At 36.9% G+C, this 110,180-nt stretch overlaps 1 protein-coding gene and 1 non-coding gene across 4 annotated transcripts; one reads left to right on the forward strand and one right to left on the reverse strand.

The window, feature by feature from the left end:
• Positions 1-1,920: 1,920 nt before the first annotated feature.
• On the reverse strand, positions 1,921-69,818 carry IFIH1 (interferon induced with helicase C domain 1). Of its 3 annotated transcripts, XM_056110267.1 has the most exons (16): positions 69,022-69,818; positions 59,452-59,620; positions 53,523-53,645; positions 40,323-40,427; positions 34,940-35,160; positions 26,078-26,288; positions 24,729-24,946; positions 23,281-23,397; positions 19,852-19,975; positions 17,194-17,466; positions 16,598-16,857; positions 10,044-10,193; positions 7,603-7,764; positions 3,504-3,694; positions 2,910-3,003; positions 1,921-2,537 (listed from the first exon to the last, which is right to left on the reverse strand). In XM_056110267.1, exons 1-16 carry the CDS (start codon positions 69,466-69,468, stop codon positions 2,358-2,360), a joined length of 3,045 nt encoding a protein of 1,014 aa, XP_055966242.1. In that variant the 5' UTR covers positions 69,469-69,818; the 3' UTR covers positions 1,921-2,357. The 3 variants fall into 3 exon arrangements, with proteins under 3 accessions (XP_055966242.1, XP_055966243.1, XP_055966244.1); XM_056110268.1 differs by lacking the exon at positions 53,523-53,645; XM_056110269.1 differs by lacking the exon at positions 1,921-2,537 and having other exon boundaries at positions 3,504-3,578.
• LOC130019863 (small nucleolar RNA U3) lies at positions 5,571-5,784 on the forward strand. Its single transcript, XR_008791921.1, has one exon. It is a non-coding gene; the product is annotated as a small nucleolar RNA U3 (small nucleolar RNA).
• Positions 69,819-110,180: the final 40,362 nt, after the last annotated feature.

The following is a 110,180-nucleotide window of genomic DNA, read 5'->3' on the forward strand; positions in this document are numbered from 1 at the left end:
TTGTCCATTTTTGTTGCCACAAGGCTTTCAATCAAGATATTTACTGTAAATTATTATATTTTGTAAATTTATGTATATTATGTAAATAATATATATTATTATATAATTTACATAAACTGTAAATTATTATATTTTGATTTTACATGATCTGAAATGGTCTCAGACTTTGGTAAAACAGCAACAGCCACAAAACTTTTATTTCTTATCCCAAAGGTTTGTACAGGTGGCTTAGAAATGATTGATGTTCTCGAACACCCTGGCACTTTCAGATCTCTGGAACCTGCCTTTAGTTACTTGACTATAGCCAGTTTACCAATTCTGAGGCCTGTATAGTGTCCCCACTAGGCAGGAACTACCTTTGTTTACACCTCCAGATTTTGAGTTTTTATGTACTAACATAGGTTGAGTATAAGCCATTTGAAACATACATCTAATTTTTTTAAGTAGAAACAACACATTTGTTTTGTTTTGGGGCCACACCTGGAAATGCTCAGGGAAAAGTTCTGGTTCTCCACTTAGAAATTGGAGGTCAGAAGGTCAATCGGGCTGTGTCTGGTGGTGGTCAGGGGATTATATGTAATGTTGGACATTGAACTTGGGTCTGCCACATACAAGGCAAGTGCCCTGACTGCTGTACTACCTCTCCAGCTCCTAAAATATTTATGTACTGAAAAATGTATTCACTGGGAAAACATCAATGAAAAACAAAACAGAGATTTGTTGACACCTCAAAAATAGTGTATATACATTGCAGAAGTACATTTAGAAATTTAATATAAAGAGTTTCTTGCATGGTATCCAAAATGTTGTGTAGAAGATAACAGTATATTAAAAAAAGAAGATAACAGTATATTAAATGGAGTGAGCTAGGGTTTTGAAAAGCATCTTAAGAAAAGGACAATCTTTCTTTGCTCTCTTGCATTCCCAAGAACTCTGATTGGTTAATATTCATTTTTACTTAGGTCTTCTCAAGAAAACACTCAATGCTCCTGCTAGATCTAATTGATTTAACTTATCAAAACCACAGAAGAAATTTCTTTCCACTCTTTCCAATGTTTTGTTTCTCTTAAGTTCAGTAGGGAACTGCTTCCGTGGAGCAGTCATCCGTGAGACTGGACAAGATAGGGTTGAGAAGGTCAACTGGGCTGTATCTCAATCATGCCACTTTTCCATGCCCCAAAAGGCTGCTGTTATAATAGGAGAATTATCTCTATTGATGGGTCATGAACATCTCCAGATGATTTAAGCTAGCTCAGAAACACTGGAAATGTCACAGGAAGGTTACTCTTCTGCCTGGGGCTAGGCAACAGAGATTTTCGTTGTTCTCTAATAACATACAGCACCTGGGCCCTCTAAACCCTATGTGAACCCTGAAATCTCCACCAAAACAGATAAACTTACAGGTGTTAATATTAGTTTGGATCAAGACACTGTTGCTGCAAGTATCTTGAGGTAGTATTATTTTCTATAAAAGGAGGCTCTCATCTCTGCCTTCCTATGTAAATTCCCTGAAAAATCCCCTCACCTTGGGTGTAGGCAAGATCCATGAATAATATTGGCACAGTAACTCCTGTGATTATATTTAAAACAAGAAAGAGATTTTTTTTTTTTTTTTGCGGAATTGAAGATGCACACAGCTGTGCTATGAAAGAGCCTGCAAGTTCGTTTATAGCATATGTTAAGGGCAACCCTAAAAGCTAGCTTAATCCTCAGTGGACAGCCAGCAAAAAAAACAAAAATCTTTTTCATACAGCTGCAGGGAAACAAATTCTGCCAACAACCTGGAAAAGTTTAAAAGTGATCCCTTCCCCGGTGCATTCAGATTAGAACATCATTTGGCTAATACCTTTATTTTAATCCTCTAAAACCCTTAGTAGACGATTCTGCTCCAGAATCCATGCAAGAAATAGTGGGTGCTATTTTAAAAAAAAAGTTTGTGATCATTTGTTAAATAGCAACAAAAAACTAATAAAAACAAAAGCAGGTACATAATACTATAACCATTTAATGTAGTAAGAGGCTCATTCAGAAAGATGAACGGACTTGCATTATTGTGAAATGAATGATAATACTGAGATTAGAATCTGGGATTCTTTTGTATACTCAACTTTTTTTCTCCATTACTTCTGAAGCATTATGATGCTCCACTCTACTGAATATTATTGGTAGACTTTTCACTCTTTCCCACTAACAAGCTGGGTATCAAAAAGATAACATATTGTCTTCCTCAACACAGTTCAAGGGAGAATTGCAATACTTTTATTAACTCTGACATAAATTCTGTAGTATGAGAATATTAATCAAAATCATGAAAAATGCTAAATTTCTGATGTTTTAAGAGAGATTTGATTTAAATGTCAATCCTCATCACTAATTGAACAATATTCTGAATAGTCGAGATCAGGAAATCGGATATGTAATTCTACCCATTTTTTGTATTGTTTCTTTGATAAATCATGTTTGAAAAATACTACAAAATTCCTTATCTTGAGACAAGGCAAATCTAAGCCTTTGTGCACCATCATCGTTCCCCAAGCCTAGAAAACAAAAGAAGGACAAAAAATAAAGTTAATTTAAAAGTCAATTTAAAAGTAATTTAAAACTTAAAGTTTTGGGGGCTAGAGCAATAACACAGTGGGTAGGGTGTTTGCCTTGCATGCAGTCAACCCGGGTTCGATTCCCAGCATCCCATATGGTCCCCTGAGCACTGCCAGGGGTAATTCCTGAGTGTAGAGCCAGGAGTAACCCCTGTGCATTGCCAGGTGTGACCCAAAAAGCAATAAATAAATAAATAAATAAATAAATAAAACTTAAAGTTTATTTGAAAGTTACACATTACTATTTGATAAAATTTTTCTTTTCCCCCTTCCCCCCCTTCCCCACAAAGCACTCTCACACAATTTACTCACTTGGCCACACTGTTTGCAAATAATCTCGCCATTTGTTTGATAGTCAGCAAACTTTTCTTTTAGTGCTTTGTTTTCTATGACAGTGTAGAGGTTCCTAAAATTATCAGAGTAAGAATCATCCTTGAGAGTTCATAACAGACCATGATACATTTGCAGCATGAATATTCTTCTGAACAGGAGTTATCCTATATCCCATTCTTTCTCTTCTTCTCACTCCTCTCAGTTACCAGGCAGTGTTGTGCTTCCTCTCTAAAACACATCTCCCAAAGGATATGTTGCACTTTGGGACCTGTTCCCAGTCTGCTGATTACTTTAATTAGGCTTAAATTGTTCAAAAGACTGAAAACAAATATGAGCACATACTAACTTTTGTGCCTTAAATGAAAATGATTTGGGGTCTTATATGTGTCTCCCCATCCCCCCCACTTGAAGTATATCTAAGAATTTGATATGTGAACGGAATATAATTTGGGGACTTAAGAAGAAAAATTTCTGAAAAATAATGCATCTTAATTTTACTGTTTTGGAAGGACCTTTATAACACACTGCTTCACTCTTTAAAAGCTACTTAAAATTGAGTTTTCCTAGACTTACTTGAATTCTTGTGTCATATTGACATGGTGCATCTTCTCAATTACATGGATAGCATCCCCAGAGCAGGCAAGCACACTGCAGTTTTTGCAGAGAAATTTTATTAATGATGGGTTACCCTTATATTGTTTTGAAATATTTTTTCTGATTTTCATTTTCTTCTCCATTATACTCTGCATCTGTAACTCCAAAATCTGCACAGAGAAAAGATTGTTGATTTTTCCCTACTCACTTCAGGGATGAAATAAATCTCTTGGAATTCAGAAAGACTAGCTATGAAAATATGTATTTGGCCTACCTCTAGAAATAACAATAAGACAACAGTCCTTAAATAATCGAATATGTTATCTTGTATAGTAATGGAAATGTGGCCTGTACAGGTATTTAACAAAGAGCCCATTCAAGTTTATAAAAGTTCTATTTTGAGAAAGTTCTTGTTGATTTTCAACAAAATATCTCCTTCTTGGGGCTAAAGCAATATTATAATTGATGGGACATTTGCTTTTCACATGGGTTACTCAGGTTCTTCCCTCAGCACTCAGTCTGGCTCCCTGAGCAGCATCAGGAATGATCCCCGAGAGTACATCCAGGAGTAAGCCCTGAGTACTTCTGGGTATGTCCCCCAGCCCCAAAACAAACAAAACAAAATCTCCTAAACTCCTCCCCATTTATTTAAATTCTGACTCAAAAACAAGTCTCACCTTTCTTCTACATGAACTCTCTTTAAAAGAACTGAACCATTATTACATCAATCATAGAGGTCTGACATTTATAATAAGTGCTTAGCTTCTTTAATTTTTCTTCATAAGTTATAATTTACTGACCCTTCACTATTTTAGTTCATTTTTCCCTTTACATATTTGTGGCAGAAACCACTAACTTTTTACCCAGTTTAAAGTTCTACCAGGAAAAGAATTACAATTTTATTTTGGGTGGAAATATACTAGGTAAATAAGTACATGTGTAGACCAGGGACCAATAAAATGTAAAAAGTGTTCAGTGGAATTTCAGAAAATTTTCTTAAATATCATATATATGTCATAAGTAAGCAAATAGAGTGAAATATCTATCTACTTATATCTAACTCTTACTTTTTCTTCCTCTCTTTTTCTTAGAATGAGCACGTGAATTTTTGAGAAGTATGAAACGAGATAGAAATGGCTGGTGCTCACACCTATACAATATGTCAGCAAGGGACATTCTTAAGTTATTCATCTTCCAGCTGAACCTGTCAGGGCTGGAGAGATAGTACAGCAAGGAGGTATCTTGCCTTGCACCTAACTAGCCTAAATTTGATCCCCAGCACTCCATATGATCCCCCAAGACCTGACAAGAGTGATCCCTGAACACAGAGTCAAGAGTACTAAGCACTACTGAGTGTGGCCAATAAAACACCAAATTTAACAAATTTATATTAAATTGTGGAAAAGACCTTTGATTTCCTTAAAATCTAGGGATTATGTTTTTCAATCACTGCCAATAAATGAAATTGATAGGCCCTACTTCTTAACTCTCTCATCAGTTTTAAGCCTTGACTATATGATGTCATATTTAACACAGAAAAACAATGAACTTTGTAAATAAGCTTGTGGGTGACACAACAGTTTGGTAAGACAAATATAAAGATTAATTTCTTGTGTAAATTATAACAATATAATATTCTATTAATTAAAAACTTAATTAGGTTGTTCGTATAAGATAATTATGGTTCAGTTAGCTGATTAATAGATGATTTGGCATAGAATCATAAACAAGTGGGCAATTAAGAAATATCTGAGTGTGAAGAAAAAAATTGAAAAAAAATCAAGCTAGTAAACGGAAATGTAAGCAGGATATCACAAACTAAAATAATAGTTCTGAAACAGTAAGAGTTATACAAATACTAGAAGTATAAAAAGCAATAAATTAATACAATCATAAAAATACATTGAAAACACGGCCATAATCAGTCTAAGGTACAAGTACAATGTAATAATTTAGGAAAAACTTGTTGGGTTAAAGCCAGGGAAAATATTTATGATCTTTAACGTCTCACTAGAGATTGGATTTTATTTAGGAAGTTTTATTTAGAAGACTATACTTCCAAGAATCATTTATATAGTTTATTACTAAAGCGATTTCTCTGATTGTGTAGAGCACCCAAAACTACGAGGAGAACCAGAGCATCCTCTTTTTCACAGGAAGCCAGTTCTAGGTGTTGCTTTTGCAAATGTCTTTTACCATGAACAATCATTCTTCTTTTTCCCTAAGAAGAGGGGGAGGGAGAGGATACAGACTGAGTGGCTCCGATCATTATTTAAAAAAAATAAATAAATAAAAGATTTTAGTTATCTCTAATTTCTGTATCTGACATGGAAACTATACCACTCTTAGGGTCACTCTCACCATTTTTAGTGCTGTCTGAACATTGTGCTATGAAAGGATACTCAGACAAAAGAGAGGAGTGTCATGAGCCAATAATAATGTTGACTGAGAGGTTTGAGCAGTATAGTGTTGGCATGTGACCAACATTATTACCACCCTGGCTTTGTGTTTGTCAACATGGAGCAGTTTTAGGAAAGCGTTTTTTTTTTTTTTATCCAAAGGAGACCTTAAAACATAGTCCACTATTGGAACCTCCAACCCTCACCCCTCTGTCCCTACCTGAAAAAGACTGCCTTGTTCAAAGGATTACCTAAGAAAATTTGACTTAAAAACTTAAGGATTATCCTAGAGTTTACCCAAAACAACTAATTTTGAAATGATTCTTTGAAAAGGTTCACTTGAATTATTCATTTAGGATATCAAATGTAAGACAATTTTCCGGTGTCATTGTTTTACCATAAATATTTGGTTTGACACTAGAAAATGTCTGGTTTGTCAAATTTAAAGGGGTTTTAAAATATAATTTTGTATAGAAACCTGGCCAGGAAACCTTGGAGTTGGTTACAGCAATGCACACCAACTTGAAAGCATCCCTTTCGTGAAACTCTATTTAGGGTAGAGCCAATTCCAATGTTAAGAAACTAACATTCACACCCATATGCAAGGGTGTGAATTTTATTCTAAATGGATTGTTTGCTATTATAGTAGTTACAGTCTTTAATTCAGTGGTATGGGGGATTTCCTGAAATATTGCAGAATATACACTCTTCACTGTATTGCTCTCACAACTAAAATGACTAAACTCAGATGCAGCTAGCTGGCATAATATGTATTTTCTTATTTTTCAGATTCACTTTTCTTGTCACTTCCTCAACCATCCAACTTAAAGTACTAATTTAGTGACTTGCTTCTTATTGCCCACTTTGAATTCACCAGTACTTATGACTATATGAGTCTATTTCTATATATTTTGTCCTCCTCAAATTTTACTATGTACATATCAAAATATAAGCCTCATGCAACAGCTTTCCTAAAACTATTATCTCTAGGCCTCTTTGTGTTGTCTGCCACCATGTTCTGTTTCTAGAACTTACCTGACATACAGTAAGCAGATTGTGTTTCATAATTATTTCTAGTATTTAAAAATATATTCATAGAAATGTAATAATACAAAGAGTTTGGATGAAATTAAGATCACCAGGTTGTGTTGAGTGGGTGAGTTGCACTAGGATTTCTGAGGTAGGGAAGGCTTAAACATGTATTATTAAAGTTTGTGATTTGTTCACAACATCCTAAAGAAGAGAGAGAGCAAAAGGGAATGCCCTGCCACAGAGGCGGGGCAAGGTGGGAGGGAATTGGTTGGAGGTGGGGAGGGATACTGGGATTATTGGTGATGGAGAATGGGCACTGGTGGAGGGATGGGATGGATCATTGTATAACTGAAATCCAAGCACGAAAGTTTGTAAGTCTACAACTGTACCTCATGGTGTTTCACTAATAAAAATTAAATTAAAAAAATAATAAAGTTTGTGGTTTGTTCCACTGGAATGGCTGATAATTTCTGCCACCGTGGACTTGGTTCTTCATATGTGAGTCTTTTCAAAGCACAGCTCATCAAACTGGAACTTGTAATTCAGCACAATTTCTGTCTGGATACTAAGCCACAAAGATATCAGTGACAACCACATACATCCATTTAAATGTGAAAACTAACATTAGAGAAGACCAAAAATAATACCTTACGAGTATACTCCTCTGGTTTCATATTTTGAACACGATCCATGGCTTTATACATCATTTGCTCTCGGAAGTTATTAACTGTCTCACGTTCAACAACTCCTGACCCACTCGGGGCAACCAGTACGTAGGTGCTCTCATCAGCTCTGGCTCTACCACGGGCCTGAGAAATAAAGTAATCAAGTCAATGAAGACCTGTGTCCATGTTGTGAATGTAGCCATAGGGAATTTGCTGCCCAGTGTCCCATCCATTCAGGGAACTTGCTATTCTCAGTAAAGTTTGATCACTCAATCTTTCATAGGTTGACTATTTGAAATTCAAATTTCACTTTAATGCAGAAACAATGTTCTAGAATGATGACAGTTAGTTTTCAAAGATCCCAATGTTAATCACCATCCTGCATTTTTGTCCCTAAACCTGCTCACTCATGGGCTTGAGGAGCCTTGGAGTCATCACAGTAACTTATACTGGAGAGTCCCACTGTCTGCTTGGAAGGAAGGATGAATGGGGAGAAAGGGAATCTGACCTTCAAACCAGGGCTGAGGAAGAGTACTTGTCTTGAACAGTATATTTTGAATTTTGAGTCTATTTTCTTGAGAAAATAAGTTCAACATAGTATTTCTGTAGTTCTTTTCATAAAAGTGATAAAAGGTAAAGGTAAAGGCCCTCCCGTTGATCGTCGATTTGCTCGAGCGGCCCAGTAACGTCTCCATTGGAGACTTTGTTGTTACTGTGTTTGGCATATCAAATACTCTTGGTAGCTTGCCGGGCTCTCCAAGAGGGGCGGAGGAATCGAACTCGGGTCGGCCATGTTGGCCGCTTATAAGGCGAACGCCCTACCGCTGTGCTATCGCTACAGCTAATTGGGCACATTGTGACTAACATAAAATTTTATGGCTTAATCCAGGAATCTACCAATTATATTATGTTTTTCAAGAAAATATATTCTAATAAACAAATTAACTTCTAAAAAACAACTTACTTCTGAATTTGGTGACAGTCTGGTTAAAGTATTCCTTGGTTTATCTGACATTGAGGAACACTATTTAAGTATTTTAAAAAACACTTTTGAATGGGTGTTTGATCATTCTGTGATTGTAACCCAAACATGAAAGCTTGCAACTATCTCACGGTGATTCAATAAAATTAAAAACAAACAAACAAGCAACAATAACAAAAAACACCTTTGGGACTGGAGATATAATACAGTGAGAAAGATGCTTGCCTTGTACATAGTCCAGCTGTGTTCAATCCCTGGCACCCCATATAGTCCCCTGAGACCTGCCAGGAGGAAACTCTGAGCACAGAGCCTGGAGTAAGCTCTGAGCACCACTGGGTATGGCCACACATCAAATCAAAGACACTTTTTAGTCAATTCTATAAAAAGTGTATTATCTAATAATCAATATACAAAATCTCTGAACATAGCATGAGGAAAAAGTGAAGTTAAATGAAATATGATATAGCACTATTTTTCTTTTTTGGGAAGGAGGGTCGGTCACACCTGGTGATGCACAGGGGTTACTCCTGGCTTTGCACTCAGGAATTACTCCTGGCAGTGCTCAGGGGACCATATGGGATGCTGGGAATCAAATCTGGGTCGTTCGCATGCAAAGCAAATGCTCTACCTGCTGTGTTATTGCTCTAGCCCTGTGCTCTATTTTTCTCTTCTTGCACTTATCAGTCTCTCTCCACCCCTAAAATTACATTATAGAAAATATGGGGGGGGGAATAGAAAACTTTACATTGTATGGGAGAAACTGCAGGGTTCCCTGAAGTTTGGGTAAATTATTTTTCAGACAACATCAAACACTGTGCTCCAACTGGTCCAGTTAGAGCTTACAGAAATACCAGAAGATCTTTTGACATTTATACGATGGGGTCAAAGTGGTGTTTCTTCAAGTATCAGTAGACAGCAAAGCAACAAAAGTTGTTTAAAATTACAAAAGGACACGAGAGAGATAGTACAGGGGTTTAGGATTTATTATTTATTTAGCACTTTATTTAGCATGTGGTAGATCCTGGTTTGATCTCTGGCATATCAGATACGGTGGTGGATCCCTGGTCCCCAAAGCACCACTAGAAATGATGCCTAAGTAAAAGTTCCAAAAGTTTGAACCACTATACATGGTTCAAAAACCAAAACCAAAACCAAAGAACAATAACAACATAGCCATTTAGTGATAAATTTAGTGATTATAATTAGTATTTCTTCAAGATGGCTCTTTTACTTGGAAAGCATATTTTTAAAACTAAAGGGATATTTTTGATATTTTGTTAACAAGAAATAATTAGCTTAAGGCACAAAGTCAGGAGTATTCCCTTTCCAGCATTGCCAAGTGAAGCCCAAATAAATGAACAAACAAAAAAAAGAGAAAAAAGGAAAACAACTTTTTCAGATTCCAAGAAAAAAATAAAATACTAAAAGAATCTGAGTGTACCTGCACCATGGCTATTTCATTAGTGACGAGACCATACCGGATAACAATATTGCATTCTTTGATATCCAGACCTTCTTCTGCCACTGTGGTAGCGATAAGCAGATTTATTTTTCCTGTGCGGAATTTACTAATGACATCTCTTTGTTCATTCTGTAGAAACATTTTAATAAATTAAATTTTGTGATGCTAAACACATTAAAATCTTCTAATTAGGAGAAGAAATAATAAATTGCAAATGGTCAGTGTAAATCAAAGGATTAGCTCATACATGGATTTGCTGCCATCTGTTTTTGGCAATGAACAAAGACATTATGGTGAGACAACATTTGATTTCCAATCTGGGATTACCACACAATAACAAAAATATTTCTAGCCTTCAGTCTGGAGGTGGGAAGACCATCACTTATGCCAAGAAAATTAATTGATGGATGACTTGGGAGGAAGAAAAGAGGATATGATTTTGGTTCAAAGAGGATTAGGTAATAAAAAACTAAAATAGACTTTATTTTTTTCACTGCATTAACGGCTGAATTTTTAATATTCAGAGAATAAGATGCAATGACATTTTTAAAGATTACTGAATTTTGTTACAGAAAAATAAACACTATGTAATGTATTTAGTTATTTTAAGTGAAATTCAAGGAAGAACTATGGAATATTCCTGAAAGGATATGTGAAATAGTCAAACAATTTGTTTGCCTCCAGAAAAGGGAAATAGAATTCTGAAATTCTAGAGGATGACAGTATGTTTTATACTAATTTTGAAAGTTTTTAATATATAAACATATTTTTACATTTATAAATTTAAACTTATATAGATATATATGTTTATATATGATCAATTATATGTATTATATAAACATATGATCAGTTATATATATTATATGCAAACAAAAATATGTTTACATATGTATATAATCAGTTAAAAGTGATGATATTACAAAAAGGAAATAATAAGTTCTTAAAAAGAATAATTAAATCGCTATATTTACATGAAACAGAAAGACTTTTGAAAGCTTACTTAAGTAAAGAAATTACCATATAATATGCACTCTGATCCTTGCACCAGAAAAATGGGTAAGTACAGGCCTAGACCATGAAGTGAGGTTTCCTTTTCCTAATGCCACTCTCATCAAAGCTGTTGGTTCAATGACCTTGTGGTGCATCTTCACACTATCTCTCCCCCCACAAAATACAAAAATAAGCATGTCAGACTGATAGTGTGCTTTATCTCCTTCCTTTCTTCTCAGAGGTAGAATGTGCTCTATATAACTCCTATCCTAGGGAGAATCCCACTTCAGTCCCTCCTTCAGTGCTCACTGATATTTTCTATCTCTTCATTTACATCCACAGATTAAAAGCATACATTCCCTTGATTTTAACAGAAGGTGCTGGTGCCTTGTTTCAGAAGAATAGCTTTAATAATGAAAATTCCAGAGTTTCAGATACCCGAATCAAAGCAAGTAAATGCCTCTTTCCATATTTTTACTAAGTCCTCCTCAGTTTACAAGGTAAGCCTGTAGTAAGGGTTATGTTCTGTATTTTGTCATGCAATCTTCAAGGTTTAAATTAAGGAGCAAAGAGTAATTTGGAAACATATATTCTATCTGTCTTTCAACTTGCATCTTTCTACTGAGGTAAAATAAAGCATTATATCAATAAATTTTATAATGAAAACTTTCAAAAGGATCAAAATGACAGAATATATTTTTTCTAAGGATTAACTCAGAGGCTGTGAGGCAGAACCTCAGTTTTGCATAGGGGCTTCCAGAAAAATAGAACAAACAGAAACATGTCAAGGAAACTGGTTATTACAAAAAAGAAATCAAGTTCCCACAACAAGGTAACCAGTGTATTCTCAATCACTACAGACAGGGATTTAATAGACACATACAAGGTTCTTCATTCTCCCAAAGCTGAATATACATCCTTGTGTACAACAAACATCCATGATAGAGTACATACCACAACACAAATGTCAACTCATGAAGATCAATATCATATGAAATATTTTTCAGATCATAATGCTACAAGGGTAAAAATTAACCTTTAAAAGAAAGCTGTGAAATGTACAAACTTGTAGACACTAAATAACATGCTATTGAAGACTACTGGGTGAATAAGGAAATTTAAAAAAAAAAAAAAGAATTCCAGGCCACAAATGAAAATGAAGCTCTGAAGCTGTGAATTGCTGAACGTATGGAACACAGCAAAAGCAGTATTGAGGGAAGGTCATAACAGTTCTGAACTACATCAGAAACAATAAAAACTCAAATAAATGCTGACATCATGATAAACAAAAAAAGTAATAATTTAAATCTGAAACTAATTGAAAAGGTAAAGAATATTAAAAACCAGAATGGAAAGAAACAGATATTTAAAAGATAATAGGGAAGATTAGTGAAACCAAAGTTGGTTTCTCTGAATAATAAATTAGATTTTCAAGCAGCTAGTTAAAAAAAGTCTTAATAAACATAATAATTAAAAGAGAGAAATTGTGACTGGAACCATGGAAATACAAAGGATTGAATCATAAAAAAACTATTATAAACAACTTAATGCCAGTATATTGGATAACTTAGAAGAAATTTACAATCTTCCACTTGAAAAAAATGAATTAGAAGGAAAAAGAAAAGTAAAACAGTCAAGGACAAGCAAGGAAATGAAATACTAATCAACAATAAATCCCAGGTCCAGATAGTTTTAATTTCCTTCTTCCAAACCTTAAAAGATGACCTATTACTTATCCTTCTGAATTTCTTCTAGAAAAATTTTAAGAAATAGAGGTTCTTCTTATCACCAGAGTTTCTACCACCATTATTCTGACACCCAAAGCAGAAAGATACATCACACACACAAAATATAATTGCAGACCAATAAAGCTGATAAACATATAGTGATCAGGAGTGATCACTAAGCACAGAGCCTGGCGCAACCTCTGAGCATCTCCAGGTGTGGTCTAGCACCCCCCCCCCAACACACACATACACACACACGCTACCACCAATAAAATTCAGCAACACGGTAAAAAAAATAATGCATTTTGACAAAATAGAATTATTCCAGAGATATAAGGATGAATCAATACATACAAATCAATTAATGTGGTATATATCACCTCAACAAAAGGTAGGACATAAATCATATGATCATATAAATATTGTAGAGAAAGCTTTTGAAAGTATTCAGCATCTATTTATGGTAAGGGTTGGAGGTAAAAATAAAATAATTTTAATGACTTTCTTCAAGGAAATACAACAAACATTGCTAACATTTATATAGAATCACAAAACTCCTCAAATAGTGAAAATCATGCTAGGGAAAAAGTATATAGGATACACTGTGTTCCCTAACACTAAATCATATAATAAAGCTATAATTATCAAAACAATGTGGTATTATAGTAAAAAGAGACTCTTGGGTAAAAGAACTAGAGTTGGGAACCCAGAAATAAATACTCAGATTTATAGGCAGTGAATTTATGACAAAACATACATAAGCATAAGATGTATAAAGCCTCTTTCATAAGTGGTGCTGGGAAAACTGGTTAGCAATATGCAAATGAATATTGCAGACATACATATATATGTATATATATGAATAGACAAATTACCCCAAGATAGTGACTTCTTCAATATCTTAAAATATTCTGCACTGCAAAAGAAACTCACTAAAACAAAAATTCTTCTCACTGAATGAGAGAAAAATTTTACACATCACACCTTTCAATGGGCAGCATCCAAAATATGAAAATCACTCACAAAACTCAACAACAAAATAAACCCATTAACATATGGGTGAATTTATGAGCAAACACTTTTCAAAAAACGGAAATATGGCCAACAGGCTCATGAAAAAAATATGTCATTATTACTTATCATCAGGGAAATGGAATTCAAAGCAACAATGATATATTATCTCATGCCAATGAAAATGGCCAATATCAGAAAGGCTAGAAATAAGTGTTGCTAGGAATATGAAAGAGAATAAAACCATAATTCACTGTTCTTGATAATATAAATCTATTCATCCTCCATGGAGAAGAGAATAGAGATTTACCAAAAACATAAAGACATAGCTACCATACAATCCATAAACTGCACTCTTAGATATCTAACAAAAGAACACAATTTGATAATTGGTATGCACAGCTATGTTAATTGTGTAACTAAAAATAGCAAGACTGAAAACTCAAGCGTCCAATGACAGATAATTAGATAAAGCTGTGATAAAAATACAAAATAAAATATTACTTATGTGTAAGAACAAAGTCTTGCTTTTGGTACATGTATGGAACTGAAAGATGCCATGCTAAGTGAAATGTCTGATGAATGTTTTGGATGATTTCAGTCATAAGTCTTATACAGAGAAACAAAACAAGAAAATACACAATGTTCAACCTCCAAAGCTTTAGCGGCTGCCAAAGTTATTTGGCCTACTGCTCTTTTTTTCCGAGAAAATAATCAGTCAATGTCCTCTTGGAAATCTATATTTTTAAGCCAACAAAGAGAAAGTTCCTCAAATTGTACCAAAGCCCACTGCTACCCTCTTTTCACTGCCACCTCTTTCTTTCCAACCCCACTCCAAGAAGTGATATGGCCCATTTTAGAAAACAGTGTCTTAGCTTCTGATGACATGACTGAGGATACAGAAGGATGAGGGTAGACGGAGGGGTCAAAGAGACAGTGGTAGAGGGATATTGACACTTTAGTAGTAGGTGTGAATCAGTTGCGTATTACCTCAAAATTTACCTGAAATAAAAACATTTATAGCTCTCTGTACAAATGTCATCTTAATAAACAAATAATTATTATTCATAGAGATCATATTAAGTACTGTAATGAAATATATCAAACACTTTTTTCTAGCAAATGCTAACACACATTTAATTTTTTCCATTGGCCTGAAAATTTGGTTTTACAAAGTGTAGTTCAGTTTCACTAAACTGCCCTTTGTAAAACAAAGTTAAGAATCCATACAATTACAGAGAAGCACTTTTTTTTAGGTTATCACCATTTGACCTATGGTTTTAATGTCTAAAATGCATTTTGTTTCTTTCCCAAATGTGTTTCCAATATGCATGAAATAAGTGAATGAAAATAAAATAAAAATGAAACCCAAATGAACTTTAAAAAAAAGAAAAATCTGTCTCAAATTTCTATCAATTTAGATCACCTTTATTATTCCAAGTTCAATGACAGATTTCATCCTACTCAAACCTTTTACATAGTTCTACTAATGATATGAAAAGTTTTGTAAGGATGAGATTTCTACTCAATATTACAACCTAACAGTCTTTCCATTTTGTTAATAAGTTTAAATGACCATCACTTTTGCAAAGGAATCTCAAATTTGGCAGTTCGTGTATGTGGGGGAAAATGACTGCTATGGCAATGCTTAATTTATCAGATAAAAAGATTTGGTTAAGCAATACCACTCCTGGGAATATATCCCAGAGAGGCAAAAATGTATAGTCGAAGTGACATCTGCACTTGTTTGTTCATTGCAGCACTCTTTACAATAGCCAGAAACTGGAAGAAACCTGAGTGCCCAAGAACAGATGACTGGTTAAAGAAACTTTGGTACATCTACACAATGGAGTACTATGTAGCTCTTAGAAAAGATGAAGTCATGAAATTTACATACAAGTGGTACAATATGGAAAGTATCATGCTAAGCGAAATGAGTCAGAAAGAGAGGGATAGACATAGAAAGATTGCATTCATCTGGGGGATATAAAGTAACAAAGTAAGAGATTAATACCCAAGAATAGCTGAGATCAGCACCAGGAGGATTACTCCATAACTTAGAGGCCAGCCGGGTATCCTAGAGGAAAGGGCAGTTCAGATAGAGAAGGGAGCACCAAATAAAGGATGTTTGGAGGATCCTCCCAGGAGGGGAGATGCATGTCGAAAGTAGACTATGGACTGAACATGTTTGCCACTCAATGCCTCTTTTGCAGACCACAACACCCAAAAGGAGAGAGAGAACACAGGGAATTGCCCTGCCACAGAGACAGGGGGGATGGGGGGATGGGGGTGGGAGGGATATTATCCATGGTGGTGGAAAATGGGCACTGGTGGAGGGATGGGTATCTGATCATTGTATAATTGAAACCAAAGCACAAAAAATTGTAAATCTACAACTTTAAAAAAAAAATAAAATACAATAAAGGGAAAAAAAAAGATTTGGTTAATACTAAAGTTGTACTTTTTTTACCTCTGAAACAAAAATGAGCGTTTCATTTTGTAAAGCTACCTGTGGGCGATATGAGAGAATATAAGAGCATAAGAAATCCATGGCCCGAAAAAGCACAGATTCAGGCATTTGCCTTGCATACAGCTGTGGCTGCAACAATGGTTGATATCCTGGCACAGCTTATGGTACCCCGAGCACCACCTGGTGTGACCGCTGAGCACAAAGCCAGGAGTAGCTCCTGAGCACTGCTGGGTGTATATCTTCACACACACAACACACACATAACACACACACACACAATAACAACACACACACAATAGCACACAAATAAATGAAGTCCCAAAGAATGTTTATACCTGTGTCATAGGTTTGAATTCACTGGTGTGCCCAGCTCCAATCAAATGGTGGGCTTTGACTCCCACTTCTGAAAATTTCTTGTTTTCAGTAATCCACTGAGACAGTGCATATGCACTTTGTCGTGTTTTTGTAAAAATTATACCTCGTGCTGGTTCTTCAGATTTTGTAAACTGTTCCATTATAGTGCTTCTTAATTTGGTCAGCTTTTCATTTTCATGATCTGGATTTTCAGCCAGTTTTTTCAACATACTCTGGTTTTCTTTAAGAGATAATTGGGTTAAATTAGTAAGTAATCCATATAATTATAGTGTAAGATTTTATGCAATGAGATTATGATGGTCTCAACTATATCTTGTGCTATAACATTTGATGCAATTACTTTGAAAAATGAAAAAAATAGAAAGATACAGGTAAGCAAAGATTGACTGTGATTATGTAACAGTAAAAACAGTCAAATCAATTAGAAATAACTCCTATTGAGTTGGATTTCTTCTCTCAAAATGATATTTTATGAGAGTCTTTTGGAGCACTCTTGAGAGCAGATTCAGGTTAGTTATTACATGGGACCATTAATAAACATCATATGTATTCTTACCAAAAAATAAATTCATGAGAAATACATCTGCCTCACTCAGTATCAAAGGTTTCTTTTGATCATCCTCATTTCCATCACCAACACTGTCACTATCACTATTATCACAATTATCTTCTTGAACTGCATACTTCTTTCTTTTCTCATCATTATAGAAAATTTCAAGGTGATTATATGCATCAATCATTCGGATCGTGTCATTGATTTGAAGGGCCTCATTGTACTTTCTCAAATGTTCTGCACAAACACGGTCTTTGCGATTTCCTTCCTTTGAAGCTACAAAAAATATAAGACAAATCTTTAGCCGACCACATAATGGAAATTAACAAAGCAAGTGGAGGGTAGTGGACAAGGAATGAACAAGAAGAGTTCTATGAATGGTGGTGAAAGGTATTGACACTTTGGTGGTAGATGTGGTATAGTAACAATGTGTCCTTAAAATACAAAAGGGTTTACAGTCTTGTAAATGTGTGTGTGTGTGCATGTGTGTGTGTGTGTATTAACCAAAATGAGGAACAAGATTTAAGGTGCTCGCCTTATTTGAGGCTGACCCCAGTTTGATTTCCATGATTGCATATGATCCCCTGAGTACCACCAGAAGTAAGTCTTGATTACTGCTGGTAATCCCAAAAAGATTAAAAACGTTTAGGGTACTGATTCTAGAAAGAGCACACCTTGCTGGTTTTTTTTTTTAAGGGTAAAGGTTGGGGAGGTGGTGAGTCACACACAGAGGAGCTCAGGACTACTTCTGGATCTATGCTTAGTGGTTACTTCTGGCAATGGTGGGTACTGAACCCTGGATGGTTACATGCAAGGCAAGTGCCTTAATCCTTATATTATATCTCTGGCCCTTGTTTTTTTTTTAAAACAGGCAAAGCTCAAGTCATGCCATGGGCTTCAAAAAGGGAAAGCTTTTCCAGCTCCTAGATTTTCTGCTTATGTTCTTGCATTAAGTACACACGAATTGTTTTATGATAATGATGATGAATGACATGAAAAGCACATTAGAGGATCAGAGAGATAGCACATCAGATAGGGAGCTTGTTTTGCACATGATCTATCTGAATTGAATCCCTGGCATCGCATATAGACTGCTGAGTACACCGGAAGTGGTCTCTGAGCACTGCCGGATGTGGCCCCAAAAGAGGAGGGGAGGGAAGTGAAAGGTAGGGTAGAGGGGAGGATCTGGGGAAGGATAGGGCAGGAGAGGTGAGGAAAGGCTAGAAGAGAAAAGAGAGGAGATGAGAAGAGAATAGAAAATAGATTGAAGAGGAGAGGATAGAAGAGAAGAGGAGAGGAGGGGAGAGAAAAGGAGAGGAGGGGAGAGGAAAGGAGAGGAGGGGAGAGGAAAGGAGAGGAGGAGAGGGAAGGGAGGGGAGGAAAAGAGAAAAAAGAAGAGGGAAAACAGAAAAGAGAGGAGAGGAGAGAAGAGAAAATAGATGAGAGGAGAAGAGAAAAGAGAGATAAGAGGACAGGAAAAAAGAGAGGACAGGAGAAGAGAGGAGAGGAGAGGAGAGGAGAGGAGAGGAGAGGAGAGGAGAGGAGAGGAGAGGAGAGGAGAGGAGAGGAGAGGAGAGGAGAGGAGAGGAGAGGAGATAGCACAGTGATGGACTGCTGTCTTCTTCCTTAGATAAGGAATTAGTACTTGCATATCTTTGTCATGCTTAGAAATAAACATTGTGTTTGATACTATATTTACTTTCAGTTTTTTAGAAAATTAGTCATATAGTCATCAGAAATTATGGCACAGATACCACTCCTTGGCATCTATCTTCAAAACACAAAATCATTAATTCATATATATATATGAACATAGGTGTATATATAATATATATAGGGTGTTTGCCTTGCACACAGCCAATATGGCCGACCCGAGTTCGATTCCTCCACCCCTCTCGAAGAGCCCGGCAAGCTACCGAGAGGATCTCGCCCGCACGGCAGAGCCTGGCAAGCTCCCCATGATGGATTCGATATGCCAAACACAGTAACAACAAAGTCTCCAATGGAGACGTTACTGGGCCCGCTCGAGCAAATCGATGAACAACGGGAGGACCGTGAATTCATACATATGAACATAGGTGTATATATATATTCATTGTTCATTGCCATAATGAGCATAATAGCCAAAATATGGAAACAATCTAAATGCCCAACTTCGAATGAATAAATCAAAAAGTTGTGGTATATATATATATGTGTGTATATATATATGTATATATATGTATATATATATATATTTACAATGGGATACTATGCAGCACCAAGAAAAACCAAAATCATGCAATTTGCAACAACATAGATGGAACTAGAAGATATCACACTGAATGAAGTCAGTGAGAAAGAAAGGGATAGTTATAGAATGATCTCTCTCATATGTGGAACTTAGAGGTACATAACAATGAGCCAAAGGTAGCACAACAGGAAAACTGATGAACTCAAGCAAAGCTGGTGAGTGAGCATTGAGAAGAAGGGGTGGAAGGGTCTTTCGAGGAGGGATGTGGGTATACTTGTGATGGATTTGGTGTTGGAAGTATGTGCATTAGAAACCATCATTAACATTATTGTAAAGCACAGAAACTCAATTAATAAAAATAAACATTTTCTTACAAAATAAAATTATGGCATCAATATGAACAAACCATTAGGTCAAATCCAAATTACCTTTTTTTTCCATTTTAATGGCCCATTGTTCATAAGGTTGAGTTCCAAAATCATGCATTGGACTCATTTGGCAAAAACTCTGAATTCTTGTCATTATTTCTAAAACTTTGTCTTTAAATGGATCCTAAAAATAAATTGTATACACTTACTCTTATATTATTGTATTAATAAAGAAAGAGCAATATATTATAAAATGATTTATTAATGTGCTATAATATATTATTTATAATCTTAGTATAACCATGGTAGCAAAGTAATCTTTGGCCACACCTTTCCATATTTCCATTTTTTATTTACTTTTCTTTCCACCTTTAAGCTGCACCCACCTCAATACCATTCACTATTTCATTTCCAATTGAAATGTTTGATAGAGGCAAAGGAGATAGCTCAAACAGCTAAAATTAATATATTGTGTGTTTGAAGGCCCAGTGTTCAATCTCCAGCACTGCATAGTCCAAAAGTATTGTGAGTGACTCCTGAGAACCAAGCTGGGAGTAGCCTCTACACACCACCAGTTGTTGTCAAAATGTTTCCCAAAATAAATATTTAAAGCTATAAAAATCAATAAATATCAATTAAAAACATTAATAGAAATTGTATAGGTATGTATATACACAAGCCTTGTACTTTAAATTCACTCTTGCAAATAAGATTCACCTTCTTGCAAATCAGATTCGCCCCTTTGCAAATCATGTTCACTTAAGAGAATGACAGAGTAAAATAACACAATAATGTCATTTTTTGTAATTATACTTATAATTACTTATGAGGTCAGGTGATTCACACTGATTTGATATGCAAAATATTTTTGTGGGGAAATAGGATCTGCAAAGAGGTGAATTTATTTGAAAAAGGCAAATCTAATTTGCAAATGGTGGTTCTGATTTGCAAAAGGGTGAATTTGGTGAATTTTGCCAAAGTGCAAAATCAATGTGTGTGTGTGTGTTTGTGCAATAATATAATTTTAAAAACATATAATTTAAAAAATATAATTATATAATTATAATAATATAATATAATTTTAAAAACATGCCTCTTTGAAGAACTGCCTTCAGGCAGGGATACTTCCAGATCTTGTGCCAGGCTGAGTCATCTGGGGCACCCTGGAGGGGGCAGGTGAGCCCAGCACCTGGCAGCCAAAAACCTCCACACTCCACAATAACCACCATGCTCACAGACTCCACTGCTTGGGACGAGCCCCATTCAGAAATTGATCTGTTGAAACACTCAGTATGTGGGATTTTGTACCTGAAATCTCCAGGCTCCAATGGAATCGGGGATGGCCTACCTCCCACCATCTCCCTGTTCTTCCGGAAGCCTCAGCAGTCATGCCCATAAACTGTCTCAGATTCTAAATAAGCTCGTTAACCACTTACGATCCAGAGACTCATAAACAAATCTTGAAAAAGATCAACACATTGCAGAGGTGCTTCCAGATCCAGTACCAGGATCTGTTGTCTAGGGCACCCAAAGTTATGGGCCAGTTAAAATTTTAACTTCATCTGTATCACCCTATTCAAAAATTTTGAATTCCTGGCATGTGGCATCGCAAGCTCTAAACTACTGATAAACTAGGAGTAGAACACCACATCGGATGGGATGTAAAGTAGAAGGGAACCAATCTCGGTTAAGAAAATATAGAAGGCTTAACCTGTAACAACATTATCTTCTATAATGGCTTAATGGCTCCTTGGTGAGATACAACAATATTCACACACTTTCTTTTAAGGAAATATTTTTGATCATTTTAGTTAATTATTTGGGCTGGAGTGATAGCACCGCGGGTAGGGCGTTCGCCTTACAAGCGGCCAACATGGCCGACCCGAGTTCGATTCCTCCGCCCCTCTCGGAGAGCCCGGCAAGCTACCGAGAGTATTCAATATGCCAGACACAGTAACAACAAAGTCTCCAATGGAGACATTACTGGGCCCGCTTGAGCAAATCGACGATCAACGGGAGGGCCTTTACCTTTACCTTTACCTTAGTTAATTATTTATAACAAGCAATATAAAAGAAATTTTTCAGGGACCGCTATTGGGGCAGGCTTGAAGTGTGATGGGAAATTTGGAAATAATGGTAGTGGGAAGGTGCAATGGTGGTGGGATTAGTGTTGCAATATTGAGTGTAATAAATTATCATGAACAGCAACAACAAAAAGAAGTGACTTTAATATTATTTCTACCAAAATAAAAAGCCAAGAGGTAGAATTATCAAAAGAGTCAGAGTCAGATATGTGGCTCAAAGGTAGAGTTACTACACAGGTAAGAACCTGGTTCAAGTATCAAGCTAATTAATAACATAAAATGAAAAATGAAAAATTCTAAAATAAAAGTACCTGAAAACATTTCAGGTTATTTTTAGTAACTACGGGTTGCAGAATAAAATTTAAAATTATTGAGTAAAACTGCATTAAAGAAGAGTGAAAGAAACAAATGTCACTTAAATTTGCTAACTCAGGTGAAAGGGACAGTACTCTTTTCTTAAGATTGAAAAAAATTTTATTGACTATGGAGGTGGGTCACTAATACTTTTTTAATGCTTATTGCATTTCAAATACAGCATTCTCTATTATGCATGTTTCATAACATTTAATAATAAGGTCCTTATGAGGTATGCATAAACGATTTTACATATCATCTACACATAGTTTAAACTTGTGTTGCCTGTCTTTCCTTTCTTTCGCTCTTTCTTTCTCTTTCTCTCTCTCTCCCTCCCTCCCTTCCTTCCTTCCTTCCTTCTTTCTTTCTTTCTTTCTTTCTTTCTTTCTTTCTTTCTTTCTTTCTTTCTCTCTTTCCTTCTTTTTCTGGGCCACAAACAGCTTTGTTCAGGACTGACTCCTATCTCTGAGTTCAGAAACCACTTCAGGTAGGGCTTGGGCGAGCATCTGCTGTTGGGATTGAACATAAGTCAGGTGAGTGCTAGGCCTTATCCTCTTTACTCTCTCTCAACTCAGGTTTCTTTCAGTAAGAGAAATGATTCATTGCAAAAGCAACACTAAAGTGAAAATTCCATTTCTTTACAAAGCTAGTGTTTTCCTAAGAAAAGTAAAATGAAGATGAGGTAGGATTTCCACTATCACTGCCAATTAAAATTTGGTAGCAACAAAATGGCTATGTGGAATGTCAAAAAACCATACTGGAATTCACTCTGACAATGAAAAAACTGATAAAACAAAACTAATGAAAATTGTATACTTTATCTGACATCTCTTTTCTCCTCACCCTTCATGGCTAATATGCAACTGACCAATTGCTAGCTACTCAAGACAAATTAAAAAATTAAATAATGATAGAAGGTATGGAAAATAATGCTATAATTTCTTTCCTAAAATTTTAAAATATTATTCAAGTCATTGAATCATTGTGAAATCATTTTTTCTCTCAAATGAATGTGTTATTACTAATAGAATATTAAATTTTTAGCACATACTTCTCTGGTGTCATCTGTGATTACAACTTTTTTGCATGGTTCCTTTATTTGGTCTCTGAGCTGATCAAGATTTATTTTCACAGTTTTAATGGTAGATGCATCAAGATTGGCACATATCTATAAAAGAGATTTTTTTAATTATTCAAGTAGTAAAATTTCTCTTGCAATTGATTCAATATACAATTTTTTATGTATTAAACGGTATTCCTTGTTAAATATAACATTTAAGCACTGCTTTACTATGGATCTGGTTAAACTATAACATTTATCCTGATGTAGTAAACAGAAGTTTTGAAGTTAAGTTAATAAATAATTATTAAAAGAAGGCATATTTACTTTAATTCTTTAAATTCCACTTTTCAATAGGAAAATCTATCATGAAAAGAATAGAGTAATTAAGAGAACTGAACAAAACACGGAACACCCGATGCCCGTGTCCTTTATTCTAGAATGCAGTCGGGCCTTAGTCTTAATAATAGCATATCTGGGAACAAATAATGGTAAGTCTGTCAACTCTACACGATTTTTACTGAATTAAGCTAGAGCATAGAATTTTTTTATTTTGTGTCACACCTGGCGATGAATAGGGGTTACTCCTGGCTTGTGCACTCAGGAATTACTCCTGGTGGTGCTAAGGGGACCATATGGGATGCTGGGAATCAAACCCAGGTCGGCCGGGTGCAAGCAAATGCCCTACCCCCTGTGCTATTACTCCACCCCCTAGAATATAGAATTTTAAATACAAATGTAATTGCTTGGTGTCTACATACATTTTTGATTACTCAGAATTCACTAAAAACAATTTCAATAGAATGACATTTTATGGTCCATTTGGGGCACAAGTACTTTTCATAATTTTGAGTCAGTGTGAAAATTAGAAACATTTAAACCATTTTCGAGATCAAATCATTATTTAATAATAGGAGTACATTATTATAGGAAGGCATTTTATTTGTCAGGCCTTTTCTTAATTATATCATTTTATCAAATTTTGTGATACTGATCTGTATGATCAATATGTTTTCTATTTTATTAATATTTAGTTCCCTCTCAGAGAGCCAGGCAAGCTACCAAAAGTATCCCGCCCACATGGCAGAGCCTGGCAAGCTCCCTGTGGAGTATTCAATATGCCAAAAATAGTAACAAGTCGCACAATGGAGACGTTACTGGTGCCCTCTTGAGCAAATAGATGAACAACAGGAGGATAGTGCTGCAGTGTGACAGTGCTCTCAATATTTATTAAAGAGTATTACTATTTTGTAGAAGATGCAATCCATTGACTATAGAAACTAGAGTTTCACCTAAGATGATCATGTAATATCGTTCATGCACTCCATGACAGTTGGATTTCACCTTTATAAAAAGACCAAGAAATACTGGAATTTACTTTAGCTTTGGAGTTTTCTAACTGCTGTTTTTGTAGTTTACACATGAAGTTAAAGACTTACTTTTAAAATGTGTTCTTCAGCTTTGGCTTGCTTTGTGGCTCCTCCAACACCAGGGGAAGCTGTAAGACCCACTATTTGAGGCAGGGGAGTTACTGGTTTGTTTTCTTTCTTGGCTTTATTGTTTTTTAATTTCTGCACTAAATAACGTCTCATGATGTTATTATAGACAGCTTCTTTCTTTGTGTGATGGCATTCATCAATGATTATGAGGGAAAAGTCTTAAAAGAAAATGTAATTGGTTCATTTATTAGTGTAACCAAATGGTGCAACCAGCAAGAAGAGAACAAAAAGTACTTTTCCTGTAGTATTGCTCGACCATAGTATCTTTTCTTGGGCAGAATACTAACACAGCCTTCTTTCTTGCTTTTTCCCCCTTCTCATTATTCTGTGGTGCTGGGAATCAAATCTGAGTCATGTATACAAAGTCTGCACTTTATGACTGAGCCACATCTCTGACTTCATCATATACAAGAGGGAAATATAACCATACTAGTCACCTCACATGCAGAAATTCATCTACATTAATGATTCCACTCTCCCTGTTAGATATGATCTCTGTCTAATAAATAAATTGTGGAAGTTCATAAAGCTAAAAAGTTAGAATGAAATTAAAATTAATACTCAAAAATTCTCAGGATTATACACTGGTTATTTAATTTCAATTGGTAAATTTTATTTTAATTACTTCAGATGAGTAATGTACTACTTAGAGAAATAATTTGTCTTATTTTAATGCTGCATTTATTATTATCTATATATTTAAAAAATCTGTATTCAGTGGTTCAGTGCAAAGGCCTGAGTGACGCTGGGGCCCAAAGAGTCCAAAGACCACTAGGGCCACCCTGGCAGTGCCAAGAAGGTCATATGATACTGAGGATCAAATCCATGCCAGGCATGTAACTACTAAACTATCTCTCAAGCACTGAGAGGATTGTTTGTATGGAAAAGCAGTCATGCAGTGCTTAGTATAGAACTGGACCAGGTGCATGCAAAGCATTTGCTCAAATCATTGAGCTATTTTTCTGGCCCAAATATTATATTTTGTCCTCTTTCTATGGAAAATTTATTAGTATATAAAGAGAACTTTTCAATACCTAGAAATAAATAAATTCAAAGTTCAGTAAGTGTCACACTTAACTAACTCATGTAGAATAAAATGATCCTTTTAAAAGATCAAATTGTTTTCTCAAGAAAGTAGAAGGGTTTTAATGAAAGCTTGAGCAATTGAAGAAAATCTAAGTAAAACCTGAACTTTTTAAACTCAACACTGAAGAAATGATTTAACCAGGATCACCTTACTGTCACAGATATCACTATGAATCGTTTCCAAAATAAACAGTTCAACAAACCTGATAACTGAACACCAGCATCTTCTCCTTTTTCTGCATTTAAAATGGAGTTCTCAAGAATCTGAGCTGTGCTGATAATTATATCACTCGATTTGACAACGGTAGGAAATGATATTTTCAACTGAGTATCACCACTTAATCTCTCAATAGCATAAAACCTCTTCAAAAATGGGCTGAACTCTTTGCGGAAGAGCTGTTCCACTAAAGGTACCTTTAAAGTTACAATGATTAAAAGTAGAAAAAAAATGGTTAAAGCAAAAGGAATAAGACTAAAACCCTACTAAATTTCAGGCATTCACAGAAGTGCTTACATTACCAATTAGTGACATAAGAACCTATCAATCATACTTAGTAATATCAACAGGTCCCTATTAAATACCCACTGTGTTGAAATTGCATATGGAATGAAAATATGTTTAAGATATGGTTGACAATTTTGAGCAACTCATTCTAGATGAGCACATAAATCAAGACTAAACCAAATCAAACCAATGATTGCAACCAAAGGTGGTAATTCTCCCATAGAAAAGCATACAAAGTTGAGGCCAGAGTGATAGTACTGTGGGTAGGGTGCTTACTTTGCACCAGGCCATGGCACCATATGATCTCCTGAGAGTTCATGGCACTCCATATGGTCCCCTGAGCCTTTCCAAAATGATCTCTGAGTGCACATCCAGGTGAGGCCCTGAGGACCAAAAGGTGTAGCCCAAACGAAAACTCAAAGCAAAAAGATACTACATACAAAGTGCCAGCAAAGAAAAAGAAGCAACAATTACACAAAAGAAAGGCTTATAAGGAATTGGAATTTTTTCAAGCCAGGGATTAGTGAAGACAGTAATTAAAACTCAAGTTGCATAAGAAAAACTTTTGAAATTTGTAAAGCAGGGTCTGGATGTAAAAGACTGTGTATGCCAACTAGAGTAATTTTTATTGAATAGAAAAGTTTACAGAATCTACTAAATTTTGTGGCAGAGTTAAACTATTTCTATACTTTGGAATCACTTGTAATCACTTGTCCTCCCATTGTTCATCAATTTGCTCGACAGGGTGCCAGTAATGTCTCCATTTGTCCCTGTTGCTTGCTAGTGTAGCCCAATGGCATATGCTCACTCCAGGAACTCGAAGAGCATCAAACCGTTCATTCAGGGTCTTAATGAAGAAGTCCAAACATCTTGTAGGTGGGCGACCAGGTGTTCTTTTGATGTCCCGTGGAATCCAGTCCCAGTCGGTAATAGTTCAAGTCCAGTGGTCATCTCCAAATCGCATTACATGTCCGGCCCATCTGATTTTCGGCACCTTGGCAAACAAGGCAGCGTCCATGATCTTCAATCTTTGACAGAAGTCAGAAATCTGGATTCCTTCTCTCAATTGAGTAAAGCGTGATAGTCCAAACACAGCTCTTTCAATTCCTTTTTGGGTGACCCTAATAGCATTCTCATCCTGTTTTCTTAGTGTCCAGGTCTCTAAGGCATATGTTAGTGCAGGAAGAATGGTGGAGTTGAAAAGATGTCCCCAGAGCTGGAGATTCTTCATCCTCTAACAACTTCTTTGATGCTCTTGAAGGCATTCCATGCTGCTCTCTTCCTCCTGCACAGCTCAGGTGTCAGGTCATTTATCATGTTGAGTCCTCGACCGAGGTACACATAACTGCTACACTGAGAGATGTTTGTTCCATTGAGAGCAAATGGAACATCAGGGACTAGTCTGTTTCTCATGAACATCGTCTTGGTGAGATTCAGATGCAGACCAACCTTTCCACAGTCATGGTCGAAGTCGGTCAGCATTCATGCAGCTTGGCTGATGTTTGGTATTGTTAGAATGGTGTAGTCAGCAAAGCAGAGGTGGTATAGTTGCCAACCGTCTATCTTCACTCCCATTTCTTCCTATTCCAGTCATTGCATGATGTTCCCGAGGGTGGCACTGAAGAATTTCGATGAAATGGTATCACCCTGCCTCACCCCACTCTTCACGCTGATGATCACTTCCTTGTAGAATGGTGAGATACTGGTGATGAATGTGTAATACAGCTCGCAGGGGATTCTGATGTACTGTGAGTTTGAACTCCCGGTTTGGCTAGGGCTTCCTTGACCGCTTCAGTCTCAACAGAATCAAAGGCCTTCTTTAAATCAATAAATGTTAGATAGAGCGCATCTTGAGCTCTCATGAAACCTCAATGAGCTCAGTCACTGTGTGAATATGGTCAATCATACTAAATCCTTTTAGAATCCGGCTTGCTCACATGGTTGTCCTTCATCTAGTGTTCTGCCTATTCTATTCAGGATGACTCGAGTGAACAACTTGTAAACGATGGACAACAGGCATATCAGGCAATAGCTGCCTATGTCGTGGATGTCTCCCCTTTTGTACAACAGAATGGTTCTGCTGGTTTTCCATTGGAACGGAACCTTGCATTCAGACAGGTAGCATGTGAAGAGCCGAACCAGTGTATTGACGAGAACTGGTTGCAGATTCTTCAGTGTTAGGATCTGACCTTTTCTGGACCAGGTGCTGCACGCTTCTTTACCGACGAAATGGTGTGTCGGATTTTGGAAGGGAGAATGTTGGGAACTGCATATCCATCCTGCGGAATTTGGCACGTGGGCAGGAAGATGTGGCTATGAAAAAGATCCAAGTAGATGTCATGGATAATCTTCTTCATTGCCCTTCTGGAAGATGTGATAGATCCATCAGGACATTGTAGGGCAGTCATCTTGGTTTTATAGTTGGGCACTGCAAATACTTTTCCCAGTTTCTACCGCATCAGCCAACACTGCTTCTCTTCTCTCTTTTAGGTCTTCCTTTATTGCTTCTCTGCACAGCTTTGCAAGCACGGATGTTACCTTGTGATTGCCTGAGGCTTTTGCCAAACCCTGTTGACAAATGAGCTCGAGAGTTTCCGAAGACAGGTGTTTGTTTGTGGCTTTCTCACTCTCGGCATTCCTCATGCAGTCATGGAGATGCTGAACCAGTTGATCATATTCCTTGTCGATGTTCTCAATGACAGCATCTTCCCACCTTGCCACAATAGTGCTAAAGAGCTCCCAGTTGGTGGTCTTTCTGGGAGTTCGTTTATTAAACTTTTCAGCCCTTCTTTCCTCCCCGCTCTGTGAAGTAGAATTTTGCATGAATGAGACGGTGGTCTGATCCTGTTTGGAATTTTGGGACAACAGTGACATCGGTCAGGCAAAACCATCAATTGAATATGATGTGGTCAATTTCATTGTGGAACTGTCCACCAGGAGACTCCCATGTCCAATGTTTAGGTTCGGCCTTCTGGAACTGTGAATTACTATGAATGCTCTTGGTTGACATGATGAACTCAGTCTCTCACCCTGTTTGTTCCATTGTAGGCCATGGGTCCCGATGTGGAGTTCTTCATCATAGCTGGATGTTGGTGCATAGACAACAAAGATAAAAACTGCCGGCAGTGAGCCACATCTATTCAAGAGTAATCATCTGATCCAGGTTGTTAGGCATTCGAATTAATCAATGCTTATGGCCAAGTTTTTGTTAACAAGAGTACTGACACCACTGATGCCTCTATTGTCACATGTTCCAAGGAACAGTTCTTCTCCAGTGTCGAAAATGGCATGTTGTGATGAATGCCTTCTCGTTTCAGTCAGACCAATGATGCTGTACTTGATCTTCTGTGCTTGTATCATCAGGTCCTCCATGGATGCTTCCGATGCCAGGGTATGTGCATTGAAAGTGCAGATAGTTATTTTAGTCCTTCATTTTGGCAGCCTAGTTCTGCCCTGTGATTTTATCAGCATCTCCTAGCTTGTTCTTCTTAACGCTGCCGTATGTGGAATCACACCAGAACCAATATGTCCAAGGGATTTAAGGGAGCAAAGAATCAAAAGTAAGGAGGTAAGAGTTGTCCAGGAGGGACTTGAGGTGAAGGAAAGAAATATATGCTAGACTTGCTTAGATGGCTGAGCAGGTAAAAGGACTTTCTGTGACGATGCATTTTATTTAGTAGAAAAAATGTTTATTTAGGCATTGCTTTGTATGACTGTTTAGCGGTGTAAAAAAAAGTCTTCCAAGATTTACTGTGAAAGGGAGAAGGATAATAGGGGAACCCATGAATTCTAAGGAAACAGTGTGAATTTAAAATCAATCACCAAGTGTCAGAGATAGTAAAGGAGATAAGGCACTTGCCTTGCATGCAGCTACCCAGGTTCAAAGCCTGCCATCACAAATGTTCCCCAGGATACCACCAGGAGTGATCGTAGAGCGCAGAACAAGGAGTAAGCCCTGGGCACTGCCAGGCATGGCCCAACTCCCCCTACTTCCCTGAAAAATAAAATCAATGACCAGAGCCCTGGACCTGGCTGATCATTTATAAATATCTGTGTTGCAAACAGGAGGCCAAGATCAGCCTGCCACCGACATGCAAATGAGTTTCTGGACAGCTCTGCTATCTGGGACCCAAGAACTACAACTTAATGTGTTCATAGCCAGGAGAGTGGGAACATGGCAATCAAAGATGTATGAGCTGAGCACTGAAGCCAAAAGTGTCAATTCTCCTACCACACCCCACACGAGCACTATGATCAGAATACTCACGGTGACAGCTGAATTCAATCCTGGGTAACATTGCAACTGTCTTTGAGCCCTGCAGCCAGATGTGCAACTAAGTTAAGTACCCAACCAAATGTGTAAAAATTGCATCTAAGTGTTTGTGTGTATGATCTATTGTCATTACAATAAAGGGAAAGGGAATAAAAATCAGTAACAATTTGTTGGTTTTAGGGTCACACCAAGTGTAATCAGGGTATACTCCTCACTCTGCACTCAGGAATCACTCCTGGAAGTGCCATATGTGGTGACAGGAATTTAAAATAGGTTTGGCTGCAGGTAAAGCAAGTGTGTTAACTCCTGTGCTATTTCTCTGGCCCCAAAATCCATTTTTGTAAGTGAAGAACTGTGTCAAGAAAGGAGTAAGAAAATGTTAATAGCAGTTCAATTTGTTTTTTCAAAATGAAGTGTATAATCTACCTTCCACAAAAATCACTTGAGAAATTTAAGAAAAAAAATTTCTATATCCACCGTAGAACTAATGAATGCAGGCTTTCCTTTCTCTGGGAGAGTCTTAAAACCTGCAGTTTTATAAAGTTTTTCACGTGACATTCTTTAAAATGTGAGACTAACAGCACTTTTCTCTCTTCCACTTATACATGATAGAGGAGATGTTATGAGAAGACAGAAAAAGATTTGAGAAAGAGAACATAAAGTGGGTTAGAAAACACAATATGAGGAAATCCCACTACTTCCTTATTGTGTGATCTTGACAAGTTACTTAATCATATCTGTCATCAAGATTTCTACATCAATAAAATAAAAAATACTCTTAACCTCTGATAGAATTGTGAAAATTCAATGATACAAAAGTTTACTTATTGGTAGTATTCAGAAAATGTCAACTATCCTTTTATTCTAACATGAGTGTAGTGTAAAGTAAAGAACAGTGGACTTAAAAGGGAAAAGAGTTCAAATTACAGCTTTGCTGTTTATTAGCTGGATGGCCATTGTCAGACTAAGACTCAGAGTCTCAATTTTCTAATGGATAAAATAGGGACAATTATGGCTAACTCAAATTATTAGCATTAATGATACAATGTACAGCACAGATGAAAATACAATATTAATTAATTTCTTATGAAGACACTACTCTGAATTCCTGGAGGTAGATTCCTTGAAGGCAAGATCTGTCTTTAATTTGTCTTTAAAAACCCTCAGGCTGCTGAATGGTTTACAATGCCTTGGAGTTACATGATAATCTGAGGTTCTTCCCATAAAGGGTAAGTCAACATCTTCCAAAGCAATAACATCTTCTGGTCAATTGCAGAATGAAAACAAGTTGCTGCTGGAAGTAGCAGGTGTTGTAAATCCTGATACTCACTCTGGGTGGCATTAACTTCCTACGGAAGGACATAGAGAAAGCCAGATGCAAGGCTGACATGGCTAATTGAGAGGTGTGTGGTCCTTCTGGAGCCTTTTCCTGAGATGTGACAGAGCGCCTGCCAAGACTAATCAAACCCAACTGCTACCCACTTCTGCTTAATCAGATGCTATAGTATAGCATCTGAAGAAACCTGGGATTTATCTCTTGTGATGTTGAAGCCCGAGATAGGAAACAGAAAGTCTGGGAACACAGGTGGTGTTTTCGTATTTCCCTACATTTGAAGGCTATAACTTCAAAAAAGATGGAGGAAGGGAGAGAAAAGTAAATGGTGTTAGGGAACAGAATTTCTTTTCTCTGGATCCAGGGTTTTCTGGACCTGGCTCTTGGGTCAATACGGAATGCAGATTATGTGGACTATGTAGTTAAGAAATGACTTACAAAAGAGTTAAAAACTGAATTACTGTAAATTCAAAGAAATGAGATAATAAAATAAATGTTTATGATTGAGATTAAAGATGTAATAGAGGGATTTCTAATAGTTTTTAGGGAAAAATAAGGAAACATCAGGAATTTTAAATGTCTACAATGAAGTTATTATTTATCATTGATGAGGATAACTTAAGAGCTAAACATAGCTAATAAATGTGGTTTCAGAAGACTCATAGAGATTCAATGTGATGAAAGACTTGTGGAAATAGCAGTTGAGAGAAAAAGAGCTATTATATTTTACTTTTGTTTGTTTATTTGTTTGAGTTTTTGTTGTTGTTTCGGAACCACACTGGACTTTGCTCAGGGCTATTTGTGGTTCTGCAATTAATGATCAATCCTTGTTGTTCTCAGGGGAACTTACAAAACCCAGGTCAGCTGCATGCAAGGCAAGTGCCTTACCCATTGTACTATCTCTCCAGCCTCAGCCATTACAATTGAAAAGACATTAGGCATTTATAAACACATGAGATCATAAGAATCAATTAACAATAATAAGTACTTTAATTTAGGCTCAAAAGTTAATGACACAAAAACATTTGAAATCAGAGGACTCTGGTTTAATTGCTTTTCAAAATAAAAGAAACTACAGCTCCAGATGTGTCTGTGGGTGCCAGAATTGGTGACAAAGGCAAATCCTGTCATAGGTTAATGTCATTCTCATCTTTCCTACACTCTTAACTACTAAGACCATCTCTTTAGCATATTTTATTCAGCGATGGACACTGAGTTTGAAAGGATTTTACTTAAATGTCTGTAAACTTTGAATAATCAGGATACTGAAAAATCTGGAAACCGTGCTATATAAGCAAGAGTAGAAAGGAACTGGGGATATTTATGACATAATAAATGAAAACAAAACACAAGGTTACTTATACTACCTTAACTATGTGAAAGGCAAAAGAATGGAGACAGTAAACTAGGAAAGAATAAGCCTTTTGTAGGGTAGATGATTGTAGGCAGAGTTTGAGGAAGTGACAGAATATTCAAAAGGTATGCTCAAGTGGTTGCCAATCTAGTTAACTTCGTCCTTCTCTCTGGACCCAGCACTTAAGACCTTATTCCAAGTTAAGAAATTTTATTTTATTAGTTATGAGGATGAGGAGAAGGGAACAGGATAATTAATATTTATTAAATCATTCTACATCTTAAACTTCAGAGAATCTGAATAAGCTAGTGCTACTTCATTCATTTTATTTTTTGAAACTAAATAAATTACTGGTGGGTAGAAATAACTTTAAAGCCCAGATTTCTTCAAATGATAATATACTCAATAAAGGAATTATTTGAAGAGCTATAGGCAGAAATGCTAATGTTTTACCATTACTGCTTATAGATAAAAACCTTTTTCTAATAATGAGCACTTGAAGTATACGGTGGGCTGGAGAGATAGCACAGCGGGTAGGGCGCTTGCCTTGCATGCAGCCGACCCAGCCCAACCCCGGTTCGATTCCTCCACCCCTATCAGAGAGCCCGGCAAGCTACGGAGAGCTTGGTAAGCTAACTGTATCATATTTGATATGCCAAAAATAGTAACAAGTTTCACAATGAAGATGTTACTGGTGCCCGCTGGAGCAACTCAATGAACAATGGGAAGACAGTACTATAGTGCAGAAGTATATAGTTCGTGAATGTATACTTAACTGTTATCCCATTGACAAGTACTAATAAAAAAATTTAAACAGTTACAAGTTAATAAACTCAATTACCTAAATATAGCTCGAATAACAAGACTTCCTTTTGTTTTTGTTTGGGGGTCACACTCACTGATGCTTAGGGCTTAATCCTGCCTCTGTACTCAGGGATTACTGCTTGCAGGTTCAAAGGACCATTTAGGGATTAAACTCGGGAGTGCAAGGCAAACAGTATACTGTCTCTCCAACACCTGTATTATCTCTCCAGTCTCAAGCAATGAGACTTTTATATATACTTATGAAGATGGTTTTGAAATATTCCAAGATATGCATTTTATTAAATATTTTCCATTTGCACTTAATTGTACACACCCATATATAAACATGTCCCTTGAAAAAAATTGTCTATTAAATATAATTTTCTCTCTGACATGACCCAAATTATATTTATTTTGAAGAAGTACTAGTTGCTACCATTAACCAAGGGTCAACAATAAAAGATTTTATTATATCCTAGTGATGTTTCAATTTTTTTATGTTTCCAATACTGATCATTTAAATTAGTACCCATCAACTTTAAATACCTGGGTGGAAAATATGCTCTTTATATATGTTTTGGATTTTAAGTTTGACTTTTGGGTAAAATCCACTTAAAATGTTAATAAATGATACTATATATAACTAGAAAAGCAAATCTTTAAAATAAAATAAATTAGCTTTTTTGACACTACCTCTATACTAAATCTGTGTGATTCAATGTTAACAAATGTCATTATACAAGTGCTTTAATATATAAAAATTAAAATAAATTATATAATTGTGGCATTCAAGTACCTTATTGACAAGGACTATAACTTTTCCAGGTTCAGATGCTCTTTTCTTTCTGTCCAAGTGGTCCTTGGCAATGTAAACTGCTACTCTGGTTTTTCCACTTCCTGTAGGGAGACATATAATAACATTCTTCCCCTCCAAGGCTGGCTGGGCAACTTCCATTTGGTAAGGTCTGAGATGCAATTCTGGATCAGGGGATGCTCTTTTCTCCATATTGTCTTCATCTGAGGGAAATTAAAAGAAAAATCAGGGTATGGGCAAGAAAATAATCAAGACTAGGAAGCCAAAAACTGAACATAGGACTCTTGATTATAACTTTTCACTTCAAAAAAATTAATCAATTTTTAATTTTCTGTTAGGATACAACCAATATATTTTATGAAGGAAGAGACCTGGGAGAAGAAGTGTCTCAGAGGAAGTGAATTAACAGAATGGAACTGGTAGGGGTCCACACAAGTGACTCTTTTTTATGGAATGAGAATGGTGCTGTAACTGCCCTGAATTCTTACTGCATCTAATTTTGCATCTCTATGTTGAGCTTTTAAGTTCAATTGTCTCAACCCATCTGCCTGCAAATCAAGAAGAACTGGAAAAGTAGAATCATTAGTCCTAACTGTTCTGCCCCTCTTTTTTAAAAAAAAATTCCAAGATGGTTTTATGGATGACGCTATGTTCCTAGATTTATAAAAACTTTATCTGACAACCAAATACCAAAAACATACATATATATGATTTTTGCCATTTCAGGCAACCAGATTGAGCAGAGCGATATTTAGGAAGTAGGGAAAAAACTTCTATGTTAGCCTTTAAATGGTAGATTTTCATTAAAAGATAAAAACAACTTTGTCAGTTTAAACTTAATTGTGTCTAATTTTGCCCTTTGGCTTAGAATTCTATTATCACTTTTTTTAAATAACTATCCATCAGTGTATTCATAATTATCTAAAATCAATGCACAATATAATAAAATATTTTAAATAACATTTCTAAATGTAACATATTGATAAAATAAATATTAACAATCATTCATCTTTTGAACATTTGAATAAAGTTATAATATCTTGATTTAAATGTATTCATTTGGAAATGACTATATTTATCAACATTAGTCAAAGCAATAATCTAAAAATTCTTAACTTATCCTGTAGGATGCAGTAAAATAAATATGATACCAATTTAAAAGCCCATCTTATGCTTTACGCAATCACAAGAAAAAAAAAAGGGAAATGACAGTACTTATCAGTATTTCATTACACATGGAGTTAGTGTTCTTTCTCTTATCAATGATTACAACAAAACTGAACTAACATAATCCCATTAACTTCAAAAAAGTTGCTGATGATTCCATTTCAGCAACTGGATGATTCTATTTGACTAGTTTAACTTGTTGTGATAGTACTATCTGAACAGGTAGGAAAATTTACACCAAAAACCACTTAGTAAGAGTCACCTACTAATCTGGCAGGAAATTTGCCTTCTGTGTGGATGAGTAAACACAGATGCAACACATTTAAGTTATCATTTGCTCATCTACTGATTCGTTTATGATTTTCATAAAAAGCTCCTTTGAGAGCACCAACATTTAAGAATATACATTTATAAGTGTTTCTCCCATTATTATTTTGAACTCTATAATAATTTTAATAAATAACCTTCTATTATGTATTTATGAAGATTCAAATTTATTTAAGAATATCACTATTCTCTGATGAGTAACTTTATGGATTATCAAAATCCTAATATTATACCATTATTATGTGCATTTTGTCACCTGAATTTTTCAAAAGAACTAGAATATTTGCAAACAAAGACCTATTTTAAATATTTTAACACCATCATTCTGGAGTTTATTTTTGCTAAATTGCTATTTGATCTAGGAAATTTGCTAAAATATATTAGCACATTCTATTTGCTTAATTTCACGCTAGATACATTTTTTGCATAGATTTAAAAATAACAAAATTCAGCTTCCCATAATGGGGAATATATTTTCCATATAACATAAAATCACGTGAATTTTAAAATAATTACCCTTCTGTTTTTTATGTTTACTACTGCACCATTAGGCAAAAAATATATAAGTACATTTTCCTAAATCTTTTCCCAGGAATTTGAAACTAAGTGAAGTGTATAAAATGTCATTATCATTTATACTTATCAGTCGCTTACTGAACTGATAAATAAGCTAGACTGTTAAAGGACTCTCATGTTCAAATTTTAATTCTAGAAACAAAGTTATGATATTTTACTGCTACTTTACTTGTCATGTGCAGTAAATATTTAGTGAGTGCCTATACACTTCCAAAAATATACCCCCCAACTCTGCCTCATCTTCAAGATTATCAGTCAAGAGCATTATACTGCTGCCAAAAATATCAAGATGGATGAATAGCTCAATAATCTTTTATATTTTTAAGTCAAGCCTAGAAACTTGATGGGTAGCCCCAAGTTTTAAAAAGAAGCATAGAGTGAATATGGGAAAAATTAGAATTGGATTCATTATGAGAATAGCATCCAAAGAAAAAGAGCTGGGTGAGTGCTAAATATTCAGCCTGAGTCTTGCCTTATCACATCCTCTAACACAGGGATGGAAAAAATTTATCCACAAGCAACGACAATTTTCTCTTCTCTGCCACCAGAAGGAGAGAACTGGGTTAGTGTCAATGAGTGATGAGCCAGTTTCCTATATTAAAGAAATGCTTGGAGTTTTGTTTGTTTGTTATTTCTTTTTGGCTCTTTAAAAGGATTATTTAAATGCAAGATTATACAAGCAAGGTTATTTAAATGCAATAATAAAATGGCATTTAAATACACACGGCATTAAATAATGTGTACTCTTGCTCTGTAATAAATACTGATTGTAGACCTTAAAATTATATTACACCATATAAATGGTCAAAAAAAGCCCCCAAAACTAATAGGGCTTAAATAATAACATTCTATTGGAACTACACCATGTGGCAAATTTCATTCTCACATTGATTTTGACAGCTGAGTTATTCTTGGAGAGAAAAGGTCTGTCACTGCATGTGTTCGAAATCGACAAAGTATTCCTTTACCTATACTATGTAACCACGGAAAAATACAACATTCCAGCTGGACAAATATTAATAGGTATTACCTCAAAATAGTAAGGAAACACTTTCTACATATCAGGCCAATGTTCACTGCCAAAAAAATATCGCCACTTTGTTAGACGTAGCATATCTCTCTGATAATGAGAAACAGAAAAACAAAACAAAAAGACCTTTTGTATTATAATTACAATTAAATGTTAAAAGTATCATTACTACTTTCTACTATGGATCAATATTTCCACGAAGGGTCACAGTGCTAAGGTTATTGGTTTTCTCATCCATGATGTTTATGGCATACTATGCATCCTTTGAAGAAAGACAGAAACATTTGGAATAAAATCCCTTTTTATATCAATTCCAAATATTAAAATACAATCTCATATACCATGGCTCTTTTCAGTAATTGAATGTGTAGTTAGCAATTTGCAAATTATCTAAACCTTTCATAATTTATTTCTATTACAGTTTATATTCTGCATTAGTGGCACTGGTTTCTTGTGCACTGACCCATCTAGAACTTGAATGTCTGTCCACTGACTGCTTATCTTCAGGTTGCTTGCTTTGGAAATATCTTTCCTTCTGAAAAGTACATTGTGTTCAGACGTTTTATGTCTTTCATGCAAAATTGAAGAGTGAAAAATCAGCAGTTATATTTGCTAGCATCTCAAAACAGATGAAATGCCCTGCTCATAGAGGAGAGTTGTTAAATATTTATAGATAGATGAACATTGCTGAAAAGCCTTTACTTAGGTAAACAAAAATTAAGGTGTTATCCAGAGTCTGAAGGCAACTCATAAAAACATTAGATATTAACTAAAATATATTGTGTCCTGTGTTCTACCATCAATAGCATTTGATGGAAATATTAGATTTGTCCAATAAGAATAGAAAAAAAACAAATGCATTACATAGAAATTTCACAAATGCTGACTGGGCTGGAGCGATGGCTCAACAAGCTGAGTATATGTTTTACATACAGTGGACCAGGTTCAATCCCCTGCAGCACGTGGTGCCAGCAGCACTTATGTATGTAGTCCACCCACTCCCTTCACCCTCCAGAAATAAAACAAACAAACAAAAACCACTGATAAATTAAACAGAAAATTTGCTTACACTTCCTATTTATGGTTATGATTGACGTTTGGTGAATTGGGTTCCCTCACAACAACTTGTTCTGACGGATTCCAGAATGTTTACAAGAAATGGAAATTTAAATAAAAGTTGTGGTATATTCTAATTTTGAAAGTTTGTAAAGCATCTTTATGTTTTGCCCCCTTCTGCATCTAAACTTCTATTTTTTTCTCACACTGCAGGGAGAGATAGTTCACATTTTAAAGTATATACAGTTATTTCCTAAGGGTGTCTATAAATCAGCCACAGAACAAATGAAGAATCAAATAATTTATTTCTTACTATATCAGTTAGCCCGTGATTATTAGCTAGTCACCACTGCCTGCAATTTTTGTGTGTAATGATTTACTTTAATTTATGAACTATTTTAAATATACAGACATAGATAGAATGGTATGTATAATGGATATCCAAGAACCAATCATTTATTCTGAAAAGATGCTTGCATTTTAGCTCACTAGTAATCATGGAAACATGGAAGGAGAGCAGAAAGAAATCACTTAGAATCGGTCAGAGAGGATGAAAGTTGGGATCTGATAAGAGAAAACACTGCTAAAGTGCAGAATTGGGAAGAGGCACTCTCATTTATTGCTGGAGGTTATATAATCAACATGGAAAGAAATTTTGAAAATATCTAGCAAAGTACTTATTTAGTCATAAAAATATTTTTCAAAATCTACTCCTATGCCAGATATATTTATACAAATTGGAACTCTAACACTATATCTAGTTCCTAGGTTTTCAAGAAGAGGGACTTGTGCTATCTGCAGAATTATACTTATCAATAGTCTTTCCTTTTTACTTAAAATGCATTTTAATTTTTTTAAATGTAGGGCTATGGAATAAATGTAGAAAACTGAATAGAGAATTTAAATGTAGTCAAATTAATTGAAACATCACATAAATAGAATAGAAACATGATTATATGGAATATAACATATGCCAGACCAAAATGATAAGTACTGGATCAAAATTAGAGAGCTTGATTCTAAGACTTTTCTTGTAAGTTGTACTTTTAAAGGAAGTGAGTGGCAAAGTTCCAAAACTACTTCAACTGTAGAAAAGAATTGCTTTAATTGCATAAATACATTAGGGAGGGTATGAACAGCCCCCATGCTTTCCACTATATGGCGTCTTATTTCACACTTTTTAAGGTTTACACAACAGTTAGGCAGTACCTGATTCACTTCCCATGGTGCCTGAATCACTGCCCATGTTGCTGTTATGTCCAAGACTTTCATCTAAGCAGCTGACACTTCCTTCTGCCAAACTTGTGTCTGATTCTGCAAAGGAAAACATTTTTAAATATTTTAAAAATATTTCTGAGAATAAACGTATTTTAACTGCACACCTCTACAGCACACAGTACATACAGTTCAATGCAAGTGGGGAAGGCACACCCAGACAATTATGAATAAAAAGTAAGAGTTTCTGGCGAGCTACACGTAAAACCTCTACTATGGATGAGCAGCTGCTGGGGATTTAATCAACAACATATACCTACTTAAAAGACCATATGCCCAGTATGAAAGTCAGAGCAAATTTTCGATGATCTATGACTTTTATCATCCCTCAACATGCATTTTTGCCACCCCTGCCAGAAGATCTAAGCTTGATGATGTAATCAGTACAAAAAATATTACATAATTAAATGAACTGTAAGAACTTAATAAAGCACATAGATACACTGATTATAAAAAGCTTGCTCATAAAAACTGCAGTTTGAGAACAACTATAACTTTAAAATCTCAAATTAAAATTTGCTCAAATATCATTAAAACCTGGTATTATATTTGTGCCAGAGACCTACGTGAGATAGAAAACACTTTTTTTTTGGTTAAATATTCATCAAAGAGTTATTCATTTAATATGTGTGGCAAGGACATACCCTTCACTTTTCTACTTTCAGTACTGTGTATCAATTCCTCTTGAAACCCATATTTCTTTCAGAGAAAACCTCCCTTGTATTTTTCCCCCTAAGGAATTTTATGCTTTCCATCAATAAGAATCAAGTCATTGCTAAACTTATAAAAATATATGAAAAATGACTTAAAATATCAGAGTTAGAATATAAGATCTTTAGAAATTTGCTCTTAATGTTGCTCTGAGTATAACTTTCTCTAAATTAAAAAATGAGTAAAATATCTCTTACAGAATTTGACGGTCAATAAATAATATTAGGTACAATAACCTTAGCTCTGCAATTTTTTTCTTTTTGGGTCACACCCAGAGATGCACAGGGGTTACTCCTGGCTCTGCACTCAGGAATCACCCCTGGCGGTGCTCAAGGCACCATATGGGATGCTGGGAATTGAACCCAGGTTGGCCGTGTGCAAGGCAAACGCCCTACCCGCTGTGCTATTGCTCCAGCCCCTTAGCTCTGCAATTTAATTGCTGGTGGTTGAAAAAAAAAATAAAAGCAACTTATTAAATTACTAAATAAGAGTTTTCTTGAACAATTCTCTTAAAATTTAAAGCTCTTATACTATTTTTACTTTTAAAATAAATGCTATTTTTGTTTGTTATTTTATGATAAGACTCTCCAAAGTACCAAATAAATCATATTGACATGGGCTTTAGTCATATAAAACAAGTCTAAAGTCATAAATTTAGAAATAGGCATAAAAATGGCTAGGGTTAGACACAGTATTTTCAATAACATCTCTTTGAAAAGAAACAATATAAGCTCCTCACAACTACCATTGTCTTTTTTTATTGAACTAATTAGTTGTTTATATTAAGTACTCTGAGTTACAATTTAAATGTGATTAAAATCATTATTACAAGAAGTATAGTTTTATGAACTTGATAAAGATATGTGGTTTTACAAACACAATCACATTCAAGGTTTTCTATAGTCTCAACAGTCTCTTTATACCCCCTTTTTTTTTGTATTTTCCTCCTGCTCTCCTTTGGCAGTCACTGATTAAATTTTTGTCCCTATGTTTGGCCTTTTCCATTATGTCATACAATAGATTTATGCAAGTTGCACCCATTTTGGCTTAATTCTTTAACTTAGCATTATGCATTTGAGATTCTATATTGTTTTAAATCAGTAATACATTCCTTTTTATTGCCAACTAGTATTCTATTGAGCATTTGAGACATCTACAACAGATCTCTTCCAAAATGGCTGTCTATTTAGCCTGGGAAATATATTGGAATTACAGCCAATGCCAATCAAAATACAAGACATCTTTCCTAAAAGTTAAATGAAAACTGATAAGAAATTTGTAGAAAAATCTCAACGGACATGCATACTGTTTAAGTATATTAGCACAACACAAATATACTAATGTGAAAATACTGTGCTTATCAGTTGTTGTAGATTAGCTCTAAAACTCAGAATTGAGGAATCCCTTATGATCACACAGAAAAACCTGTATATCTCACTGAGAGATTTTAAATATGGCACTTTGCAATTCCCAGAGGTATGGCTTGTTAGAAGCTCAGAGGCGAGTGTGGGATAGAACTGTCAAGGAGAGGAGTGTTTTGGGCAGATGTACTGATGAAAAGAGAATATGATTTGTAAGGAAAAGGCAAGGTGTAAAATGAGATGGGGAAAATGTCATTGCAAGGATAATTCTAAAGCTAGATCTACAGACCAAGACTTTTGAGGCTAGAAAGAAAATTTGAACATGCAATTGTTCTAAATGTGATACTGAGGACTAAAAACAACAATGAAATTAGTGAAAAGTATTAACCCATATTACCTAAAATTTAGTACTGCATCTTTGTTTCCCACAAAGTGTAAAGGCAAATGGAAACTGTATTTTATTTTTCATTTAATTTTTCTAATCACTGTCAGTTGAAGCTAATTGAATTTCTTAGTATACAACCAAAGTTATTTCCCAAGTTTTGTTAACAGACAGAAGATTTGTAAAAGTTATTTAACCCAAAGTATAGCATAATACATGAACGCTAAAGAAGATTGTCATCAAAAATAAGGCGGGATTAATTAAATTCATCATCTTAATGATTTTGATCTAATAAACAAATCTGCAAAGTGTCAGGAATAGACTTAGCTCAGTGCTTACACCGACACAATGTAAATTACTTTTTAAACTCTCAACATGCTAGGTAGTTACCCATTATCACCTCAATTTTATTGGTGAGAAACCAAGGTTCAGAGAGGTTAAATGATTCATCCATATCACACAGCTACAGTGGGGACAGCCAGGAAGTTCCTTTCCTTAAATGCAAGTCTAGTTTTAGAATGCTTTTGACCTGACACCAGATTTGACTAATGATCTGTGCGAAGCTTTGTAAACAAGCAATCTTGTATCTATAGTGTTAAGTGAAATGAAAGTCGGATTATTTTACAGTCTTATAGACTTTTTTATTGCAATGTCTATGCTTCTATCAATCTTGAAACAGAACTTATCTTTCCCAGAAAGAGATTATATTTTGCTGACGTTTATGATTTTGTCAATAAAATTACATTTTTTTCAAATTTAACCACTTATTCTTAAGCTGTTTTCTGCACACAAAATAATATTTCTATCATTGCTGAACAAAATTTGTTGAAATAATTTTGTAAAGATTATTATGAAAATGAAAGACTAGGAACCTATTTCTTTATCATTTAAAAAGGAACATAACTCGCCAGTTTCTCTACATACAAAAATAACTGATTTTTAGGTAGAAAATTCTAATGAATCTGATATATTTTTATTTTATAGAAAAAAGACACATTAAATTAAAATTTTTAATAATAAAGAGAATATATTATGTTCTCCACAGCATTGATAATGTCTTTGCCAGATTTGTTCCCCCGTTATTCACTTTTAAGAAAGCCACACACACCCAAATTTAGAACAAGAAAGTTCTTGTATAATACAAAGAGCAAAAAGACTATATTTTAAGAGTTCCTATGATTAGTTTTATATGATTATCTCATTTCATTCTTTGTAATTCTTATTGTATATCAATCTCCACTCATGTTGTAAAGAACCAAGTCCTGTGTCTAAGATTTTAAAGTATCAAATGGCCAGCTAGCGATGAGGTATTCTCATAAAAAGAATGTGTTCTAGGAAGTCAAGATTTAAACTCAATCACTCCTAACAAGAGCTTTCATGTTTTTAAAAAGTCAATATAGATAGCAGTTTTTTACCTTCCTCCTTATTGTGATGATTCTTTTAAACTCAAAATATGACTCAAAGAAAAACAAAATTAAAATCTTATGAATTTGCTGCTTAAAGGGAATTTGGATACTGGAATGATGCAATAAATTTAGTTGAGTTTTGTATAGGCATAATTTCCTCAAAGGAAAATATCAAAATTAGCTTCAAATGGATTAGAAATGCTGGTAATTTTGAACGGTCAACGGAGTTATTTATATCAAATGCTATTATGATGAAAAAATACATATTTATCTTGTTAAAAGACAGTATTTTCTATGATAATTTTGTAAGTGACAGAAAAAGTAACAATTTTGCTTATATTAATATTGAGGGTATAAGATCACTTCATAAATGAAAGGAAATCACTCTTCATTTTACAATTTCATTTTGAATATTTTACTAATAAAACATAAAGATTAGCTAAAACTAATAAATTTAACGTTCCTTGCAGCTAAAATACTTTAAAATATTTTAAATCTACTTAGAAACCAAAATTACTGAATTAAAAAAAATTAAAGGTAAAAACGTTTTGGTTGAAGGTCTTTTTAAAACTCCATTTCAATGTAAAGTGTGCCCTCTGCTGGAAGATGCTATTATAACTATCAGTCATATAGGTATTGTTCAACCTAAGAGCTGAGCTATTTTAGGTAAGATACAAATTGATTCTTATTTCTATTCTTGCCAGGTAATGTTCCTCCTATTTTCAGCCTAGATGCATTTCTTGCTACACAGAATGTCTCCTCTCTAGCTTCAAGCAGTCAGATATTCTCTGTGCTGGAAAGTAGTCTGCCTTAGAGCAGGAGTAGTCCAAGGGGCCAGAGCCTCTGCTCCATACTGAGAAATTAGGAAACTAAAAGATCCTATTCTCCAGAAAAAAGCTCACAAGATCTTCAAATAATCTAACTGTGCTTGTCACAGTGATTTTATGTTTATGTTACTTCTTGCTTTGTGATGAATTTTAGCTTTACATCTTTAGTATTCTAGTTGCATAATCCCCACAGCCTGGAATGTCAAAGACTTCTAAATATTTCAAACACAAGGGCATGCTCACAAAACTGCAATGGCTTCTTAACTGTGTATACTTTCATGCTATTAATAATATAGAATTTCTTTTCTTTTGAAATAACATTCTTAATCTTTTTGGAAAAGAAATAGATGATTTTTATTTTCAGCTTTATGTATATGGATTTGTGTGTGTGTGCACGCATACACACGCACACACGCTCACATTTTGGTCTGTCAGATTTTGTTCCCTGTGCCAGGGAACATGTGTTCCCGCAGAATGGAGAGAAGCCACCTCCACCCACCTTGCATATTCTCTCCTGGATCCAAGATTCTAGGAAATGAGCTCCCCAAAGAGAACAAAATCTCTCCTAGAGCCACAGGCCCACATGGTTGTTATCCATGGAGAGGCTCTGTTCCTGTTTATAGAATTTTATTGCTGAAATGTTCCAGAAGCAAATTTGATTGTGTATAATAAAGGTGGCTTATATTTTTTAATGCCCTAATTTAGCCTTTGGACTTGGACCTCAGTAAAGAAACACAGTTATTGAATTCACATGTTACTGATAATCAGTGGCAGAGACTGTAAGTCCAAGAGTACAAGCAGCAGTGAGTGACAAATCAGATAACAATATAGAAATAACTCTGTACCATCACAAGGTTTATAGTTACTAAGATAGAAGATGAATTGAAAACTTCTTTGACTGGAAGGTGCCTTTAAGGAAAACCTATATAAGTCCAGTAGATATAAACAACATAAAGAAATTATGCATCAGGAGAGAAACATTTACGATTGTGCTAGTTAATGTTCAACAGTCAACTTTTTGCAGGAAAAAATCCCATAATTTACAAGTATTTTCCAATCTGTATCATATAACATGAAATTTCAGTTAATTTCCATGGCAATTTTAAGCTACGAACGTAAAGTCACTAAGTGAAGTTGGGAAAGATCTGTGTATTTGGCACTTGCATACCAGTATGATCAAGTGCCAGTCCCCCTAATGGATATATTCCTTTAAGTAAGGAATATACAAAACTTATGTGAAATTACAGCTGCATTGTGCTACTATTGCATAAGTGTTTGCAAAATGAATCACAGGCTCCTAAGAGGTTATTTTTGTTTGCTTTTTTTTTTTTTTTTTTTGCATTAGAGGACTTACAAGAATCATAGTTAAAGGGGCCAGAGAGATAATATAGAAGGTAGGGTATTTGCCCTGCACATGGCTGACCCAGACTCAAGCCCCATATTATGCCCTTTAAGTTTGCTAGGAGTAATCCCTGAGGGCAGAGCTAGGAGTAAACCCTGAGTACCTCCAGATGTAACCCCCTCCCCTCAAAAAAAAAACACAAAAAATCATAGATACACATGTAAATGCTCATTGATATTAGACATATATTCCCACCCACCACCACACTTTGTCTATCTGTGCTCCAATATGTCAAATTTTCCTCTACAAGTACTTTAATTTTTGATAATAGTTTTAGACTCACAGCAAAATCAAATGGACAGTTTTGAGATTATCAGTATACCCTTTGCTCCTATCACTACACACATAACCTCTCCCACTACCGACATCCCCCATCCAGAAAACATTTTGAAGTTTCAATATTACACATGCATTTTTGCTCCTATGTTTACAAACCCTGAAATGTTACCTGCCACTTGTGTTTATCACTTTAGCTTAGAACTTTAAAGCCTCAGGAGATATGTTTCATACATGAAATATAGATTTTCCTCTGATAAGTTCCCTCTAAGTTTTCTTTAACAACTCTCCTCTATTCCTCCTTTAATGCATTCAATTCTGTTAAATATTATAGTTTCTTTATAACTTGTTTTCTTGAACTGAACCATAAAAAAGTTATATAACTTGTTTTCCTGAACTGGATCATAAACTTTGGAGGTGAGGATAATATTTTGATGCCTGATTCCTGATCAATTCACTCCTTTCTTCTTAGCACACAAGCTTCTAGTCTTCACTCTCCCCCAAAATAGAAAAAGTGAAATCAAATGATCAAAATAAATTAAAATCAGGGACATGCCAGAGAGATAGTACAGGGCCTGAGTTGCGGTACAGCAGGTAGTGCGGTTGCCTTGCACATGGCTGACCCAGGTTCAATCCCCAGCACTGCATAAAGTTCCAAATACTTCCAGGAATGATCCCTGAGTGCAGAGGCAGGAGTAAACCCTGAATACCACCAGGTGTGGCCCAAAATCAAGAAAAAAAATACCTAGAGACATAGTACAGCTATTAAGGTGCTGGCCTATATGTGGCAGAATATGATTCAATGACCAGAATTGAATATATAACCTCTTGAGTACCTCCAGGAATGACACCTGAGCAGAGTCTGACGGCCCCTGAGCACTGTCGGGTAGGATCCAAAATTCTCCCCCAAAGTTCAATTTCAATTAAAATAATCACTTTTGCTTAAACACTACTAAAAATATTTAGGCTTTTAGCCATACAGGAATTTCATGACAGTATATTCAGTATGTATTACCTACCTGATAGATTCTTTTTTTTTCTATTAATATGTCCTCATTCCTAAGATATAAACATTAGCCTTCCTAGAATGACCGTACAATTATAAATCATATAATTGCTCTAGATAGGTCTGGGCAAGTTTCAAATAAAACACAAGGCTATATTTTCCTTTAATGACACCATTATAAGCATCTCTCTCTTTTTTTCTTGTTCTCTTCCTCTCTTTCAGACTGCCTCAGTAGTATTTCTAGTACTAGGTGCAATAACTAATGCAACTACATTTTTAAGGTATATAAAATTAAAGAAAAGGTATCTAAATTCAAACTCATTCTATGACAAAATGAGTGGCTTGACAAATATTATCTGGCATTGCTGTATCAATTATCTTTCCCATTGAGGTCTTAAATGCTCTATGGAATTTATGTCTAGAGATTCAAAGAAACCTCTAGAGGTTAGTGTGATAGAACATTATTCTGGTCTTTAACTGCAAGGATAAATTTTGTGACTTTTACAGAAATTAGTATAGACCAAATCTAAGATTGGACTTTGGTCTATAAAAAGGCAAAATAAAACAACAACAAAAAAGTGCTATAACAGATTGGACCAGGGAGAAGGAGGCTGTTTTATAAAGGTCAATTTTTAAACCCCTCCTACAGAACATGATCTATGCAAAATATATCCACAATATATTCCAAAGCATAATGTCACCGGATAAACCTAAGGAGTGGAACATATGGGGGAATATGAAAAAGAAGGTATTAAAATCTGAAAACAAGCAGGTTGGTAAGCTCATTAGCTGGGTGGAATTTTAAAATCTTCACGTGAACGAATATATAAATCAAAATATACACATGCACTCATAGTCATGCGCACTGTATGTTCATACATGCATGCCCTTGTACTGTTATAATCTCATCTTCCATATAGGAGCAGTAAAATTTCCTTTTCTTTTTAAATGTAAAAGCGCTCTCTGCTGGTCAATTTCAGGTACTTGCATTTTCTCGTTACAAAACAGAGCTCCAACACAGAATAGTAAGTAAAATGATGATTGTGAGATTTCCCGTGGGATTCTGCATTAAAAAAAGTATTTTAAAAATAAAATAAACAGCATTTAATTTTATTTTCATTTAATAAGTCACTGTCACTGTCACTTTCATCCCGTTGCTCATCGATTTGCTCTAGCGGGTCCAGTAACATTGTGAGACTTGTTGTTACTGTGTTTGGCATATTGAGTATGTCACAGGTAGCTTGCCAGGCTTTGTCGTGCAGGCGAAACACTCTCGGTAGTTTGCTGGGCTAATATATAATTTATTTCTTAATCAATATGACACTTCTACTGACTTGAGATGAAATAGTAGTCACTGTCACTGTCACTGTCCTCCCGTTGTTCATCGATTTGCTCGAGCGGGCCCAGTAACGTCTCCCTTGGAGACTTTGTTGTTACTGTGTTTGGCATATCGAAAATAATTCTACACAATCTGTAGAATTTAAAGTTCAGATAACTTGGCATTTTGTAGAAATTAAAATATTTTAAATAAAGTATAATGAGGACTTTGTGTTCTTCTTATACCTTTTAGGGAAAACTTTATGACACCCAGATATTTCAAAAAGAAAATAACAAGTGTTTCATATTGAGACTGTTTACAGGCAGTTAATGTAATAGTTTTCTACCATCAATGTTTCCATTCATTTATTCATTTGTTTATTTATTGTGTTAGGGCTGTACCAAGACGTTCTCAGCACCATGCATCCACCATTCACCAATTTCATTTTATAAAAAAATATATCTTTAAAATATACCATTTGCCATATATAAACAAAGTAAGTAAGTCAGATCACATAAGTAGAAGGCAGCCAACTGATACCTACATTTTTCACTAATTGGGTTCAGTTCTCTTTAGTTATTATGTTAACTGCAGAACTACCACCAAAAATCAAACTTATTTTGTTTTCTTTTCTATAGTAAATTCAATTGTGTAATGGAATAGCGTAGAAGTCTGTAATAATAGTGACATGTTTTCATTTTATGGACTTAGAATCACACCTTAAATTGGAATAATGGAGACACTATAATATGAATAGGTTTAAGTGCTCTAGCTGTTAACTAGCTATGTCATAATTCCTGAAAGATCATAAATAACATCAACACTGAATCTGCGAAACACAATTACAATTCTAGAAATAATACTTTTTAAAAAGCAACCTTTTTAAAAAAGTTTTTTAAATAGAAGTTCTCTTCATAGATGTGACTGTCACTCTATACACAGCTAGGGAAAATCTTGAGCCAGTGTTGTATAACTATTTGGGGTGAAAATAAAATAGTTTTATCTTCTGACCTTATCAGAAGATAAAATGACTACTGGAATTTAATTTTATTGTACACCTGCTTTATACTGATTAAGTAGTGTCTTAATATATTCACTGGAAATAAAGGATTCTAATTCTAAAAAAGAAAGAAAATATGTAACACCAATAAAGTCCTACCAAGTCTGAGAGCTATTCAAATATCTTTTAGAAATCATTCTTTTAATGTAAAAAAATTTAAAATTAACTTTAAGACTTCAGATTAAAGAATTCTAAAAACTTCTTTGCATTGACGTTTTACAAGCTATTTATACTAGTTTATCATAGTTTGAAGAACAACAAGAAAAAGAACAGACACCACATATTCCATAGTATCTATCAGTAGCAGCGCCTAAGGACTACAAAAAGGGTACTACACTTTGATAAATAAACTACTCTTTATTACTATTCTGGAAAGGTCCAGAATGATTGTCCAAAACTATTCACAAATATATAGATAAAAATTCCAGACATCAAATCCTAGCAGATTAGAAGACTGGTCATGATTGAGGTGGGAGCCTCAAATTATCACACAATTTCCTGTACTCACATGCTTTCAGACTGTAATATATTCTTAACTCTTTATGATTTTCCTCAGCACTGCTTCATGGCACTTGCAATGTAGAGAATGACTAGTGTTTGGCTGATGCCCATTGGCTGAAAGTTCCATGGGAGCAGACACCGTTTTTGTTATGTAGCTGCCCTTTATTTACAGTGAATACACTGAATAGTAGGAGCCAGGCACATGACAAGAGTTTGAGAAACATTTGATAAAGGAAAGAAATTTAAGAAAGGCTGGAATAAGAGAAACCACAATGGGGGGGGGGAACATTCTACAAGGTTGGGGTTTTGTCTCGTGACCCAACTAAAACTTATGATAAACGGTAAGAAAATAGAAGTCTCAAAGTTTTGCTCTTAATTTTGTTCTTTTAGAAACTCAGGCACTTCTATCAACAGACTGCAGCTCATGGGCTACTTTGGGCCAGTAACCTTTGATGGGAAACACTCACGATAAACACATGCATGCCCAGCCTCCATATTATATCCAGTTCTTTCTAGTGTGAATTAAAAACAAAACAAACAAAGAATCAAAACTACCAAATTAAGTAAAACAGAAACAGTAATTCACAGAGATGTCTAGAAGACCACCATGGAAGCCACCTTAATACATTAAAACCTCACAATCAGATAGCATGGTCTAGGATTTCTATGAAATTATTATTTCTGGAAAAAAATAAATCACAGCAACTCAAATGAAACAAACAATCTAGAATTCAGGTAAAACAGCGTTGCTCCTTAAAGTGATCCAGAACCAGCAAGCGCATGTTCAAGTGGGAACATGTGAGAAAAACAAAGTACCAGCCCATCAAAGGCCCTGTAGCATTTTAATAATATCCCTTCCTCCAGGTCCTACAATAGCACTGTGCTCCCGGGAAGAAACAAACTAAGAAATGTAAATATCATAAATCATGATAAATAAAGATAAAGATAAATAATAAGAAGCAATTGTAAAAATGTGTCAATGAGTAATACGAGTAATGAAAAGTCCAAACGAGTAGCTGAATGAGTAACTGGAAAGTCCAAAATTGTCTTTAACTAGAAATCAAAATTTCAAATTCAAATAACAAAATATAATATTGCTTAAATTTGAAAGTATTATCCATTGTTGGGTGGAGCGATAGCACAGCGGTAGGGCCTTTGCCTTTCACATGGCCAACCCGGGCTCGATTCCTCCATCCCTCTAGAAGAGCCCAGCAAGCTACCTAGAGTATCCTGCCCACACGGCAGAGCCTGGCAAGCTCTCTGTGGTGTATTTGATATGCCAAACACAGAAACAAGAAGTCTCACAATGGAGACGTTACTGGTGCCCGCTCGAGCAAATCAACTAACAATGGGAGGACAGTGCTACAGTGCTATTCATTGTCACAGACGAAACTCAGGTGCAAATCTCCTAGCTGTGCAGGACATGTAAACTGATACAATTTCTTGGAGTGACAATAAACAGTATAGATCAAATGTCTTAACATGATAGAAATATTTTTACCTAAAAATTCCCAGAATCTAATATGCTTTTAATAATTACATGGAGACATGATTGCAAAGAGAAATACTTAGGTACTATGCATGTTGCTATGGATTTTACAAATAATGAAATTTCACAAACCTTTGTTATACTCATATATAATGAATTTTTAAAAACTCTAAATTTTATCAGTGAATAAGTTATATAGGAGTAGGATTGTTGCTCATGTGGTAGAGCACATGCTTCACATGGCAGCAGGGATGGGGTGGGGTCCTGTGCTCTCCTCTGCATGGTCATTACAAGTCCCTCCCCATGCAATACCAGACATAGTCCTGGTGACTCTCCAGGACCAGAGCAAGTACTGTGGACCCTGTCCCACCAGCAAACAAAGCAAAGCAAAACAAAATAAAACATATTTTAGAAGAATATATAAGAAACCAGGGAAATGCAACTATACATGAATATCTTTTGTGTGTATGTGTGTCTGTGTGTGTATGTGTGTGTCTGTGTGTCTCTGTGTGCATGTACTGCAAAAGTAATATGGACGAAAGTTCTTTGGTTTCCATGATTTTCAAATTTCCTGTAAGCTAAATAGCATTTTTCTGAGAATCAGTATAAAAATAATAAACTCTGTAGTGCTGTGAGGAGTCAGCTTACAATAATTCACACACTAAAAATAATTTCTGGGAATTGTCTAAGTCAGTTATTAAGTAAACCATTTTATAACATGTTATATAAACAGCCAACAAATTAAATTAAGATAAAGGATACTTAAAATTCATCACTTTCTAATAAGTTTGCTTGATTTTACTATTATTTATAAGGCTACCAATGTCTACTAATTTATATAGTGGAAATGTGATAAAATGATGTACTACTGCTCAGATACTCTCCAATTTTTTGTTTAGTAACTTTATGTGGAAGGCTTGAACTCAGTCTTTGTGGAAATATTTATACCATAAAGATCGGAACAAAATTAAAATCAAAGATTTTTTTCCCATATCCTGAGAGAGTTACCTTTTAAACTTTTAGCAGTACAGAGCAGATTTGAGATTTTTGGTTAAATAATAATAAATAATACTGTGGTCCGTTTGCAAGGAGAGAAGAGTAAGGAAAGAATCTCCTATCATGAAAAAAATTATAGAGGAAATATATTTATTTGGTTTGATCTTTCCAGGTCTGTTTTATAGCTAAAGGTGGTCATGGTGGTATTTATTTCTCTCTCCAATTAGTTAATACACCAAAATCCACATCAACCAGAATTTAGTAACTATTCCACTTGAATTCTACAGATTTGGATTTGGTTTCTATAATCCAATTAACTTCTCTGAGACAATATAATCTATAAAATGGCAATAGCCTCACTATATTTCAAAGGTTTGGATGAATCAAATGAATTAGTACCTGAAACTGTGAAAGATGATTCCAATGACGTATCAGAATCTTTCTCTGGACTTGGCTGAACCATGGTTAAAACAAGTGGTTCTTGAGTTTCAGGACCATTTTCCTGTGATAAATTCTCAGCTTCTGTGAATAAAAGTACAAAATGTAAAACATTGAGATTAAAGAGATAGTTGAGGGATTGTCTTCCACACATTAGACCCCAGATGAATCCCTAGCACCACATATGGCCCCCTGAGTGATGCTAGGAGTGACCCCTGAGGACAAAGTCAGGAGTAACCTTTGAGTATGGACAGGTGTGACTCAAAGCTCTGGCACTGTAGCACTGTCACTGTAGCACTGTCCTCCCATTGTTCACCGATTTGCTCGAGCGGGCCCAGTAACATCTCCATCGTGAGACTTGTTACTGTGCTTGGCATATCGAATACATCACGGGGAGCTTGCCAGGCTTTCCTGTGCAGGCGAGTTACTCTCGGTAGCTTGCCGGGCTCTCCGAGAGGGGCAGAGGAATCGAACCCGGCTTGGACAGGCCGGCAGATTGCAAGGCATATGCCCTACCACTGTGCTATCGCTCCAGCCCAAAGCTCTTGCAATAAATAAATAAATAAATAAAAATTTAAAAAAATTGAAAAATTGAAAAATACACCAATACAAGTTTTTATATGGTATATTATTACTATTATTTTTAATGATGGTGCCACAGGCAGTTGTTCCCAAGGGCTACTCCTTGCCTGGTGCTCAAGAGTCTCTCCTGGCAATGTTGTGGGACCAGGCACAGCTGGGAATTAAAGCTGGAACTCCCACATAAAAAAGCATGCACTCCAGTCCTTTGAGCTATCTTCGCGAATTCAGCATTTTCATTTTCAATGAAACAAAGTATTTTTTGATGGTTAAATTTTATCTTATAAAAAATAAGACATAGAATTATGCTAGTAACACAGAAAATGGAATTATTTCTTATTTGACCATCCTCTTTGGAAAGTAAAGAACTTATTCCATGATATGAAGTTATATTTAAGGTTGAATTAATGAAAATGCAAATTTGATGGTAGTTTTTCTTTAGCTCATGCTCTTGCCATTTTGTTCCCTCATGCATTCTACACAACATGTACATATGCTTTAATGTCAGCCTAAATTCATGTATTTTGAATTTGGGGAGATTTTTTTAAAATTTAATGAAATATTGTATCTTTCTTTTTTCTTTCCCTCTATTTCTCCTTCCAAGATGTGCATACTTTAGAAGCATGTATTGAGTATTTTATTAAGGGCCTCCAACAGTTCTAAAGAAATAAAGTTTCTGCGCATCTGAAGCTACAGTTTGTTGGAGAAGACTGATGTCATCAGAAAAATGTCTTAAAGTATTATTTTGGGTTACTCCATTTGAGGAAATAAGAGGAAAATATACGTAGAAAATTTTCTGAGAAAACCTTTGTGACCATACACTTTGAATTTATTTGATGTTTGCAACTAGATAAATTTTGTTTGGATTTTATAATCAGCTTACATATTTTGTTACTACCATACACGCACTTTAAATGTGTTAAATCATTTGTTCCTCAAAGGGTTCTAGGTAAAAAATATTATCATCCCCATTTCACAGGAAAATAAACTGAGACACAGAAATGACCAGTATCAGGTCAAATTTACACAACCAGTGAAATGAAGGAACCAGGAATCAAAAATCCAGAGCTAGCTAGCACCTGGATTCCTGTATCAGTCATCTCTGAATGGCATGTTAAAATGCCATACATTGAATAACTTTAGCTCCCGAAAATTACTCTCATAGTTTTGGAGATAGGAAGTTAAATATCAATACACTATTATGCTGGTGTCTGGTAAGAGTTCTGTAGTTAGGCCGTAAAAGCCCACTTTTGCTCTGACCTCACATGCTGAAGAAAGAGAAAAACAAGAAGCTCTTCTTGTTTTCAGTTCTCAGAACTGTGGGATTGGTGACAGACTTTCTGATTCTCTTTTTTCCAGCTATCTCTTGAAAAGCCCACTCTCCAAACACAGGCACATTGCGGGGTAGGCCTCAATTTAAGATTTTTGGAAGGTGACCAGAGAGAAAGTACTGCAGTCAGGATGCCTGCCTTGCATGTGGCTGACCCACATTCAATCCCCAGCATCCCCTAAGTAGCACCAGAAATGAACCACGAGTAAGGAGAAGGCCTAGAGCATCAGTGTTTGTGGCTAATGTTTTTTTAAAAAGGCAAAACAAAACAAAAAATTTTGGATGGAGGGCCAGAGGATTATTTCAGGGTTCTTGATGCTTGCCTGGCCTGTGGTCAGCAGATCTCTGGGAACACATATGTTCTCCCAAACACCCGAAGAGTGACCCCTGGGCACAGAGTAAGCCCTGAGCACTGCAACATGCGGTTCCAAGCAGATCTGAATTAAAGAAATAACCTCAAGTAAATTTGTTCTGAGTGCCTATCAGAAAAATTCTGAGATTCATATAAAATACACAACTCAGCAATTAATCTTTAAATTTCTTACTTCTTGACGGACTTTTCTAAGAAAATGAGAAGTAAACCTACTTACTTGGGATGAGTTGGTCAGGAGCAACCTGACAGTAAGTGAGGGGTGAGAGAAACTGAAGACAGCTGAGCCCCTGATAGCAATAAGCATTTTCCCTCACACCCAGGAGAGAAATTCAGAAGCTATCTCCTCTAAGATCTCACACATCTAAACCTACATCCTAGTCAAAACAGGGGAAAGTGCTAATGATGGCAGGACACTACTATTCATGAATTTCTCTCTTCCTCAGCTTTCCTCTCCTCATAAAGTGCTTACTTAGTCTTGACTATCGAGTAAATGTGCATGAACTGGGAGGAATTAGATAAACTAAGTTATTTAGAAACAAACAGGAAGACCAAATCATAAAGAAAATTGTGGCATGTAAAAAAGAAACTAAAGAGGAAGGCATGATAATTCTAGATGACTGTAAATACTAGATTAAATGTATCCAAATGGGGGGGGGGGGGGGGTTGTCCTGGTGCCTGCCCAAGCAGAGCCCTCAGCAACCCCTTGTTTCCACAATCCAAAATCACCACCATACCCCTGACCCGACTCCATTGACTCAGGATGGACCTCAACAAGATATAATCTGCTGAAAATTTGGGATGCGGGTTTTGTGACTGAAATCTCCAGGATTTCTCAGAGTAGGGATGTTCTATCTCCTCCCACCTCCCTGTACTTCCAAATGCCCCAGAAGTCATATCCATACCCCAAAGCTTCCACCCAATTGAAAAGCTACTCCAGCCTTACCATCTCGATAAAAATACCAAATGCCCTGAATGGACACCATGGCCTCTTGGCATCTGTATTATAAAGCATAATGCACAAAAGGAAAAGGAGAGAGAGAGCAAGAAGGAAAGTGCCTCCCATAGAGGGAGACTGGGGAAGGGGGTATGAGGTTGGGGGATGATGGTAGGGCAACAAGGGACATTGGTGATGGGAAATGTGCACTGGTGGAGGGATGGGTGCTGAACCATTGTGTGGGTGAAACCCAATTATATAATAGCTTTGTAATGGTCTATCTCACAAATATCTAATTAAAAAAATTTTTAAAGAAGTAATGTGGAGTTTATACCCAATTCAGTCAGCTTAGTCAATGACTGAATAAATTTCAGTACTCCTACATTAAAAATAAAATGTGTCCTAACACTGGTGTTTCTACATATATTCTATCTGAATAGCTATTCAATAAATTAAAATTTGAAAATAGTATTGTTTCTAACAAGGTATCGTGCACAACATAATTTAGTAATACCTTAGCAAACAAACCCCACAAATGCACACACACACAAACACACATGTTTTGTGTATGTTTGTATTTGTGAGTCTTGCATGTATATATGTCCATGTGGTCAGGGCTTAGTAGTAGAGCACATACATTGCATTCACTGGGATTGATTCCTGACAATAAAATCTCAGAAGAAATATTGCCAGACACGTTGTCTATGTTAGGTACATCTAGAAAATACTTTAGAGCAGATCTTAATTCTAAAAAAGTAAGTCCTGTATAAAATTTCCTAATAGATAACTATAGTTATCTATTAGGAATCTAATTAGATTATTAGAATCTAATTAGATTATTATTATTATTAGATTCCTAATAGATAACCATAGTTATCTATTAGGAATAACCATAGTCTTGAGTATGTAACACTGAGTAACACTGAGCCCCCTCCGGAAAAGAGAAGTAAAATAAAGATGCTTCTGATGGAGAAGGACTTTCTGCAGTTCACTGACCACTGAAAGAGAAGCAGTGGCAGTAGAAGTCTTGGAAACTGCTTCATGGACAATCAGAGAATTATTGCCTGATTTTGGAAAGCTCCTCAGATTCTCTAGAAACATTACTGAAAAAGAAGAGCTGGAAGGCCTCAAAAGTTTTACTCTGTGATTTAAAATATATGATACTGGAGAAGAAAAAAACCTTAAACTTAAATCTTTATACTTCACTTTCCATGTTTCGCTGACATAGAGGTTCATTGACACTATTTTATATTAAAAGTACTTGACTTTATATATATATGTTAATCTACGTGCATGTGTATGTGTGCATTTCAAAACATGGCAATGGGTAATATGAGGTTACTCACGTATCTAGAAAAAAATGCTGTTTAGTAATTTAGTAATTATTTTGTTTTATTTTGCATAACTTGAGGAAACTTTTCATTGTATATTTCATTTCATTCAAAATTCATTAAACAATTTAAAATTAAATGGATTTAAACAATGCCATCATTTACTAAGTACCTTATTCCATTTGATAGTATATGGGAATGTGGATTTGGTTGCATTTCAGTTCAAATACTCAGTATCAGGAGAGATGACTGGTATGTGGTTGGCACTCATTAAATATGAACCGAATGATTAACTCAGTGACTAAAAATATAATTTATTTCAAGCTTATTTCACTTGAGAAAATAATAATTCAGTTAAAGAATTAATTACCAATTAACTTTCGATTTATCTTACTCATGACATTTTTCATAAATAGAAAAATTCTATGCTTAAAATCTCAATTTAGAGCTGCAACATTACAGTTGAGAGAACCATAAATACTTCATCTTTTTTTATTATAACTAAATAGCTTTTATTTTTGTCAGTAGGGATACGTTGAGCTATATTCTGCTGGGTTCAGGGATCACTTCCAGTGATGCTCAGGGAAATTTATGTGGTTTGGGGGCCGGTCACAAACATGGCTAGTGCCTTAACCCCGAACTATCTCTCCAGACTTATAATTGAGAATTTTTTAAAATCCAAAGGAAATTTTATTAAGATACATTGGTATTTACAGACTTTCTATTTATATGTTTAAAAAGTATGTAAATACCCAGAATAATAGAAGGAATGTTTGCAATGACAGCTAAAATACTCTTTTCAATGCATTTTAAGTCTATTCAAAGTTAAAATTATCTTGATGAAAAATTTCAGGCAATCATTATTTCTAAAGCAAAATAGAGTCAGTGGTTCCATTGTTGAGTTTTGTGAACTTCAGTAAGTTAATATTTTACCCAGTAGTTTCTCATTTGTAGAGTGGATATACTAGAGCAGAGTCTCATACTTTTTCCACTCATAAGTATAAGTTATTTTTTTCCAGAGAAATACAACATAGGTGAGCACTGCTAGAAACAATAACTCATTATGCATTTAATTTTGAATTAATTTTTGCTTATTTGCATTCAGAAAACTTTCTATCGCCAAATTTTTTGTGACCTCCACATTCAGTTTTGCAACCTCATATGGGGTCGTGACCTACAGTTTAAGAAACTGAGGTACTATATAATCCCTCAAGCTCCTTCCAGTTTTGAAATGTTGATTGTAAATATCTTAGAGCTTGACATTATGTCAATGGGCTTCCCTAAATTCTCAGTCAACAGTCAAAACTTACATACTCTTCCTTAGTACTAAAAAGTGGAAATACCTGCACTGCTTCCAGATAGATTGGAGCCTGTTAACTCTTCCACCAGTGCTTCATTTCCAGTTCGGTTTAGAATAGTCAGAAAAGGAGAAAACCAGTTTTCTTTCTGCACAATCCTTCTCAGTAGTTCTCTTACACCTGCTTCATTTCCAGCATTTTCTGCAGCATCAACCTGTTTTAAGATAAACATAAAATTAAAGAAAATCAGAGGCTGGAGTGATAGTAGAGTGGGCAAGGCACTTGCCAAATATGTGGTCAACCAAGGTTTGATCCCCAGGATTCCATATGGTCCTCCAGTACTGCCAGAAGTGATCCCTGAGAGCAGAAACAGGAATAAGCCCTGAACACTGATGGGTGTGATGCCAAAATCAAAGAAATAGAGAAAGAGATATGAAGAATAAAAGGGAGGAAGGGAGGGAGGAAGGAACAAAGAAAATAAAACATTTTAAATAAGTTTTTAAAAGGAATGGACCTTTTGGAAAACTGAGCAATCACGCAGTAAATATAAAGTTTTATTTTCAAAATCTAGAGAAAACAGCATTACTTGTAGAATAAATTGCATATTCTGGGATGGGCCACACACCCTTTTAAATATGAACTGTGGGTCTGGGAAGATAAAGGGGCAGAGCAATAAGTCTAATTTCAAATGCCAGGCACTGCAGGATCCCACAAAAATCAAACTATAAGGGTGGCACCACCAAGAACAGCACCACAAGGAGTAAACACCAAACCTGTAAACTGCTATAAGGTAGTATTTATTATTTTTTTAATAATTAAATGAAAAATAATTAAGCACGCACTCTATGTTTAGTTCCTTGAGACATTAGCAAAGCTTGATACTTAGGAAATAAATGTTTTTAACATCGCTATTCTGAACTGGGTAGGACAAGAGGAAGTATCTAGCTATGTTATGTCTTTTTGTCACCAGTATCTTTCTGTATGTCTAAGTCTTGCTGTTTTCTTTTACTGCATGAAAGTAATAAATTTAGCCTATATCATCTAACCTCTCATGCATCCTCATTACCATTATGAGCAATTGACTTTGTGTTTCTACACTTACCCACAAATACTTGTAGTATTTGTTATATTTTTCTTAAATTTGTGCACATTTGGGGATGGATTGATAGCACAATGGGTAAGGTGCTTACCTTACACATTAATGACCTAGGTTTCAATTACATCAACCCTTATAGTCCTGTGAGCACTGCCAGAAATGATTCCTGAATGCAGAGTCAGGTATCTCAGCCCTGAGCATGACTGTGGCCCAAACACACACTCTCTCTCTCTCTCTCTTTCTCTCTCTCATGTGTTAAGTTAGTATTATGAGATAACATCTATTTCTGTATCTTTCTTTTTTGTGTCAGCTTTTTTTTTTTTTTTTTAGTTTTCTGGATCATACCTGGCGATGCTCAGGGGTACTTCTGGTTCTGCGCTCAGGAATTACACCTGGCAGTGCTTGAGAGACTATATAAGATACTGGGGATAAAATACAGATTAGCTATATGCAAGGCAGATGTGCTACCCACTGTACTATACTCCAACCCCAATAATTATTTCTATATCCATTTATTATAATCCATTGTTTTTGCTTAGTTTTATTTTTATGCTAATTCAGCAACTTCTTTAAAATTTGAATCATATATACTATTATTATCAGACTACATCTCCCAAGTTTTAATATGGTGTCAATATCTAATACAAGTCACATTTAGGCCAGAAAGTAATTAGACAGGGCCTAATCAGCTTGTTTTGTCATTGATAAGGAAGCTTTCATCTTCTGCTCCTTAGTCTCTATATAGAGAAAGAGAACTGAAACGAAATTTCAGTGGCTCTCCCTAACCATTAGAATCCTATGGGAAGTTTTAAAAAATACTGAATGGGGGGCCAAAGAGATAGTATAGGGGTTCGGGTATCACTTAAATGATGGATACCCCCTAGTTTATCCTTCGCACTACATATGGTTCCCCAGGCATCTTTAGGAGTAGTTCCTGAGCACACAAATAGAAGTGAGCCCAGGGCACTGCTGGGTAAGGTCCAGATTTTCCGCACCCCATATATATACACAAATATTGATGGGGCCAGAGAGATAACTCCATGGGCAGGATGCCAACTTTACATGCAAGAGGCCCAGCTTTGATCCCCAGCACCACATGGTCCCAAGAATTAGATTTGAGAGCTACGCACAGAGCTCAGACTAGTAGACTGTACTACTCAGTGTGGCCCCTCCAAAACAAAACAAAAAAAAATCCTCATAAAGAAATATTTAATCAGGGACTAAAGAGATAGTACAGTGGGTAAGGAGCTTGCCTTGTGCATGGCTCACTCAGGCTTGATCCTCAGCATGCCATATATTCCTCTGAGCACCACCAGGAATGATGCCTGAGTGCAGAAGCAGGAGCAACTCCTGAGCACTGCGGGGTGTGCCCTCCCACCAATAAAAACATTTAAATAAATACTGGACTCTACCTCCAAGAGGTAAATTGTATTTTTTGAGAAATGTGGAAAAAAGATTAAAACTATTTAATGATTAAAACCATCATAATTAGATAAAAATATTAGCTAAAATATTCAAAAGTTCTTATCAACATTCACTCATCTTCTATGTGCATGATTTGAATTATTTAACTAAATTATATCCCACAAAATTTATGTACTTTCTAGTTATATTATATGTATGACCTTTCAATTAATAAAATTGTATTTTTGTAACAATTACTGCAAATGAGGCTAGTTGTTATACTATTATAGATAATTAGAGAAACATCTATATTTATAAACACTTTTTACTAGCATACACTATTCATGAAGAAGTTTGCAGTGTGGAGTTTTGTTTGTTGGTTTTGTTTTGTTTCTGTTCCTTGGCCACACCCAGCTTGCTCAGGATTTACATCTGAATCTTTACTCAGGAATCACTGCTGCTCAAACTTGGGGAACCACATGTAGTACCTGGAATCGAACACGGGTTGTCCAAGTGCAAGGCAAGCACCTTAACCCACTGTACTATCTCTTCAGCTCCCAACATAGACTTCTTAACCAAAATATATTTTAATTTCATTAGTTTACTATTAATGGTGGTGTCATAAAGGTTCTGCATACAATAACCCTGTAACACTGAAGAAGGTGCCAATATTATCTAATGAAGGATTAGAAATCTAAATTGCACAGAAGTTCATTTTCCTCCTCAAGACTAATAATGCTAGTAAATGGCAGAGGTAGAATTTGATCCAGGCCATTGTTTCCTGGGGCCAGACATTGCCTTTCTGAACTATAATATATCAAAAAATAATACAGTCAATAACTGTCTCCAACTTTGGGTTTCAATTTATGGTAATAAAAGTAGTTTAAATTACTACATAAACATAAAAAACTACCAAAACATTTAGTCTACTTCCCCTATTGCATTTCCTAAGTAAATTCCTACTTATTTGCCTCCTTTTGTCTAGCTTTATTAATCTCCTAATAAAAAAAATCATCTTCTCTGGTATGTGTAGCATTTTTCTTACTACTTGCTAATTTAAGCAATCATTGCTATATGTGTTAAACAACTTTAGTTTCAGCACCTTCTCAAATATTTCAATTTTAGTAACTCCATCATTTGATCATATTTAAATGCATTTTTAAAAAGTAACCAGAAGAAAACTCTCTAAAAACAAAAATTATAGTAATAAGTACTACTAAATATCTAAGCATATAATATTAATTCCCATTTTATCTATAGTCTTAAACTATTAATCAAGTAGATATTTTCTGCAAAACTACATCTGTAAAGCTTGCTTGGTCCTTACTGAGTTCAGATAAAAGGGTTATATTGTATTGTTACCTTCAAATATTATAATTATTTAAATATGAAATCAAATACAATATTGTTTGATTTAAGCAGTTTTACCAAAACACTGATTTTTTTAATAAATTGCACAAATTTGCATGCCAGAAATTACATTCTCTGAAGAAATGACACATTCTTTTTAAAAATGTTAATCTTTCTCCTAAAACTAATAAATATATTATATCCTTATATGAAACTCACTGAAATTTGCAGTAACAAAACACCTGATGAATCCCACTCATGTCCTCCTCCCATGGATGATTTCTGTGAATGTGAAGTGAAATCTACTGTATACAGGGGACAAGTGGGGCTATGTACAAATCAGGAAACAAAAAAAAATGTTAAAAACAAAAATTTTTCTTCTTACTGTTTTGGGGAGTCTAGGATTTGCAAGTGGCACTTAAGAGAACTGATAGGTCAACTTATTTACAAAATACAAAACAAAAGTGAAACTGAAGAATACAGATCAAGTATGATCTGGAATTGTGTGCAAGGGAAACCATCATTAACAGTAACTGTAAATCACGGAATCTCAATTAATTTTTTTAAAAGTTAAAAAAAAACTTAAAAAAGACTACAAGTCAATGTATTCTAAATATTTGGACATAAATTTTCTCTTTCCAGCAGGAATCAGTGAAGAAACCAATGATGTTTTCATTCAGTATTGGCTTGCCAACACAAATGAACAGTTTCCTAATCAATGTTTTCTTCCAGGCTGGAGCAATAATACACCCAGTAGAGTGTGTACCTTGCATGCAGCCAACTAGGGTTCATACTTTTACATCCCCAAAAGATCCTCAGAGCCATGCAAGGAGTGATTCCAGATCCAGGAGTAAGCCCAAAGCCTCACTGGGTTTGGTCACAAAAAATAAAGTCAAAATGCTTTCTTTCCCACATCACAATTTAGCTACTTAAATACAATAGTGATCCTTGACAGCATTAGAGTTAAGCTCTCAGCCTAGTAGTTACCCCATAATCTCAGGAAATAGTTCCAAAATTCCCAGTGTCTGATCAAAACCTGGCAACACTAAATTATGTTTCTTTTCATATGCAACCTTCTGTTAATTATTTATAATTTTCCTCTCAAAATCGGTGTTTGCTTTGCATACGGCCGGCCAGGCAGACCTGCGTTGGATTTTTCTGGTCCTTCTAGGAGAGCCCAGCAAGCTACCGAGAGTATCTTGCCCGCACGGCAAAGCATGGCAAGCTACCCGTGACATATTCAATATGCCAAACACAGTAACTATAAGTCTCACAGTGGAGACGTTACTGGGCCCGCTTGAGCAAATCGATGACCAATGGGAGGAGTAGTGCTACATTATATTTTCAAATTGTATGTAACCAATATTACTGACACTGTAGAATGCAAAACAGAAGACAAGAGGACTATGTACCAGTAAATCAGGAAACAAGTTATGTTGAAAATCAGGATTTTTTTCTTATTGTTTTGGGGATGCTAAAACTATTAAGTGCTATTTAGCAGGGCTGGAGGCCCTGCTGGCCTCTCTGTCACGCAGGCTTGCAGTTCAATGTGAGACTGAGGATATGGTGTTGCTCAGATTCACTGTGGGGATCACCTGGGACACACTGGTAATGTTCAGGGACCTCTGGGGCTGCACCCAATAATGGTCTAGGGAATACGTGGTCTTGGGTATCAAACCAGGGTTGGCAGCATAAGATGTTTGTGCCTCAACCTCTGTACCTCTCCGATCAGAAAAAAACCTTTTACAAAAAGGCTTGCCCCAGTAGGGAAGCTGTGAGGTAGTGGACTCAAACTCCAGACCTTACACATGGCAGATATGTGCAACTCACTGGAGTTATCTTCCCAGTTCAAACAGGAATTTTTTTTTTTTTTAGTTTGAAACCATTGTATTTACATTTTTTTTTTAATTTTTTTACAGTTGTAGATTTACAATTTTTTTTGTGCTTGGGTTTCAATTATACAATGATCAGATACCCATCCCTCCACCAGTGCCCGTTTTTCACCACCATGGATAATATCCCTCCCACCCCCATCCCCCCATCCCCCCCTGCCTCTGTGGCAGGACAATCCCCTGTGTTCTCTCTCTGTGTTTGGGTGTTGCGGTCTGCAAAAGAGGCATTGAGTGGCAAACATCAAACAGGAAATTTTTAAGAAATAGTTCCCTGAAAAAACTTAGTATCCTTGCAAGTCAATATATGCTATCATAATGACAGAATTAATTTTTGTAGTAGTTATTTCTACTAATAATATTCCTATCCATTCTAATCTGCTTATTAAAACAAATGACATAGGGAACCTTGGGAGACTAAAACTTTTGGTACTCAATTCCACATAGGGAGAACTGACCTTACTTTCTAATGACTTTAGCATGTTATTTCTGGCTCTCTTCTATAAATAAAAGTTACAGACTCTCTTCTAGGATTACAAATATTTAAAATTTTGACCTAGATAGGAGAGGATTAGGTGCTTCTCCATAACTGTTCAGTCTGATATTAAGACACAATGGGAATACTTATTGATTACTTGCTGAAGTCATAGTCATCTACGCCAATGATGGTGCCAAGATGTCACTCTACATTCTAAAGTAGAAGTTCCTCAGCACAGAACATGTCCCAGGATGATATGATTACAACTACTTATAAGGTACATCTTATATTTATTGGTGAATCTCCACTTTTTACAATAATACCTCACACACACTAGGCATCTTAAACCGTTTATTAAAAGAATGACCAACATTACAACATAAACATTTTGTTGCAAAGCAAAGGTATAGTATGTATTATTCTCTAATGTTTTCACCAGTGTGGTGTCAGGAACAAAGGTGTCATACTATAAATTTAAACCACAATAAAACTATCAAGTGGTTTATCTGGGTTTTAGACTGTACACAAACCTAAATCTTAAATAATTTGTCAAAATCTCTCATCTACAGCAAACAAGAGCTAGAAGACTGAAATGGGAATCTTAATCTAATGGACCAAGTATAAAATGTCTAACAGAATCCAGAAGAGATTAAAATATTTTTTAAAGCAGAATTTCATCATAAGTGTTTCTCTAAATAGTCATAAAAAAGGAAGTGGAGAGCTTAATGCCATCATCTCTTCATTTCTGATTGCCTAGTAAGTTAGTTCATGCATTATGCATATTAATCTTATTCCAGGATACTTTTTTCAATAAATTTAACTAATCAATCAGTATGTAATTATTAAACATCAAACTTATAGGTGTTCCTAGCCAGCTTCTGGGTACCTAAAGATTCTGAGTATATTCATGAGTAAAGTTAGAATCATGAAATTTAACTCAAACCAAAGTAATATATTATAGAAAGCCAAAAAAAGGTCTCAAATTCAAGTCTTCTTATTTCAAATTCCACTGTCCTTTGCTGTTATAAAATAAATATTAATCCCTCACCCCCATAATAATATATATTCTTCTAAATCAAATTCTTCCCTCCAATAATCTTCTATACCTTATTTTTGAGTCTGATAATACATGCAAAATGATGGTACAAAATTGATTCCAGCATCTAACAAAGGCAAAATTCAACCTTTGAGAATATAGAATACATAGTTTCTCTGTCTTTTGAATCATCCTATCAAGTTCAAATCTGAAGAAGAATTAGGGTTGCTTTGGTCTTACCTGTTATCAGCACATAGTATTCCCTTACTCTATATCTTCTTTATGTCAAATTCCTTGCATCTCATTTTGTTAACTGCCTCCAAGCTTGCCAGAATCAAGAAGTTGGATAAAATCTTGCTGGCGGAAATTCAATCCAGGCAAGACAAAAGTGATGCTGATAGGCAGAAGTATTTAGAGTAAATAAGGAGAAGTGCTGTTTCACTGGCAATCGGGACATTATACCCACCAAACATAAACAGCTTTGTGGTGTTACTGGACTCTGTTGCTTCTGGACTTCCTAACAGCTACTGTGGCTGGAAATGCCATCTTCCAACTCCAGCTGGCTTGAAGGCTGCATACTGTCTTCCAAATTAAGATTCTGCCACAGTGATGTACACATTTGTCATATCCAGCTGGACTACTATAATGCGTTCTAGCTGGTTCTCAATACACAAAACTACATAAACGTTACTGACAACAGTGTAAAGTAATTTAGTTGTTAAAAAGGAAAGCCATTCGTCAAAATGAGATGCATGCCTGGGTCTTTGGACAGGCCGTGTGGTTGCCAAATCTACGAAGAAACATTAAATTTAGTTATCATAAGCTGGATGTGAGACCAATGACCACAACTTTATAATGAGGATGCAAGAAACTAATGACTCAAAAATACTAGGAGAAAGAAAATGGCAAAATTATAGTAGTTGATAAACCTTTTGACTTAAAAGTTATGTGTTTAAATGTGCTTGAAAATAAAACTTTTGACTAACAACACTGAATAAGTGAAATTCAAATGGATGAGTATTTCTGTTTTACAGTATGTCTAACTCATTGAAAAACAATGAAACACTAAATTCAATGAAACACTAAAGACACTACAATAAAGCATAAAATCAACTGTAAAAGTTACCCTGTAAAAAATGCCATCTGGAAATCCACTATTCTTGTATGAGAGAGATAAAACAGGTTAAGATTCTTGCAAACAAACCCCATTCAATTGCCAGACCCGCCAGGAGTCAGCCCTGTTCCAGTCAGGAGAAGCCCTGAACACTAATAGATGTACCCCCATCCCCATTCCATATCCACCTTCTTTCACTTCAATTAGTGATATATTTTCTAATGATTTATCACTTTCTATTTCCAAGAAGTATTATTTATTTTATGAAACTGTTTGTGTCGCTGGAGAGATAGTAGAGGGTTAAGGCTTTTTTCTTCCATGTTGTGGACCCGGGTTTGAATCTTGACACATATTTGATGTCTTGATCACCATCAAGAGAGATCCCTGAGCACAGTCAGGAGTAAGCTCTGACCACCACTGGGTGTGCCCCCTCCCAAACTCTGTGTGTGTATGTGTGTGTGTGTAATCTCTCTGTGTAATTCCTTATTCAGAACAAGAATATAATATGGGCCAAAGAATGTCAAATGTTTTCTCTCAAGTACACGTAATACGTATTTTAGACTTTCTGGGCTACTCACACAGTCTTAGTTCAACTAAACTTGAAACCTAAAGGCTTTTATAATATATAAATGAGTGTACATCTGTGTTCCAAGTAAACTTTATTGAACACTGAAAACTATAGAACCAAAAACTCAAAAACAATCCTTAATTATAGGATCTAAAAAAATAAGAAGCTGATTGGATTTAGTCCAGGAATCGAGGTTTGCTGGTCCTTGGTCTATGGAACTATATTAGATAAGATATAATCTCTTTGCCCCCATCAGAACCTAACTTTCTAGCATTTCACCTGGAGCAGCTCTGGGCAAGTTATTAAACTGGTTTCATCTATAAAAGAGTTAATAACACTAAAAATTGTTATAAATCATTACAAGTATGACATTTTGTAATACACTTTACAGATGATAAATAACTGCACATAATAAGTGCTCAGTAAGCTTCATCTGTTAGTATGCAGTTATTATGATTATCCAGTTAAAGCCTCTTGGGCTTATTTCATACAGAGACCTAGAAAAACCCTCTCTCTCTCTCTCTGGTAAGATTTCAAAGGTATATTTTGAAGGACCCAGATATTCACTTCTCTCTGAAAGAGGGAACCAGATTTCCCAAAGATGTCCAGAAATGTTCAAGAGTGACTCCCAGTTGCAAGAGCTGCCTCAAGGACCAGTTCCAGGTAAACAGACAACGTACCCGATTTCTGTCTTCTGGGGTCAGCAGATCCTCTGCCACACACTCATCCAGGACATCTCTAACCCGAAGCTTCTCCACCAGCGTAGGCTGAAGGAGAGTCAACAGATGGAGGCACTGGTCATGGGCATTCTCCATGGACGGAGAGGGCAAATCTTTGGGGTCCATGTAGCGGGCAGCTAAACTGTTGCCAGTATGCTGAAGAGCCATAACAAATTCCGTGGCCCAGCCTTGGGGCCACCTGCCGTTCTCCAACTTTCTTAGCAGGAGATCCACCGCCTGGTAGTTCCCGAGTTCCCCGGCCTTCTGCCGAATTTGGTCCTTTTCTTCCAAGGACAGAAAGCTCAGGTAGTCCAGCACCGGGTTCACCGTGATGTACATCTTCAACCTGTTCCTGAAGCACGAAATGAGGTAGCAGAAATTCTTGTCTGTGGCACCGTCACTCGACATCCTTGGGGCAAGGAGGAGCTGCTTCCCCAACCCCCCACCGGCTGCTTCTCTAGGCTCGACGGGTGCGCGCGGCTGCTTGCCGCCTGGGCGGGAGCCGCGGGGTCTGCGCTGAATCGACTGCCCACCGCTCACCGGGGGCCCTTAGGACGCTCGGAAGCGAGCTCTGAACGCACCTGGGCTCGTGCAAAGCTGAGCAGGGGGATGGGGTCCTCTGGATCCCGGCCGTGCGCGGGCAGGCCAGGAGCGCTGGAGTCCCCTGCTGAGCGCTCAGCGACTGGAAACCTGGACGCCAAGCGCGGCGCGTTGGAACGGGTGGGAGCTCAGCGTCCACTTTTCCTCCTGGCCACCCTTATAACTTACCAGACTTTGGTTTCCGTTTCGATTCTCCACCCAGAAACTTCCCTCACTCAATCAGCTGAGCGGGGCGTGTTTGTTTGGCGGGGGAAGGTGTCACCCTTAGATGAGTTCCGGGCGGGAAAGTCCACGGATCTGGGACACTGGGAAATCGAAAAGGAAAGGGAATTCTCTCCCCCCCCCCCCCGACCCCCAACCCCCGCCCAAATTAAAAAGCTGCGGCAATACCCCGGGGCCCGATTTTGGCCTTTCCTTGCTGGGTTCTGCCTCGGAAATCAGCCTGTTTTCCACCATTCCTAGAATTGTAATTGCAGATCAACGGACAGCCTGAAAGCCAGTGGCTGGGGACTTTCCCCCTAAAAGTTGAAGAGAAACTGCCCAAACGATGATGAGGATTTACCCCACGGTAGGTAGGTTCTGGACCCTCCAGTTGGTGCCACTGCAGGGAAAAGTGGAGCCATGAAGACAAAAGGGCACTTTGCAAAGATACTCCAGCCCAGAGTCCCAGGAAAAGAGGATCTCTGTTCTCCTCCTGGAATAAACCTACCTTTTTCCTATGCCACAAGACTTGCTATCTCTCTGCAGGTTCTTGAGGTAGGAAAAATTAGAGGTGGTAATGAGGTAACTGTTGACTTAATTAGCACACTCTTCAATAGCCTGAGTGTCAAACATAGAGGATTTAACAACCAACTCAGCTTAGGAGGAAGTCAAGATAAAGAGTTCCTCTTTTTCAGCATGCAAATCTCCCTTATCCTTTAATACACAGCTTTCCTTTAACAAAACCAAAAAAAAATCCCCAAACAACTTATTTTTGTTATAGCTGCCATTCCTTTCTTGGATTCAATACAGCAAGTTTTGGCTGAAGCAGCTAGGAACTTAATTAGCAACTAATGTACCAACTTAGTAGTAAACATCAACATTTGTGTATGTCACAAGGAAAAAAAGACACACACACTGAAAAATGGCAGCTTTGTTTTAGCATAGAGGCCTCATAAACGTGGGTCCTTCAGATTGCTGCTCTCTAAGGCATTCTGTAGCCTTGGAAAAAGGTGGTTGATAACACCTCGATGTTAAGCGAGAATCCTGTTGTCCAGAGTTGTATGGAAGAGGCCACGCACAGCCATCATGATTCTTTAGGGTATAGGAAAAGCAGTCTTTTAGCAAAATTTGAATACATCAAGGAAACTTGAAGTGCTATGGACAGATAACAGACTTATAGTCTTTGTGAGTGCTTACTGGGGCATCCCGTGCCTGGCTGTCCTTGCTGGGGCCCCTTGAAGGGGAGCGGGTTGAGTTTTCCTCCCCACCCCGACCAGGGCTCCGGCAGTCGAAGACCTCCAGAACCAGTCACCACCACGCTGAGACCACTCTCCGCACACATGAAGGTACCGGCAGAGGAACAAGGGCATGCGGGTGCCGGGGCTGAGATCTCCAAGCCTACTTGGATAGGGGCTGAGCATCCTCCACCCAGATCCTCCTAATTCCAGTAGGCGGGGGTCACACCACCAACTGGCCCCCTGGCGCTGTGTAATCCCATCAACAGCCAAGACTCAGAGACTATAAAACCCAGCTCCCAGAATCGGGCCGCGCGACATCTTATTAAAAGGCCCTCCCGTTGATCGTCGATTTGCTCGAGCGGGCCCAGTAACGTCTCCATTGGAGACTTTGTTGTTACTGTGTCTGGCATATCGAATACTCTCGGTAGCTTGCCGGGCTCTCCGAGAGGGGCGGAGGAATCGAACTCGGGTCGGCCATGTTGGCCGCTTGTAAGGCGAACGCCCTACCCGCTGTGCTATCGACATCTTATTATGACATCTTATTATCTCATTCCTACTTTGGACAAACTGGCAGGCTACTGAATGTTACCTGCCCACACGGCAGAGTCTGGCAAACTCCCCATGGCGTACCCAATATGCCAAATACCAGTAACAATGATGGGTCTCATTCTCCTAAAGAGCCTTGAATATAGCACTTTCTTAAAAATCTCAGGGCTAGGATGAAGGAGCCTGCTTGAGGCAATCGACGAATAACAGGATGGTCATGATTCGTGATTCCTGTGACTGTGGGCACGCAAAATAGCCAATTGACCATTGTCATATTTTATATTTTTTATTGTACTTGTGACTAAACCCTTTTTTTCTCCCAAGAAACTGTAGGCCGCTTGAGAAAATGACATATTTACCCAATAAATAGTACATAGCTATATACAAATAGTAGGCCTTTGCTGGCACCTCCTCTGATGGTATTTTCATTTTCCTTGACTCTAGCAGGTGGTCTGATGGCAAACTCAGAGTTGCTGAAGTGAAATGGAGCTTTGGCCATGCAGGAATGTCTATTTTATAAATTCTTTTCTGTATAAAAACATAGTTTATTTTAATTTTGATTGTGGACTTGACCTTGGAGATCAGACCAAGTTAGATATCGTACAAAAGTATTTAAGTATTCATTTTAGTTATTGAGTATATAAAGATTATCTTTTAGGACTCTTATAACAAAGTATCCCTTTTTACCACTTCAGGTACTTACAGTTTTTATTTGATATGCTAAAACAAAAACAAACAAATCAAGAAACATGTTATCAGCCAGTACCTGTTCATCTATCCTTTAGTTCTAAACATTAAGAACCAAGTAAGGATTGCTGATTGAATATGGGAAGATAACATCATATTCTTTACATCATAGAATTACTATCCTGGTGGAAACATGAGAAATAAAAAATTTAAACAGTTGATATTTAAATTATGTAATTTAATCAACCATCTAAAAACAATTACTTACTATTTGACCCATGTTGATATAAATATAGTTATGAAAACTAAATAATCTAGGTTCTATCAAACAGTCCCCTGAGCACTTCCAGGCATGATTCCTGAGCACAGAAACAAGAATGATCCCTAAGCATCTCTACAAAAAAAAAGAACAAAGTTTTTATTTTTTATTGGCAAAGAATGAAAAAACTCTAAAATATATACAATGTGCCAAGTACTATGATATAGATATTAATGCACATTATAATTTCAACTGATTTACTTTACATATAGATGTTCCTTATTACATTTACAGTTACATTACAAAATATCTTTCAACAATGATTAATATTTATTCTCTTCAAAGAGTCAATTTGTTATAAATTGTTGCTGTGAAAATGAAAGGAACAATCTTTTTTCTTTTAACTATGTTTTCCTAGTTAGTCTTTAGTGTCTTAGAGGTTTCCATGAATCAACCTACCCACCCACTGAAGAAGCAGGCAAGATGAGTTGATGAAGGTGGTACGTGTAACAAATGGGGCATAACGTTTTCTCTAACTGCCACCTCTGCTTCTGTATATTGGCTTTGTGTACGATAAAGGTTAAGAATGTAAGAATGTGACCTTGTACCACAAGTTTCGGATATAATTGGGTATATAATGAAAGCTGAATTAAGACTTGGGGATCCACAAGTCGCCTTGGCTCAGGAGTGCTCAGCGCTAAGGTTTAATAAACTCTCCGGTCTATCTCTGTCTTTCTGAGTCTGGAGTGTCTGTGTTCAGCAACAGCCTAACATGAGTGATGAAAACTGATTATGGGTAAGAACATTGTAGAAAGTGCTTATTCAGCACTTGATTAAGGCACCAAATTCATTTAACTTGTCCAGGAAAGAGTTCGAGGATAAGGGGAAAGAAAAGAAAGAACAGGAAAAGGTCTATTAGATAATAGTATACACAAATACTCAGACTGTGTAGTATTGTTTCTAAATAAAACCAACAAATTACTAAAAGTAATAGCACACACTGGAAGAGTCAAAGCGTGCATATGCACCAGAGGAAGTACAATGTTTCTACATACATTCCTAAGTCTTGTAGGTGTAAAAATGGAGAAAGTGCGGCCAGAGAGATCATTCAGAAAATTGTATTGCATGCAGTTTCACTGCAGTACCACTAGGTGGCGCTACAAAGCACCACGGAATGAGGCCCAAACTTCCTGCCCTCAAAAAAAAAAGCATTTTCCTTTTCTAACCACTTGTATGTAAATTTCATGACTTCATCTTTTCTAATAGCTACATAGTACTCCATTGTGTAAATGTACCAAAGTTTCTTTAACCAGTCATCTGTTCTCAGGCACTCAGGTTTTTTCCAGATTCTGGCTATTGTAAAGAGTGCTGCAATGAACAAACAATTGCAGATGTCACTTCGACTATACTCTTTGGCCTCTCTGGGTTAGAAAAGATGAAGTCATGAAATTTACATACAAGTGGTACTACATGGAAAGTATCATGTTAAGTGAAATGAGTCAGAAAGAGCGGGATAGACACAGAAAGATTGTATTCATCTGGGGAACATAAAGCAACAAAATGGGAGACTAGCACCCAGAAGTGGCTGAGATTAGTACCAGGAATTTGGTCCATGACTTGGAGGCCAACCACACCAGCTAGGGGAAAAGGAAGCTCAGATACAGAAGAGAGCACCAAATAAAGGTTGTTGTGAGGATCCTCCCAGGGTGGGAGAAGCAATCTGAAAGTAGACTATAGACCAAACATGATTGCCACTCAATGCCTCTCTTGCAAAACACAGGACCCAAGAGAAGAGAGAGAGAACAAGGGGGAATGCCCTGCCACAGAGGCAGGGTGGGATGAGGAGGGATGGGGGGTGGGAGGGATGCTAGAACCCATGGTGGTGGAGGATGGGCGCTGGTGGAGGGATGGGTACTTGATCATTGTATAACTGAAACCCAAGCACAAAAATTTGTTAGTCTATAACTGTACCTCATGGTGTTTCACTAATAAAAAATTAAATAAAAAGTATTTTCCATACTCTCTCTCTCTCCCCTTTCTCACTCTCTTAAAATTTTTATTTTATTTTATTTTATTTTTTATTTATTTTTTAATGTAGGAGTACTGCTATTTTTTCAGCCACAGATTAGCTGATTGAATTGGGCATGAACTCCACCTTTTTGTTTTCATAATTTTATTTGCTCAAGCGGGCCCAGTAACGTCTCCATTGGAGACTTTGTTGTTACTGTGTCTGGAATATCGAACACTCTCGGTAGCTTGCCAGGCTCTCCGAGAGGGGCGGAGGAATCGAACTCGGGTCGGCCATGTTGGCTGCTTGTAAGGCGAACGCCCTACCACTGTGCTATTATTTATCTATTTATTTATTCTTTTCTTCTTATATCTATCTATTGAATAACTGTGGGAAAATTTACAAAGCTTTCAGGTTTAAGTCTCAGTCATACAATGATCAAACACCTTTCCCTTCACCAGTACTCATTTTTCACCACCAAGAACCCCAATATACCCCCTCCCACCCCTCCCAATGCCTGTGAGGCAGATGATTTCTACTTAACTCTTCTCTATATTGATTACATTCATTATTTCGACAAAAGATGCACCATCATTGTTCAGAATATTCCCCCCCCCTCCAACAATCAGAATTGCTGAAAAGGCATTGTGAAATACTTTGTTTTCTATAGTTGGTTATGAGAATCATGTAATGATTTTATATTTCTGCAAAGAGCCAGATAATTACCAGATTGGTTTCTGTGCATCTGGTGTTATGGCTGTGCTGGAGAGCCACTTGTGCGGGGCAACTCGTGACCTCAGTAGGGCATGAAGGATGAGCTGGTATCGCCCCCCTTCCATGAGACTGCAGTTGCCCCGTCACTGCGGCTCATGCCCGGATTTCCAATAAGCTCTGAGGTGGCATCCACCTTGCTGCTTGGGAGGTAGCGGGGAAAGGCAGAAGGGTGCCGGGCTCTGGACTAAGTCCTTTTGCCTCTGTAGCCATGGCCGTGCCAGAGAACTGCTAGTGGGGGGCAACTCGTGACCTCAGTAGGGCATGAAGGATGAGCTGGTACTGCCCCCCTTCCCATGAGACTGCAGTTGCCCTGTCACCGCTGTCTTGTACCTGGCTTTTCAATAAGCTCTGAGACAGTGGCCACCTTGCTGCTGGTGGGGGGAGGGGGGGGAGGAGGCAGAAGGAAGCAACACCCTTTCCCTCCCTGGGAGACATGGTGCCATAGTTTAATGCATGGTCCGTTCACTTTTCTGCCACAAGCTGCCAGACTCTGGACTAAGTCCTTTTGCCTCTGGAGCCATGGCCGTGCCCGAGAGACACTGGGGGGGGGGGGGAGGGGGGCAACTCGTGACCTTGAAAACTTTTATATTAGAAACTAGATTTATAATATCAGTGGTATTGATCTTTACATTATCAGATGGCTGAGTTTCATGCAGAAAAACATTCCAACACCATACTCTCCACCAATCAGCACTCCTCAAACCCTTGACCATATCCCAGTGGCCCTCCACTTACTATTCCCCATCCCCACTATTGTGTTGTGTTTCCTATTAAAGACCATCCATTTAATGGGGCTGGAGCAATAGTACAGTGGGTAGGGTTTTTGCCTTGCACATGGCTTACCCAGGTTCCACACTCAACATCCCATATAGCTTCTGAGCACTACCAGTAGTAATTCCTGAGTGCAGAGCCAGGAGTAACAGCTGAGCATAGCCAGGATGTCCCAACCCCCATGCCACTCCCCCGCCCAAAATAAAAGACCAGTTCAGAGACAAGGGAAGAAGGAAGGGAAAGGAGGGAGGAAGTAAGGAAGGGAGAAAGGAAAAGAGAAGTTCTTCTGAGTCAGAGAGATGGTCCAGTTCTGTTTGGACCCTGGCATCACCTTTGTCACTACCAGGACTTACTGCTGTGGCCAAAGCCTTAAGTATTCTTGAGTACTCACGGTGTGATGAAATGGAAGCAAGTACATATCTTACAGGTGGAGTATTTGTGATATTTCAGATAAGAGGGAAAGTTTAGTCATATCAATTTCCCAGAATCTAGGTGCCGTTCAGTGGCTAACCATATTTGTTAATTTCCTTAGTGATCATAAAAGTCATAACATAAGTGGTAGATGTAATTTTTACTATGAAAATGTATTATAACTAGTGTATAATGAAGCTGGGAGTCAATCATGGTGAGTCAATCCTTCATCTTGGTTTCACCCAATCTTAGGTTTCAACAAATCTCAGCCCGCACTGTTTGAGGTGTTCAGCATCTGCAGCACATTATATACATTTTAGGCAAAAGCATATTAATCTTCTCAAAATTACATATAACTATGTAAGAGAAATAAGATAAAAAACTGATGAGTTAAAGGACAGGGTAGAATAGTTATTAGTTTTTCTGTAGGAACAAAGATGTTTGTTTAAGGGGATAATAGAATGCTGTAGTCATTAAATTTGCAATGTCTTCACAAAGCAATATTTTAGAGGTGAAAATCTTTCAGATTTGTTTCTCATCTGGGTAAATCTGGATACCATATTTACTATCACTTTTCTCCCATCTGAAGTAAAATAGGAAGAAACCTGTCTTTTAGAACTTTGCCATCATCTTAATAAGACCTCTTTGGAGGAGAGGGACTATTAAGACATAATAACCCAAGCCAAGCTGAATTTTTTTTTTCTTACACATTTTTACATTGAGATTTAGTTTATTATTTTTTTCTTCTTGCTTGAGTAGATTTTATTTATAGTTAAATTTATTTCTAATAGCTTTCATTTTCGTCTTCAAATTTTTTAATTGTACACAATTTTCTGTTTCCGCTCTCCTTTGGCATAAAAATTCTTGCTGATCTATATCTTCCCTTTTTTTTTTTTAATGAATGAGGCTTTTCTTTTACTCCCTCCAGCCATACCCTGCCAAAGAGATAATGTACATCATTTTAAAATCTCACCCTACAGTATCATATCAAATACTCTCGGTAGCTTGCCGGGCTCTCAGAGAGGGGTGGAGGAATCAAACTCGGGTCGGCCATGTTGGCTGCTTGCAAGGCGAAACGCCCTACCCGCTGTGCTATCGCTCCATTCGATAAGCCAAACACAGTAACAACAAAGTCTCCAATGGAGACGCTACTGGGCCCGCTTGAGCAAATCGACGATCAACGGGAGGGCCTTTACTTTTTACCTTTACCTCACCCTACAGTAATTTAGAAGGGAACTAAATATCAGACTCCTGTTTTCCAATGTTGTTCTTGTTGTTTTCTGTTAAGTGGTTAAAAAAAATCTTAGCTGTTATTTATTTATCAAACTTTTACAAATTTAATGACCATACACCGCAGATGTATACTTTTTCCAGAGAAAAATGATGTGTAGCTATTTTAATGAGATGATCCTCTAGAATTGTTTTGTTTTTTCATTTGTTCATTAAATTATATGAAGAAATAGCTGATTCTGTATAAATTGAAGTTAGCTACCCATGACCTAGCAGTGTAGAGCTGTGTTTAAACAGACTCTGAACTCTGGATATTAACGTTTTTAATTGCTGTGTGACTAGAAAAACACCTTAAATTTATCAGTTATGAAATTAGAGTGATAAGTTATTTATGATTTTATAAGGTAAGTGGGAGGATAACCCTTACAATATTTACCTCCATGTTATTCAGGCCATGTTGAAGACAGTTTAAAACTGCCAACATTCTTGCCCTGCCACAGAGGTAGGATGGGGTGGAGGGGATGGAAGGGTGGGAGAGATACTGGGATCATTGGTGGTGGAGAATGGACACTAGTGGAGGGATGGATACTCGATCATTGTATAACTGAAACCCAAAAACAAAAACTTGTAAGTCTACAACTGTACCACATGGTGTTTCACTAATAAAAATTGAAAAAAAACCTGCCAGCATTCTTATATGGATAAATAAATCAGAAATAGCACTGGTTCTCAGAGAATACACCCAATTTATGGAGGGAATAAATTAGTTCTTTATATAAATACTAAATAATAGTCATGTAACTGGGCTGGAACGATAGCACAGTGGGTAGGGCGTTTGCCTTGCATGCAACCAACATGGCCGACCCAAGTTCGATTCCTCCGCCCCTCTCAGAGAGCCCGGCAAGCTACCAAGAGTATATCGCCCTCACGGCAAAGCCTGGCAAGCTACCCGTCACATATTCGATATGCCAAACACAGTAACAACAAAGTCTCACAATGGAGACATTACTGGGTCCATTCAAACAAATCAATGAACAATGGGAGGACAGTGACGGTGACAGTCATGTAACTCAGTTTTTAGTTAACAGAAATAATATTATTCAGCAAAAACAGATGTGTATTTAAAGAATACTGCTATAATTTATATTTCAAAAACATAAGGAGAGGTAGTAGAGAGATAACATAAGGGTTAAGGTGCTAGCATTAAAAAGACCATCCCTGCTTTGTTCTTGAATACTACATATGATTCTCCAAGCATTGCTCAAGTGATTCTGAACACAGACCCAGAATTCAACCCTGAGCACTGACAATTGTGACCCCTCAAAACAACTAAACAAGAACATAAGTTATATGCAAAACAAATACATTTTGCTTATTTATTCATGATACTCTTTTACTTGGAGTAATGATACCCCAATAACATAATTATAAAGTCTTGGTTTCAAGTGTGCATATGTAAAAGCATTTATATATTATCAAACAACTTTGATAAAAATAGGAGTTTGAAGCGCTAGAGCAATAGTACAGCAGGTAGGAAGTTTACCTTGCACAGAATCTACCTGGATTCGATGCCCAGCATCCTATAAGGTCTGTCAAGCACTGCCAGGAATAATTCCTGAGTACAGAGCCAGGAAAAACACCTGTATAGGCAACATATATTGCCAGGTATAGCCCCAAAACAAAACAAAAAGAAGTTTGATATTCATTAAAGGTTTTCCAAAAATCAACTTTCTGAATGCTATAATTTTAGATTACATACTTAAAAGAAAACTATTTCTTTTCACTCATTTTTTTGGTTAAAATTGCATATTTTTTTCAAAGTCTGAGATTTACTGTGCATTTTTTATTTAAAAATAAAAATTTAAGAGAAAACATTCAGCTGGTTAGAGAACATATCTATAAAATATGGCACTGTACTATATCAGAGAAAGATCCTTTAAACACAACTGGAAACCAACTACGTGATTGAAGCAGTGTGACCAAAGCAGACGTAACGTTTGCATGAGCTCGTGCACAGCACAGATGCTGAAGTCCTGCAAATCTCATCAGCTGCACCTAAGGGTCACTTGATCTTCATGGTTTGTGGTCCCTGCTATCTGGATTTTCAGGACTTCATTAATGTTAGGTTGAGGAGAGGTTTTGCTCTTCACAGGAAAAAAGAGAAATTAGTCCTATTTGGTTTTAGGGATGCAGGTTCTTGTTTTTCTTCCCAGAAAAGATTTTCAGAAGACAGTGAAATAGGAGTGTTTTATTAAAGGAGAATGATTCTGAATCAAGACAAATGTGGGAATTTTCAAATGGAGGAGAGAATCCCTAAAGCAAAAATAATCTATGCATCCAATAAGAAAATTTGAGAAAGATCAGGATGGAGTGCCCTAAGTTGCTTGGGGTAATTGACTCATCTTTTGTTTTGTTTTATAAAAGTACTTTTAGAATTTGCTGTACAGTTTCTTAAAGCAAATTTTTTTGTTTTATTTTCTCCATACACAAATATGTGAAGAACATTTGATCACTTGATCACTTGACATCCTGTTACTCATTGATTTGCTCGAGTGGCGGCAGTAACATCTCCATTCATCCCTGTCACGTGCTGAATCCTTTGTGGAATCCGGCTTGCTTGCACGGCTGTCCTTCATCTAATGTTCTGCCAATCCTATTCAGGATGACTTGAGTGAATAGCTTGTAGACCACAGACAATAGGCAGATTGGGCGAGAGTTGCCAATGTCATGGATATCTCCCGTCTTGTACAATAGTATAGTCCTGCTGGTTTTACACTGGGACAGAACCTTGCATTCAGACAGGTAGCGTGTGCAGAGCTGAGCCAGTGTATTGATGAGTACTGATGGCAGGTTCTTCAGGTGTTCAGGTCTGATCTTGTCTGGGCAGTGCAGAGAAGCAATAAAGGAAAACCTCAGAGAGAGAAGAGAAGCAATGCTGACAGATGTGGCAGAAGCCGGGAAAATCATTAGCAACGCCTGCCTGGCATTTGCCAACTACAAGACCAAGATGACTGCCCTCCGACATCCTGATGGATCTATCACATCTTCCAGAAGGGCAATGGAGAAGATTATCCATGACTTCTACTCAAATTTCTTCGATAGTCATGTCCACCTGCCCACATACCAAATTCTGCGGGATGGATATGTCGTTCCCAATGTTCTCCGTTCCAAAATCCAACATGCCATTTGTCGGTAAAGAAGCAAACAGCACCCAGCCCAAAACAACATTTACACATTTTTTTTACAAATGTACATGTATTGAGTGACTGTGTCACAAACTCTCTTCCATGGTCACGGTTCACAGTTCTCCCGTTGTTCATCGATTTGCTCGAGCAGGCCCAGTAACGTCTCCATCATGAGACTTGTTGTTACTGTGTTTGGTTGTTACTGTGAGTACCTCACGGGGAGCTTGCCAGGCTCTGCTGTGCGGGCAAGATACTCTCGGTAGCTCTCGGTACTCTCCGAGAGGGGCGGAGGAATCGAACTCAGGTCGGCCATGTTGGCTGCGTGCAAGGCAAACGCCCTACCACTGTGCTATCGCTCTAGCCGTCCCTGGGGAGCCTGGCGGGCGCCGGCACATCCCGGCGGGGCCGGGTCAGTGGCGGCGGGGGGCTCGTCCCCCCCCCCATGCCTCCACGCGCCCCTTCCCCCCCCACCCCCCCCGCACGCCGGTCTCCCCTGCTGGGACCGCCCCCCGGGCCGCGGTTCCATGCGGAGCCTCGCCTCCGCAGGCGCCTAGCAGCCGACTTAGAACTGGTGCGGACCAGGGGAATCCGACTGTTTAATTAAAACAAAGCATCACGAAGGCCCATGGCGGGTGTTGACGTGATGTGATTTCTGCCCAGTGCTCTGAATGTCAAAGTGAAGAAATTCAATGAAGCACGGGTAAACAGCGGGAGTAACTATGACTCTTCATGGTATTTCATAAAAAATTAAGTATGGATTATTATTATAAAACATTAACAAAAATATATGGGGATAAAGAATCAGACATTCTCATATTCATTTGATTCCCTCTTCTGCTTGTGTTTTTGGTTTCACATTATTGGTGCTGGCCCATACTTTCTGTTTTCTATAATGTAGTTCTTAAGTCCATAGGTGATAAGCAGTGAGAGAAGACTAAGGCTACTGGAGATGGATGGGAGATGGGACAGCCTGGGTCTGTGTGGCTGATGCAAAGCTGACAGGGTATTTCAGAGCTTACTTTTTGTACCACTCATTGAATTACTCACTGAGATTACTGTAAAGTACTGAGGACCTTGTTGCACTCAGCTTTCACACAGCAATAGAACTATGGAACTATTAGAGAAAGGACTTTATCTCTAGCAGAATCTCCATTCTTTCTGTTTTATCAGGGTTTTATTCCTTTGTCTATGAATTTTGTCTTGACCCAGTCTAGCTTTAATCCTGACCTGACCACATGATGTACTTTGTTTAGAATCTTTTCAAAATATTTCTTGGTTTTGAGAATTTTTGTATCTCTATTGATTTTATGGTTTCAGAGGTTTACTAACTACTTCCCTCACCACAAGTAGTCTCTTATACCCATAAGTTGGTATTAGAAGAGATTTACATCACAGAGAGTGACACACATCAAAAAGAACAAGAGCACGAACTGCTGACTAGATGCAGGGAAAAAAGTACTATCCTTCATTGTTGGCAGAAATGCCGACTGGTCCAGCCTTTTTGGAAAACAATATGGACTTTCCTCAAAAAGACAGAAATTGAGCTTCCATATGACTCAGCAATATCATTTCTAGGAATATATCTTTGGGGGCCTAATGGCACACTGCAGAAAGCCATCTACACTTCCATGTTCATTGCAGCACTATTCACAATAACCAGAATCTGGAAACAACCCACGAACAGATGACTGGATAAAGAAACTATGGTACATCTAGATAATGGAATACTACTCAGACACCAGGAAAAATGAAGTCAAGAAATTCATTTATAAATGGATGGACACAGAGTATATCATAAAGTAAGTAATGTAAAAAGTAAGTAAAGACCCTCCCGTTGATCATCGATTTTCTCAAGCGGGTCCAGTAACGTCTCCATTGGAGACTTTGTTGTTACTGTGTCTGGCATATTGAATACTCTCGGTAGCTTGCCAGGCTCTCCGAGAGGGGCGGAGGAATCGAACTCGGGTCGGCCATGTTGGCTGCGTGCAAGGCAGACGTCCTACCCGCTGTGCTATCGCTCCAGCCCGAAGCGAGCGGCCACCGGTCCCCCCCGAACGAGGAGGGGACCGGACCCCGAAGGAGAGCAGGCAAAGGACAGCAACCCTCCGGAGAGGGGAGAGGCCCGTTTCAGCCTTTGCCCACCCTTCTGACCTCGGGGTGATTCTGGACCCCGACCGGACACCCCCCCCACCAAACGAGAGTGAGACTGCCTGACACGCAGCGGGCACAGGGGCCCGCGGGACTGGGGGGGTCCGTTTACATCGGGGCCACGGACGCCGGGCTGGACTCGGGCACCTTAGGCCGGAGGTTGACAGCCACGGCTGGGATACTGCCCCCAGGTGCACGCGAGAGCCAGTGCACAGGGCCCAGGCGGGCAGCTCAAGTGGCGGGAAGTCCTCAAGACAGGCCCCGACCATCCCACACGCACCCGGGGGAACTATGCTCCCGATCCTCACGGCAGAGAGCCACTGAGAGAGAGAGAGTATCATGCTGAATAAAATGAGTCAGAGAAAGAGGGACATAGAATGATTGGACTAATTTGTGGTATATAAAAAAAAACAGTATGAGACTACTACACAAAAAACAATAGAAGCAAAGGCCAGGAGGATTGGTTCATGGTTGGAATTTGCCACAAGTGGTGGTGGAGAGAGGGCAGCTAGGATAGAGAAGAGACGACTCTGACAATGATAGTTGGAAATGGTTTCTCTGAACAAGAACTGAGAGGTCAAAGTAAGCAAAGAGATAAATATAATATTTTAGCACCTGTATTGCAAACCATAATGCCCAAAAGGAAAGGGGAGGGAGAGAGAGAGAGAGAGAGAGAGAGAGAGAGAGAGAGAGAGAGAGAGAGAGAGAGAGAGAAAAGTGCTTTCCAAAGAGCCAGGCTGAGGAGAGGTGGGCAGTAGGGAAACTGGGGACATTAGTGGTGGGAAATGTACACTGGTGAGGGAACAGGTGATAGAACATTTTATGACTGAAATCCAATAATGAACAATTTTGTAATTGTGTATCTCATGGTGATTCGATTAAAGAAACAAATGAGTAAATTAACTAGTACTTATCTCTGTAGCCAAATGTTCATGTTTAATTAATTGTGCATCATCCTGATAATAAGAATAAAAATTATAATGCAAATTAATACAAAAAAGACAGACTTATGAAACAAAAATTGTGCTTATAGGGAGAACACTGACCAGAAGAGAAGAAGTGGTCAAGCACTTTATGACCAGTCTTTCTGCTCTCATCACACAGGAAATGACTGAAGAAAAACTTGACAGATCAGCATTTCCCCCACAACATTTCAAAAGTTCTAAAAGTAGAACAGATGTCCCAAACCACAAGCAGAGTGCATCCTATTGAAAGACATGAAGAAAACGCCTAACAGCTTAAAATTAGAAACTGAGAAAGAAATTTTCAGAAATAAATCTGAATGACACAGAAATGGGGATTCTAGAAATGAATTAAAAATAGATATTATGAACAAAATCAGTGATATACATTAAATATGCATTAAGCTGGAATGAAACAACAATATATAAGATGAATAAACTAAGGGAATTTTTACCAAAAGATAAAAACTATTTAAAAATCCCCAAACAGACCTACTGGATATATGGGGGAAAAAATAAGAACAAACCATAACTAGCTTAATAAAAATATTCATGGAGAACATAACAGATTCAACCTTAAAGATGAATAAACACTGAAGTTTAACAAAATTGTAGAAATGAATCAGATGAAAGAGGTGAGAGAGATGACATTGAGGAAACATGAAAATTCTCTTTAAGACTATCAGGGTCTATTGGAAAAAAACTAACCAAAACCTTAAGGAAAATGGATATACCAAAATGTGAAGACAGAGAAAAGGGAACCAAGTGGTATTTAAATAAATAATAATAACTGAGAACTTCTCAAATCTAATGAAAGAATCAATAAAATTTCCAAAGGAATTTGAAAGATCAGTTTTATAAATTCAGAAAGACACACCAAAACACGTCACTGCTAAATTATTAAAATTTAATGACTAATAATATTAAAGACTGTAAAGGAAAAATTGATTAGGCTATTTTCAGATCTCTCAGTAGACACTTTCTAGGACCAGAGAGGGCACAATGACATATTCACAGTTTTAAAAGATTATAATCTTCCAGTCAAGCACACTCTACCATGTAAAATGTTTCTTTGTCATTCATTCCTTATCCGTTAATTGTTCTTTATTTTCTTATTGTGATAATCAGGATTGCAAACATGACTGACTGTAGTAATTTCATTTTTTTATTTGTGATGCTCGCTGCAGTTTGTACCTCAAGTTGTAGTCCTCACACAGTCCTGATGCAGCTCTGATTTGCTTCCTTTAGTTGTGATAGCGGCAACAACTCACTGGGGGTCGCTGCAGTGCTCACATACATGCTTACCAGAGGCTGCAAACCAATGCGGCTGGAAAACTGCTGGTGGCAGCAGGGAACAGACAGCAGAGCCAGCCTACTCAGTCAAATTGCCAGGATGATATTAAGCAGATGTTTGACATAAGGGATTTGACCTTGTGGCCATATGCTTGCAAAGCAGGGACTCCAAGTTTCTGTGCTATTTCTCCAGCTCAATGATTTTTTACTGATAGGAATCACTTACAAAGCACTTGGGTACTACAGTTCTAGGGAGACTCCCCAAAGCTAGAGGTTGTGGTAACTTCAGAGAGTGGGAGTAATAAGAATGGAAGAGAATGATGTGCGGGGGACGGAGAGAAAATCTGGGAAGGAAAAGCTGAGACTTTGAAAGTGGATCAAAATTTAATATTATTATTGCTTTGTATCAAATGTCAGTATATTTAACACATGGAACCAGAATGCATTTCTTATCTTACTGCCAAACATGCCACATTTTGTATTTTTTTCTGACTTGATTATTTTAATAAAACTCATTTTGGAACTTGGGGAGATAGTGAAATAGGTTGAAACATAGTCTTTTCTTCACAAAAAGGCATCTCCAGGTCTGCGGAGATGGTCAGGGGTTAAGGTGTTTACCTTGCATGTGAATTATCCTGATTTTATTCCTGAGACTATATATGATCCTCTAAGCACCTCCTGGAGTGATCCCTGAGCACAGATCCAGGAGTAACTGAGTACCAGAATCTCACAAAATTTTATGACAAATACCTCTGAGGATCACAATGTGGCAATAAGATCCAGAGTAGGTGGAATGAGTCCAGTTAACATACTACTCAAGATTGCCTAACTGAACACCTCCTTTTGTTCTGATATTTAGCACTAAAACTCAACTGCTGCAACTTACATAAGAAAAAATAAATGCAGAGGGTCCTTTCAAGTATAGCTAACACTGATTAATAAACTTACCTTGAGAAAAGAGAAGCATTGACCACCTTGTGTAGTGAAGCAGATTTGTCAAGGAAAAACTGTTTTTGTACAGTGTGAGAGAGCACAGAGGAAGAATTATGTTCAAAAAATAGTAGGAAAGCAGAAGTTTCTGGAAATTTTCAACCATCCTAGGGACTATGTTAGAATAACTCTGAGGATGGACCATCTCAGGCAGACTTTTAGCTACAAGATTAAAGAATGCATGACTAAGTATGACCCAGCAAGAGGGATTCTTCTCATAAAACAAGAATAGTCAATTTTCCCTTGAGGTTATGTTCTGTTATTTTCCTGGAGGGGTTGTTTTGTCTTATTTTTGTTGTTTTGTTTTGGTTTTTGATAAGAATTAACTGCAAAATAGCTGCATCAGCTGAAAATAACACTTGTTCCTCTAACTTTTTAAAAAACAGTTTGGAGAGGGACTGAGCACAGAGATTCTCCCCTTTGTTCCCCCTTACCAATGAAGAAGAAGAAAAAATGCCCCAAGAGTCCCCAATAAATGTTTTATACATTTTATTGATTGGAAGTGAGCTGAGTCTGCCTCCCTTTGTTACAGTTCAGGTAAATTTGCCACAAGAGTCAATACATCTTATTTTAATAATACATTTGGAAGGTGGTAAAGGAAGATTAGAACTTGTTTTCCAGTTACTTTCTCTACCTAGGTTCACAGGTAGGGAATTACCTTTGTAAAGTATGCCCAATCAGAAGTACTAAAGTAGCTTATTCAATTCCTTGTTGTAGTTGCGAAGAGTTAGGAAGTTGTTTCAAATGTATATTAAATTCACATGAAAAGGTGGACAGCAGGTTTGAGCCGGGGGCGGGGGCCGGCAGGGGCCTCATGGGAAGGGGGGGCGTTCTGGGCCGTCCCTCACGCCCGACCGAGGTCACCAGCTGCCCCCCACAGCGGCTCTCCGGCACGGCCACGGCCCCGGAAGCACAAGGACTTAGCACAGAAAGCCACCCGCTTGAAGCAGAAAAGCAAATGGACTATGTGTTAAACCGCGCCAGCATGCCTGCCCAGAGGGGAAAGGGTGTTGCTCCATTCGCCCTGGCCTCTCTGGAAAGAAAGATGGCGGCCGCACGGGAGCCTTGTGGACAGCAGGTTTGAGCCGGGGGTGGGGGTGGCAGGGACCTCATGGGAAGGGGGTCGTTCTGGGCCGTCCTTCACGCCCGATCGAGGTCACCAGCTGTCCCCCACGAGCGGCTCTCCGGCACGACCACGACTCCAGAGCACAGGAACCAATCTCTTAACTATTTAACTTTTAATAGAAATACTTCCAGGGTTATTAAGTAAAATAGCAGAAATACAAAACCGCACGGCCGCTATTGCAGCCGCGCGACATCATTTTATTCTTAAACCCAGCTGTAGAAAGCAAATCATTTCACAATGCTGTTTCAGCATGTCTGATTGGGGGTGGTCGTAAACTCTAAACAATAATTGTGCATCTTCTATCGAAACAATGTATCTAATCAAAGTAGACAGAATATTAACTAGAACTCATCTGCCTCACTGGAATTGGGAGGGGTGGGAGGTGGGGTTCTATTGGGGTTCACGGTTAAAAATAAGTATTGGTAAAGGGAAATATGTTTGATATTTACATGACTGAGATCTAAACCCGAAAGTTCTGTAACTTTCCCCACAGTGATTCAATAAAGAAATAAATTATTAAAAAAAGATTCACATGAAAAGGTATATAAAATTATCGACTGCATTAGGACATCTATTATTGGAACTTTAGTATCAACTTCAGTTCTACTTATGATTCATTCCACCATCCAGTCAGAGTTGAAAATAGTAACTAGGGCCTCTACTAGGCCAACTTATAGTTCAGTATAATTATTCAGTATCATTATATACAACGCGTGTATATAAAGATGCTGTGACCATTGAATTAACAAATACTAAACCTTTGTTTCTGGGGAAAAATGAAATTAGGTTCTTGGGAACCTCTGATCACACCATTTCTAAAATCAGTAAGTACATAACCTTGTTGTGTGTGCTTTTGTTTATAGACATCTCAGTCATTATGTTGGTTCACTAACATTAAACTCACTATTAAAATAACTAGTAACTGAACTAACTTTATCTAGCAAATATTTTCTTTGTAGGTATACAAAACAATTATAAATTTTGCTTAGAAATATAAGTTATCACTTAAGTACTATGCTCAGGGCCATGTTAAATAGTGAAATAAACAAAGAGCAGAAAAATGAAAGAAAAAATTACCTCATGAACCATGGAAAGGGCAATTGTTTTCAGTGTGAGAATGCAAAAAGAAGGCGGACCATGAACTTATTCAGCCTTTGCTGGGAAAATGTAAAAAAGTCATAAAAATTATTTGCTTCTCTACATGTATCAGCTGATAACCATGAAAGTGAAAATTAAGAATTGTTGGTAGAGAAACATTCAAATAAATGTTGGTGAGCAGTTGAATATTATTTTTGGTCTAACATGGAGAATTGAAAAAATAAAAACTCAGAGGTGCTTTAAGGACACCTGAATCATTTGTTCTAATTGAATTTTACTAAAGTTCTGCTATAAATAAACATGTTTCCAGGACTGCATCACAAAAGATGTATAAACACCATTAACATGTATAGCTCTCAGAGCAGTTACACCCTGACTTCATTTGCTATTTGGAAAAAATGAATCAAAAGTAAAGTGAAATTAAAAGGTGATCAGGAGTCTGGGGGAATAACTCAGTGTTTAAAATGCCTGCCTTTGCGAGCATAAAGTCACAAGTTCAATTCCTGGAGTTCGATCTTGGTCACTCTGCTATTTGAACCTGGACCTCTGCAGTTTATGATTCCTGTGCAGCAGATTTCCAGTGGCACTGCAGTTAGTTGTGTGTTAGCATGACTGAAAGAGAGAACAAAGGTTGAAATAGTATTAGAGTCTATTTATTCTGTGTCATATTTACATACACTCAAGAATAGCAATGTAATAGCATTGTAATAGCATGCTGGACAACTGTCCAGATTTTCCCTACTGTAGGACTGTAGCACTGTAGCACTGTCCTCCCATTGTTCATCTATTTGCTCCAGCAGGCACCAGTAATGTCTCTATTGTGAGAGTTGTTACTGTTTTTTGGCATATTGAATTTGCCACAGGGAGCTTGCCAGGCTTTGCCATGCAGGCAGGATACTCTTAGTAGCTTGCCGGGCTCTCCCCTAGTATAATGTTAGAAAAGTTGGACAAATTCTGGGACCAGAATGACTTATTGTTGTGAATAGACATAAATGTCAATTATAGTGTACTGCTAGAGTTAGAGTGCATGAGTTCAATTAGCAAATAAATGAAAAAAATAACTCATTAGGGCTCAGGACACAACTCAGGAGTATATTGCCTGCCTCTCATGTGTGGGTTCCTAGTTTGATTCCTGACACTGCTTGAGTGATTTTTGGGCCAGAGTAAGTGAGACAATAAATGTTGACAATACCTCAATCAAATGCTAGAATCCCAGAAACGATAATACTGATATCCATAAAGGGAAGGAAGACAGAAGGAGGGGCAGATGATATTCACTAAAACTGCAACTCACAAAGTTATCCTATATTATAGAAATTATTTTTTAATTTTTCTGAGAGAATTATTTTTTCTCTGAATTCTAAATTAGAATGTACATATGTGTTTACATCTGTATTTGTGTTCATGGCACACAACTGTGCAAAGATATCGTGTGCAAATCTAACAGACTTGCCCAACATTTAGTATATTAGATTTCTATAGGTACATGATTTTAGAATTTATTTAATAAAGACAGTTTATTTAATTAATATTTTCTTCCTCAACTGCAATAATAACTTGTAGAGTTAGAGAAAATTATTTCACTCTAGGGATTGGTTCAAATTATTTAATTATTATAAATCATATGTTTAAAAATACTTCAGGGTGAAAATTATTTTAGTAAACAGATCAAACTGAATATAAGAATTGTAAGCGATACCTGATTTTTTCATTCATTCATTCATTCATTCATCATCCTGTTATTCGTCGATTGCCTCGAGCAGGCCCCAGTAACGTCTCTTTCATCCTAGCCCTGAAATTATATTCAAGGCTCTTTAGGAGAATGAGACCCATCATTGTTACTGGTATTTGGCATATTTGGTACGCCACGGGGAGTTTGCCAGACTCTGCACTGTGGGCAGGCTACATTCGATAGCCTGCAAGTTTGTCCAAAGTAGGAATGAGATAATAAGATGTCATAAAAAGATGTCCTGATAAGATGTCGTGGGGCCGCATTTGCGGCTGCGCGGTTCTGGGAGCTGGATTTTATAGTCTCTGAGTCTTGGCCGTTGATGGGATTACATGGCCGAAGCGTTTACTTTGAAAAAATTAGAGTGTTCAAAGCAGGCCCGAGCTGCCTGGATACCGCAGCTAGGAATAATGCAATAGGACCGCGGTTCTATTTTGTTGGTTTTCGGAACTGAGGCCATGATTAAGAGGGATGGACGGGGGCATTCGTATTGCGCCGCTAGAGGTGAAATTCTTGGACCGGCGCAAGATGGACCAGAGCGAAAGCATTTGCCAAGAATGTTTTCATTAATCAAGAACGAAAGTTGGAGGTTCGAAGACAATCAGATTTTTTCATATGTTTCACAAATATTTAGTTCTTCAGGAAAGGACTGTTTATGGGTATATAAATGTGCTCTGTATTAATCTGGAATTAAGAAAAATGTTTACAATTAATATTCTAGAGCACCATCATAACCAGAATAATCTGAGTTTCCTCACAAAGTATATTCTGAAAGCTGAGTCAAGTTCTCAGGTCAGAACAAGTACTGCTTGTGATTCATTATGTTCCCTGGAACTTCAGTGACAATGTCTCCTCTGGAGCCCAGAGCCATAAAGTGACACAGGTAATTCCTAGGCATTCAGCTGATTTCTCAGCATTCTCAGAAAGGAAGAGGCGGGAAGGCTTCCCTTGCTCCCCTTGCCTCTGAGTCATTACAGAGGGCAGGCAGATGATGTTGCCTATGCTGCCACCTTGTGGGACTATAACTACCTGTTCCTAATTGCAATAGCACTGGTTTTGCTGATACGGAGGGATGAATTATAACCATGCACAATTAAAGATTTTGACAGGTAACTGAAGAGGGAAGGGGTATTAATTTTCCAATAGGAACATAAAATCACTGCCATAGTTTAGTACAAATTTAGAATAAATATTTTATGAAGATAGAAAACAGTGCCAGAGGAATAATTGAGTTTCTAGTAGAGAATTTTGCAAGTGAGCAACAGATATTATAGAAGCTGAACTATATCGCACAATTTTACTCACCAGGTGCAGTTGGATTATCAATTTATAAGTATTTATTGTGAAGTTTCTTCAGAATTTAGCATAGACAACAATGATTAGAACCAACTAACCATTTTTAGGATGCAGATTTTATTATTATTGGTTCAGTATAGTGAAGGTGGCAGGTAACAAGATGATTACAGCTGGAAATAAAAGACAGTTTTCAAAAGGTAGGAGTGGGGAGACTTGTGGCATGTGACATAATACAAGCGGGTAACACCAAAATGCCAAAAGTCAAAAGCACCAAAACATCAGAAGCCAGAAGAAGCTAAGGCAACACATCACGAGAACATTTAACTGTGATTTTCATAGAAAAAGCAGGATGTAGCAACGGAAACTGAATTAGAACAGGTCATTTAAACAACTTCAGTGTGGTCTGAGGCATAAAGGTCATCCCTAGCTTCCAGATACCTGTGCAGATATCTGCATATTCTGTATATTCTGTACATTAGAACATTACCAGAACATTAGAATAGAATATAGTCTCCTAGAGTAAGAATGGTGGTTCAAAGTCAGGGTCCAGAATTGGTTACACTGCTAAACAATGGCGGTAAACTCACTAGGGAGTCATCTGTTATTTGCCAAATTAGGTGTTTCTGGAATGGACAGTCTCTCCCTAGGCAAGGTTGCAGATAATAGAGCATTAAGAATACAAAAATGCCAGATCTATAGAACTGAGCTTGGGGATGAAGGAATGTCAAGGGTGGAATGGGAAGGGACCTTTGGACTTTGGCGATGAAATCAGATACTATGATTGTAGGTGTGGTGTTAAAATACTATAGGCATGAAACTTTATAATTAGTGGACTTTATAATTAGTGGCATTCTTGATCATGCTATCCCAATAATAATGGAGAGGAAAAGAACTTATCTTTTAAAAAATACAGAAGAATGTGGGTAGTACAGGGGTTAAAGCACGTGGTTGGCATGCTTCTGACACCAGTTCAATCCAACACATGGTGCCCTAAGCAGTCAGGAGTCACTTCTGGGCACAGAGACATGACACCCCTCATCATCCTTAGGTGTTATGCCATCCCCCCATTTAAACAAATATGAATGCAGTGGTCTAGAGAAGCCCCCACTAAAGACTTGGCAAGTGAAGACTCTCTAGTTAAGATAATCACTAATCAATTGTGCCCAAGAGGCTTTATTGGCTGTACAATTGCTCCATTCTGCCCCACAGCTTCTAGAACAGGCCTGAGCACTCCCATTCTATTAATGTTGCCCAGCAAAACTTATACTTTGTGCCTTTGACACTCAAATTCCTAGAATTGGCCACACTACTGCCTTCCCAGTATACACTAAAATTATTTTGTGTACATTTTTATTATCATTACATGATTGGTGTAGAGCATTTTATAGTTGATACAGATTACTATTTATGTAAGAGCAGTGATGGCAGGTCTCTGTTCTTCCATGGTTTCCAAGTTCTTCAATATTTTTTTTCCTTTTGGGTCACACCCGGTGATGCAAGGGGTTTCTCCTGGCTCATGCATTCATGAATTACTCCAGGTGGTGCTTGGGGGACTATATGGGATGCTGGGAATCAAACCCGCGTTGGCTGCATGCAAGGCAAAAGCCCTACCTGCTGTGCTATTGCTCTAGTCCCCAGTTCTTCAATATTTTTAAGAGTGAAAATATTGAGTAATGAAAATGCTCAATTTCAGAGACTTTAAAAACTAAGATAGAAGAATTTATTGGAAAGAAAATAGAATAAAAAGAAACTTCCCAACAGGGAGGAAACTTTGTGTAGGGCTAAGTATGGCTTGTTTTGTGGGGTTTTTATAAGAAAACTGGTCTTTGTGTTACTTATCAAAGTGTGAGAAGATTCCCAATTGTTTCCCAACATGTCTTGTTAATTCTGTTCCCATTTGTGTTGTTAAGATACAATTAACATGCTGTATGTTTTTAGGGTATTTTACGTTATTTATTATACCATTTCCCTGGGTATTGTCCATTATATTTTAGTCTTCAATGAGCCCAATAGCTATAGCAGAATTTATGGTCTTGAGGAAATGTAAAATGCCCAGAGCTGGAGCAATATTAGAGGGTGAGATGCTTGCCTTGTATGTGGCCTACCCAGGTTCCATTTCTGGCATACCATATGGTATCTTGAGCCCACCAAGAGTCATCCCTGAGTGAGAACCCCGAATAATTCCTGAGTACTGCTGCTGTGGCCCCCAAACAAAAATAATTTAAAAAATGGAAGTGTAAACTATCTAGTCTCAGAGAGTCCAGAAATTTACAGTGTTGTCTAAAATGTAGACTTAAGTCAGCTGAAGTTGAGCCGCAATCAACTGTGGGAAAGAAGGAACTTAAGTCTTCCTCTTGCACTATTTAGTATTTCTTATCCTTTTTTATGTGACTGGCTTAGGATATTTTATGTATAATTTACCACTTTCCCAGAATTAACAAGTCTGTAGAAAGCAGAACTTTTCCTCCTGACACCGTCCAGGAAGATCTCTTTTTGGTGTCCTCTGCTGTCAGACCAGTGTACTCTCTTTCAATAAACTTTCATTTGCCTAGTTCCTCTTGTTTCAGGGAAATTCTTTTACCACCCTACAGTTTAAACCCATCGAGGTCTGGATTTAAACACCTCCTTTTAACTCTTCAATAAGATCAGAAAATAAAGCTTAATACAACAATAAATATGATCTCTTGAAATAATGTGTTGAGTAAGTAAATCAGTAGGGTTGAAGCTAGGTGGGGAGAACAAAACCAATATTAAACAACGACAAATGTTCTTGCCCAAAGCCTAAAAATAAGAAAAGCTAATCCTCAGTTTACCCTTCCTCTAAAATACCCAAACTTTGTTTAATCTATATATAGCACAGCGGGTAGGGCGTTAGCCTTGCACGCAGCCAACATGACCGACCCGAGTTCGATTCCTCCGCCCCTCTCGGAGAGCCCGGCAAGCTACCGCGAGTATCTCGCCCGCACGGCAGAGCCTGGCAAGCCACCCGTGATGTATTCGATATGCCAAACACAGTAACAACAAAGTCTCTAATGGAGACATTACCGGGCCCGCTCGAGCAAATCGATAAACAACGGGAGGGCCTTTATAATGTGTCCCAGGGGCCCAGTCCACTAGGGGATTGTATTGTTTATTCTGACTCTCACTAATCTATAGCCCACTCCACTCTTTCTTACTGTTTTTATTTTTTTCCTTAAAAGGAACATTTACTGTGACTGTTGATAAAAGGCACGGTTTTTATTACAAGAAGACCACTCTCAGCCTATTAGCACTTGAATAACAACTCAGTTTTCTTTTCTTTTCTTTTCTTTTCTTTTCTTTTCTTTTCTTTTCTTTTCTTTTCTTTTCTTTTCTTTTTCTTTCTCCTTCCTTCCTTCCTTCCTTCCTTCCTTCCTTCCTTCCTTCCTTCCTTCCTTCCTTCCTTCCTTTCCCCTTCATCTTTCTTTCTATCATCTCTGTGTCCCAAATATTTGGTCTTTCAAAGGTAAGCATCCAAATTTGGGTTTAAAAGGTTAATATATGCCATGCATGTAGCTGACCCTGGTTAGCCTTGGAATCCCCTTTCCCCCACCTCCATTCTCCCTGCTTCTCCCACACTTTAAAAATTTTTTTAACAACAGGGACCAGAAAGATAGCTTGAATATCTGGCTTGCATACCTGCATGTGTGAGACCTGCATTTACCTCTGGTAATGCATGGTTCCCTGAGGACTGTTTGGTGTAGCCCTGCCCTGCCTGCCTGCCTGAACAATACTGCATTACGGATCCTGAGCTGTAACCAACTGTTAGGCTGCACTGAGAAGTCTGAGAATGGCCCTTAGGTCCCCATGATTCACTGGAGTTCCCCTATTGATATATTGCGCAACAGTTTATATGTGTCTACTTCCATGATGAAACTTATTACTGTCCAAGTTTTCTCTTAAAATGCAATCAGTATAGTTTATTTATTTGCTTTTTGGGTCATACTCAGTGATGCACAGGGGTTACTCCTGGCTCTGCACTCAGGAAGTACTCCTGGCAGTGGTCGGGGGGGACCATACGGGATGCTGGGAATTAAACCTGGGTTGGCCTTCTACAAGGCAAACATCCTACCTGCTGTGCTATGGCTCCAGGCCCATTATAATATTTAACAAGATTTCTTTGAAGATCAAATAGGACAATCTGAAAAATAGCTATAAATAGCATTGTTTAATATACTAATTAATTGATTGTAATTCTTTTGTGTTTACCATATTCTTAACAATCAACTATTTGATGCCTATAGGTTGATAGGAATGGGTGAGTGGTAATCTTTTCCTCACATAAATATAAAGCACCTGTGTATTAGTGTAGACCTGGATGATGCCAGTTTTTAAATGTTCCTTAGACTATTTAAGAACTGCAACAATTTTAAATTTTTTATTAACGTATTTATACTTTGGGTCAGAGAGATTGTACAGGGATTAAAGTGCTGGTGTTTCGTATAGCCCATCCCAGTTCAGACCCTGGTCCCTGATACACATATGGTTTCTGAGCACCACCAGGATTGATCCCAGAGCATAGAGCCAGAAATAAGCTCTCGACACTGCTGAGTATGATCCCAAACACAAAAACAAACAAAATAAAAGTATTTATATTTTTTTGAAACAGGCGTACTCTAATTTAATTTATATCTATGAGCAAGTTTCTAGCTGAAGGAATACACACAGATAAAGAGTATTAATTAATGTTACTTCGTGAATATTCATCTAGAAAGTCAGTATTGTAAGTATATCATCCTATGTTATCAATAAGGAGTATAAATAACATTCATAAGCCCAAAGTCTAGAATTAAAATTTAAGAGATATATTTTTGATATGTTGAGGAATAGATCATATTTTCAAAACTATTTATTACAGTATTATGCTTTATTGAGTTTTAGTTGTGGATTCATATTATGTCCAGCATCTCATATCTATAGAGTTATTGAATTCAAATTTCTTTTTTAATTTAATTTAATTTTTATAAACTTGTTCACAATAATTTATTACATTAAATATTTGAACACCAATCCCACCACCATTACACCTTCCCACCACCTTATTTTGAATGTTTACACCCTGAACCCCAAATTCTATCCCCAAAGCAGAACCAAAATAATTTATTTTGTCTTGCTTGTTATGAAAAATCTGCTAAAAATGATCAAAAAGAGTTTCCTTAGAAAAAATTGTGTGAAGATTATTGTATTTCACCCTGGGGCCATTAAGCCCTCTTATACAGGATTGCTAACAGGTTGTTAAACTTTGAGCCTTGTGTGATAATATATATATGTTTATATATATGTATATAAACATATCTATTCCCCATCCCCCGAGATTGGTTACATTCTACTTTAAACCCCATCAAAGGTGGTGTGCTACTCTTGGTACATCAGTGGTGTAAAGTGTGAGATGATGCTCCAAAAATTCTAAAATTTAAAATATACAGCAGATTCACTCATGTGTGAGGCTCATGGAGCCTATGTCGAGTGGCCATGAGCATGGCGGCAATTGTATTCTAGAGGTTGCCAGGCCTCTGTTGGGGTGGCGAGGGGAACTCACCCATCCCTCTCCAGGTTGCCCAAGATGAAACAACCTGGAGCAGGGCCTGGAGGCATCTCTGCGGCATGTCATTCTATGTTGCTCTTTTCTAAGAGCTTTATTTCTTGAATCCAGATTTCTTAATAGGGCTTAGCAACCCAAGTGAGGATGTATATATTCAGAAACTACCATTAACCTTTCTGAAGAACTCTGTCAGCACTTTTCATATATACATTACTATTTATTAAACTACATAGTTTGCAATTCTGCCAAAACAGTACTTAAGGGAACCAGAATTAGAAATTTTAAAAAAAATATGTTGTTGAAATCTTAGCTGAAGAAAGGTCAATTTGTCAACTGGCTGGGATTGTTAATAAATAATAAATAATGATGATTTTTATCTGGTTTCGGAAGCTCATTAATTTCTCTGTTCTCACTCATGGCCAATAACCCGAGGAAAGTAATTGAAAGAGACAGTTTTAAACTTACAATGACATGAAGAATTTATGCCTTCATTTTATATTGCCTCATTTTTGGGTAACATAGAAACAACTTATATTGATCACTCGACTTCCCGTTAATCGTCGATTTGCTCGAGTGGGCGCCAGTAACGTCTCCATTTGTCCCTGTAGCGTGCTAGTGTAGCCCAATGGCATCTGTTTGTTCTAGGAACACGAAGAGCCTCAAACTGATCATTCATGATCTTGATGAAGAAGTTTGACCATCTGGTAGGTGGGTGGCCACGTGGTCTTTTGACATTGCATGGAATCCAGTCGGTAACAGCTCTAGTCCAGTGGTCGTCATAACCATTAACTTATAGTATTTGTTATTTTTAATTGCAATAATTTCTAGTGAAACCATAGTAATTATTACATGTTATTAATTAAAACTATGGCATGAGGTGTAAATGCATTTTGTCATGAAATCATTTAATAAACCCATGGCAGTTCCAAGGTTCACTTTAACAGTGGGCATTATTGCTTAGTGTCCCTTCTTACCTTCTAGAATTTATTCACCATAGACAGAACTGTGGTCCACCTAAAATTTTTTGCTGAAATCCTACCCTTAGTTTGCTGATATATGAAGGTGTGGTCATTGGATGGCAATTAGGTTTCAATGAGGTAATGAAACTGTAACTCTCGTGATAGGATTAGTAGCTACCTAAGAAAAGACACTGGTGCACTGCTTTCTATCTCTCTATACTTACAGGTGTTGTGTATGGACACAGTGATAAATGGGCGTCTTCAAGTCAAAGACAAGGGTCTCATGAACCAACTCTGTGTGCATCCTTATTTTGGATTTTAAGCCTTCAGAACCATGAGCAGTAAACTCCTGCTGCTTAAGAAACGACACCATGGTATTTTGTGATGATAACAGATATCTAAGGTGTGTTTTCAAAATCTCAAATTTGATTTAAAGGTTTCCAGAATCATTCTGTATGCATTAAAGGCTAGATTTTACTCTACTAAATATATTTATTAATTTGTATAAAAATGATATTGAAAGGCATTAATTTATTGTGCCATTCTTATTTTTATTATCAACAGTTAGTATTTTCCTTGGGATCTTTCTTTTTGTGGAATACCTCTCATTTCTACAATATTTCTAAGTCTTTCAATATTTTTGAAGGTTGTAGTGCATACATCAAGATTTAGCTCATTATGATGAAAATACTGGGAAGTTGGTAGGCATCTTCACCAGTAAAACCTCTCGCTCCTATCATTGTATCACTGTATCACTGTCCTCCCGTTGTTCATCGATTTGCTCGAGCGGGCCCAGTAACGTCTCCATTGGAGACTTTGTTGTTACTGTGTTTGGCACGGCAGAGCCTGGTAGCTTGCCAGGCTCTGCTGTGCGGGCGAGATACTCTCAGTAGCTTGCCGGGCTCTCCGAGAGGGGCGGAGGAAACGAACGAGAGGGGAGGAAGAATCGAACGAACTTGGGTCACCCATGTTGGCTGCGTGCAAGACAAACGCCCTACCACTGTGCTATCGCTCCAGCCCCTCGCTCCTATCAACTGCGGATAAAGTTCAGTTGTAGAACACATTCATATTATTCATATAAAATGAATATTATTGTAGAATATGAATGATGAAAGCAAGCGCACCAGAAATAAACAACAAACCAAGCTCTGACTGGTGAAAACAGGAGGTGGCCTGAGGGGTAGAAAGAAGGTGGGAGGAGCATTTGATGGTGGAAATGAAGAATGTTGCACACATAAGAGGTTTGATGCAAAACTCCTGAAAATTCATAATGTTGTAAGGTCATAATATTGAATGGTCATTGAAATAAGTTTTTTATGATATGGATTGGTTAAAGTGGCAGGTTAAAAATCAGGTGCCTAGGTTCAGACTCAATGCTGACTTGTTAGATATTTTCAATCCAAGCTCTTCTCTCTGCAGCAGATGTAAGCCTGAAGCCTCAGTTTCTTTATCTGTACAATGGATGGGAACAAACTATGAGACAAGTGCTTAGAAAAATGTGTGACTCAGCAACTTTTCAATAAGTGGGCTGGAGTGATAGTACAGTGGGAAGGGCGTTTACCTTGCATGTGGCCGACTCAGGTTCTATTCCGCCATCCCTCTTGGAGAGCCTGGTAAGATACCGAGACTATCCTGCCCACATGGCAGAGCCTGACAAGCTCCCGGTGGCGTATTCGATATGCCAAAAACAGTAGCAACAAGTCTCACAATGGAGATGTTACTGGTGCCCGCTTGAGCAAACCCATGAACAACTGTAGGACAGTGCTACAGTGTAGAACACATGGGTTTGATCACTGGCACCACACAAATACAAACACACACACACACACACACACACACAAACGCACCCCTTCCCCCACACAAGTAAACAAAAACAACAAATTTCACATATTTTTGTTTTGTGCCATATCTGCAATTGCTTAAAGGCTACTTCTAACTCTGAATTCATATGTTTTTCCTAAGACAGTGTTTAGGGAGACCTATGGTACCAGATCAAATCCAGGCCTCTAGTATGTAGAGCACATATGCAGCCCATTATGCTATTTCTCCAACCCATAAATACCACATTATTAATCTGTCTACAGCAATCATCCTGTTTACCACTACAACGTACCCTATAACTTTCCTATCTCATTCCTGCTTTTGTTTTCCTTTCCCACAGCATCTATCATCTTCTAACACATAAAATACTTTATGTACTTATTTTTACTCATTATTAGACATCAAGTACATTTTCTCCCTACTTTAATGTAAATTTCAGAAGGGAAAGTACATTGCACACATTGATGTTTAATTTACCTCATCTAAACCAGTGTCACATTAGAAATGTTCAATAAATATATATATATATTTAAGAAATTAGTCTATATAAGTTAAATTTCTTAGTGCTATAAAAATCATGTTATAACATTTTGCTATAGTATTTAGCATATAAATAATTTATGCGAATGCTAGTCTCTGGCATTAGAACTGAAGTTTGATGAAGAGCAGTAAAATTTTACTGTTGTCTCTCAGGTCTCTTTTGTCTTTCTTATTACAGTGTCACCCGGTCTCCCATCAGAGAGAGATGCTACAGATGGTGGTATTAAAAATCTTTAAATCATACATTGCATTGCAGTAAGGAAAATAATTTCCCCTCTGTCTTTATGAGTTCGTGGCTGAAATTCCTGTCATACAAAACAGACAAATAAGAAAAACCAGACATTTATTAAAATATATCCCATGTAACATAGGAGATATATAGGGGAAAATGAATAATACTTTCTGTTTCTTTTTTTATTTTTGAAGCACCCCGGTGATGCTCAGGTCTTACTTCTGACTCTGTGCTCAGGGATCACTCCTGCTGGGCTCCAGGGACCATGTGGAATGCCAGAGATAGAATCTAGGTCTGCTATGTGCAAGGCAAGCACCCTACCAGCTGTACTATGAGATATCTTAGGACTAACTTGTTCAGCTGAAGAAGGTTTTTGGAAAACCATTGAAAAACAAAACTAGTGTATAATTTTTATAAATATTTATTTCTGCATATTTGTCCTCTACTGATATTATGGATATCAAGTCTCAGAAGATTAGTTTTTATCCTTCCTGATAATAAGAGGAAGGACACTTTTGAAAATTTATGTTCTGCTTTTAGGCAAACAGGAAACTTGAACTTGCTCTTCTCACCTGCTTTTAGTTCAAAATAACACTTATGTCAAAGTGGCCATATTTTGTGTGGCATATTCTGCTACCCTTCCATATCACATATTCTGGGTAACTCTTTCTCTAAGAAGGACATATATTGCCATGACCTATGGCAAAGGTAAAGGTAAAGGCCCTCCCGTTGATCATCGATTTGCTCGAGCGGGCCCAGTAACGTCTCCATTGGAGACTTTGTTGTTACTGTGTCTGGCATATCGAATACTCTTGGTAGCTTGCCGGGCTCTCCGAGAGGGGCGGAGGAATCGAACTCGGGTCGGCCATGTTGGCCGCGTGCAAGGTAAACGCCCTACCCGCTGTGCTATTGCTCTGCTCCTGACCTATATGGTGTTTAATTTTTTTTCTACTTGTAAATTAACAAGTAAACTTCATAGGATAATCTCATGTCTTCTGTATACTTCAGAATGCAAGAGATTCATCTGTTAGAAATAACTTGGACTTTGGGTTCTCAAATATTTCTCTTGTTCCCAAGTACCATAGGGCCATATGCTGCATAAGCAGTGGATTGTATCACAATGGAGAAACTCCAAATTTAGGAAAATCCCAGTAGATGTATACCCACACTTTATTCTGGATAAAGATACAATCCTTATTATTCTGCAACACATATTCTCTCTGTCCTTGAGGGAAATACTGGCCTATCTTTAAAATCATATGCATCTAAAACAAGAGGTGGAGGAAGCTCTTCTTACACATAATCTAGTAAAATGGTAAACAAAACACAAATATCAGAAACACTAAAATTCTTACTGAAGATTTAGACTAATATTCTAAATGTGAAATAGTAGTTTTCTGAGCATTTCTTTCAGTATGTACTTTGAATAAATCAATTAGAATATATCTTTGAAAAATTAATTTTGTTTTGTAATGTTTTATCATTTGGTGCTTTGAGCTGTAAGTTATTTACTTTTATCAAGTAAGTTTTATTGCTCACTTTATTTATAAATAGCAATAACTTATTGACTAAAGTCTATTTTCTGGTAGAGAAACTAACACACTCTTTCTTGAGTGCTATTGATACTTAATAATCTTCCTTTTAAAGTTTAACTTCGCACATTTTAATATTTTTATCCTCTGTAATGAAGCTGAGCAATAGTTCTTGGATTTGTAAAGTTGATAAACTCTGAATTTAGTTCGAACCTTTTTATATCTTTGTTGTTACTGTGTCTGGCATATCTAATACTCTCGGTAGCTTGCCGGGTTCTCCGAGAGGGGCAGAGGAATCGAACTCCGGTCGGCTATGTTGGGCGCTTATAAGGCGAACGCCCTACCCACGCCCTACCCGCTGTGCTATCGCTCCAGCCCAACCTTATTTATTTTGGGGGAGGTGGTTTTTGACACACCTGGCTGTATTCAGGGATCACATTCTTGAGAATTTTAGGAACCACAGTTGGTGCTGGGATTGGAACATAGGTCAGAGCGGTACAAGCAAACTTAAACTCTATACTCTTTTCCAATTCTATTATTTTGAGAAACATTTTAGCAGTTATTTTGTTTTTTACATAAAGCTATAGATGCCATGTCCTTAAAATTTAGAGCTATACAATTCATTTAATTACAGAAAATATATTTTTATTAATAAAAAACAAATGAACATTTATCTTTTCACTGAGTGGCAAAACTGAGTTGTTCCTCTTAGTATCTGTAATTAAGAGGCACATCTTAAGTTTGCCCTAAGATTTACTGATGGCAAGAATTGCCAGATAATGTACAGTGAATTCATTTTTAGTGTGATTAATTTGTTCACTATTTGAGATTTTTAAAATAGTTTGACAGTGGAATTTGACTGAACAACTTGCATTTAATTTGCTAGTTTTTGAATTATAGTTACCATTTAACTACCTGACTACAAAGAATCTGTAGATAAAATCTGATCACAAGTGGGTTTTGTTGTAGAAACATTTCCAGTTGGCTACTAGTCGAGACTTAAAAGTTCTAATAACCTGCCATCAGCATTCAACAAAAATAGCATTCAACAAAGATCTTCTAAGTTTTGAAATTCACAGATGCATGTTTAGAAGTCCAACCTTTTTTTTTTAAGTGAACAGTTTTTGAAAATTATGAACTGGAGGCTTTGGAGTTTCTCTGGAGAAAGCAAGTTTTAAAATGCCATGGCATGGCTACTTCGGATTTTTTTTTTGGACAAAAACCTTAAATGAGCTTTTCCGAAAACAACGTTGAAGTTACTAAAGCAAAAGTTTTCTCAGCGAGGTAGAGCGGCAAGAACGCGAGACCAGAACGAGCCAATAGGAGACCAGAATAAAGTGGGTCGGCCGCTAAAGCCAATCAGAGACTAACAGGGTGGGTCTAAATTTCAGGAAACGAGGAGGGCATTGGTGATAGAAGCATATCAGAGCGTGAGTCAGCCAATTGAAACAGAGAAAGGCGGGGCTGGACCCTCAGCGTGGACGGTCTCTAGGAAGTGAAACGCTCGGAAATGGGGAGGATTAACCTGAGAGGCACCGAAGCCTGCTGCTTTTTCGTTGCTTCGGCCGCTGCTCGGGAGGGTTTTGGTTTGCTATGTGTACTCTGGATTTGGACGAGGGGGAGTCCAGACTTGGGCCTTTTTGGGCGCTGCCAGCTTCCTAGATGTCCTCCAACTTGGCTGCAGCCGCCGCCTGTAGCGGGTCGCCTGTGCTGTGCTTGAAACTGGCAGAACTCTGAACCCCCATAGAAGCGCGTTCTTATACAGCCGACCGTGTGGAGTGGTGTAGACCTCTCCTCACTGGAATGTAGGATCAGAGTATTGCTTCCTCTGGGGCCTCACCCGACAGACCTCGGTGACCACGCCTGGCGAGGGCAGCCTTTTGTTCCACCCATTTTTTTTCGTTACTTTTTCTTTACCTCTACACCCACCCTACTCGCTTCTGCTAAACATTATCGTTGTGGAGTGTGCCCACAAAACTTTTTTTTAAATTTGTTTATGAGTGAACTATGATATTAAATATCTCCGAATTGTTACCATTTTACTGAGTGCAGTCTCTTCTAGAGTATGTTTGCAGGTTTGCACTCATGCACCTAACCTTTATCCAGAATCACCATCACTGTTGAGTGCTGCTAGTTGTAATTGTATTTTGACTGGCTAGATTTTTCATCTCAAGAAATTTCGACCCTCAGGGTCTATGTTAGTCGTCTCCAGAGTTAGGTTTGTGAACACATTATGTTCACAAACAGGGTCTGCGGATGATCCGTTGGAATGTGGAAAGGAAATTATATAGCTTCTATTTTTATTTTCATTTATTGATGCTTAGGGAAAATGAGTACTGAGTGTTTAATATGTGATTTAACACTGGCTGTTGCAGTGGTTTTTAGAAGGGTTATTCTTTGGAAAACAAAATTTTAAAAAAGATGGTGAATTTGTAGATATACATCCACACATACTTTTTAATTATATTTGCTTGAAAATCTACCTGGGTTCCCGGAATCTTCCACTTTACAATGTGTACTCCTCTTTAGATAACCTAAGATATGATAAACTTGAGGAACCGGTTCAATTTCTTTTGCCTTTTAGAAATTTTTATTAGGGTGAAGTTTGAAGACAAGTATGCATTTTCATTTCTTTTGTGATGTTCTAAAGGGATACATACAGTCGTGAGTGTTAAGAGTAATACATTTTATTTAAATTATTAGTTACTTTCTTACCCCTATTTTCGTCCTTCCCTCCCTCCACACACACACTTTCATTAAAATGCTAGCATTTGACAGCGTTTATTCTGTAAGAGCAGATTCAAGAGAGCATTTGTGGTTATTTGTTCTGAACATTTAAACGACCTTTTCCACTTAAATATAGTTCTTTTTAGCTCTTATGATCATCAGTAGCTGGGAGAAAGGTACTCTTAAAATACTGAAGCAGTGTAGTTTAGTGCCACCTTCAGATTTAGTGAATGAAACTTTTTTTCCCTTGTATTCTGAGGGAGTTAAATTTTTTATAAATTGTACTAATTATAATGAGTCCATATCTAACTAATGTTACATACATTCTTTTAACATGAAACGTTAGCTGGTGAGCCTATTTACTTTGATTTTCGTGGTGTGCTTTTTGTTTTTTTTTTGATCTCCTGAGCCCCGCCAGCACGATCCTTGAGTGCAGAGCCAGGACCAAGCTCTGAGCATAGTCGAATACATACACACACACACACACACACACACACACACACACACACACACACACATTACATCTTCAGAGCTACAGAATGGAGTTGTTGTAAAATAAAAGAGATATTATGCATTTTAAGCTGGAATAGATGCAGATGACTCCAGAGGAAGAGTGGCCAGAGGATTCAGGTGACTGGAATGGAATATGCCCTCTGCTGCTTCTTGTTCCTTCTGTTTTTGTTTAGGTGCCATACTTCATATTACTGTTAAAGATAATTTCATATATGCATTGTTGAGACCCATGCTCGGCCAGTAGCCTCGTGAAGCTGATAATAGTTTCCAAGGCATTTTGTAGGGGCCCTCATGTAGATGTTCCATTGGGAAGGTTATGTCAAGGAACTTCAACTTTCCTGTTCTTTTTGCAGGTGCAGCAACAGTCACCTGACTCCTGTTTTTGCAGGTTATTTGTGGAGAGAGAGAGAGAGAGAGAGAGAGAGAGAGAGAAGGAGAGGAGAGACAGAGAGGAGAGACAGACACAGAGAGACAGAGTACAAATACAAGTATTCATCACAGGTTGTGATGATACTGGCAAGATAGAATGTCCTAATGTACTTTTTAATCCAAGTACATGATTCATCTCATTAGAAGAGACATTTTCAATACATTTTACTGTTTAATGTTTATCAAATATCAAAATTTAATATATTCTTTTATAGTCCTATATTGTATATGCATATTTAAATTTAGGTTTAGTGTTCATTATTTTCCAGCAGTAATCTTAAGCATGAAAATCTTAAATTAAGGAGATATGATGGAAGAAATAGAATTATTGAATTCCTAGAACCAGAAAAGAAAAATTTCTTTGGGACCAAAGTGACAGTACAGTGGGAAGAGTGCTTGCCTTGCATGTAGCTGACCCATGTGGGTTCTATCCTGGAAAGACGGAACCCTGCTGGGTGAAGCCCCCAAACAACCTCTCTTAACAATAAAGCATCCCCAAATTTGATTCGTTGATTTTTTTGTCTGGGGAGTGGTTTTTGGGGTTCCCAAGAGTGCTCTGGGGAGCTGGAGGAAACTTCTTGCAGAATGCCACCGACCAGGCTGGATGGCTCAATGTTCAGGTCAGCTATATAGCACTGCTGGGACCACGAGGGCCACACCTCATGAATGGGTGTAGTGATGGGACAAATTTGTGATCTTGCACATGCAACACTTACCTATGACTCCCAAGCTCTCTCACGGGTCCCTATTTGATTAGTTTTACTAAAATGTGTGAATAAATAATCCATTATTTGGTCTACGGACTTTTTTTTATGGATATATGGATATATGTTTGGTGTGAAAAAAACTTTAACAGTCGTGTGTGTGTGTGTGTGTGTGTGTGTAAGGAGAAGCTAATCTGATCATAAATGTAGGAAGAAGCTAATGTAAAAAATACTGTGTACTATTCATCTTTTCATGTTAAATAACAATTATGAGAATGGCTTTGCAGTTTAGAATTTTAGCACAATGTGATTTTTTATTAGTACTTCACATTTCCCAATGCATTATTTTCTCTATGTGTTCTCATGATTTTGGTAATAGGAGATGTGTAAAAAAAAAAGGTAATTTCCATGCTCAGGCGTATTTGATAAATAATCAACTCCCTTAGGGATCATAACAAAGCTTAAAGTATATGAAATGCTACTGAATTTTAGTCAACACATGATTCCAAAACATTTCTGACCATTGGAATACTTTTTCTAGCAAAACTTAGTGTTTTATGGCAAACCACATTGTCAGATAACTCTTTAGTGTTTTACATTAAATAATCATATGAACACATTAAATATAGAGAATATTTTACTGAGATTTTTATAATGAAATGCAGACTGCTTTTTGATGAATTTATAATACTGTGTGTAAGGAGACATCCATTAATAAAGCAGAAATTAAAAATTTCATGACAAACATTACCAAAATATGAATATTATGTGGTAGTTATTGATTATCTCATTTCCAGTTTTTTTATGTTGACGTAAATTATTAAATAATGTACGCTCTTAATGTCTAAGTGCTTTTTTTATTTATACAAGAAATGTGTCCATGTTATTTTGAGAATTTTTAAATAAACATCCATATAGATTGCTGTAAAGTTTTGTATCATACAAAAACGTTACATATATGAGATGCTTCAGTTCAAATAACAGTGCAGTAATTCACTTATGTCTAAAAATACTGCCAAGTGTCAAGTATTGTGCTACTATTTCTACTGACAGCATATACATTTTAAGGGGAAATCAATATTATTGATTCTTAATTTGGTCCACTTTAAATGTAATTTCAAGGACTGTGCTCATTTGATTTATTTAGGCATGCATTCAGAAATAAAATAATTAAAAGTCAAGTGATATGTTTATTTTCAGAAAAGCATTTATCCTGGAAGAAAGTAGAATTTATTAATGTAAAGTCTGTGCAATTAAAAAAATAACAAAAAATCAATTTGTAATTTTTTTCCTTAAGTAAAATATACAAATCAACTTCATGTGTAATCTTATTACATCACTTTTCTGAACAAACAATAATACTATATCAGAAATATGCTTTCTATTTGTCCTATGTTTGATAAACTCATAAATGATATGTTTTATCTGTAGCAGTTTTCTGGGAAAGTGATAGGAAGCAATTTGATAGAATTTTGCAAATTAAATCTAACATGTAAAATACAAGACTTTTTTCAGGTTAGCATATTTTTCTTCCAAACTGTAAAATATTACCAGTATCTAATCATTTTTATTACATAAGAGATCACAAAATTTTGGTCTTTATTCAACCATATACATAATGAACTAAGATTTAAAAGCAAAAGTACAACAATAAGGTATCACCTAAGCATATATGTAGACTTAATAATATTAGATGATACAAAGGAAAAATAATGCAGGTAAGATTTTATATGACTATTGTTCAGAAATATGTGTCTAGAATAAGATCATAATGTCACATATGTCCATCTATTGAATTAAAAATTCCTGTAATTTAAAATACAAAGTACAAAATGACTTTTCAGCAAAACACTGGGTAACTTAGGAAAAATTTGTCTGACTCAATAGCTGATTATTTGAAAGCTGGAAGTCTGTGCTTTTTGTTTCTTGTCATATCTATTTCTTAAGTAAACAAACAAATACATTTTCTTGACTCACCAAAAAGTAAATTCTGTATAACTTAACATTCCATTTACCCAAGCTGCATAGTAATTTGCAGCTTTGTGAATTTTTCCTGCATTCAAAACTCAGGTGTGCTTCTATATATTCACATCTGCACTTAGTATGTTGTGCCATAATGATAGGAAATGAAGGACATTGCCTATGTGCTACTTATGATTTCAGTTGTGTCTCATCTGCTATTCTGAGACAGTGGCAACTTGTATAGTTTATAAAGATTGAGGAGAATTGGGCTATATCGTTATTTAATGATGATCATATAGTGCACAGAGGAAATTACATGATTATTACCCTCTGTTAAGTGTGTGTGTATGTGTGTGTGTGTGTGTGTGTGTGTGTGTGTGTGTTATCTGTGTGTGTGTCTGGTGGTGCAAGAATGAGTCTGTACTTTACAGATACATGCATACAGATATCTTTTAAGTATTTTAATGACATTTTATCTTCCTATGATTACTGATATTTCAAAGGAAAAAGTAAGCAGTGTTAGTGTGAATATCCTAGAGTCATCCTAATTCAATTTCTTTTGGAAAGTATATGCCATCTTAAAACAATTTTAGAATTATTTTAAATTTTGCATACATTTAATTACTTCTCATGGCTATCTAAATGAATTGTGTTCAGATTTATCTATGGCAAGAAATTTTATTTAATATTTAGCTTTTTCAAATGTAAGATTCTCATTTTCTAATCAGCCTTGTAAATAACAATCCATTTTTTCCTGATAACCTAGTTTTTTCTTTTTTCATTTATCCAATAGGAAAATGCTCCCTCTCTCATTTTTTTCAATTTCACAAATGTATTGTGAAAAATCTAAGCCACTAAATATATAAACAGTCTTTTGCTTAGAAAATGTCAGATTGCAACCAATGCCTTTTACTTAAATATTTCATTGTAGGACAATTTGATTTTGGGGGAATAAAAGATAATTATAGGGAAGGTGCTAAGAATGTATTAAACAGTGTATGAAAAACACTTGCATATTTTCATTCTTGATATAAAATATCAAGCATGATATTTTCATACATTATAACAGTGTTTCACCTGTAAGTTCAAACTTGCTTAGCCATCACAAATTTTATGAATCATACCAAGAATGTTTTACTAAGACATTTTGAGTTGAGAGTAATACAAAGTGTATGTTTTCATATTTTTGCCTTAATCTTTTTAATACTCCACCTTACTCATGTACCAATGGAATTATTAAATTATAGCATTATTGGAATTATGTGATTTCATGAAGTACATCAGCACCACTATGCCTATATCTCGTGCTATACTGAATGAAATACTGGGAATTGACTTCTTTAGTAAAAGTAACCTAACCAGCTAATGAGTATTACTTTTTCCCAAAAATAATTTCTTTTACAAATTCTTGAATTTCTGTGTACAAATAATATCAGAAATTATATACTTCATTCTTAAGTTATGTATATATACTATCTTCTATATAACGTGTACACTTTTAGCTACCAAAAGTTTGAAACTATTTTTACATGAATTTACAATTTTTATTTACAATTATTTGTAGAAGGTTATTGCAAAAACTATTGTGC

This window comes from Sorex fumeus, unplaced genomic scaffold, assembly GCF_029834395.1.
Source record: "Sorex fumeus unplaced genomic scaffold, SorFum_2.1 ptg000009l, whole genome shotgun sequence".
Taxonomy (NCBI): domain Eukaryota; kingdom Metazoa; phylum Chordata; class Mammalia; order Eulipotyphla; family Soricidae; genus Sorex; species Sorex fumeus.

Coding starts and splice junctions, on each gene's coding strand:
- IFIH1 (XM_056110267.1), bottom strand. CDS start 69,468: ATGTCGAGTGACGGTGCCACAGACAAGAATTTCTGCTACCTCATTTCG. Junction 24,947..26,077: donor TGCTGGTGTTCAGTTATCAG/GTTTGTTGAACT, acceptor TTTTCTTTTAAG/ACTTTTCCCTCATAATCATT. Junction 2,538..2,909: donor TTTGCAAACAGTGTGGCCAA/GTGAGTAAATTG, acceptor TTTGTTTTCTAG/GCTTGGGGAACGATGATGGT.